We start from the raw sequence: 144,179 nt of genomic DNA on the forward strand, positions 1-144,179 counted from the left end.
ACTACTACTAACACTTTCTTGACTCCTTATTGTTAACATATCAAAATTTAAATGCAATTCTCTTATAATCCATTAATAAAATATCAAAAAAAAATTAAATTTTCTATTATGTCTTACAATTCTAAAATGTATTGTTAATTATCTCAAAATTCAAAAGCGATTCAGATTTCCACGATGCTTAAGATATTGTTGATTATGCCTTAACTAACAACGTGGATGCTCATGTATTTGAGGATTAATCCACCACTGATTCAACTTGTATTCAAAACCTTCACCTTTTGATTTGAGCCATCACCAAACCTGAATTTTAATTTGCTAAATAATAATAAACTCAAGGTTAATATAGTTATAACTAAAGATATGATAATTACGGGGTTGCAAATCATACAAACACAAGTCACTAAATTGATGAATGTGAATTGAAGCTTTAATTTGAGAGAGCATGGGAAATACCTAACCACCTTAGAATTGTTAGCCACACTTTATTGAAGTTAGTGCGCTCAAAAAGTATGTCAGATATAAAAGCAATGCGCCAAAATTCCTATAAACTGAATACTAAAAGACCGAATTTGTTTACACCTGGGAAGAAAAAATTGATCCTTACAGCTCTAATAATATAAGAATTTTTTTTTAAAGGAATAATATAAGAAATCATCCCAAACTAGAAGGTAAGTGACATATATGATAGGAATTGTCAAGGTCATGATTTTCCTTAGCCAAAAATCAACAAGAGGTGGGAAGGGGGATATTGAAGTTGGGAAGGGGGATAGAAGATGGGAAGGGGGATACATACATTGAGAGAGTTCAAAATGGGCGAAGAGAATAGAAAGATGGGAGAGGGGATATATAGATAGAAGAGAATGATTTGGTTTAGTACTCTTAGATCATTGGAATTGGAAACTATACATAAGCCAAAATTGTAGTTGAAATTGGGGCCAAAATTGTGTTAAGTATAAATATAATATGCTCTATTTTTATAAGTCACACATGCATGCGCACGCACGTGCGTGCTCTCATACACAAGTCTCAAGTATGTATCATATATATATATATATATATATATATATATATATATATATATATATATATATATTCTAATGTTTGATTCACATAAATAAATAATAAGAGAATTATTATAATTTGATTACATACCTCTCATAGTATGCTGCAAATGGAGCAATTACTACGAATGCAATAAGATGGCGGTAAGTTATGAATACATAAGTACTCATCCCATTGTCCAGTGCTAATTTGGAAAGTATGTTCATACCAACATACAAAAGCTGCAAGGTAACCACTGCAAGGTAGGGTCTTGCTTTCGCCATTTCCATCGTTTTTCTCTACAACTTTAGAAGTCATCATATATATATATATATATATATATATATATATATATATATATATATTCTAATGTTTGATTCACATAAATAAATAAATAAATAAGAGAATTATTATAATTTGATTACATACCTCATAGTATGCTACAAATGGAGCAATTACTTCCTAAATGTGGTGGTGACTCCCTAATTGAACTTAAATTCCAAATCCCTCAAATGAGGAAATAAATTCATCAAAGCTAGGGGCAAAGGACACCCTCTCCAAAAAGACTTCTTACGCGGAGATGATAAAAATTTTGCAGCACTACTTTGGGTGATTTTGAATCTAGGAGGAAAGGACACCCTCTCCACAAAGACTTCCTATGAGGATAGATAGCCCCTAAGCAATCCGCAGCCCCTTGTGCTTAAATTGTTAATCTAATTTTAACTGAATTCCCATCTCTCTTATATGAAATGAAGAAATGACTTTTCTCGGTTACTTTAGTATTAGGGATAGAACCTGTTCCTCATAATATCTGTCTTATACAGGAGCAAGAAAAGGGTTCACAAGGAATACTTGAAGTCATGATTAGTGTACTTGAAACAAAACCTTAAGAGAGACATATGTTTTCAATGGTGTTGCCATGTTAAATCTTTTTGTTGTTATTATGTCTATTGCCTTTTGGTTGAGGACAAGCAAAGATTCAAGTGTGGGGGAGTTTGATGAGTCAATATTTAGTCTATTTTTATACATTATTTAGTTTCGTTTTATTTATATTTGATTTTATTTTAATTTAATATTGTTTCCTTTTTGAGCTATTTTACTTCAATTGCCTATTTTTATATTTCAGGAATGAATATTGGATGGAAGGAGTCTTGGAGCAAAAGAAAGGAGTCTGGAACTGATTTGGAGCGAAAATATGAAAGATTCGGGAATGTTCCCCCAAGTCAGAAGCTTGGCACGGCCCGTGCCAACATGTGGCACGGCCGTGCCACCTCCCAGAAGTTCTTTTTGCTGCTTTTGCTTAGGGCCCAAGTTACTCTATTTTAGTTTTACCGAAAAGCCATTGTATTTGCTTAGATTTTAAGTCGAATGAAAGCTATAAATAGAGTAGCTCTCCATCACAAATATTCATCTTTATTTCTTGGAATTCAATAGTGACAATTGTTTTCTTAATAAAGTTCATCTTTTATTTTATTTACTTTCTTGTTATTTACTTTATGCTTTCTCTCTTCTTCCCCATGTCTACGATGAGCATGAGCGAGTAGACTTCTTTGTCTTGGGATTGTTGGATAAGTCTAATGACGTAATCCGGATCAAACCAAGCCTTAAACCTTAATTTTATGTAACCCTAATTTCTAATCTAGATTCACCGTTTTAACATGAATTAACCATTATCAAACTGTGGAAGCGAAAGTGGAGGGTTTGATAATTGTTAATCCATTATTCCAAATATCAATTCATAAAACGAAAGTGGAGTCTTGATATTCAAACAAGTGAATCTAGGCAAGGATTGCGAAACATGAAAATAGTATAGCAAACCTTGAGACATATAAAGTTTCGAGCTTCAAGGATTCCAAAGGCAATCACCCATGAAAATAGCTGTGGTTGTTGGAGGAACACACTCACTGAGACCGAAAGGAGATGTGATAGGCTAAAGAGAAACTTGTCTTTAGAAATTAAGACCAACATAAGGTTATAAGTTTAAGGGTTTGTTTGTGAAGGATCCGTCATTACGATGAACCAATAATTCCAAGGCTCTTTTTATTATTGTTATTTACTTCCAACCAACTGAACCTCCTATTTTATAATCTTTCTTCTCCTCTAATCATTCTCTTAAAGTTAGTTAAATTGAACAACTCCGTAGCAGAACGATACTCTCTTTTACTACTACTTCGATAGACCGTGCACTTGCGGTTTGGCCTATCAAGCTATAAGTTGTTTTCATAAGCTACCCTAAAGAGTGTATGGACTTTCCAAAATTGAGCCAAAGCAATCATATTAACTTACTAAACAAGAAAATACAGGATAACTTGCAACTCAGATCAGAGTATAAGAATGAAGAATTATATGCACTAACTTATAATTCAAATTGGACAGAGAAGTTCCCAAGCCAGAGAATTGTACTATCTTTTCCATTGAATCAAAGACACATCCAAAAGAGAAAATGGTTTCCAATAACATTAGAAAATTACTATAATAATAGCAACAAACATAACAATTAAGAGGTGTCTAGTTCACACATGATATAAAATCTCTGGGATAGAAAAGAGATAATCATTTCACACAAAACTCAAACGATTACCTCAAACTGAACTAAAACACCAAAGTCCAAACAAGTAGTTGGAATGAAGTGGTTTGTAAGCTTCACTTAAGGACACATTGTTTGGGACATAGCCAAATTTAATAACTTCGTGGCCGAACTCTACATTCATGTTTGTTCCAACTAATAATCCCTATGATGGAGGCCTTAGAAGCACATATTTATAAAACCAATTCAACTAATAATTCCATAACGAAGTCAGAACAAAGTCAGCAATATACTGGATGTCATTTCACAACAAAGTCAGAAAGGGTGGCAACCTTATCGATAACACTAGTACTCTTGCAAACATGTATTATCACTCAATGAACTTGTGGGGGAATCAAAACCATGTCTTCAAAACTTTTCAAGAGGCAAACGAAAATAACAGCGAGCCTCCTTCAATTTATGCCTCAAACAGAAGGTAGGCAATTTGAGTCTCTCAGATAACCTGCATATATAGAAAGAAAGTGGAAAAAGAAAATGTGAGTTGGAGGAAAAAAAAGGAATTTGCTAATAAAACGTAGTCACACATTGATGGTAGTTATTATAACTATTAATGTTTAAACTCAAGTAAGCTCACTTCAAAACCAGTGATGAAAAGGAAAGAGAAAGGGTAAAAAGAGAGGATAGTCACTAATTCAAGTTGGAAAGCGCTCATTTGATTTCAAGTTGTTTGTGTGCCTTATTTAATTCTGACAACCATCGCCTAATCCTAGAGCAGACATGCAAAGAGAAGATGGTCACTAATTCAAGAAGCACATCCAAATTTATTACATCAACATATAATAGCTGATGATGGATGAATGATATTTACATATAGTAAAAAATAGGAAATATGTCAATAGTGCTCACCTCACAACATCAAGAACATGTTCCAAGTCACACCTCTGCCTCTTTGTCAAGCCAAACCTGTAATGAAGCATTATATATAAGTGGCGACAAAACCATTACCTCTTTAATAAGCGATATATGCAAAAATAGATCATGTGCACTTTTCACTACTCTTTCTATGAGGAAGTGTGTTGTGTCCGTTCAAAAGCAAGGAAACCCGTTAACTATTTAACAAATCAACTCAAACCATCAAAGAAACAAAGCAAAGAATAAAAAACACAAAGCAAAAACCTAGAAGGAAAGAGTAGAAGTGATAAGTTAGCAAGGTATTTGCTAATATCAGCCAGATTGCACACAGATATCAATGTCCGCAATCCACCCTATCCAACACAGCAAATTTCAAAATAAAGTAGAGGAAAACCAAAGATAAAATTTTGAAAAAGGTATAGCTAACTGTAAAAATAACATCAAACAAAATGGAAAAGATGAATATAAAGAATTAATAATGCTAATTGATTGATGTCAAAAGAAACAAGACTGCATCATAATAGAATTGTTGACAAATTACAATTGTAGTAGAAAGAGCTCAAGAAAGCGATGATTAAGGGATTGGCGAACAATAATTTGGTCAACCGAATCATTTTATAACAAGCCATGCAAAAAATCAATTAATAAAGGTAAAATTGGCATGCACCATCAAGAAAGTGATCCACGGAAAGGTGTTCATAGAAACAAAGCCAAGAAAGGTGTTCAGATTTAGCATGCACCATTAAGAAAGAGATCTACCAAAATTAGTTCAATACATTTTGTAACACACCGTTCCATTATAAGGGAAAATAAAATAATAAAATAAATAAATAAATAAGTAATAATAATATAATATATAATGGAACTTACTAGACACACACATGGGAAGAAAAACCACAACATTTCCCTCACTTCTTCTTACTCCCTCCCGTAACTCCCTCTTTCTGTTTTCACTTTCCTTTTCATTTTGTTTCTTCCTTTTCCCAAATCATCAAATTACTTCCACAAATCAAACACCCAAAATAAATATTATGCATCTAAGCAAGCTATTTCATAGTACAAGCTCTATTTGGTAGAATTTTGGGATTTGAATTTGTGCCTTGGGAAAGAAGAGGAATACCCATATGGTGAAATTTGTTCATTGAGACTTCTTGGAGGTATATTTATCAATTTACAACTCAATTAGTGCATATTTAGACATGATTAGTTGTTAGAAATTAATTTTCGATGCAAGAAAAGAAGAATTGAGCTAGTATTTTTAGGTCCAAAATTAAGGTATAACAATTGCATATACTATGACATGAGTTTTGAGATATGGAGAAATACGGTTTAGAGATATATGTTTTTGGAAAATTTTCGATGTTAATATATACTCACTTTGACGCTACTTGTGATTTACAAAGTTTTGGATTTGAAATGGAGATTTGATTGCATATATTTTGTGCACTAGTTTTGATATGTTCCTAAAAGCTAATTTTGACTAGTTTTGATATGTTCTAAAGCTTGGTTTTGGAATTGTGTTTTTTCGAAGATTTTGGTATTAATATGTACTCGACGTGGATTTGATTTGGATTTACTTATGACTACAAGTGGTAGATTTTCAATTGAGTTTTGATGGTACATATTTTGATCCGATATGTTGAAAAATATGGTTTTTGAGATGTTTTGAGAATTTGTTTTGAAAATTACGGTTATAATGACGACGACCTAGGTGCACCTAGTATGTGATTTCAATTAGGTAAAGTTATCCCATTAGATGGAGCCGCCCCTTTGGAAGGGCCACCATTAGGAGGAGAGGGCTATCAATGAGAGGTAAACTCCCTAATTGAAAATGTTTTACACTTTGTTTTGAGTCGAGAGAAAAGAGCTATCCGTTAGATGGAGCCGCCCCATGGAAAGGCCACCATTAGGAGGAGAGGGCTATCAACGAGATGGAGCTAGTTCTCGATTCACCCATTTGATTATTTTCACTAAAGTTTGGTTTCTATACTTTATTTAAAGTTTATTATTTTGGTATTATGAAATTGAATATGATTTTATATTTTCTATGAAGTTATTATTATGATTCCCTTTCATTAAGTCCGATATTTATTTTCCATTGGAGCTGATTGTCTCGACTCCTTTTCATTACAATCGATTTATATATTTTATTTAAAGTTGTGGATTTGGTTTCACCTCTAGACGACATTGAAATTTTGATATAGTCTTATTTGGTTTGATAAAGTTACAAAGTTTTCCAAATTTGCATGGTACACTTGATAGTGAGTTTATCATATTTTTTACATGGGTACTAGCTTTGTAAATTAAAATTAGATTTGAGAAAAGTAATTATCGTGCTCTTGTGTGTTTCCCTTCTAGTTGGTGGTGGTTGTTGTCTGCTCACTAAGTCTTTATGACTTAACCCTTCTTCTTACATTTTTTTTTTCAGATTCAAAGTCAAGTGCGTAGAAAGCTTGTAGCAGAGTTAAAGATATGTCAATGTCATTCGTTTGGTAGGTCTCCTCTATGTATAAATTGAATGGTCGATGTATCTGCAGCTATTGGTAGTCTTTAAATGTTTTGTTTTGAATTGTACAAACACCTAGTTATGTCACTTTGGGATTCTGCTGATAATACAAGTACATAAACAAGATTCATATCTTGGAAAATATTCAAAATACAGAGGATACTCTGTCGAAATTTCGTTGGATATTATTTTAAGTGAAACTCAATTTTGAAAATTATTTAAATTTAGTTTGTTAAGTGTTGTCATTAGGCTTGCCGAACTAGAATGTTCTAGTTCGTGCGCCGGTCACGATTGTGAATTTTTGGGTCGTGACAAAGTTGGTATCAGAGCTCGGTTGTAGGTCCTAATAGCTGCAGACATAGAATGAAAATAGATTCTTACTAGTAAATTGTGAACCGCGGCACCATTTACTTGCAAAAAACTATTAACATTCTATGATAATGTCACTTGTTGTCCAATCCTGTCATTTCTTTTGGTCTTTGATTGGTCTCACTCTTTTGTCGTCTTGTCCTATGTTCAGTCAATTTTCCTTCATTTAGTGAGGGTGTTACCCATTACCAAGATCTCCACTAGAAGGGAAATTAATTCCTTTTGGGTTTATTGCCCAAACTTAAAACCTTAGTTAAAGAAGTCGTGTTTCGGAACGTACTCGTGGTCGACGTAAATCAAATGATGGAGAATTTGCGTTCATGTCGACAAACGTGGCTTAGTTATAAGATTAGCTAGTGTTGAAGTGTCAATAGGAAGGAGAATATTGCTAAAGGTATTACACCAATTTGTTGGGGTTTATGTTGGAAAGCAACAGGTTAACCTAAGACAAACAAATTTTAACGGTTAATAAGAAATTTGTTGAGGAGCAAGCGTCAAATTCACCTACATGGACTGAAACCTTACATTTATAAGTCTAGCATGTGTGAGGATCTATTGCAATTCATTGATAGTATCGAGAGGTTATGAAGGGCATTAGGGTGCTCAAACATAAGGAATTTGGGAGTTTACTTCATGTAATTTGGAGGGTGTAGTATATGACTCGTTTGATACACTTACATGTGGAAAATAAGTAGGATCACCTCTGTTACAATGAATAGAGATCTCTTGATTGTTTATGGCTAGTTTACTTATAGAAAGTGTTTGGGATGAATTAGCACACGAGTATGAAAAGATCAGAACAAATTGAGGTTATGCCAATTTTAGAGTACAAACCTTGTTTTACAGAGATTCGAGATTTGATCCTCACCCTATCATAGAAGAGATGTGTGTCAAGCGGTTCATTAGAGAATTAGGAAAATATTTAAGTGGATTTGTGTTTGGATCTAATTGTACTCATTTGGGGAAGTTTCAAATTTGATACTTTAGATTAGGCAACAAAACCTTAAGGGATGCAGTAAACAGGATTCTTGCAAGAAACTGTCACGACCCAAAACACTAATCGTGACCGGCGCACGAACTAGAACATTCTAGCCCGGCAAGCCTATTAATTCAACTTGACAAACTATAAAATAAAAAACAATTCCAATTCGGTTTTCACTTCAATAAAAATATTTACTGAAATTTCGACAGAGTTTCCCCTGTAACTTCAACATTTCCAAGATAAGAATCCTGTTTTAAAAACCTGTTTCATCATCCAGTATCTCAAATAACACTTTTTTTTTTCATACTTGTACAACTCAAAACAAAACATTTGTAAACAACCAATAGCTGCAGATACATTGATCATTCAATTTATACACATAGGAAACCTACCAAAAGATTGACACTGATAGATCTTTAACCCTGCTAGAAGCTTTCTACGCAATTGACCTTGAATCTGTAAAAATATAAGAAAAAGGGTAAGTCACAAGGACTTAGTGAGAGACAACAATCACCACCAACTAGAAGGGAAACACACAAGGGCACGATTAATTACTTTTCTCAAATCTAATATTAATTTACAAAGCTAGTACTCGTATAAAAAATATAATAAACTCACGATCAAGTGTCTCGTGAAAATTTGGAAAAAACTTGGTAATTTTATCAAACCAAATAAGACTATATCAAAATCCCTATTTCGTAAAAAGGTGAATCCAAATTCACAACTTTAATGAAAATATCGAAATCATGCATAATGAAAAGGAATCGAAATAATCAAATCCAAATAGATTATAACAATCCAATTTTTTTTTTTTGTGAAAATATCAAAATGGGTGAGTCAAGAACTAGCTCCATCTCGTTGATAGCCCTCTCCTCCTAATGGTGGCCTTCCCATAGGGGCGGCTCCATCTAACGGATGGCTCTTTTCTCTTGACTCAAAACAATCAAAAATGGGTGAATCGAGAACTAGCTCCATCTCGTTGATAGCCCTCTCCTCCTAATGGTGGCCTTCCCATAGGGGCGGCTCCATCTAACAGATAGCTCTTTTCTTTCGACTCAAAACATACTAGGTGCACCTAGGTCGTCGTTATTATATCCGTAATTCTCAAAACATCATTCTTAAAGCACAATGCTAAAACCATAGTTCACAACATAACGAAACTTATTTCAAAATATGTATCATCAAAACTCAATCGAAAATCTACTACTTATAATCCAAAGTAAATCCGAATTCAAATCCAATTCAAAACCCAAATCGCGTACAAATTAATATCAAACCTTTCAAAAACTCATATTCCAAAACCACGTTTCACAACATATCAAAACAACTACGAAAATATGTACAATCAAATTCTCTGTTTCAATTTCTCTACTTTATAAGTCATAAGTAAAATTCAAATCCAAATCCAAATGGAGCGCATACTAATATCGAAAATTCCCAAGAACATATATCTCAAAACCGTATTTCTCCATACCTTAAAACTCATGTCATAGTAAACGCAAACAAACCTAAATTTCAAATCTTTTGCTCGATAAGTCAGATAAATCCAAGTAGAATATAGTTAAATTTGATGACTTTGAAATTATATAACAATGACGAGAAAAATGTTCAAAGGGTGTGTTCCCTAATTTGATAAATACTTTTAACATATAAAATTATCAAAATATCGATAATAACGGTAAATAAAGTAAATGATAATGATCGTCATCAACTCACAGTTATGACGAATCAACTAAGTTTGCTCTCTAACCACTCCTGAAGAAGCATCTGAAGCGTCCAGCGTCATATATGAGCACCAATAATATTTTCTCATGAATTAGAAACTCATTCTACTACTTCTCTAACAATAATTAACCACAAAATCTACTATCATCTACTCTAATCCCAAAATTTAATTTCTAACAACTAATCATGGCTAAATATGCACTAATTGAGTTGTAAATTGATAAATATACCTCAAAGAGTCTCAATGAGCAACTCTGACAATATGGGTATTCTCCTTCTACTTCAAAGCACAAACCCTAACCCCCAAAATTCTACCAATAGAGCTTGAATATGAAGTTGCTTTACTTAGATGATCAATTATTCTTAAGGATGATTGATTTGGTGATGAAATTGATTGATTTGGGAAAGGAAGGAAAAAGAAATAGAAGAAAAGGAATGAGGGACAGAGAGCTACGGGAGTGAGAGGAGAAAGGAAAAGGAAAGTTATGTTTTTTCTTTTTTTTCCACATGTCTAGTAAGTTCTACATATATCTATTATTATTATATATATTTTTTTTATATAATATGTCTTTATATGAAACGGTGTGTTTCAGAAACAAGTTGAATGACTATACCGTAATTGTTATAATCGTTGTGTTGAAGTTATATTTCGGTCATTAGGGACAACAAATAGTAATGTCATAAAAGGATGGATCCAGTGGATAAATTATTGGGCACTATGCAGAGTCGTAGATTAGATCATGGATCATATATATAATCCACTTTCCGTTAGTATTTTTGGTTCTGCACTAGTTGGTTCCACTCTGGAAATTGTTTTAAAGATAGTAAATTGTGCTTTTAATATGGTCAAGTAGGTAAAAAAAATAAATAAATAAATAAATAAAGGGATCGTTCTTGGCAGCTATGACACATCCATTAGCTAGTCTTGTATGAACACCGATAGCTTTAGTATAGATTTTTGATAGGATTTGAGTATGAATTGGTTGTATGTCCAATAAGCCACCTCAGCCTATTATAACTAGGTAGTGAAAGTTGAGATATTGGGTAATCACTTTTATCCTTTTGAGAAAAACTTGGTTAGGTACCATATCATTTAACCTCAAGTTTAGGATCTAACAAGTTATTGAGGAGAGATTGTCAAGGATAATTAGTTTTCATTAGGGATATATTAGTGAGTTCAAAAGAATTAAAAAGGGTCCAAAGTTGTGTGGATTTCCTAATTTGTTTTCCTGAATAGTTTCCTAGATTACCACCTGATAATGAGATTATGTTCTCTATAGACTTGGTTCCCAACACTTATTGACATCAATACCTCTTAATCAAATAGTTAGCAAAACTTTAGGTGTTAAGGGAGAAGCTACATGATTTTTCCAATAAGAGATTTATTCACCCAAATTGTTTTCCGTAGGGAGCCCTCATATTGTTTGTAAGGAATAAAGATAGATACATGTGATTATGTGTAGTTCATAAACAAGTGAATAAAGTGGTAGTTAGAAATAAATGTCACTTACCCTGCATTGACGAGTTGTTTGACCGACTGCAAGGAGCTCTGAGTTTTTGCAAGATTGATTTGTGGTCTAGGTACCACCAGTTGAAAATTAAGAGGGATCTTATGTCAATGACACTTCTTTATGCATGCTGCAAGCATTACGAAATTCTGGTTATTCCTTTTGGGCTTACTAATGCTCCCACATCTTCTTATGGATTTGATGAATTGGGTTTTAAACCATTCTTAGGTCAATTTGTGATATTGTTCATTGATGAAAATGTTGTTTATTCCAATAGTAATGAAATACATGATCCAAACTATCCTACACATGATTTGAATGTGTTAGCAATGATTTTTGCTCTTAAGGCTTGAAGGCATCATCTATATGACAAGACTTAGAAAATTTACATGACCAAAAGAGTCGTAAGTATATCTTTCAACAACGAGGTTTAAATTCAAGACAAAGAAGGTGGATAGAGCTCTCTTGAAAGGAAAAAAAAAACTGATTGCCCAGACTTGTATCATCTTAGAAAGGCAAATGTTATTGTAGATAATTTTAGTAGGATGCCTATGAGTAGTCTTGCCCAGTTAGTAGAAAAGAAGAGGTCGTACTTAAAGAATTACAAGAACTTGCTGTAAATAGAATGTAAATAAAATTCAACTGAAACTTGATCATTCAAGGACATTATTGACCATGTGTAAATTTGTTCCATCATCTACTAAACCAAATAAGAAAATTAATGTCTGTAGAAATTACCATTTTGCCCTTCTGAGGGGCATTTTGGTAATCCTGTAATTTGAGAGAAGGGCATTTTGGTAAAATCAATGGGCATCTTGGTAATATGAGAAAAAAGAGAAGAGAGAGAGAGAGAGAGAGACGGGAACGAGAGAGAGAAGGAACTCGACGGCAAAAAAGAGGAAAGGAGGAACGCTGGAGCAGAAAAGGAAAACGGCTGAAGTGAAAAATGAAAATTGGAAGAAGGTGAAAACGAAAGAGAGACGGCGAGAGGAGAGGAAAGTGTTGTGTTGGTGATAACATAATGAAATGAATGAAGACCAAGGTAATTTCCTCATCTTTTGTTTAATCAAAAATCATGATCGGTTTAATTTTTGTGTTTTCTGTTTTATTGTTGCTATGCATGTTCGATTGGATGTCCAAGTTTTTGTTTTTCCAGAATTTTTTGGATCGGAGCAACTTCAACGGCGACCGGTGCACCGGCAATCGTTTCCGCCGCTCTGGATTTTGAATCAGAAGGTAAGTAACTCGAAATCCCCAATTTTATGTCATGACAATCACTTCAAATCGTTTTTTTGATTTTGATTTCCTTTTTACTGTGTTTTTTCGTTTTTAAGTTATGGTTTTATTTTGAATTGGATGTTTGTTTATTTTTAAAAGGGTTGTATCTAACATCTGCACTGATTCGACAGTCATCAAAATGATTTAGATCGATTGAAGCAATGAAAGGTGCGAATTCGTCGTCATCTTTAACAATTTCGTGCAATGTTCAGAACAAGAATTCATCATGCTTCGTTGAGTGGATTCCCAACAATGTGATCCACTGTCTGTGATATCCCTCCAGTTGAATTACCTCCATTTCGTCATCTTTAAACTTTTTTTGAATTAGCTTTGAATTAATTTTGAACATTACCAACCATTAAGTTGGTAATGTTCTCCAACTCTTTTCCACAACTGCAGGTCTCTGTAGAATATGGGTTATGTGAAATGATGAGCCGGAGGGCAATTAGGCTTGAGGTGGCTCCTAAAGATGAAAATTGGGGTTTCAACATATCAGAGCGTGAGGCCATGCTTCCTGCAGGGACAGTGGATAACAATGTAGAAAGGGTCTATAAAGAGGTATAATGGATTCTTTTTCATTTTCAATTGCAAAATATTTTTGGCTCTTGACAATTATATAATATGATCATTACTTTTTGTGTTTATGGTTCTGTTTTGTATTTGAGACCCATTTTAACTGATGTGAAGAAAAAAAAATTGTTAGGAATTTATTTGAGACACATTTATTTGAGACACAATAAGAATGTTCAAATAAGATGAGGGTGTTACTTTCTGACAGTATTGTATGAGCCCAAACTCTAGAAAAGGATAGGTCAAATAAGATGAGGATGTTACTTTCACAATCCTTAAGATTCATAATATGGCTTCTCTATGTTTTAGCTTCAATTTTTTTTTTCTATTTCATTTATTTATAATATGGCTTCTTCCAAAAAATCTGAATTGGAGCTCTTTTAATCTAGCTATGAACCTATTGTTTTCTTATAGATGACAGGCAATCTCTAAGCATATCTATGTTTTTCTATTGATAATATTTTCAGATCATTTAAGTGTTTGTGAGATGGACAAAGGATATTTTTCACAAGGAAATTTACATTTCTTGAGATTTATATTTGAAGTCCGAGCTTAAGTTTAATTGTTTTTGGAATTGTTGAGAATGATTTAGTTGTTTAACTGCTCTATTCTTTTTAAAATCAATTGGTTCCATCTTTGAAGAAGTGTGCTTTTTTGTGATGACATTCAATCAATACTGCATAATAATCTATAAATATCTCAATTGTTTCATACTTTGGTTTTTCTTACTTTTGTGTTATCTTGGCCATGGAGCATGGTGATAGTTTTCACTTTTCAGTCAGGAATCACTAGCCAAAAAACAGAAAAGGGAAGGGGTGAAAAGGAGTTCTATTTACATGTTTATATAATGGACGTTCATGTCTTCTGAGCCATATTTTTAATCTTCTTTCAGGTATACCATATTTGCCACTCATATGGAGAATATAGCGGAATTAGCAACAATCTATCCCAATGTGAAAATTCTCCACTTTCATGTCGAATTAAAAAACAACCATTTGGAGTTCAAGGTAGTATCTCTATGTTTTTTCATTTTGACCTGCATGATAGGAAAGGATTTGTTAGGAATGAAAAGAAAAGAAGAATGTATCAGCTGTGTTGGATGATTCCCTCTATTTTATTTTTCCTATATATCATGCATGATACCCCCCTCAAACTCAAAACTCAAACTACTTGGTACTTATTGTCTAACTGACACTTTTCTTTGTTTGAATCTTAAACATAAATGAAAGTGTATGAGTAAAAGATGAAAACAGGAGTAACCATTGTTCCATGTCCTCATCCTTTTAAGATTTAAGAATAGATAGTTAATAAAATATGCTTACATGACATCACCTTAGGATTCTGCATAGCGAGGCGTGTTCTTTCCTTGATCTTCTGCAAACTTTCTGGTGAAATAGGAAAAAGTATTATTAGATTAGAGGTAGAATGGCAAACTTGGACATAGAATAATGGCGAATCAATAATTCTGGCATCCCTGTTGTACCATTATTAGTGTTAAACATAAACCGGCACTAAGCACAGACACTAACATGTGATATGACTCATTGACATTAGGAAAAGAAAAGGATGGATGTCAACTGCTTGCAGAATCACTCGATACAGAGTGCTTATCATGTTGCACAAAGGTTGTTATGCCTGAAATATTCCAATCAAGTCGAGAATACGATTCGGCCAGCTTTGATGAATCTTAAGGAGTACTGCATCAAGCCAAAGCTTTAAAAATGGCCTAAAGGACAATCTTTTCTTTGGGCTGATTCTTTTCAGCATATGCAACTGTCATTACTCATCAAATTGTTTAATTTTGTGAACAAATTGCAGATGTTGCTGTTTGAAATTTATAAGTCTGAAATTTATTGTGGTGGTCTTTGAGAGGACAGATACAAAAGATGTAAGCCTGATTTTTGTTTAGTTAGTTTGAATTGTTAATTGATGCTTGGTATTTTTTATATACGTGGAATGTAATATCATGCAGAAGCAAACATGTTATTCTTGGAATCTCCTGTTGGAGTTGGATTTTCTTACTCAAATACAACCAGTGAATATGCACAACTAAGAGATGACTTCACAGGTTCTAAATTCATATAAATATCTGTTTTTTTCAAAATGATCATCAAATGTTACAAAATAAGTCTATAGTCAATTTTAATTGTGCTCTATTGACTATTTGAAACAGCTAATGATGCTTACACTTTTCTGCACAATTGGTTTCTCAAGTATCCATCATATAGAACAAGAGCATTTTACATAGGAGGAGAGAGCTATGCAGGTATTGAAATCAAAATCGTTGTGTCTGAGTATCGAGTTCGATTCTTAATGATAAAAAAAAGTCATTTTTAGTCTTCTGAATTGATCATAAAACATGTTTTGCAGGAAAGTACGTACCAGAGCTTGCTGAACTCATCATTGATAGAAACAATAACCCTTCCCTTCATATTGATCTCAAGGGCATTTTGGTATGTTCCTACATGATTTAAAATCTAGCTTTAAGTTCTAGATAAATATCAAAGTTTAAAGAATCTTATTTTAAAATAAATATGAAAGAGCAAAAATAATGCTTTTATTTTTTAGGCAGCTGGGAAACCCTGAAGAGTGAGCAGGATTGGCTATTGTGTCAGAAAATTTTGAGGGTTTCTCATGCTGCAAGTGATAGAGGTGTTAGAATTATGTGTTCTATTTGTAGGTATTCTGCAAATTCTAGAGTTTTACATGAAATGTTGCATGTTGGAGCAGTTTCAAAGTTGTGTTTGGTGCTTCAAGTTGATAGTAATCGCAAGACAAGAGATGGCCAAGGAGATACTCAAATTGCATTCTTCTGTTTGGAAGAATTCTACATGTATGTATTTCTACTCCATTGTTATCTTCTTATCCATGATTGTATGATTTAATTTGGTCACAATTAATTCATAAAATTTTATTTTTAATTTTTTGGGACAAACAATTTAAATATGTCCATATGGCATAACTGCTTATCATATAAGTGTGTATGTATAAAGATATTTCTATAATTATGTATAAAATAAAGTCAAACTATTTTCATATAAGCTTAAGTTGTTTTCATAAACTATCTTTTAGAGCTTTTGGAAATAAGATGATAGCAATTTATGGAGATGTCATACGCAAACAGTCTCATAAGTGCTTATGCCACTATTTATGCTCATATAAATCAATCCGAACAGACCCAAGATTTTCTTTGTTATTATTTTTATTGTTGTTGTTGTTGTTTAAATTTAGATGTGATTAAAATCTTGTGACATTGCCTTATATTGGCAGATCCTTCAATGACCAGCCTGTAAACAACATTGGTGTACTTGGCAATGAACTCTTTAAAAGAGAACAGGAAGACCTTCTTACAGATCTAAAAGATATACCAAAGAAGGTTTGTGATCATAAATTAAGTTTTTCATTTGATTAAATTTTTTAAGCATAATGCTTTTCTCAGCGTAAATACTACACACATTTGCAATTTTTTTAGCTAAATTCTATGATGAGATACATTTGTGGGGTGAGATTTGAAATATAGAATGAACCACAGAAGTTGAAAGATAATTGGCATGTACTTTTTAGTATATTTGGTGGGAAAACATTAATAAAAGGATTGATGTCCTTACCGCATTTTGTACCATGTTATGCAAATTTTTGCTGTGTTATTGATTACATAGCTGTTGTGGATCCAATCTCTAGAATTTCAGCTTAAAGTTAGTAACTACTCATGTTTTGTTATGTAAAAAAAAAAAAACTAATCATGTTTTGTTTTATCTATCTGTTTTCTTAAGAAATTAACCTGGGAGGGGGAATGATATTTTATTTAGCGTGAAGGGGTAGACACTTCACACATAGTCTACAAGTTGAACTTAAATCTGCCCTTTTAGATTATAAATTTAAGCAATTACAAATGTGCTAGCATCCATCAGAGTTTGAACTGAAATCTGCCTCTTTAGATTACATGTCAAGCAGTTACCACTATGCTAACATTTAGTATTTTTATTTTATCTATTGAAGTTACATTTCTTGGTAATTAAGATAACACCTATACATGTAGATCAATGAATTTGTAAAACGAGCTCCAGCTGCCAAAATACATGCATATATTATCAGTCATCTGAAAAAGCAAATGCCTATCGTGATAGGGAAAGCTAAAGTTCAACAAAAACTCATTGATAACCTGGAGGGGGAATTCACGAAGGTATAAATCCACAAACAACTCTTTAATTACTCACTTATTGTTACGATACTTATAAAGAATGAAAATTGAAACACGTGTAACAGGTACAAAGGGAGTTCCATCTCCCTGCCGGAGACTTTACAAATGTTGACCATTTCAAAGAGGTGTTGAGTGTTTATAACATCGACAAGTTTGAGAAATTGAAACCGAAATTGATACAAGTTGTGGATCAATGAGTTTTCAAGAGCAATGGACAAGGACAACAATAAGGACCTGGATCCATTTTAAGGACATTCCTAATCTCTTGAATGAGAGGATCTATTTTGGGATCAATTTCAAATATCAATTTCTCCCTCTCTTTATTAAAAGTGAATGTGCATCTAAATAAAATTGATTTGTCAAGATAAAAAGTTGAACTCATTTTTCCTTGTAATTTGTTTAATATGATGCCTTTTATTTGCAGGTACGTGGCAAGCGAGTTGGCATCAAATATGATTGTTAGCAAACGGGGATTAAATATTTGTATTTACGTGTTTATTTTTTTTGTTTTTGCAAGATTTACATGATTATTTATCCGCTGTTTCTATGCATTGAAGGCTTTGTATTGTTTCTATACTCTTTTGCTTAGTGGTAATTTGTTTATGTCAATTTTAATAATGTTCCTATGATTTATAGTATTCCTATGTTCCTATAATTTATGTGCTTTATTGTTGTTCCTATGACCTGCATCACTTTGATTTTAAGACATTTTGTTGGATCATAATTTTTTCCATTGGAACAAATTTTTTACCAGATACATTATTCAACCCGTTAAAAAAAATTATTATTTGTACCAAAAAATAAATAAATTCAAAACTTCATAGGTACCCATGGATACCTCAATACCCACGGATACCCGTATAGTGGGTACCCACGAGGATACGGGATGGGCACGAGTATCATATTTATACAACGGGGCGGGGACGGGTATCATTATCCGTACCCATGGGTATCCATTGACATCCGCCTTTGCTGTAGATCATGTGAAAATATTTATATACGTTGAAGCTAAAACACAAAATGATATAAATCAGGTAGAGAGGCTTTCAGCTATCTGTCTGATGCAAAGGTTTGTTCACCTGAAAGAACTGGATACTAAATTGCGGTAAATATTTGCCTTTGCTGTAGTTCATGTGAAAGGATTTATATACGTTGAAGCTGAAAGTCAAAATGATATAAATCAGGTAGCTTTGGTAATAGGGTTTTCATTGGTTTATAGATAGATATCAATTATTACTGGAAAAGTGTTTCTACCGCTGACTAAATATGTTTTCATTTGTTACTCGTGATCAAGCCATTTTGAAGATTTAATTTTGTAATCCGTAATGCAAGAGTACTCTAACTATTGTATTATGGTTTATAATTATCTGTCATTTCGCAATCTATCCTTCCAATATAATATTTTGTCAAATACGTTACTGAACCCCCGTGCGAAGCACGGGTTTGTAACTAGTTGTTTATGACATCCGGAGATTAGTCAAATTTTAGACGTGCTAAAACTGGTTGATAATGTGAGGAACGGTAAGACTCCTTAGGTGATTTCGATGGTGTTTTTATGGTTAAAGTCTCGGTTATGAGTTCCGAATGTTGGCAATGTATGTAGAAAGATACTAGAGAAGGCTCATCATTCTTGTTATAGCATTAACCAATGTTCTAAATGAAGATGGATGTAAAAGATTTTGCCTCTTTAGTGCTTGATGTGCGTAAGTAAAGGTTGGACATCAAAAGCTTGTAAGTTTACTTCAGCTTGTTGAAATGTGTGAATTAAAGTGGGAATGTATTGCTAAGAATTTCATTACAGGTTTACCATTAACTCAAAGGGTTATGACTCGTTGTGGGCGATTATAGACCAGTTAACAAAGGTTCCACATTCCTTATTTGTGAATAGTACTATAATATTGCACCTCAGTCTGCTAGGATTTATTTTGGATGATATTGTCACCTTGCATGATGTGTTGTTGACGATTATCTCTGATCGTAAAGCTCAATTTACCATTCAACGTTGGAGGTCCTTATGATATAGATATGTGACTCATTTGAATGTGAGAACAACCTTCATTCTAGGAATGATGGAAAATTTGGGAAAAATATAGGGATCCTAAAGGATGTGCTTTGTACATTTGTTCTTGAACTTTGAGTAATTTAGGATCGATATTTGTCTAAGATGGAATTTGGATATAACAATAGTTACCAATCTAGTATTCAGATATTACCCTAGGAGGATATGTATTGTAGGTAGTGTGACCCTTACATAGGTTGGTTAGAAGCTTGAGAAAATTGATTCAAGATGTCATTTCAAAGGTTAAATTGATCCAAGATCATTAAGTAATAGCTTAGAGTAGGTAAATTATGTTGATAAGAGGTGTTGCCTTTTAGAGTTCACAATTGGAGAACATTTATCTTACAACTATCACTAGTGAAATGAGTTTGTAGTGTAGTATTATGGCAATACAATACAAGTCCAAGGTGCATTGGGGCGTTTAAGATTTTAAAGAGAGTCGAACATGTAGCTTATCGTTTGGCACTTCCATTGGATAATTCATGTAGTCTTTCAAATAGCTATGTTTCGGAAGTACCTTTATGACCGTTCTAGTGTTATTAGTCATGAATATGTGAAGTTAAACGAGAGTTTGTGTTGCATCGGTCATTCGACAACTATAATAGATAAGAAAGTGAAACTTTTATGTTCAAAGAACACTGTTTTGGTAAAGGTTCTATGGCTAGAACCATCTGGTGAACCACATGGAAACCCGAAGAAATAATGCGTGCGAAGTATCCATACTTATTCGAAAATAAAGGTTAGTAGTTAAAAAATTCGAGGACGAATTTTCTTAAGGGGGGAAGAATGTAACACACCGTTCCATTATAAGGGAAAATAAAATAATAAAATAAATAAATAAATAAGTAATAATAATATAATATATAATGGAACTTACTAGACACACACATGGGAAGAAAAACCACAACATTTCCCTCACTTCTTCTTACTCCCTCCCGTAACTCCCTCTCTCTGTTTTCACTTTCCTTTTCATTTTGTTTCTTCCTTTTCCCAAATCATCAAATTACTTCCACAAATCAAACACCCAAAATAAATATTATGCATCTAAGCAAGCTATTTCATAGTACAAGCTCTATTTGGTAGAATTTTGGGATTTGAATTTGTGCCTTGGGAAAGAAGAGGAATACCCATATGGTGAAATTTGTTCATTGAGACTTCTTGGAGGTATATTTATCAATTTACAACTCAATTAGTGCATATTTAGACATGATTAGTTGTTAGAAATTAATTTTTGAGATTAGAGTAGATGATAGGAGATTTTATGGTTAACTATTGTTAGAAAAGTAGTAGAATAAGTTTCTAATTCATGAGAGAATATTATTGATGCTCAGATATGACGTCGGATGCTTCACATGCTTCTTCAGGAGTGGTTAGAGAGCAAACTTTGTTGATTCGTCGTAACTGTGAGTTGATAACGATCATTATCACATACTTTCACTATTAATATGATTGATATTTTGATAATTTACTATGTTAAAGTGTTCATAAAAATGGGGAGCACACCCTTTGAACATTTTTCTTCTCAATGATAATTATGTTTAAAGTCATCGATATTATTATGGTCTCCATTTGGATTTAGCCATGACTTATTGAGCAAATGGTTTGAAAAAAAAAAGGTTTGATTGCTGTTTTATCTTGGTTTTCGGGTGTCAAACATTGATTAAGTTTGAACCTTTTTAACCTTTGATATCTCATTTTTTTCTTGGGAAGGGAAAAATAAGCAAAACCCTTGAGAATCGAGGTCCGGGAGTTGTTTTCGCTACGGGAAGGTGTTAGGCACCCATAACGACTATAGTAACCTATAGGAACCGTCTTTACTTTCTACGCGCGCGCTTTGTTTTTAAATGCTATTTGAAAAATGATATTTACACCTAAGAGTTTTCTAAGTGAAGAATTGGAGATAGGAGAAAGTGTTTGAATTTTTATTTTATTTGAATTGAAGGAATATTGGTTCCTTGCCTACGTACCCTTTTAAGGGATCAAATCCACCGTAGTTCTCCTCCAAAAAATGGTTTTTGTTTTTGTTGGTTGATTTTAAGTTTGAAAATTGGAATTTTGAAGAATGAGAGAGAGAGAGAGGCCTCAAGGGCATAAGATTGTGAAATTGTGAGGTCGGATTAGTTATTTTGCAAAATGAAAGTCTAAGTATGATTAAAGTTCATTAAAGTTTTTGTTTAAGAAAATAAAAGGAAAATCAATGGGATTTTGATCCCAAAGTTTATTTAGAAAATGATTTGAGTGATATTGTTCATATTTTTTTTTGAAAAGAGAATTTGCCTAAGTTTCAAAGTTCCTAAACATACATCTAAAACATTCAAACCCTAAACATACATCTAAAGCATGCATACCCTAAGCATACATCTAAAGTATCTATGTGATGTGTGTGCATGTGTCGGTGCTTGTGTCGGTGTACATCATTAGAGTCCATTGTCCTTTACATCATTGGCCTAGATACATGCTATGGTCTTGCAAGAAATTAAAGACATAAAAGAAATTACAAAATTCCTAGCTCTTTACATACTAGGTCTTGGCATAGAAATTAGAGTGCAAGAAATAAGGAACTAAAAATGTAGGATGGAGGATGGAATGCTTATGAATGAATGAAACATGAGATAAAGTGGTTAGTAGCATAAGGCATAATAGGATAGAAATTATAAGCAAAAGGAACATTAAACAAAGTAGCAAAAAACTTGACAAAAAGGTGACAAAACTCTTAGCAAAATATACCTAAAATTCATCATGATAACAAGACAAGTGTATGACCTATAACTCCCATATCATGGCAATATTCAAAGATTTTTACCACAATCAATAATATGAGAATTATAGGAACACATTCAAGTCTAGAATCATGATATATTTTAGACATATTTGGCATTTAACTTTCACAAACAATGTCCACATAACTTGCAACACAAGAAATCAACAAATTGCATTCACAAACAGTAAAAAAAACCAAATCAGAGACTAAAATATTCACAAATTTGCACATCAAGCGTCAATATCAATTCAACAAAATATCATATCAAAGTATAGTAAACATTCACAAGAAAGATAAACAAATCACAAGTGTCAAGTATATTCTTCTTTTATCAATTTTTAATATGTAAAACACTCACAAAAATATCAAGAAGCACATTAAAAACACACAAGAATTTTTAGGAATTTTTATAAAAAGATTTTAAAGTCAAGAGAGGTGTAATTAGTAAAAGCAGCGTACGAAATAGCAGGAAAATAGAGTAAAACGAAAGTTGCAGGGAAATTAGGCCCAAGCCCAAGGGGAAGTGGATTTGGATCCACAGGGAATCAACAGAGACCGTAGGATTGATCCAGATGGATCAAACCTGGATCAAACGGCCAGGATACAAGAGGAATGAACCGGTATCAGACCGGTCCGGTTCAGTTGGTTATATAATGCCTAAGGACCGGTTCATTTTCATTTCATACCTCCACTTCTCTCTCTTCTCTCGTTCTAGTGAGAGAAGCTCTCACTTCTCTCTTCGCCGGCGTTCTTCCCTTCGCCGTTTTCTGAAAAAGAACGGCTGAGGAAGATGAAGATTCATCGGAATCTTCATCATCACCGCCGTGAATTCCAGATTCCGGCAACGCCTCAAACAAAACGGTTTGTATGGATCTAAACCCTAATCCACTTGTTTTTTCCCACAGATTACGAATATGAACTCAGTTCTTAAAAATAAACGGTGAATCTTCGTAGATCTATGTTTTAGGGTTCAGTTTAAAACTTTTTCGAATCTTTTCAAAGTTCTTTCGAAGGAAAGTGTTCCTATGTCACCGATCTATTCTGATTCACCATTTATTTGTGTTAATAGACCTTCGTTGAGCTTTTTGCGATGAGAAACGAGGAAGTTTTTGATGAATACCTGGTTTTAATCGGAGATTTCGAACAACAAGATCCTTGCAAGCTTCTGGTAAGTTTGGACCGAAAATAAATCGGTGTTCTTCTCTCTTTCTCCTTCACTGGTTCAGAACTTGCTTCGATTCTCTCTTCTTCTCGCTTCTCTCACTGTGATCGTACAAATTCTTTGAATTTGTGCTTGAATTGCAGTGGCTAGAGTTCAATGATGATGATTCAGATTCGAATCTCTGAGAACTCTCACCAATTCGTTGAAATTGTGTTGAATTTGTGGTTCTGGAAACTTAGGGTTTGTGATTGTTCTTCTGTGTTCTTGAGCTTTCTGAGATTTTTGATCTAACAGACTAGAGAGAGAAGATGTTTCTCTGTTTGTGATGTGGCGGTTATGGAATGGTGATTCGTACTGTTGCATTGATGAGTTGGCCCTTATATAGCTTGAAATGTGCACCACTGAACCAATTGTAATCTGCCATGTGGATTTGGACTGAGACTAGCTCGGCCTTGGCTTAAAATAGTCCTGAGGACCTTCCTGCAAATTTTAGGACTTTGGGGACTAATCTGCAATTTGATTAAATCTGAGGACCAAACTGTAAAATAAAAAAAACTAAAAAACAAAAGGTTTGACTTACAGGACTAAAATGTAAATTGAAAAAGTCTTTGAAAAAAAAGGTGGAAGAAAAGGACCTAAGTGCAATTTTTAGAAGTTGAAGGACTAAAATGCAAAAAAAGTCAAATTAAAATGAATTAAAATTGGTAATTGGAAAAAAACTTAAAGTGAAACAAAAATAAAAAACACAAAAAGGATTAAAATGAACCAACTACCTAAATGAGGTACTTTAAAGTAACCTCTCTCTGTCGAAATTTTGTGTGAAATGACCAAAATGCCCCTGGGGACCAAAATGACTCAAAATGACTTAGATGCAATTTTAAAATGGTTTTTAACAGGGAATTAAAGCAAGAGTTTATACAGACAAATTAAAAGACTCAGAGACAATTTTTTAGGGATTAAAAGGGACTTTAACACAGGAAATGACTAAAATGCCCCTAGGGGCTAAACTGACTCAAAATGACTTCAAATGTAATTTTTGAAATGGACTTTAACATGAGATTGAAACAAGGACTTTTGCAAATCAAATGAAAAAGACACAAACAATTTTCAAGGACTAAAATGAATTTGAATGCAGGAAATGACTAAAATACCCTTTTTTTCATGAATTTTGAAAATAACATTGAAATAAGATGCAGAGGAAGGTGCAATTGACCAAGGACAAATTCAAATGACTTGAAATACAAGAAAAGAAGAATTGAGCTAGTATTTTTAGGTCCAAAATTAGGGTATAACAATTGCATATACTATGACATGAGTTTTGAGATATGGAGAAATACGGTTTTGAGATATATGTTTTTGGAAAATTTTCGATGTTAATATATACTCACTTTGACGCTACTTGTGATTTACAAAGTTTTGGATTTGAAATGGAGATTTGATTGCATATATTTTGTGCACTAGTTTTGATATGTTCCTAAAAGCTAATTTTGACTAGTTTTGATATGTTCTAAAGCTTGGTTTTGGAATTGTGTTTTTTCGAAGATTTTGGTATTAATATGTACTCGACGTGGATTTGATTTGGATTTACTTATGACTAAAAGTGGTAGATTTTCAATTGAGTTTTGATGGTACATATTTTGATCCGATATGTTGAAAAATATGGTTTTTGAGAATTTGTTTTGAAAATTACGGTTATAATGACGACGACCTAGGTGCACCTAGTATGTGATTTCAATTAGGTAAAGTTACCCCATTAGATGGAGCCGCCCCTATGGAAGGGCCACCATTAGGAGGAGAGGGCTATCAATGAGAGGTAAACTCCCTAATTGAAAATGTTTTACACTTTGTTTTGAGTCGAGAGAAAAGAGCTATCCGTTAGATGGAGCCGCCCCATGGAAAGGCCACCATTAGGAGGAGAGGGTTATCAACGAGATGGAGCTAGTTCTCGATTCACCCATTTGATTATTTTCACTAAAGTTTGGTTTCTATACTTTATTTAAAGTTGTTTTATCTTGGTTTTCGGGTGTCAAACATTGATTACGTTTGAACCTTTTAAACCGGTGATATCTTATTTTTTCTTGGGAAGGGAAAAAGTAAGCAAAACCCTTGAGAATCGAGGTCCGGGAGTTGTTTTCGCTACGGGAAGGTGTTAGGCACCCATAACGACTATAGTAACCTATAGGAACCGTCTTTAATTTCTACGCGCGCGCTTTATTTTTAAATGCTATTTTGAAATGATATTTACACCTAAGAGTTACTAAATGAAGAATTGGAGGGAGAAGAATGTGTTTGAATTTTTTTATTTTAGTTGAATTGAAGGAATTTTGATTCCTTGCCTACGTACCCGATTAAGGGATCAAATCCACCGTAGTTCTCTTCCAAAAAATGTTTTTGTTTTTGTTGGTTGATTTTAAGTTTGAAAATGGGGTTTTGAAGAATAGAGATTGAGAGGCCTCAAGGGCATGAGAATTTAAGAAAAGGTGAGGTTTGATTAGTCATTTGCAAAAGAAGTCAAGTATGGTTATTTTTCATTGAATTTTTGATTAAGAAAAAAGAAAAGGAAAATACAATGGGATTTTGATCCCAAGGTTTATTATGAAAAAAGGTTTGAGTGATGTTTGTTCAAGTTTTTTGGGAAAATGATTTTTCTAAGTATAAGGCCTAAACATACATCTAAACATACAATCCTAATCATACATCTAAACATGCATATTCTAGCTATATAGTGATGTGTGTGCATGTGTCGGTGCTTGTGCCGGTGTACATCATTAGAGTCCATTGTCCTTTACATCATACCCTAGATACATTCTATGGCCTCTTTGCCAAGAAATTAAAAGCATGAAAGTAAAATTTTACAAGAATTCCTAAATCTTTACATTCTAATTTTTGTATGGGATTGAAACTTAAAATGCAAGAAATAAAAGTGGAGAAAGAGATGAGATGTGGAATGAAATGGGGATGCTTATGGAGAATACGAGACATGAAATGGTTAGTAACACATGACAATATCAAAGGAAACAAAGCAAGAGAAATACTAGAGCATAAGGGATAGAAGGTAAATCAAAATAAAGGCAAAAAGAGTGCAAACATGACTAAAATTTGTTCATAGAGTGCAAGAACCATATGACCTATAATTCTCACATTCCAATACATTTTAAAGGTTTAGAATCAAATCTTGGAATGGGAATTAAGGCAACATGATTTAATTGGCATTTTAAAACAAATTTTAAGCATATTTGCATTATTTAACTACTCAACTAACTTGTAAGCTAAGTAACCAACCAAAATTCACCATTATGCAACAACATTAAACACAAACAGCAGCTAAAACCCTATGAAATCAAGTGGTATAGGTCACAAGTGCTCATCAAGCAATTGGGATTGAAATCAAGCAAAGTTTCACTCATTTTTTAGCACAAAATATCACAAAATAGTAGAAAAATTAGCCACATTATGTTCACCATTTTTATTATGTAAAATTAACACCAAAAGGTCACAAAATCATCAAGAAATACTCATGAAATTTTTTAGGAATTTTTTTTAAAGGTTTTTGGGCTAAAAAGTGCAAGAAAAATTGCTAATTCTAACAAAAATAATGAAAAAATGCTATACATATCTTTTATCAAATTTCATTCTGCAAAAGTGTTAAAAAAACACCTAAAAACCATCAAGAAATCATGAAAAATATATTTTGGAATTTTTGTAAAAAAATTTGATGCACAAGGGGTGCAGGAAGCAAAGTCTAGTGGCGTAATTAGTAAGGAAGAAGCCAAAAACGAAAGAAAACAGCAAAAAGGACCCAGGCCCAAAGAAGCAACGGGTTCTGGATCATCCAAGTGCTCCACGAGCGTTGGATTGATCCAGATCACTCTTGACCTAAATCTAACGGCAAGGAAACAAGTTGAAATGAACCAGGATTGAACCGGTCCGGTTCAATTGCTTATATAAAGGTTCTAGGACCGGTCCAATCCATTTGCTCATTCCCCTTCTCTCTCTAAGTTACGAGCTCTCTCTCTTCTCTCTAGACTTCTAGTCATCTTCTCCGGCGGGTTTCACCGCCGCCGGTGAAGATTCCGATGCCGGAAACCTAACTAACACTCAAACACACCAAAACTCTCCGATCTAAAGCTTTTCACCGTTTATTTTTCAGTCTAAACACGAATCAAGCATCAGAAATCACAAACAAGACCTAGATCTATGTAGATCGAAGCTCAAACTTTACGGTTTCTAAGTTTTTTCAAAACTCTTCGCACTTTTTGAAACGAGGCTTTAATCCATGTTATTTCTTCTGCTGACGATGGATTCGAACTTGATTTTGTAAAAAGAACGGTGAATTTTTGCAGATATGTGTCTTAGGGTTTGGTTTCGAATCTTTTGAAATTTTTTTTGAATATGAGGAAACGAAACCCTAAACTGAAGTGTTTTACATACTTATGATGATTTCAAGCCTCGTTTCAAGAAATAAACGGTGAATCTTTGAAGCTTCACATCTTTTAGGGCTTCGTTTCAAAGTCTTTCGAATTTTTCGAACCTCTTCTTCAATTCACCGTTTATTTGTGTTCGTTGAGCTTCGTTGAGCTTCTTGCAATGAAAAAACGAAGAGAGTTTGATGAATACCTGAATTAATCTGGAGGTTCGAACAAAGATCCTTAAGAGTTTTTCTGGTAAGTTGAAAACCGAAAATAAATCGGTATCCTCTTCTTCTTCTTCACTGATTCGAAGCCTACTTCAATTCCTCTTCTTCTCGCCTCAAAACCCTTCGTGATCGCACAATGTGCTTGAATTCCGAAGGTACGAACCCGATGATGAAGGTTCTTGATGAATCTCTGAGAGTTCGTGTCAATTTCAATTGATTTGCACAATAATTTGTTGAATTAAGCTTCGTGTTGATATGAATTTGATGAATTTCGAAGTTCTTAGAAACGGTAAGGGTTTCTGTTATGAATGTTCTTGAGAGTTTTTCTGAGAATTTTGGCGTTTGATCTTTGATGATCAGAGAGAGAATCTGAAATGTGTTTGTTGAGTTGTAAAAATCTGAGTGGCATGGCAATGATTGGAGCCTTTTATAGGCTGCCAAGTGTATTACTGGACCAATGGAAATTTGACACCTGGAAATGGACTTGAAATGGCTCGGCCTTGGCTTATTTTGGACCTGGGGACCTTCCTGCAAATCTTAAGACCTTGGGGACCTTCCTGCAATTGTTGAAAACTTCATGGACCATTTTGTAATTCGAAAAAGGGACTGGACTGCAAGTAAAAGGACCAAAAAAGCTGGACACAAAAAAGGACTTAAATGTAATTGACCGCAAAAAACAAAAGTTTGACCTAACAAGGAAAAAAGGACTAAAGTGCAAGTTTACATGTTTTAAAGGACTAAAATGCAATTTTTAACAGTTTTAGGGACTAAAATAAAAAATAAAAATAAAATTGGAATAAAATTGGTAACTTGGAAAAAACGTAAAGTGAAACGATTAAAATTGACAAAACGGACTAAAATGAACCAATGGCCTAAATGAGGTACTTTAAAGTAACCTCTCTCTGCCGAAATTTCGTGTAAAATGACCAAAATGCCCCTAGGGCTAAAACGACTGAAAATGACTCAGATGCAAATTTTAAAATGGATTTTTGACAAGGGATTAGAGCAAGACCTCATACAAACAAAGTCAACAGACTCAGAGACACTTTTTAAGATTTAAGCAGGGTTTTGACATGTAAAAAGACCAAAATGCCCCTATGGGCAAAACTGACTTAAAATGACTTCAAATGCAATTTTTGAAATGGATTTTGACATAGAATTGAAATGAAGACTTATTCAAACCAATTTAAAAGACTCAAACAATTTTCAAAGATTAAAATGAATTGAATGCAGGAAATGACTAAAATACCCTTGCATGTCAATTTTGCAAATAACATTGAAATAAAATGCAGAGAAAGATGCAATTGCTCAGAGACAGTTCAAATGACTTATAATGCAAGAAAAGAGGAATTGAGTTAGTATTTTTAGGTCTAAAATTAGGGTATAACAAAAGTTGATTATTTTGGTATTATGAAATTGAATATGATTTTATATTTTCTATGAAGTTATTATTATGATTCCCTTTCATTAAGTCCGAGATTTATTTTCCATTGGAGTTGATTGTCTCGACTCCTTTTCATTACAATCGATTTATATATTTTATTTAAAGTTGTGGATTTGGTTTCACCTCTAGACGACATTGAAATTTTGATATAGTCTTATTTGGTTTGATAAAGTTACAAAGTTTTCCAAATTTGCATGGTACACTTGATAGTGAGTTTATCATATTTTTTACATGGGTACTAGCTTTGTAAATTAAAATTAGATTTGAGAAAAGTAATTATCGTGCTCTTGTGTGTTTCCCTTCTAGTTGGTGGTGGTTGTTGTCTGCTCACTAAGTCTTTATGACTTAACCCTTCTTCTTACATTTTTTTTCAGATTCAAAGTCAAGTGCGTAGAAAGCTTGTAGCAGAGTTAAAGATCTGTCAATGTCATTCGTTTGGTAGGTCTCCTCTATGTATAAATTGAATGGTCGATGTATCTGCAGCTATTGGTAGTCTTTAAATGTTTTGTTTTGAATTGTACAAACACCTAGTTATGTCACTTTGGGATTCTGCTGATAATACAAGTACATAAACAGGATTCATATCTTGGAAAATATTCAAAATACAGAGGATACTCTGTCGAAATTTCGTTGGATATTATTTTAAGTGAAACTCAATTTTGAAAATTATTTAAATTTAGTTTGTTAAGTGTTGTCATTAGGCTTGCCGAACTAGAATGTTCTAGTTCGTGCGAAAGTCACGATTGTGAATTTTTGGGTCGTGACACATTTTATTTGTATTACAACTAAATACATGGTGAAAAGAAAAATATCAATCAACATGCACATATTGTCAAAGATCATTAGTGCTACTTATAACAAAATTCTGCAACAGAATATGAAACAAAGCAATTCATACATTACAAAATGAATCATTATACAATACACAGTTACATTGGCATTGATTCCAATTTCATAATTTTTATAAAGTTCTCATGTTAAGTTCTTCAAGAGCTAATCCAAACTTTGCCTTCAATGTCATCAGTGTCAAACACAAAACATGAGTAAGTCATTTTCCAAAAAATATAGAGCCAAGCATTGGTATATAATCATTAGGATCATATTGATTGAAAGAAGTTTCAAATTTAGGGTTTAGGTAAAATTAGGGGAAATTAAAATTTGTTAAAATTGATCAATTCAACCTAAATTTCCAGGCACAAAATTAGCAACAATTTCACATAAAAATCATCAAATGGAAGTAGAAATCATGGATTCAACCTAGATTTTTGTTTCTCATAAAAATCATCAGATGAAAGAAAACCAACACGTGCAAAAGTTATGAAGGGAAATCAAATCACACGAAACAGAAGAAATCATTGGCATTAATATGAAATTACTTGTTTGTCCATTAGTTGTTTTCAACTTATTTTGATAAGTTCTTCATGATAGCTTATGAAAACAACTTATAGCTAATAAGAAAACAATTTTATCTTTTGTTACAGAAACAACTTATACATAAGCACTTATACAGTTACTGTTATGCTATAAGGGCTTGATTAAGCCTTTTATCGAAACAAAGCCTAGATGTATTTGATTATTTATTTGTGTGTTTGAATACTATGACCTGTGTGTGTACATTTGGTTTGAATTTTTTGTTCTACCCCCTTTCTAGTTTATTCTTTGTTGGGGCTCTTCTGTTTTTACTTGATTGAGTCTCGGAGTTGCTGTTTTCCTCTTGTTACAGTCTTTCTCGAAATTGCAGCTGATCTACTAATTTCCCTATTGTTTCTTATGTATTTTAGTTTACATGCAAATTAGATTCATTTACATAATAACCAGGGCCGGCCCACAGCCCGTCGAGGCTGGGCTACGCCACTGGGCCTCCCAATTTTTGGGGCCTATAATATTTTTTTATACACAAAACAAAATCCATTATATATTAACAAAGTTAATAAAGATCAGTTATGCTGCAGTGGTTCGGTGGTAAAGCCTTATGCATTTTGCTTCAATGTCTGCGGTTCAACACCTGCAAGGCTTATTTCTTTTTATACTATTCCTTACTTTTTTTTGGGGCCATGCTTTTATTTAAAAAAAAGCCTTTCATCTTTTTTTTTTTTTGTTACCAAGCCTTGCATCTTTAAGTATCAGTAAAATTTGGATGTTATTTTTAATTTACATAAAAAAATTGTTTTTTTTGTTGCGGCTTTTATCAGTGGGCCAACTTCTAAAATTAAAACGGGGCCTTCAAAATTGTTAAGACGGCCCTGATAATAACACAACGTTGCAGTAAGAAAATGTTACATTGAGCAAAATGATACGGAGAATAACGAACTCTTTGGATTTCTTATTTTTCATTCAACTGACTTCAATAATAGTACATCTTAGCTCATATATATATACAATCAGGGTCAATGCCTAAGTTGGTTGAATTCCTTCAACAAACTATTATATGTGGCATAACTAACTAAATGAAGCTAAATGTACATATTGTAATACTCCCCCTCAAGTTGGGAGGTAAAGATCTAGCAATCCCAACTTGGATATCAACAATTTAAATAGAGGTTTAGCTAAAGCTTTGGTAAGGGAGAGGGTCTTCAAGCTGCTGTCCAGATTTAACATGTACTAGTTTCAAGAATTGAGACTTGACATGTTCTCTAATGAATTGGCAGTCTATGTCAACATGCTTAGTTCTTTCATGACTATCTGGGCTGTTGGCTAAATGAATGGCGGAAATACTGTCACAAAAAACCATCTTAGAGTTCATTGTGACTTCAAGCGTTCGATGAATTTGTTAAATCTATAACAACTCAAAGGTAAGAGATGCTAAAGCCCTGTATTCTGCTTCAGCAGAATATCTAGCAGCTGTGGGTTGTTTTTTCGATTTCCAAGCAACTAAAGAATCACCAAGGAACACACAATATCAAGTGGTCGACTTACGATTAACCTTGCAACTACCCCAGTCTGCATCAGCAAATGCTGTGACTTTTAGAGTTGATGTAGCAGGGAAATACATACCTAAGCCTGGAGAGTTCTTCAAGCACTGCAACACAGAATGCACAGCATGTAGATGAGAAGTGTGAGGATGTTGCATAAACTGGCTTTAACTGCATATGTAATATCTGGCCTTGAGAGTGAGATTCATTGGGATACATCAATCTCCCAAGGAGCCTTCTGTACACAGACGCGTCAGGAAGTGCTGTCCCATCTTTATCTTTCAAACTGATGTTAGGATCCATAGGGACTAGAGCTGCTTTTTCTGAAATAAATCCAATGTCTTGGAGTAATTGAAGTGTAGACTTTCGTTGACATAAGTGGATTCCCTTGTTGGACTTTACAATTTCCACACCAAGGAAATAATGAAGGTCTTCCAGAACTTTCAAATTGAAATGTTTCTCAAGAAGGAGTTGAATGACCTTAATTCTATCACTAATAGGCCCTGCTAAAATTATATTGTTAACATATACGAGTAATATTACCAGATTTTTGCCAGAACCTGGGGAAAAAAGAGAGTGATCCGCAGTGGACCGAATAAAGCCGAATTGAGTGATGGTTGAGCTGAATTTACGATATCACTGCCTAGATGCTTGTCTAAGACCATATAGTGACTTGGTAAGCTTACAAACAAGGTTCTCCCCCTGAATAGGATAACCTTTAGGTAACTGCATAAACACCTCTTCATTTAAATCGTGGTTCAATAAGGCATATTGATGTCTAGTTGAAGTAAATGCCACTGTTTTTGGGCGGCTATAGACATAAGAATTCTCATTGTGGTGAGTTTGCCACAGGATAGAAAGTATCAACAAAATCAACACCAGCTTGTTGTGTGAAACCTTGAGCCACTAGGCGCACCTTATATCGATCTAAAGAGCCATCTGCATTGGTATTCGACTTTATACAACCAAAAAATCCAATATTTGTTTTTCTAGTTAGCAGTGGTTGAATCACTCAAGTTTTATTAGCCTCTAGTGCCGTTAATTCCTCGGCCATTGATTTCCTCCATTCAGGTTATGTGACTGCCTGATGGTAAAAAGTAAGTTAAAAAATAGAAGCTACCTGACCAACAAAATGTTTATATTGAGGGGTAAGGTAGTGATATGACACAATTTTGAATAGGATATTTGACTTGTCATTGGTAATTATCAAGCTAGCTTGGAGGTTTATGGGGTCTATTTCTCTTTCTAAGTGGTTGCGCTGGTATAATTTCAGGTGCAGGATTATGTGGTATTAATTCAATGGTAATAACAGGTGCAGGATCATTGAGTTCAGAAACCGTTTCTGGTAAAACAGTAGGCAAAACTACATCAGGAAAAAAATCAGGTGACCCTACATCTGTTTCAACAGAATGAAAGGGAAAAATGTGCTCCTGAAAGGTGATATCCCTACATACAAAAATTTGTTTGGTATCAAGGTTAAGTAACTTGTATCCTTTGACACCAGGGGGATATCCCAACATTATACAAGCAGTGGCACGAGAGAAAACTTATGTCTTTTGAAATACCCTCAAAAATATTTAAAAAAAAAAAAATAAAAATTTACATATAATGAATAATGACAAATAAATTAACTGATTAGGAATTAAAATAATTTATTTATCAATTTAAGGTCATAGAATTATGATATAATTTTATTTTAACAACCTCTAAATCTCTAATTTTAGAATAGTTATACATTTAATTATTATTAGAATTTAAATATAATATCAAAATCAAATACTAAGAGCATCTCCAATGGGGGGTCCTTACTTAACAAGGACCACTCCCCGTTAAGGACCCTCCATTGGAGGAAGAAAAATTGAGTCCCCGTTAAGGAACAGACAACTATATAAGGATCATCTCTCTCCTGGGTAACTAACGGGTCTCACGTTTAAAAAAGTAATAAAATGTGTAATACTTGGTCCCACTTGCATAAAGAAGTAATAAAATGTGTACTACTTGGTCCCACTTGCATAAAGAAGTAATAAAATGTGTACTACTTGGTCCCACTTGTAAAAATGAGTAATAAATAAATTATTTTTCTTTAATATGTAAAGATAGTGGGACATATTTAAGTACTTTTCATTGGAGTCCTTATTAGTGTATTGCCATTGGAGTCATTGAGTCCTTAATAGGTACTTTTATTAAAAAATTATAAATAAGTGATGTGTCACGTGGGGTCCATTTAAAGAGTCCTTATTAAGGAACTAATCATTGTGGATGCTCTAACAGTAGTTTCATTTAGTTAGAAATAATTTTATGAGTGAATGAATATGTGTGAATAAATAACATTGTGTGTGTGAAATGTAGACCACGTAAGAAAGAAAGATGTAGAAGAACCAATTACTTTGATAAATAATATAATATAAAATATATAGGAAGCAAATAAATCTAGAGGCTTCTTGTAGAAGCCATTACTAACATATTTAATATATACTCCCTCCGTTCCTTTTTAAGTGTCACTTTTGGAGAAATTTTTTGTTCCTATTTAACTGTCATTTTCAAAGTTCAATGCAACAATAAATGTTGTTTTACCAACTTTACCCTTAGTTATTTATTGTGGAGAGAGAAATATATGAAATAAGATATTAAATGACTAAGGCTATTATAGTAAAAATATAGATTATTGTATAAGAAAAAGTAACATTTATTGAGTGTCTTGGTTTGTGTAAAATGTTAAAAAGTGACACTTAAAAAGGAACGGAGGTAGTACAAAAAAAGAAAAAAAGTATGGGGGAATTAGTCACTTTAGTCCCTGAAAGGGAAACGATTCGTCAATTTAGTCCCTGAATGCAGATAAATTGTAAAATAGTCCCTGAATGTAGACTTTGTTAGTCAATTTAGTCCCTGAATGCAGACTCCGTTAGTCAATTTAGTAGACTTCGTTAGTCACTTTAGTCCCTGAAATTGACCATGCAGGGACTGTTTTGCATATTATCTGCATTCAGGGACTAAATTGACGAATCGTTCCCGGACTAAAGTGACTAATTCCCCGAAAAGTATGGGATAGAACAGGGGAGAGGAGGAAGCGAGCATACAAGATGAAGGAAGAAGAAGATGCGGGCAAATTGAGAGGAGGCGAAAGAACTAGTGCTGGAAGTATGAATGAAATTACAATTGGAGGTAAATTAAACTATCTCTTCTTCATGTTCATTGAAATTTTCATGTTAGGGTTTGAAATTAGGAAAATTTGGAATTTGGGTAAAATTAATCTATGGAATCCTTCATATAAGTCTTAAATTAGGATGTATAGCTTAGAAAAGATGGATTGAAGATTAATTGATCAAGAGTATTAAAGAAATTAGGGTTCTTGAGGTAAGAGGAATTTGGGGGAAAAAGCTTGGAATTCGGAAAACTAGAAGCAAAAGGAAGAACTTGAGGATTGGTATCATCATTTCCTAGAGTCAAGAGGTGGGTTCCCTTCCCTGCATCCCTTATTCATTTTGGTTAAAGAGTTATGGAATTGGAATTTTAATAGTTGAGAGTTAATTCATGAGTTCATGAAACATGCTTGTTAGATATAAGAAATTGATGTTGTTGTATGATGTTTTGAATAATTACAACTAATTATGTATGATGAGGATAGGGTTAGTAATTCATGTTGTGTGGCTGTTGTTTTGCATCGCTAGTTTAGTCCCTGTTAGTTTAAATGATAATTGTACTTTGTATAATGAATTTTGATATTTTGAGTATGAATGATGATATATGATTTACATATATGCAAATAAATCGAAAATTATTAGCAGCATAACTATGTTTCTAGGTATTACAAGAATAAAAAGATAATGATAATACTAGTCGGTAATCAAGCGGCTAGGTAGTATATGATAAGAATAATCAAATAGAAAAATTGTTCCATGGCTTAAGGATGAGGACAAAGCAAGACTAAAAGAACTCTTTTTGGTGAATCTCTGCAACTCTACTACGTCATCTACGGCTAAAAGGAACAAGGAAAGTACGATATGAAGTTAAAAGGAAGAACATGTTTAACCATTTGGTAAAGTTAATGGTTCTAGATAGTGGGCGGTGGGCGGTTTGGTGGTGCATAGACTAGCTATATGTAAAGTAGGAGAATATTTTTGTTAGGGAAATGAAGAGGCGTATATACAAAGAGAATTATGATTCTCTCATGAGAATTTTATCAACTTTTCTCCATTTTCAATCTCCGTTAAAATGCTCCTACTACTTTTCTTAGTAATTTAACTTTAATTTTATGTCTAAAGAAAAATTCCACTTAAGAAAAATTGTGAAAAACTCCGTTTGCTACAACGAAGAGATAATGTAGCCTATGAGGTACGGCTCATAGTAACAAATGCGAAAATTCCGTTTGCTACAACGAAGAGATAATGTAGCCTATGATGTACGGCTCATAGTAACAAATGCGAAAATTCCGTTTGCTACAACGAAGAGATAATGTAGCCTATGAGGTATGACTCATAGTAACAAATGCGAAAATTCCGTTTGCTACAACGAAGAGATAATGTAGCCTATGAGGTATGGCTCATAGTAACAAATGTGAGAACTCCGTTCGCCACAACGAAGAGATAATGTGGTATATCTCCGTTCGCCACAACGAAGAGATAATGTGGTATATTTCCGTTCGCCACAACGAAGAGATAATGTGGTATATATCCGTTCGCCACAACGAAGAGATAATGTGGTTTATGTACAGATAGGGAAAAGAGATAAATGATATTAGTTGTGTTGAAATGTCCTGGAAGTGTTTGAGCAATTACCAAAATTTCAGTATTTTAGAAAGGTGTAAGTGTTATAGTTTACTAGGCTTGCCAGGCTAAATTATCATGAGTTAGTGTTAGCCTGTGCGCCGGTCATGGCTCAAAGGTGGGTCATGACATCTTTGGGACGGAATAGTTGATGCATAACATACGCAACCAAATACCCTAAGCAAAGCATAATCAATTAATCATGTACCTTTTTATACAGAATTTCATAAGGTGAAGTATTGTTTAGACCAATGGCAGGGTCCTATTGATTAGATAGACAGCAACACTAACACAATCACCCCATAATTTTAATGGCACCTTTGAACAAAAGAGAAGAGATCTGACCACATTCAACAAATGTTGGTGCTTTCTTTCGACTACAAAGTTTTGTTGTGGCCCTGTGAGGGCGCGAAAACTGATGTATAGCACCTTCATCCTGCAAAAATGAACTTAACTGCAACTCCTTTGCATTGTCAGTTCTAAGGGCTTTTATAGATACACTAAATTGAACTTTAACATGTTTAAAGAACATTTTGATCAAGGAGGTCGCTTCAGACTTATGCTTCATAAGATGAAGCCATGTAAATCGTGAATGATCATCGACAATTGTTAAGAAGAAATACATCCCATTATAAGTTGAAGTTTTAAAGGGTCCCCACACATAAAAAATAATTGTAATGAGCAATAAAGGGTAATCTATGAAATTTTGATAAAGGAGAAACAGTACAAAATTTAGAATTCAAATTAAAATTCAAAGGAAACAAACTTGGAATTTTATTTTGAACAATCTTAAAATTGGATCTGATAAATGACCTAACCTAGCGTGCCAAATTGGAGTTAAACAGCCATAACAGCACAACTATATTCTCTACAATTATTGGTATACGAGACATTACATGTTACAGATGAAACATTATCAGAATTAGTAAAAATGACTTTGTAGTTTCCATGACTAACAAGGGAACTTACTGAAATCAAATTTACATGAAAGTCTGGTATATAAAGAACATTACTAAGAAGAAACTCATTAGTAAGATAAACTGTTCCTATAGCAGTAGCAGGGACTTTGGTAGTATTTGGAAGGGTGGCAAACTTATTTTGAAGCACCTTATAGGAATGAATTGAATGAACAATGTGAGGGGTTGCTCCTGAATCTAATATTCAAGGAGTGGAAGAAGAAATAGTATAAGGTAAAAGGGAATAGCTCATACTCATTTTGAAATCCACTTGATTTAACAGTGCCAGCACTGGTGCGTGCCATATGATTCCGGCAAAATTCGGCTAATTCCTCCCATAAACCCTTGATTTTGGAGTAGTAAATTACTAGCAGAAAGCGAACCTGGATCAAATCCTTGTGTAGATGAAACATGCTGTTATGATTCAAAATATCCTATTAGAAAATACACTTGGCATAACATAATTGGTTGAGACAAATGGACATGTGGCCAGTGATCCTAGAAATGATGATCAATAATTGGTATGAAAAAAACAATGATGAAGTCCCTCCTCTCTCTCCCTTTGGTACTCATAGAGTAATGGCTTAAGTCCTTGGATTTGGTCTTCTTCTATCTTTTCCTTTATCTTTTATGTACTAAAAATACCAGTTTTAGTTGGGTTCTAATATATTGACCATTGATTTAATAAACATTTGCAATTATCAATTTATAATATTCTCAAATATAGAACCATTACATTGGTGATTTCATTGCCACCATGGGTGCCCTACTTGAGTGCTCGTGTTGAGAATTCCATTATCGCAGCTCATCCATGTCCGTGTTTCTGCAAATCTTGTATGGTTGAATCGGAACGACTATATAATCTGTGTATGGTGTAATATACACGACAGATTGAAGAGTCTTGTGCAACAATTCTTCAACTACTAAAAAGAGGAGATCGAGGCTTCAGAATCATCAACGGTTCATGTGTTGGAGGATTTGCCTTCCTCTGTGGATCATCACTGATGAAGATTCTGGATGTGCAGTGGCTCCGCTGTGGGCATATTTTGAGTGGCGAAATTTTTCTGATGCTCGACTACACAATCTAATGTCGTCGCTGTTGCAGAAACCAACATCTTACGGTTTACAAAAGCCGACTACAGTATTCCAAGTGACATGGGAACTTACCAAGCCTCAGCCACCTGCCAAGCCACCGGATATCCATGGCTTTCAAGTAGTCTTTCCAAATGTAAAATAATTGTTAATTATCCATGGCTGGAATATCATGTTGAGGATAAGCAGGGCACTTGTTTGAATGATGTTATTGAACAAGGAGCTTCTAGTTTGTCAAACTTGCATAGACGTGTCGTAGTTTGTGCTACCATTAAATTTGAAAAATAATTGGTAGTGGCTGCTCAGTTGTCTATGGAGGCAAAGCTAAGAGAGGTGGTATCTTGGATTGAACATGCTCTTGGGGAAAAACTCACTGAGACATTTGAATCCTTAAAAGGCCCTTTTTCGGGAATAAATAAGGAGGGAGTGGAGAAATCTCTTTCTACAATGGAAGACTTAGTTGTTAAGTGGACTCAAAAGGAAGGAACACTGTTTCACGGGAAGTTTCAAATAAGGATGTTGGTAAACTTTCTCAAACAAGCTATTGAACATGCTAAAAATTTGCTTATGCAAGAAAATCCTTTTATTCGTGCTGAATTTGCAAGTGTTCGGGTAGTGTTGCTGAGACTTATAGAGGAACTTTGAGGAACAAAAAGTAGTTAATAGAGGAACTTTGAGGAACAAAAAGTAGTTAAACAAGTTTATGTTCTACATGATGCCAAGGGAGTAAGAGTAACGAGTTTGCAAGAATAATATAATTGCAGCAAGTAACAATTATGAATGCTGAGTCAAAATATGCCAAGTTTCAACAAAGGGAAGGTGGACCTCCAATTCACGCAGGATCGCTTCTTACCACAACCACTTCCAGAACCGCCATACTCCAGTAGTATAGCTCTGAAATTCCTCATAACCACATCAGTGTCTGGTGCCCATTACATGTTTGTGGAAATACCCCTCGGCTGAAATATTAATTTCGTGCAGGATTGCGGTCTTGATTTGTATCTTTGTAATGTGAATCAATGAGGAATATATTTGTTTACTTGGGAATCTGCTTTACTTGTCGAGATGTTATTGATGTTAAGATAGTTGGAAGTCATGTGGAGTTAGTTAAGGTAGTTAGACTATAGTTAATAATCAACTATAGTTAGTTGATAAGTAAACTAGAGTTAGTAGCTTGGTTAGAAGTTAGTTAGAGTTAGTTACTCAAACTAATCTCTATATATAGGAACACTATTGTACTCATTCATCATCTTTTAATCAAATCTATTCATTCTACTATGAGTTTCTATGAGTATTTCCCACATGAATACTCTTATGCTTGCTCTCTTGCTTACATCTATGATCTTCATCCCTATGATTCTACGATTTTCAACGATTGACAAGTTTCATTGAGATTGGAATGTTAGAAGAAGCAATTTCGTTGTTTATTTTGCTGTTGCAAATACATATGTGACTCCACAAGGCACCATTTGTTATTATGTTCCTGTTTGTGCTTCAATTGATGAGAATTATAAGGATTTCAGTGTATAAGCATGCCATTCTTAGTCAATGGTTCCTTGCAGTTAATTGTTGTGCTAATAACTGCTTGTTGTGCAGTGGTTTGGAGGCAACTCCACTGAGTTTTGTGGCTCATGTTGGTGTCTTACGTGCCTAAAAATAATTTTGAAGAGGCCATAATGTTTTTGATTATTCTTATAAGAAAGTTTTCTTTTGGTAAGATAAATTTGGAGTTTCAGTCAAACTACAAAAATGGACCTTGCTGTCATGACAGAGCTCTATATTTACACCATGTTGTTTCTCATTGGATTCGGAAGTAGGCTTTATACTGGTCAAGCATATACTCATGTGCATGAAACTGAAAACTACACTAGTAAAATTACTTCTGAATACATGCAGATGTCAATGAGAGGAAAACACTCCATGAAATTTGATTCTAGTGGCACCGCCTATTTTTTCCTTTCAAACAAGAAGTTACAATTCAAACAATGGGATCCGGGTGGATGCTCTTGTTCATTTGAAAGCTATATACTTGTTTTGTAGGCCTCGTGAAAAGTTGCTCCTATCACCCAACAACAATATTTTACTTTCAACCTTGAGGTCAAGGTTGATTTTAATGGGGGAGTAATGTTATGATTCAAAATATCCTATAAGGAAATACACTTGGCATAACATAATTGGTTGAGGCAAATGTACATGTAGCAAAAATAGGGAAAATACACTTGGCATAACATAATTTGTCTTTCTCTATCATGTGATTGCTCTAGTAGAGTAATGACTCAAGTCATTGAACTTAGTTTTCTTCTATCTTTCCCTTTCTCCATGTACTCAAAATATCAATTTTAATTGGATTCTAATCTATTAATTTGACATTTGATTTAATAAACATTTGCGATTATCAATTCATAACATTCTCAAATTTAGGAACCCTTACACATGCGTGGACCATTGTTCTGAAGAAATCGCTCCTGTAGATCGGACCAAATAGCAGCAACAGTTGCCGAGTAGATTACGCTAGCTGTGAGTTCTTTCAAAACCGAATTCAAGAGCCAATTAGAAGCAACAAGATTATTGTTGTGAAGCCAGAGAGGATGTTGAGGATCATCATTTGGAGGAGATTGGATCGAACCATCAATGAAACAAACCTTATTCTTAGCACCATCGGTTCATTCTGTTTCAACTCAGTTTGGTTCGCTGAGATTTTCTTTCTGAACTACGTCCGTGCTGGACAAGATTGCAAGTGTTCTAAAACTTGTTCCTGAGATTTTTTTCTCTCTTTACTTATATATATGTTCATGTTAATCTTAAATTGAGAATGGCCAAATCATGTCACCATGGGATGGTGTCGGGTTAATGTTGCTTTTAGATTCTTCGATTCGCTCATTAAACATACTGAGGTGGCAATAATTTTTTCAATTGCTTTTGAATTGTTGAAGTTTGTTGTATGTCCCACATCGCTCAGGTTCCTGGGCTGTCGAGTGTATAAATATACTTGAGTTCCCTCCTCCTTTGAGCTAGCTTTTGGGATGAGATCCAAGCTTATTTAACATGAATGATGAAATTAAATTAGTGATACATTGATTTTAGTTTTCCATAATAAACTCAATCCTCAATTATACTTTTAAGCTATCTACAATTATAAACTCAATCCTCAATTATACTTTTAAGCTATCTACAATTTTGTATAAACTCAATCCTCAATTATACTTTTAAGCTATCTACAATTATAAACTCAATCCTCAATTATACTTTTAAGCTATCTACAATTTTGTTAGATTAGGGCTGTGTTTGGTAACGCCGAGAAGCTAGCTTATAGCTTGTTGAATTAGCTTATAAGCTTGTTGGATCAAAACATGATGTGTTTGGTAACGAGCTTTTCTTACGAGCTTATAGCTTTTGGGATGAGATCCAAGCTTATTTAACATGAATGATGAAATTAAATTAGTGATACATTGATTTTAGTTTTCCATAATAAACTCAATCCTCAATTATACTTTTAAGCTATCTACAATTATAAACTCAATCCTCAATTATACTTTTAAGCTATCTACAATTTTGAATAAACTCAATCCTCAATTATACTTTTAAGCTATCTACAATTATAAACTCAATCCTCAATTATACTTTTAAGCTATCTACAATTTTGTTAGATTAGGGCTGTGTTTGGTAACGCCGAGAAGCTAGCTTATAGCTTGTTGAATTAGCTTATAAGCTTGTTGGATCAAAACATGATGTGTTTGGTAACGAGCTTTTCTTACGAGCTTATAGCTTTTCTTGAGAAGCTAATTCGAGTAGCTTTTGAGCTTATAGCTTTTAGCTTTTTACATTTTGTTCCAATTATAACATTATTTTATTTTTGTTACTTTTTTATCCTTTTGTAAAATGAAATAACTACCCACTACCTTAAATCAAAATTGCACGTTACGTACTACACTCCACCCAATTTTCTTCGTTTTGGATAAAACAGGATGCTCTCATGGTGATTGATGCAATTTTAAATACAATTTCAATAATGATATCAACCGAAGAAGAAATTCTTATCGGGTTAATCGTTTTTTAGGAAATCCCAAAGAGAAAAAATCCAATATGCATAGTTAGAAGGACCAACAACAAGTATGTAACTTCTCACTGTCGATACTCTGTTTATACGAGATTCTATTTTTCTTTCAAAAATCAGGTTCATTTTTTTTTATTTCGTAAAAAAAAAAAAAATTTAATGTTTTTATATATTTAGAATAAAATATATTCATTTAATATAAAAATATATGTAAAATTAAATGGTTATGTACTTTTATGTCATTTTATATTTACAACAGCTAAATTTGCCAAACACTTTAATTTTTATTCATATATTAATACATAGACTTTTTTAGAATTTCTATGCAATTGCGACTTGCTTCCAAAAAAAATAGCGCAACGTGCTCACTTGTTCGTATACATATGTATCCTGCTAGAGCATTTGACATCTCTTAGAACAATTAGTAATGATATGATTTTATTTCATTTTCAACAAATGAAAAGTAGATTATTTTCTTTGTAATTTTAGTTGCTACAACTATTTTTTAATATAACTTCTTATTAAATTTAATATTATTTATTTATTTGACCAAAAAAATGTGCCCCACTAGTATTAAAAGTCCAGATCCGCCCCTGAGTACAACCGCATTTACAAAATAGGACCGCGGTCTGATGAATATAAATATACTTATATACAACAACCTTTGAAATCAAAGTTTTTAATAATGTGACAACATGTGACTGAAAATTTTAATAATCGCAATAGATCAAAATGGAAAATCATGCACAGCAGGACATAGATTGTTGGTTTATAACCGTTCTTTGTTGTTGGCACGATCCATTCTTTATCCACCAAGAATAAATTAGTAAACCTAACATTCTTGTTTTTTTCTGGTCGAACAAAAGCATTCTTGTTCGAAACTCAAAACAAATCGGAACCATGCCAAGAAAGCAACTGGTGTGAAGAGAAGCAAGGCTATTATTACTTCCTATCCACGTGCAAGTGCTCGAACTGTGGCCCAAAATCTGGTTTTTGTAATCAGTCGCTTAAAATATTGTGCACTCTTTAGGCTAACAGGTAAATAAACAACAGAAAAGAAAAGAAAAGAAAATGTAATTAGTAAGAGCTACAAACTTTATAGTTAGTAAGCACTTATGCAGAAATAAACAGTAATAGAATCTCGCAGAAAAATGGCGATGGAGTTTTTAGTTTTTACAAGGGGGTAATTTGAAATATTCCTGTCATTGGAGATGTTGGACTTACATAATGCAGCACGTTTCATAAGTTTTTAGGTGTTTCCGTTTTCCCTCACAACATTTCAATATAAAGACACTTATTTTATGGTTGGTCATTAGCTACTCTGTCCAAGTTTGTTGGATGAGTTATTGTAACTGAATGCTTTCCAAAATTAAATTGAAAAATGGATCAGAATTGAAGGAGATGGAAGTGGAGTGGCAGTCTAGTGGTCCATGTTGAGAACATTTATTTATTCTATTGACTTGATTCTTTTAAGGCCTTTAGAGAACCTCATAGGTTCTGAGCATTTGAACTTAACTAGCTTTAGGATTTTAACTTGAGATGAATTGTTAGTAGTAGTCGCAGACAAAAATTCTTGACAAAACTAAACTTATCTATTTGGTTTTCTTGACAACATCAACTCTTTCTCTCTTTGAACTTATCTTTTTATTGATGATGTATCATTAAAAGAAGTATACTAGCTATTGATGTGACAACCCTTGCTAAAGCAATGAATAAGCAACACTGACCATTTTCCTCACAAAGGCAGGCATTTTCAATGAGTGAAAGTCGTTGATTGTAATTGTATACTTTTCCAAAATCAATGTTAAAAACAGAACAGAATTGGAGAGATGGAGGTAGGATGGACAACTCAACCTCAACTCCGAGGTTGCAGGAATTACACTATGTTGGGATGCAGGCTTCATGAGAGTTATGCGCTTTCCTAATTCCCTTTATGTTGTTCAATTAGAGGTGAAGAAAACTCCGAGGTTTCATCAATATGCAAACCTCGTGGAACTAATTAGAAGTTATAGGAGTGAGATATCTCCATTTACCACATTCTTAGAGAAAGAATCTCTTGTGCGGATATTATGAGCCACTACCTTGTCTTTGTTCAGCATGATGTCGTAGGGGTGTCTTTACTAGGACATAGTTTTCTTTTTTCGCCGTTTTTTTTCTTTCCTTTTTTCTCTAATGTAACAAGAAAAAAATGTAATAAAACATTACGCATGATTGAAAGAAGTTTATGGTAGTACAAGTAGGGATTTGGACGAGAACCTGACAACAATTGCCCCGATCAATGAGTTGGCATTGTTTGGTAATAATCATAAATGGGTTTGATTATGTTCCCTTAGTTTGTAGTTACAATATTGCTCTTTGTTTGATTTTTGTTGTTGTTACTATTAGACTATGTAAATATTGGCTCCGATACCATGTTAGAAACTGTGCCTTTCTCGTTATAAAGAAAAGGTATATATACAAAGTTGTTGAGTCATAGTTGACTCTCCAAAATAATAAGCAATTATTTACAATAAACTCTAATATATCAGAATTTGTTGTAGATGATCCGGGAAAGGGATATAGTGAGTGAGTACTTCTTTGTCATGAACCAGAATTTGTTGTCACCTGGTTTAGCCCCTGAATTTTGCACATTTGCTCGGCTGCCATTTATCCCAACACGCGAAACAAATTGGAAATGAGTGCAGCCAACCAATTTCCATTTGCCAATGGAATTACATAGCCCTTATTTTGAGCTAGACGTCTATACTTATTCTCTCTTCGCTGAGCAACAATCATATCAACATAGATGGAAAAATATAGGTGTGCGCATTGAAGAAACCTGAAGAGATGGATGAACACACTGCCTAAAATTTTAAAAAATGCAATTATGGAAAAATATTAATAATAAATTCTAATTAGGGATAACCGTAAGAAATTTTCACAACTTTTCCATTGACCAACAACTACCATAATAAAAGTGTTGAAAATTTTGCGGAGACACATGGAAGCCAAGACTTGAACTCCTCCATCAAGTCACAACACTATAAGGAAAATGAATATGATTCTGAAGAAATTTTATATTATAGAGCCTACTTCAAGGCAAGCTGACAAATAAATAACCTCAACAAATTGTTTTTCTGCGTACTTTGGCCGTGTTTACCAAGAAGACATTGAAACTTTGATCAAAGAAATTGAGCTTTGTAATGACTTTATTGTTGCTGATATTTTTGTTATCTGATATCTATAATTTTGCACGAGTTATTGGTTTACTTATTGCCAACCTTCTTCCTCGTGTACTTTCAATATGTTTTGTAGACATCTTCGTAGTTTCAATGTAGTTTCAAAAAATGTCATGTCCTTTCCTGTCCTTTTTCTCATTATATTCAATTCAATCCTCTGATAATTTTCTGTTAGCAGCAAATACTTCTACCGCTTGCTCGGAACATCCTCCATAGAAGATTGAAAACTATCCACCGCTTGCTTATAATCTAGCTGCAAATCACGCACCCATTGAATAGCAGACAACAGACCACAAGCTTCTGCCTCATCCATGTTACAAACGGGCGAGAACCATTCTGTCCTAGCAAGCACAAAACTCTGAGTCTCGTCTCTAACACACATCTCAACACATACCTCGGTTTTGATTAAAGGAAAAATAGGAGTCTATGTTGCATTTGCCGCGCGACATATCAGGTTTTCTCCACAAAGGTGCATCTGTCACACTGCTTCTGCCATGCCACAGCTGTTGCAGCAGCTGAGATGCGTGTGTTTCTGTTTGTTTCTCCCAAACGCGCAAGCTCCAACTCTTCCAAATTCTCCACATTATAAACACAAAAGTAGATGTTCGTTCTGCACTAAAAATTGGCAGCGCAGAAAAAATAATTCTTTGAAACTCCAAGCCATCTCTTGGAAACTCCAACAAGCAACACTTCCTGCACATTGAATAAAAAAAGACGCAAAGAATCTTCACCATTTTCATCATAAAGGCAAGCATTTCGATGAATATAGTGACCACTTGAACTAGTTTTGCTTCCAATTTGATCTATAACCGGCCTGACAATTAATCTCGCAAATATTTATTTTGTATATAAATTCAAATAAGTCTTATGGTAGCACAAGTCGGTCATCTCGTAGACACGACGATCCCATTTATACTAAGGTTGAGCAATTGAGGGCTGAGAATGCAATATTGAAGGCACAACAAGAACAACTTGTTGAATCACAACAAGAAATGAAGAGCCAAGTAGCTGAATTGATGCAAATGCAAAGAACCATGCTAGAGCAACAACGGCGATCTCGTGGGGATACATCACAACTTGAACCATATGATCACGCGAGAACACCTCAATATGATGATTTTGGGGTATGATCTTATATCTGATTCATTTTTTATTTTATTTTTAAGTTTTATTACTTTTTTTTTGTTCTGTTTTATTAGCAATTTAGTACTAAGATTTCTGGTGAATTTTGGCTACATTATATTCTGCTTAATTCATTCTTTCCTTTATCCGTTCAGTACATAAGGTAGAGAATAATAAGATAGCTTCCTTGAAAATAACAGTTGTATACAATAGCCTATGATCTAATGGTTTAACAGTTGGCAGTAGTTTAGGTTCTGTTAGTTGAGTGATTTAATTGACATATCCTTTTTGCATTTGATTGGGTCATAAGTTAGATATGCATGAAAGCTTTAATGGTGAGCTCGCTTAAATTTGTCCAATTGTATGGTAAGGTTATGATGAACAACTTAGCAATTTGAAAAGGCAAGGCTTTCCCGTCTCTCGTCTGTCAAGATAGTTTTGGTATAAAGATGTTTAGGGGAAGCGTAAGTTGTTTTGAACTAATCTCTTTTTTACAAAATTATGGTTCTTAGTGTTGAAGTAGTTGTGAAAACAAACAATTATTTTTGCTACTATATAATTTTGATGAAAGAACGTGTGTTTAAAGCTTTATTTTGTTGTTGTGTATACCATTAATTTGGCTTAGTACATAAAGGTACAAATTAATTTGTCAAATATAGCTTGAGTTTATTAGTGTTTAGATTTGAAATATGTTATCAAAATTGAGAGAACACGCATAACCTTAGTTGATATATGCATTTCTTTTAATATCATTGTCCTTGCTCAAACTCTTGTTCTAGGTAGATGAATAAATTAGTTTTCTTTTCAAATAATTGGTATTTAGAAACTCTATGCTAATTGGTCTACCATTCATTTCCTGAAAACTATTCTGTTCCTAAAATCAGAACATTTAGTCAGAGGCTTTCCAGGAAAAACATATGATTTTTGCAGGTATATATAAATATGAATTCAATATTTCACTGGAATTCTTTTATTTCCAAAATAATCATTTTCTTTTCCTATCATCACAGCAGGCGTCGGTGGTTAGGAGCATAATACCGCACTTAAACAAACGCCCTCGCCTACAACCCCAACCTGTGCGTGGTGATCATGAAGAGCATCATAGACCTCATATTCCTGTAGGTGATCGCCAGAAGTCTTCTTCGACGAGATCCGCTATGAATGCTGCTGATTTCAACATACCAGATGGTGAAATATTTTTGAGAAACTATAGTAATTTTCTGGATAATGCTTCACAAGATAATCCCCAAAATATGGGTAGAGGAGGAAATAGATCATCAAGTGGGAGATCCGGATCAAATTTGCCCCAATACTATGATGATTAGTTTTGACAATTCTCTCTGATGTGGTGGTTTAGGGAAATAGGCAGTGGTTTTTTTTTTTTTGTTTTGTAGACTAGTTGGTTGGTCTTTATTTTGCTGCTGTTAGAATGGTTCAGTTTGTGTCTTAGCTGTGCAGAACCAGGGAGCACACAAGGACTGTTTGTGTGTGCTTCCCTTGTTATTTTGTTGTTTTTTGCTACTTGTTGAACTTGATGCTGTTATAACTTTGTATTTCTGTACTTTGCTTGAGTTGGTAGTTCTTATACCTTCCTATGCTAATGAAAATTGTTGATCCAACAAAAAAAATGATTTCTTTAATTTATTTGTCAAATAAATTTTATTTCATTAGGATGTGCTGTAATTAATTAGACCTATTTTTTATTTAAATATAAAGAGTATTACTGGCAGATATTTTAGCCACTAGTGTTTTTCACCACATTGATTGCTGGCGGACCACATTGATTACTGGCGGATTTACTTTTTAATATTATTTTTTTAGCGAAATTACTGGCGGATAAAATGGTCAGTACTTTTGGTCGTAACATTACTGTCGAAATAAATCAACCAGTATTTATTTGTCAAAAACCTTGTAATACATTACTGGCGGATTATTCTGACAGTAATTACTGGCGGAATATTCAGCCAGTAATTACTGACGGAAAAATCCCTCAGTATTGTTTCCTCAAATCACCCCAACCACTGCTGACGGAAATTTCAGCCAGTAACATTTATGACGCCAGTATTACTGAGGGACCATTTTCGTCACAAAATCCCCCGGTAATGTGTATTATTGAGGTATTTTAATCATTACTGTGGGATTTATTTGGCCAATAATCATCAAAATTCTTGTAGTGGTAGCCCATATGCTAATATAGGCTCAAATGTGAATGCAACCAAAATAGAACAAAGCATTATCATAACTAGAAACCTGAAATTAAAAATCAAAAGCCATTTGTGATCATCATCATTATTATTATTATTATATACAAGAAATCACATAAATACATAGTACAAAAATATTTCTTGATACATGCACAAGTGGTTTAAAAATTGTATTATTATTTAAAAAAATTCATTTGTTTTTAATTTATACAAGTAGTTTTTTATGTGATAATATATATGAATGATTATTTAGCTTCTTCAAAAAAAAAAAAAAATTCAAAGTGATTAAGATCCATAACTTGTGTGCACTACTTTCTTGAAGAAGAATAACTTCTACATTACATCTATAAATTCCCTTTGAAATTTTATTTTAATATAGTCACTGTTTTTTTAAGACTCATAACTTCCATATTGCTAAATAAAAGGGAAGAAAACAAAAAGTAACACGTACTCTAGCAAACTCGAAGCCAATATCTTGATAAAGACGGGGGAGTGTCAATATTTGGCCTTTGTCACCTGTTAAAAAGAAAGAAATTAAATTGTCGCATGCACGCACGCGCGTACTTGCTTCGCCATGCACGTGAACATAGCTCAGTTAGTTGGGTTCTAAATTTTTGTGTGTTGCAAAACCAAAAAGTTTATAAAGGGTAGCAAGTCTAAAATTTCAACCATTCAATTTTTTTATTATAAAATTCAAGGTCAAAAAGTCACTTTCCCATAGTGGAAGGATTAACCTTTCCTATGTGAAATGCCACCTCTTTTTGAGAGAGAATGTAGTTTTCATGTTGTGGATGTAGAAGAAAGGAATAGGAGACAGGACCAAGAGCGATGAGAGAGAGAATAAATTATAATATCATTCATCTCACAGTTCATATAACTCACTCATCGTGGCGTGGCGTGGCGATACACAACAAATACATAGTTGCTTAATCCATTATTCATTGCAGTCTTCGTTATAATGTTCATGATCATAGTCACATAATTCGTAATTCGTTCGGTACATGGTACAGGTTCGGGTACGCGGTACTCGGCATGAGAAGAATTCAGTACGTCTGAGGGTATAGAGCTTCGGTACGCCTCGGTTCGTAGTACCAATACTAGATAATTAAATATAATAAACTATTATTAATTTCTCATAAAAAACATATTACCATTCTCATATTAAGAAAAAATAATGTGGGGATCAAAATTATATTTGATCTACAACATTATATTTGATCTAAGTGTTCAGTCCAATTTAAATAATGCAAAAAATAGAGGAACTAAAATCATAAAATAAGAAATGTGGGGATCAAAATTAAGAAATTGACAAAATATATGATAAAAAATGCATTAAAGCTAAAATAATAATAACACATGTTATCATGTTGGCATGTACTTAGGAAATTTGTTTAAAAAGATTGTGATCCTAGTCTTCTATAAATGGCTGAACTTATTGGGTTTTAGTTTTCAGTATAAAGTTGATTTACCCCCTATAAAAAAGTTTTAAATTGATTTACACATAATTTATAACTTTATATTATTCCTAAAATTCAAGCAATTAGTTTTACGTTACCTAAGAAGCGCAGCCAAAACAACGGTGATAGCTGGAAGTACGTTGCTCATTGCAGCGGCAAAAGTAGCAGTTGTATATTTCATCCCAAAAAATACAAATTTTGGTCTATTGCTGGCCTGTTTTCAGAAAATTTGTATTTTTTGGGGATGAAGTATACAACTGCAGTCTTCGTTATAACGTTCATGATGGCATATGTTACTTGCAAAAATAAGACAGCAATAAATGACTTTGCTTTTGCAAACAAAGTTTGATCTTGTCTGTTCGCCATTGTCTTGTATGTTAACGTGTCCATTCTTTTGCTACAAGATTAATGAAACAAGTTATGAGAAGGTAAATTGGATTGATGCTTACTAGGATGTTTACCATGCATGGGGTATTTATAGATGCATCATTAAGCATCCTAGTATTTATAGGATGCTTACTAATATTTGATTCAAAGAAATAAATAAATAAGAGAATTATTATAATTTGATTACATACCTCTCATAGTATGCTGCAAATGGAGCAATTACTACGAATGCAATAAGATGGCGGTAAGTTATGAATACATAAGTACTCATCCCATCGTCCCGTGCTAATTTGGAAAGTATGTTCATACCAGCATACAGAAGTTGCACGATAACCACGATAAGGTAGGGTCTTGCTTTCGCCATTTCCATCGTTTTTCTCCACAACTTTAAAAGTCATCATATTTAGAGACTAAGTTATAGAAAAGAAAAATGAAACAAAAGTAAAAAAACAAACTTGCATAAGTTAATTGGAAATTACGTTAGGCGCATGCATGAGAAAAATTAAAGACAAATTTAAGAATCATAAAAAGCAATTCAGATGCTATTAACAATTAAGTCACCAAATCATTGAAAATATAGTGAAAGATCAACAAGAGATGGGAAGGGGGATATTGAAGTTGGGAAGGGGGATAGAAGATGGGAAGGGGGATACATACCTTAAGAGAGTTCAAAATGGGCGAAGAGAATAGAAAGATGGGAGAGGGGATATATAGATAGAAGAGAATGATTGGGTTTAGTCTTAGATCATTGGAATTAGAAATTATACATAAGATAAAATTGTAGTTGAAATTAGTGGGGCCAAAATTGTGTTAAGTATAAATATGATATGCTCTATTTTTATAAGTCACACATGCATGCATACATGCACGCTCGCACGTGCGTGCGTGCTCTCATACACAAGTCTCAAGATCCCAACAATTTGTTGCTTCTGAAAATATTGGGTCTCGTGCGACCATACATAACACATCAATTATGAACGTGTTATCATGGTTGTTCAAAAAAAAAAACATGTTATCATGTTGGCTTGTACTTAGGAAATTTATTTAAAAAGATTGTGATCCTAGTATTCTATAAATGACTGAACTTATTAGGTTTTAGTTTTCAGTATAAAGTTGATTTACCCCCTAAAAAAAAGTTTCAAATTGATTTACACATAATTTATAACTTTATATTATTCCTAAAATTCAAGCAATTAGTTTTAGGTTATCTAAGAAGCGCAGCCATAACAACGGTGATAGCCGGAAGAACGTTGCTCAATGCAGCGGCAAAAGTAGTAGTTGTAAATTTCATCCCAAAAAATACAAATTTTAGTCTATAGCTGGCCTGTTTTCAGAAAATTTGTACTTTTTGGGGATGAAGTATACAACTGCAGTCTTCATTATAATGTTCATGATGGCATATGTTACTTGCAAAAATAAGACAGCAATGAATGACTTTGCTTTTGCAAACAAAGTTTGATCTTGTCTATTCGCCATTGTCTTGTTTGTTAACGTGTCCCCTTGCTACAAGATTAATGAAACAAGTTATGAGAAGGTAAATTGGATTGATGCTTACTAGGATGTTTACCATGCATGGGGTATTTATAGATGCATCATTAAGCATCCTAGTATTTATAGGATGCTTACTAATATTTGATTCAAATAAATAAATAAGAGAATTATTATAATTTGATTAAATACCTCTCATAGTATGCTGCAAATGGAGCAATTACTATGAATGCAATAAGATGGCGGTAATTTGTGAATACATAAGTACTCATCCCATCGCCCAGTGCTAATTTGGAAAGTATGTTCATACCAGCATACAGAAGCTGCAAGATAACCACGGTTATAATTTGATTACATACCTCTCATAGTATGCTGCAAATGAAGCAATTACTACGAATGCAATAAGATGGTGGTAAGTTGTGAATACATAAGTACTCATCCCATCGCCCAGTGCTAATTTGAAAAGTATGTTCATACCATCATACAGAAGCTGCAAGATAACCACGATAAGGTAGGGCCTTGCTTTCGCCATTTCCATCGTTTTTCTCTGCAACTTTAAAAGTCATCATATTTAGAGACTAAGTTATAGAAAAGAAAAATGAAACAAAAGTAAAAAAAAACAAACTTGCATGAGTTAATTGAAAATTACGTTAGGCGCATGCATGAGAAAAATTGAAGACAAATTTAAGAATCATAAAAAGCATTTCAGATGCTATTAACAATTAAGTCACCAAATCCTTGGAAATATAGTGAAAGATCAACAAGAGATGGGAAGGGGGATATTGAAGTTGGGAAGGGGTATAGAAGATGGGAAGGGGGATACATACCTTGAGAGAGTTCAAAATGGACGAAGAGAATAGAAAGATGGGAGAGGGGATATAGAGATAGAAGTGAATGATTGGGTTTAGTCTTAGATCATTGGAATTAGAAATTATACATAAGACAAAATTGTAGTTGAAATTAGTGGGGCGAAAATTGTGTTAAGTATAAATATGATATGCTCTATTTTTATAAGTCACACATGCATGCATACATGCAAGCACGCACGTACGTGCGTGCTCTCATACACAAGTCTCAAGATCCCAACAATTTGTTGCTTCTGAAAATATTGGGTCTCGTGCGACCATACATAACACATCAATTATGAACGTGTTATCATGGTTGTTCAAAAAAAAACATGTTATCATGTTGGCATGTACTTAGGAAATTTGTTTAAAAAGATTGTGATCCTAGTATTCTATAAATGACTGAACTTATTAGGTTTTAGTTTTCAGTATAAAGTTGATTTACCCCCTAAAAAAAGTTTCAAATTGATTTACACATAATTTATAACTTTATATTATTCCTAAAATTCAAGCAATTAGTTTTAGGTTATCTAAGAAGCGCAGCCATAACAACGGTGATAGCCGGAAGAACGTTGCTCATTGCAGCGGCAAAAGTAATAGTTGTAAATTTCATCCCAAAAAATACAAATTTTAGTCTATAGCTGGCCTGTTTTCAGAAAATTTGTACTTTTTGGGGATGAAGTATACAACTGCAGTCTTCATTATAATGTTCATGATGGCATATGTTACTTGCAAAAATAAGACAACAATGAATGACTTTGCTTTTGCAAACAAAGTTTGATCTTGTCTATTCGCCATTGTCTTGTTTGTTAACGTGTCCCCTTGCTACAAGATTAATGAAACAAGTTATGAGAAGGTAAATTTGATTGATGCTTACTAGGATGTTTACCATGCATGGGGTATTTATAGATGCATCATTAAGCATCCTAGTATCTATAGGATGCTTACTAATATTTGATTCAAATAAATAAATAAGAGAATTATTATAATTTGATTACATACCTCTCATAGTATGCTGCAAATGGAGCAATTACTACGAATGCAATAAGATGGCGGTAAGTTGTGAATACATAAGTACTCATCCCATCGCCTAGTGCTAATTTGGAAAGTATGTTCATACCAGCATACAGAAGCTGCAAGATAACCACGGTTATAATTTGATTACATACCTCTCATAGTATGCTGCAAATGGAGCAATTACTACGAATGCAATATGATGGCGGTAAGTTGTGAATACATAAGTACTCATCCCATCGCCCAGTGCTAATTTGGAAAGTATGTTCATACCAGCATACAGAAGCTGCAAGATAACCACGATAAGGTAGGGTCTTGCTTTCGCCATTTCCATCGTTTTTCTCTGCAACTTTAAAAGTCATCATATTTAGAGACTAAGTTATAGAAAAGAAAAATGAAACAAAAGTAAAAAAACAAACTTGCATGAGTTAATTGGAAATTACGTTAGGCGCATGCATGAGAAAAATTAAAGACAAATTTAAGAATCATAAAAAGCATTTCAGATGCTATTAACAATTAAGTCACCAAATCATTGGAAATATAGTGAAAGATCAACAAGAGATGGGAAGGGGGATATTGAAGTTGGGAAGGGGTATAGAAGATGGGAAGCGGGATACATACCTTGAGAGAGTTCAAAATGGACGAAGAGAATAGAAAGATGGGAGAGGGGATATAGAGATAGAAGTGAATGATTGGGTTTAATCTTAGATCATTCGAATTAGAAATTATACATATGACAAAATTGTAGTTGAAATTAGTGGGGCCAAAATTGTGTTAAGTATAAATATGATATGCTCTATTTTTATAAGTCACACATGCATGCATACATGCAAGCACGCACATGCGTGCGTGCTCTCATACACGAGTCTCAAGATCCCAACAATTTGTTGCTTCTGAAAATATTGGGTCTCGTGCGACCATACATAACACATCAATTATAAAATACTAAAAATATCAATTCAATTATTGCATGACACATCAATTTCAATGACACTGTTTAATTGTAAATAATACAACACTTTAGTAATGTACATAATAATATTATAAGCAACTGATATTGCTATCTACAACCCTTCACATTTTCCTTCTTCAAAGTTCACCAAACAAAGTTCCAACAAATTAAAGACTTAAGTTCTATATTTATTATGATTCGTTGATAAGGTCCTTGGTGCACAGCTCTCCCTCGAATGTGCTTCCTCTCTCATCGTCCTTTGTGGTTAGTGACACTATAAGCATGAAGTTTGGGTTTTAATCTTCATTGTCCAGTTCTACTGAGCTTTGACTCAGCTTAAGATCATCAAGACCCACGTACTTAGTCAATTGACTTGAGAAAGAATCAGATTTCGCTCGCTCGGATGTCATAGAATTCGTATAATCTTCCATCGGCTGAGAGTTTCCTCACCTAAAACTTAATAATCTATATGTCGATATCAGCTAACATTACAATTAATTTTAGGTGTAAACAATGTGCAAACTTGTTTAGCATAACATTATGCAAACATTGTTTCAGTCAATACTAATGTTGAATATATAAAATAAATGAATTCTTAATTGAATATATTATTTAGTTAGTGATTCCCTTATTTGAATAACTTAATTTGTGTCAAAATTTGTGTTTTGCAATCCATGTAAGGTTTCCTAATTATATTTGTTCTAATAGCGCATACATTCAAATATATTTTGAAAACTATGTTTCACATATACCAAAATTACTAAAATTAAGATTTTATATTTATTCCTTCAAAAAAAAAAGATCATATATTTATTTTTCAGTTGAACTTAGTTCAGTTGGCATAGATATCACACAATGTATGTCCTTGTGAGCATAGTTCAGTTGGTATGGACAATGCATAATATATGCAAGGTCCGGGGTTCAAACCCCGACCACCACAAAAAAAAAAAAAAAAGATATTACACAATGTATACAAGGGTCGGTGTTCAAACTCCAGATACCTCATTTATTTACCTTAAAAGGGTGAATCTCTAGGAACTAGACTACTTGACAAAAAATATTTTCTACCGAATGACACGGGTCTTACACTAGTACTATAATAAAATATGCAGTAATAACATACAAATAAGATCATTTGGTTACTGAAAAAATTGTAAATCAAATACATTAATAATTAAAATAATATATAATGAAAAGACATTGCATTTATCAAATAAATAAATCATCAAAAAAGTTTAATTGAATGTTGACTAAAAAATTTAATATTTATAAAAATTGTTATCAAATAAGTAAATTATCAAAAAAGTGTAATTTGACTTTGACTATACAATTAAATAAATATATGATATTAGTACTCCATCCGTTTCAAAATACATGTCTAAGTCAACCACTTCACACATGTCAATGCACAATTTTGACCGTTAATATCTTTAATTATCTAAAGTAAAAAATTATAAAAATTTAATATTTTAAAAATATTTGTCGAGACAAATCAAACAACATCTTACATGCTAATATTTGTATTTATACATTAGTTAAAAAGTATGGTCAAAGTAAGTCAAGTGAATAGTGCACATTGCAAAAATTGGACATGTATTTTGAAACGGAGGGAGTATTATTTACATTTATTATAACCCTTACATGGTCACATGATTAATTAGTTAATATATTTGTAATTATGGAAACAAGGAAAAACTGTCCCCTTCATCCGGATGAGGAGCATATAAGCAAGAAATTGATCAACGATTTCAACATCATTGCACCAACCAATTTATTGGACAAGAAATATGGTTACAATCTTCAAATTTATGTTATTACTAGTTTCTATGTTACTAACAATTCTTGTTGCTTTGTAGTTCAAGGAAGGTAAAAGCTTCTCTTTTTCCAAAGTAACCGTGAAAGTTACAGCTTCAGTTTTGTACCTTCACTCTTCTTACCAAGAACCTTATATATATATATATATATATATATATTTGTTCATTTTCATGGATTAACGGAGATCATCATTTTAACATTTATGTTCAATCTCGAGATGTGGAGGATTGCAATACACAATGTAATTGGATAATAAAAGAACAAGGACCATGTAAAGTTCTAAGTGGTGGGACTACGTACAAATTGCTTTCCTTGGATCCTAATGTTGTTAGAGGAGGAAGACAACTTGGTCATACTCTTAATCTGTAATATACGTACTCATCCTTTGGAATTTGTGTAGACCGAAGAATAAACATAATGAAATAATACTTTACAACTTTCTCTATAGTTAATAATTATATATTAACCATTACGAATTTTGAGTTTGATATTCTTTTAATTTTATATTTGTTTCTTGGAGATATGTACCTTGTGTCCGACATGGACTTCTCATTTTACTCTTTTCATTATACCTTACACAAGTTATATTAAGATACTTCTTGTTAAAGGAAATGAGCAAGTTTGTATTCGTCGAGCATCGCTATACAGTTGCATGCATTCATTTTTATAGCACCTTTTGTACTCTATTTTGACAAGTATATTCCTCTATTTATCTTTATGTGTATGTGACCTATCTAACACTTATTGAGGCCTAAAGGAAATTTTAAATAAAATCATTGACAAAAATGGAGGCCTTTTTAATGTTAAAGAATAATATTCTTACTATAATTTTATATAAGCATATGTTTGTTTCTGCGCTAGGATATATGCAGACATGCATTTTTTCTGGAAGCTACACTTTATTAAAGGGATATATATTACAGATTAAGAAAGAATCAGAAACAAACACAACTCCTTGGTTTTGCTCAATATGGACATATTAAAGGTGCACAGTTGTTGGAATGTCCCATGATATTTGAAATCAAAATTGACATTAGAATATTACTACAATAAAATAACAATAACTTGTAAGTCATCCTCGTACTTGTCAACCTATATCTTTAATTTTTATTCCAATTCTAAAATTACTGAACAGTGATGACTGCATGAGTACAATTTTCACCTACATTTTGCTTAGCCGGCAAAACATGCTCTTCAGTAATTGCATTTGATCGATTGTTGTAATCTTTGCTTTTGCCCCACACAACAAGATACAAGCCCAAACAAATGATAAATGCACCTATCACCCTGCAATATTATCATATTTGATGAGTTGTTTTTAAACAAGTAAAAAAATTTTAGGAATGTGATTAATTTCATAGCAAATACTTGTGATATCTATGATTACCTTCCAAGGAACATTTGCTCTGCAAGAAGGAAGTATCCCATGATAGCAACAATCACCATACAAAATGGATTAAATGTTGTGACAAAAACTGGACCTCTTGTTTTCATCACTACTCCTTGCAAGTAATAACCTAACCCTGAGCAGAATATGCCCTGTATGTAAATATTTTTAAATTAAATTAGTTTAAATATTAAATGATATTATACATTAGTTTGCATAGTACTCAAAGTTTAAATATGTTATTAAACTAGTTTAAATATTTTTAAATTAAATTAGTTTAAATATTAACTACTTTATTCTATTATTGGTTTAGTGACTATAACCTCAATAATATAAGGAGCAAAATCATATATCCCTATCTATTATGAGTTTAGTTCATAATAGTGAGAATGAAAAATAGCTTATACCATCATTTTAACTCTGGTCCGTTTCATAAGAGAATACATGTCAACAAAAATTAATGTATTTGAGTCATAATATGGATCAAATACTTAAACTTTTGTTGACTAATATTTCTCCTATAAAAAGGACCGGGGATAGTAAAAAAAAATCATTTTTATTAATTCTCAAACTATCTCACTAAAATCTATATGATATGATGAATGTCATATTGTTTGATAAATTGCATGTCCATGATTTATAAAAACAAAAATTGAGTATCCACTAATTTCTAGTAACATAATGTCTCTTCAATAAAAATTAGCTGAAGAAAGTCATAGAAAATTAGGAAACAAATAGGAAAGGTCGTTTATTGTCAATGGAGTATAGTAGCCATAGCGTTCAAAACTAGTTCAATTTGCATATATTTTTGTCACACCAAATGAAAAAAGACGATTTACCAATCAAACATTTATCTTAAGTGACAATTTTCTCTATTTTAGTTAGTTTATATTCTTGACGTATCTATATTTTTAATTGGATGGATAAGGGAGTGAATGTGACAATTCCTTAAGTATATTATCCTTAAATATTATCCTTAAGTATATTAACTACGGAACATTTTCCTTAATTTTTTTTATAATTTTAGTGGTATGCATGGTTAGGAATCTTACCGTGTAAATAGCAGACAATAGTCTCATATCCCATTTTATGGACCAAACTGAAGTGTTGTTCCTTTCCATAACCAAAGCCAGTGCTGCACCTTCAATTGCACCGAACAGACATATCCATGATGAAAGTGAGAGTGCTGCTGGGTAGGTTTGCAGGGTAATAGCCTAGGAAAAGATACAAAGTTTTATTAGTAGCAAATAAAAATAAAAATAAAAATCATATTTTACTAAAAATAGTAAGGTCTACTTTTAAACCATTTTGAAGAGACCCATATTAAACACGACATCAAAATTGACTTAAAATTTTATTGGTCTTAACCTTCTAGTTATCTGAGAAAAGATACCGTATTAATCTAAAATTTGATTGAGTAGTGCTAAATAGTACGGGTTTTGTCCATACGAATTTTCACGGATGCGCCTTTAACGGAAAATGCACCCCTTTTTTTAATGAGTAGGGCTATACATCCCGCGAGATTGTACCGCGAATCATTTGTTAACCAATCAAAATTGCACCTGGCCGACAAACACGGCAGATCCGTTGTTGATTTTGTTATGTTTTTTGAAGTGAGTGAAATTCTTATAAAATCCAAAGGACACTAAATTGCCAACTCACTCGGGAACACGCTCACGAACTGCATGTCGCTATATCCAACATTATCGTTTTTTAATGTCATACGCAAAAAAAATCCATTCTTCTTTAGTTATACATTTATACATTTATCCCTTTTTTAAATTAATGTGAGAGGATAAGCTTTATACATTTGTTAAAATACATTACTCCAAGGGAAAACATAGTTACATAGGACAAAAGGACCATAATAATTTTCAAAGCTACAAAGAAATATCAATCGGTGATAGTTATCTCGAACCCAAAGTCACCATAAACAATTTAGAAAATTGTCTTTTCTCCAAGTCAAAAATTGACAAAAGGCCACATCGCAAGAAATATGTACAGTGGTGAAAATGAAGTAGAGGGGCAGGTGTGGGCCCCGTGTGGATGAAATTTCATTTTAGGAAAGGACAAGCGGTGTGTGTTTAAATTAGCAAATGCATGTCAGCATTCGTGAAATTTCGTTTAAATATGTCCATACAATTAAGCATTTCCCAATTTGATTAAAGCCTAATAAATAAATACAAAGTTTATATTGTTAAAATTACTTTTATTTCTCCAAAAAATGAATATACCCATAAACTTTTATAGTATCAAATAATGGGACAAAATTACTCACCTGGAGGATCACAAAGCAAGCCCAACTAAAGCATCCTATTGTGATCAACACAGATCCAACTATTGTATGTTGAGCACTTGTGCCACTGCTATGATAGCTTTGGCTATGGCCTCCAAATGTCTCAAAAAGTATTGGACCTTTCATCAGTGTCATCACCATTGCACCTGAAACAGTTGCTATAGTTCCCAACACCTTTGCTTGACTTCGCATACTTTTTATCTTTATCTTCTCAAGTCTGAATAACAAATTAAATTCTTCATTTCTTTTTGGTAGATAAAGTTTCTCATTGATTTTTAACTGCCCCTATATTAACACGTATTTCTCAAAAATTATAGTTTCCTATAACTTCTCTATTTTTCTCAAAAGAATTGTAATATGAGAAATCATTGATAAAAATAATAACATATGTCAACATGTTTAATTAAAAATCTACTTGCTAGGCCTAGGATATCTTTTTTTTACAAGTACGATTTTTATTCAAAATATGTACGGAATCATTGTAGAACATTTTACCTATCTTCTACTTACTCGGAATTGTTTCAAAAGATCGAGATTCTAGTATAAATAAATGACTAAGGTGACGGATAATTTCCAATTTTATTAGTCCACTTTGAGAGAATGTTAAACTAAGCTAATTATTTAGTGAAAAGCTTGATGGCACGACAACGCCACCGATGAAAGACAATGAACAAATAAGAACAATATGATGTGCATTTGTTTGCACTTTATTTTTATTTTTATTTATTTAAAAAATATAATACCGCTACCTTATGTTTGATAAAGAGCAATGTTATATCTCTAGAAAAATAACATCAAGAATTCTTCAAGAATAAAGAATAGTCAATCACAATGCACTATTTGCCACAATTCAAGGAGGTGTGGCTGAAAAATAAAAAGTGGACAAATTAATCATCCAATTAAAATTTGCCAACTGTGTCTTGAAAAATTCTTGAAGCTATTTTTCTTGAGAAGTAGCATTTTCCGTTTGATACAATATCATTCCGCATAAAAATTAAATCGTGCTTTGATTTTTCGCACCATATATCATTCCTCATTCATTTATACATCCACATATAGTATTGAATTTGATTCATACGAATTCATACGAAAATAGCAAGGAAAGGTGAACGCCACTGACAAAACCAGTGACCAAACATAGGTGGGTACAGTGTAAAAGTTCAGGAGATGGTCAAACCAAAAAGAATAAATACATGGGTTGATTAAAATACATTCCCCTTCCTAAACAATTTCTCCATGAGAAGCAAGACTAATAAATCATTTTTATATTGGTATTCAATAGAAAACCTAATGTTTTGTTTCCAAAAAAGAAAAGAAAATGAAAATCTCCTTTTTTTTTGCCATCAATTTTAAATTACACTTTGAAATTTTAGACGAGGTATGGTAGAATAATAGATTTTTATTGGATTTTAGTGTATTACTCATTTACATAGACGGGTTTGCAATTTGGCGGTTATCATGAGTTCAAGAAGGATATCAAGTTTTGTCTTAAAGGGGTCTTTTTTTTTTTGGTGACATGAGAAAAGGAAAAAAGAAAAAAGAAAAGGAAAAAGAAACTACATCCTTACAAAGGACACCCCACGAGAGTCTTAAAGGGGTCTGGTTGGTGGGTATATGGTGTATTTGGAAGGAGCGTGATGCTCGTATTTTCAGCAACAAAAAATTATATTTAGACCAATTACTAGATCATATTCAACCTTATTCTTGGTGGTGGTCGAAGTCGCACAATCCTTAACAGTTTTTTACGACTTCAATTTATGGTGGTCTAATCATCTAGTTTGTATGGATTATACTCCGTTGTAATGTCTTGCTTTAGTTTTTTGGCATTGTTTTTAGCTTGCCGGTAATGTATACCCTATGTGCTTCCTTTTAGGCACACTTTGTGCTTCAAGGGAGTTTTTACTTTTTAATCTATTTCGTTTTTTGTCTCTTAAAAAAAAAGACATTTACATAGATGGTATAATTTTTAAATCCAAAAAATTAATACTTAGTTACCTAACAATGGAAGCCAATATAAAAGTAATAGCAGGAAGCATATTGCTCATGGCAGCTGCAAAGGTTGCTGTTGTGTACTTCATCCCCAAAAAATATAAATTCTGGTCAATTACCGGTCTGTCAATGACAAAAAATAAACATTAAAGTTATATGAAAATATGTTCCATTAATTAACCAATGAGACAATGCGTTTAATTAATAAGCAACATGTATTTAAATTATTACTCTAATAAACTGAGCACCACTATCTTCATGAAGATCGAAATTGTCATTTTTGGCCTTATTTTCCTGTTACATAGAAATAAAATATAATGCATTAAACTTCAATTTTTTATTCACACAAAATAAAGATAGAAAAACAAAAAATCTAACTCTCACTAAAAAAAGACAAAAAAATCTTATAAGAATTCATAAAAACAAACAAAAAAAAAAATGGAAACACTCGTCTTACGAACAACCTTTGTAAAATAAGTTATGCTCAATCCAAACTTAATAAAATACGACTTGGGTTTAGATCATCAATGTCGATTATGTGATATTGTGGATAGTGTTAAATTTAGAGGGGGGAGGGGAGAGAGAGGTTTCCTCTCCCTAAATCTAATGGTTCCTAAAGTTGTTGCACCTACATTCCTTCAAAAACAAAATTGTTGCACCTACATGTCGTTGTTGTAGGGGGTCATTGTTGATGAATTTAGATTTTTCTCTCCCTAAATTTAAGACTTTGCAAAGAAGAACCAAGTAGTGAATTCCAAACCAAATAAAACACAAACATATAGATGGAGATAGAATTATACTTATCAAAATAGAGTGCAAAAGGGGTTATAACAATGAATGCAACGGCATGGCGGTACACAACAAATACATAGTTGCTCATTCCTCTATTCAATGCAGCCTTTGATAGAACATCCATAATTGCATATCCAAATTGCAAAAACAAAACTGCTATGAACGGCTTTGCTTTTTCTATCCAATTTTGTGTTTGCAGGTAGATCTCCATCTTCTTCTTGTATATATAGAGAGCTTCCAACCACCTTAATTAACGTGTTGTTGACACAAGAATGAAATAAAATAACGTAGGGGGCTCATATTTATATTGGAGAGTGACGTGATCAAATTCTAGTATTTGGGTAGTGTGCTTTCAAAATTAATAATTAGTAGTAGTGGTTTCCACCAATAGAAAAATTATAATTGAAGGCATGTTTGGTGCTTATGTAAATGTTTAACACTAATACATGTAATTGTCCCTAAAAAAAACTAATACATGTAATTGCATTTAATTAGTTTTGTGTGTGTTAATTACTTTTTTTTTTGTCAAAAAGCTTAGTGACTGAACTCGGACACATCAAGTGAGAAATCCGGAGTTCAAACTTTAACATCTACATATTAATTATTTTATTTGAGAAAAATGACTGAAGTTTATTTTAAAGGACGAAAGTAAATGGTATTAAAAGGTAAAATAAAATCAAACAAGTTGAGTAGTATTTAGCTAGTGTCTACTCTCAATTATTGCTATTAATATGTAACTACTGGCAAAATTAATTTATATGTAGTAATTAGTATTTTATCTTAATTTTCAACTAATATAGTACCCAAGTTCAATTGATGTTTTTCAATGAAATTTAGGTGAGTTGTGTCTAAGGGACTCGTCATGGATAGGACAGGCTTCAATGGATTAATGATTCTTACATGCATGTTCTAAAAAAGTAGCAATGCGGGCCGTGTAGAAATTAATGTTTTATAACATGTGAGAGAAAAAAAGATGACTGACTAACATGAAATTTAAAATTAAATAAAAGCAACTAATTACATTTGGGAGGAATATTGTAATATCTAAGGTCGAATTGTAGAAATGTCCCTATAGTAGCCGTATAGCATTCTTTTGGCCTTTGGCTAGGCTTAATTGTCCCTTATACTATTTTTCATAATATATGCATAATCTTTGGTGTTAAGAAATATGTAAAGTAGCTTATTTTATCATATTTAGTTGGTATGTTTTGAAGACTTCAAATGATGTGTCCATTGTTTTTGCAATCTGCACGTAAAATAGATTTTAACAATGATTGGTCATCTTTTGATCCTTCCCATAAGATGAGAAAATGCAATGAGAAAAGTGATTCAAGATGAAAGTGCAAGTTGATATTTTTGAAATTCAAAGATTAAAAGGCAGTCTAATATTTCCATAGTCGAAGGTGACATATGAAGGATGATTAGCAAAAAGTGTTGATCATATCTTGTCTTGCTATATATTATTAGTTTTGCTTTTCCATTACTACATTACGTTACATATTTAAAGATTTTGTGTGCAAGACAATGGTTTCTCAAAGTATATCGTAAGCACTCAAGACCACTATATATGCAATTGGTGTCTAATTAAAGTATTCTTTTTCTCTTTGTGTATGCTTTTTGTTTGTGCAGGCACTAGAATGACCAATTGCATTTGCATACTCCATCCCCAGCATGGAACCCCATTCATTTCGCATTTAATTTTATGTGGATCAATGACCTCACTTATTGTTTTAAGTTTTTTTGGATCGGTTCTTTGGTATGTGTCCGGCCGGTTGCAACAATTAGGTGCATGGAATGTGCGGAGCAGCGGCGGATTTTGCCTCTACCTTCGACTCTAAAAAATTTGACTTCACTTTTGATCGTTATCAAAGTTTGAATACATATATTTATCGACATCTTTTTCGAGTATCTCTTCTCAACGTCTATGCACCCATCCATATATATATATATATATATATATATATATATATATATATATATATATATATATATATATATATATGAATTAAAATTGATAAATCATTTTTATCATAATCAATTAATACAATTTATATTACTTCAAATAAAATTATATATTAAACTGACAATAGTACATAAAAAAAAGTTTTGGTGAGCGAATTATATTAAAATTTAAATATAAGCGAATTAAATTTAATAAATGAGTAAATACAAAATTTAAGTTTTTCCTATAAAAATTGGAACAGGTTATGACAAGTAACCAGGTGTGATCCCGTCTCCATGTCTAATGTCTAATATCAAATTGTTTAGCATGTGCATGGTATATGGGAAAGAGACTGTTTCTCTCTATTACTTCTCTCATAATCTACAGATAATTTCATCAAAAATAATATTTTAACCGTTTTTCTTGGTTTGCATTTACAAGTTAAACTTAAACTGAACTTCAAATTTGTTGGTTATAGATTGAAGGCTTTGTCAAAACAAAAAAAAAAAATATTGAAGGCTAACCACCAATTGGTTAAACAGAAGTTTGTTCCTTTTTCACAAAATGCATTGGGATGCTAAATATGTAACAAAAAATTTGTTGTTTTTGCGTGAGTTGGTTGCAATCTAAGCCGAGCGAGCGGCTTTTAGATTGTTAGGTGTAGCATCAGCCTGTGTATGTTGTTTTTATCCATCTCCCCGGGAAAGTGATTTCATGTCGAGCTAAGCTCGCATTTTTTGTTATCAAATAGTGGTTAGATATTCACTTTTTTAACATCTCAATAAGTAGGGTGACCGGGGTTTAATCTCAGGACTCTCCATACATGAATAATGATTAGTAACACGACAATCAATTGTCGTGAAATGCACACGACTTGTGTTCCACAACTCACTTTTCACAGTTTTACAATTTTATTTTAATTAAAAAATAATTTCAACAAAAGTTAAGCCATGTTGTGTGGTAGTCGTGCTATGCACAATAGCAGTACTTTTTGCATATATTATACAATATCCTTATTAATTGAGCTAAGTTCACGATGACGATTTCATGTTGATTTTATTGAAGCTAAAATGCGACACTTATATATAATAGTATTCATGTAGGTCTTGCTTACAAACAAAAATAAATAACTTCACACGTATTAAGAAATTGTGTTAAATGTGTGTATTCTCACTTCTTTGTTTTTCCTGTGCAATTGGATATCATATTATATATCATATACTATAGTAAAAGAGTCTTTAACATCAATAAATTGTGCACTAATCATTTTTTATGGCAAAATCAATTCTCAAAAATATCATTTACGGAAATGGTTCATGGAAAATAAAAGAGTCTTTTTTTTTTAAGGAAAAATAGTCATCTTTTTAGTAGTGAAATAAAAGAGTCGTTGAAATAAACTATATTCAATTAAGGGGTATTTTATGTATATATAATTAAATAGGTAAAAGTAGTTAAAAAAATTACCTATATCTAGTCTACTAGTACTAAATATGAATACTTTTTCTGATATTCGAAGTCCATATCAATATCCAAACGACCAAACCTATTAAATGCAAAACTACAACTTAGCCACTACATCTTTCAAAAAAAAAAAAAACTTAGCCACTACGCTCCCATGAAATATATGTCATGACTCCCACGTAACATATATAACAAATTTTTGGGGGCAGCCATGACTCTGATCACCCTGTAATAGAGAAGCTCTATCAACACTCCGAGGATTCACCCACCGGAGTAGGACCCCATTTTGTGTGGTTACACCTATAGCTGTCAAAAATGGGTCGGGCTAACGGGCCGGCCCAAAAGCCCATATTTTGGGCCGGGCCGGTCCTTAAAAACTAGCCCAAAAACACACTCGGGCTTTTTTGGCCCAAGCCCATTCGGCCCATACAAAAATTGGGCCGGGCCGGGCTAGCCCATCGGGCTTTGGGCCGGCCCATTATTACTATTTAATTTGATTTTTTGTTAAAAAAATAGTATATTTTTGAAATTTTTTATCAACTATTTTAAAATTTATCAATAAAAAAAATATTTAAATAAATAAACTTAATAAAAATGAATGAATTTAGCTTAAAGTTTAAAAATTTTAAAGTTTATAAACTATTAATTTGATTTAATTGAATGAATAATATAGAGTTTCATTAATATTCAACGTTAATGTAAAAATTACTTATACTTTTATGTTCATCCAATCATATTTTAGGAAAAAAATAGTGGTGAGTGACTAATATATAAAAAAATATATTAAAAAAGTGAATAAATTTTAAAAGTAAAAAATAAATGGGCCGGGCCAAGCTGGCCCATGGCCCACACAGGCCGGTCCGGGCTCTAGAATATGCGGCCCAATTATAATTGAGCCGGGCCGGGCCATTTATGTAGTCGGGCCTCTTGGGCCCATGCCGGGCCGGACCGGGCCAGCCCATTTGACACCTCTAGTTACACCGAAAAATTTGATCTTATTATAATATTGTGCTTTTATTAGATTGTTGTGTGTGTGTATATTTTTTTACTAATAGGATGCCCTAATACCTATCGTAAATTATGTGTATATATATATAGGGATTTGCTAGAACACACCCACTAGTTTTTATGTGGGAGTGTTTTAGCAAGTTATAACTAAAAAGTTAATAAATACACCTTAAGGTGTATGTTACTATAACACATCTTCTAACAAAAACAAGTGGGTGTGTTCTAGCAAATCTTATAGGCATTTGCTAGGATACACCCACTTATTTTTTAGAAGGAGTATTTTAGCAAGTAAATAACTAAAAAGTGGTTAAATACACCCTTAGCAAACCCCATATATATATATATATATATATATATATATATATATATATATATATATATATATATATATATATATATATATATATATATAATTTACGATAGGTATTAGAGCATCCCATTAGTAAATCTATTTAGTAAATTTACGATATATATTAATACTATTAGTAAATTTGTCCTCGTGAGTTTAGCTCAATTGGTATGGACAATGCATAAAATATGCAAGGTTCGGGGTTCAAACTCCGGCCACCACCAAAAAAATACTATTAGTAAATTTGATCCTATTAGTAAATTTACGATATATATATTAATACTATTGACGATCTTTATGAATTTGGAGAAGTATTTCTCATTATTATAATGGACCTTAAAAATAAGAAGTTTGTATCCAATAAAATATATATTCCGTTTTCTTATATTAAAATTTTGACTTATAAACAGAAATGTATTTTAATCACTTTTTTGAACAGATTTGGTTTAAAAGAATTATTAGAAGAATTCCTTAAGGAGGAAAAAAGGAATTCAAATTGCAATAGAAACAATATTTGAATGATTAACATCCATGATTCCATGAATTCAAGCACTACATCCAAAATTTACCCTACACGGCACTTTCATTCCCAAGTGTGTCTGTAAATCCATGCATTTATCATGACAAACGTGAAAATTGGCAGGTATACACACAAAAAGACAGCCTCCTAAAACTTTCTTTTCTAAATGCTGTTAGGCTCAACAATAGAAAAACCATCGACCCGACACTATATTAATAGAAGGCTACAAGAAAACGTTAACATCAACATTAACATGTATTCAATAAAAAATAAAGAAGAGAAGGAAAATAAATGAAATATTTTTTTATGAAAACGTTAAAATATGTTTTAGTCCATAAACGTTAAAAAATTAAGTGGTTTTATAGAGACTAAACTTGAAAACTTGTGATTTTGTATGGACTAAAAACACATTTAACCCTAACATTTATGTCGGACAAACATTTATGTCACACAAACCAAAAAATAAATATTTTTTATGATTAAACCAAAAAATGAATGTCGGTTATCTTTCTAGCATAGTATTTATTTACGAAAAATAAAATCAAATGTGATACACTAACGACACAGTCTAATGTCATGTATTTGTAAAATATGTTTATTTTAACCATTTGGTTCAAGAAATGACAAATGATGACAAGAATTTGTCATAAAACATTATCAATTTACATGCATATAAAATTTAACTAATGTCCCAAATAAAATGAACACTGAGTAAAATTTAATTACGGCTAAGAGTTATATCCAATGTGTTCTTCATTTGAAGCAAGTAATCTCTAAGTACTACTGATCACACGCATAAAATTCTGCTTTAAACCCTATTTTGATTTTTGTCTAACTTTTGAATTGCTTTAGGAAGGATTTGCATGTTTCCCAGCAAAAGAAAGTTACCAAAAATAGAACTATGAAAACAGGACGCAACGATGAAAGAATCTTATTGGTTGGGTTGGCAAAAGCAACACGTTCCTCAGTCAAAAATATAGCTCATATTAATCATATTTATAGCTCTTTTACCCTCTCCAAAAATATGCTTTGTGGGAGTTGTTTGTTGAAGATAAAACTCTTGAACAAGCAAAGTTAAATTTTCAAGTGTTCAATTTTCAAGTGGTTGTGACATGTGGTGAATGATTTAAAGAGTAGGATGATAAAAAGGTTCACCCCAACACATACTTTCTCCGTCTCTTTTTATAATAAAGTTTTGCACTCATAAAAAATGTGATTATAAAATAAAGGGGGGTTAGATATTTTTTTTTTTTCCTATAAATATTATAACTTTTCATTTTAGTCTTCTAACATTTTTCTTAGACTTTGTTTGCGATTTTGAAGAGGAAGGGGGAAGAGGTTTGAAAAAAAATGAAGGAGCAAGTGAAAGAAATAAATTACATTGAGGAAAATGCTTTGAGAGTTCATTTTTCTTCATGATACAAAACCCTCCTTATGTGGTTATAATATTTTTTAAATTAAAAATATATTAATCATAAACACTAATTTATCATTTTCTAAAAAATTACTCTTTCAAAAATTACACTCCAACACTACAAAGTCTTCTCTTCCCCTCCCCTCTAAACTCCAAATAAAAGCCTTAAACTGTTAGTCTCCCAAAAGTTTTTTTAAGAAAATCCTCCAAAAAATATTCATCACCACTTTTCATCTCTTTTTTTAAGTCAACCCATGTGTATTATTCAAAATTTTGAATTTTTTCGCAGTCATGTGTAGTACATTATACAATTCTCTCTTGCAAAATTTTAAATTTTTTTAACAAATAATGAATTAAATATAAATTTTTATGTTTTTGACGCTTAAAAACTCATATTTTGTTAAAAAAAATCTAATTCTTTGGTACATATTCTTATAATATTTTTAACATTATACATATGACCTGACTTAAAAGCAAGGATCAAAATTGTGAGCAAAAAACTTTTGGACAATAAAAGTTTAAAAATAAATTAACAGAAATAAAATAAAATAAAAAATTGAAATGTGTATAGGGACAAAAACATATTTAAAATAAAATGGAAGGAGTATAATAACAACTATACAAAAATTTGTCTTTTTAAAAGATATTCATTTCAGTTGGAAATTTAATAGGAGTTGGAGGGATGTATTGTGACTCTTGAAGATACCAAGAATTATAATTTATCAAATAAACTATTTGGAGAGGTTGAACGATTAATATATATATAAGTATATAAAAGTTGTCTTGAATTTTTTTGTATCCAGTGTAAAATGAAACAAAAATGGTCCATTGTTAAATATTTGTACATTATCATCATTTCTTGTATATTATCTCTACAAAACAAAAAAAAAATTATATTAACATCATTTCTTGTTAGATCATTAATATTTTGTTCGTAATTAATATTATTAAAATATCGATAAAAATCAAAATACAATTTTTGTTTTTGAAGAAGCTAAAATCAAAATACTATTATTTAATTTTCCTTTGTATATGATGGTTACTTTTTTAAGGGGGAGAATTCAGAATGCAAAGATATATATTGTAAATCTTGACCTCCTAAGTATGTTAGCATCTTTATTCAAAAAAAAAAAAGTATGTTAGCATCTTAAGGCAACCACCTAACATTTGCAGCACCTTAATAAATTTTTTAAAATAAAATCACGAAAATTTATTAGCTTAGGACATTAGGTTAAAACCCAAGAAACAAAGATGATGTAGTACAATAACTTTCTCGATAAAAACCTTATTTGGAAAAACTCAAAGGGATAAAAATGTGGTGAAGGAGAAAAGAGTTAATATTTTTTTTGAAACGAACAAAAATAACTAATATTATTTTATAGGTCATACATGCATTAGAAAAATAATCAAATCCATTAGAAACTAAATATCAAAGAGCAAGATTTTGATTCAATAATTAAATTCTCCAATGACTTTTAATTCTTTAAATAAAACTTCTCAAACAATGACTAATATCCATAAGAAAGTCTTTTGAAACACAAGGTGAATTCTTAATAACCCAGTTTCTCAATCTACGGTCGAGCATAAAAATAATGATTAAATACATTAATTTTTTAGGGGTTTATATATTAATTTTTGTTGGCCAAATTTTTTTTATATTTAAAAAAGAATGGAGCAGTATGATATTGCATGAGATCCAAATATGCCATACACACCTTATATTTCACTCTAAAACTTTATTATTGAAAGGAAAAATGGAGATGATCCATCGTCCCATAGAACCCTTCCCGACCATTTCTTTGTGCATGCTAAGGATAAGAATTGATAGTAGTGGAGAGAAATGTAATAATTGAATCCTGGATCAGTTGCTTTATAAAACTAGTAATCATATAAAAAAAACAAGTAGAGAAAATGATATATGTGCTATGTAAACTATTTATTTAGGGGGGGAAAATATCACAATATATATCTATATTAATTGAATCAATTCATTTGGATTGGCTTATTTTAGAGCTTATGCAAAGCAGCATATGTAAATAAATAAGCATTAATGTATTATTTATAAGTTTGTTAAAGTAGCTTATGAAAAAACAACTTATGAATATACAATTTTAGTAAGATCATATGAATTAACATAAAGGCTTAATTATTTGCATAAGCTCTTTTTCATAAACTCAAAATAAGTTCAATCTAAACAGACCCTAAATATTAAATATGTTTTTTGAGTCAAACTTCCATGCAACTACCAATAACATGTACTTATGGGACAATAAAAGATCAATTATTTTGTTAGGAGAACAAACGATCAACGTTTATTGTCAATAATTGTTAGCATTATAGTGCAAGCAAGGATCAAACCCTCTACTTCCTTCTCACTTCCCTCTTTATCACCTTACCCTAACCACCAAACCAACATTATATCTGAGGTCGTCTCTTAGGGGTACAAACAGCTCTATTGAGCTGAGCCTCCTAAACTTTAGAGCCCAAAATATTTCTTTTGTATGTATAATACAGGCAAAAGTCGAATATATATACTAATATCGTGCAAATATTTATAGAACCTTGAAGGTGGCCTGGTGGTAGACATTCACGTCGGCAGTTTAGTTGTCTTGGATTCAACTCTCAGGACCCAAACTTTATTTTTTTTTTCTTTAATTAAATTTTCAGCATGATAGGGTCTCAATTTAGGTCTAATTTATGATGGATTTGACGTCTAATCTATAGATCCTCATTACTCTCCTCTCATAAAAAAAAATTTCTCTTTTAAAAACAATTGTCTTTTTTTAATTAGAGACCTATCTTTTCTAGGAGAGCCGAGTCTCCAATTTTATAGAGACGGCCCCGGTTACATCTCCTTAAATACATTCTAATTCCTTGTCATTTTAAAGATTGTCCGAAGCTGAGATAGAGTGTGATGCTGTCTTTTTCTTTTATCTTTTTCTACTTTAATATATATATATATATATATATATATATATATATATATATATATATATATATAGGGCATATCAAGTGAGAGGACTTTTAAAATGAGAGGGTGAGAGGAGTAAATAATAGCCCTTAGATTAATCTTGCGCATGATAATTAATTTTAACAACTGCAGTGTAACATTCATCCCCTCCCCCTTCTCTGACCTTTCTGCTCTTCGTTAAAAAAAGAAAAGAAAAGAAACAAACTTCTGCATCTTAACTGGATTTCTTGGACAAGGCTACTTGAATCAACTCTAATTGTTTTATTAAAAAGAATCATGCCCTTTTTAATCAAACATCTAAAGAGAAGTTGGGGTGATAGTTTGTCTTTTATATTGTTCATCTTTGAATTATAAATGTCAGCATCGATTAAGGAATTAAATAGCAGGAGCACAACTAGCAGGATCTCTTTCAACATCGATTGACACATGAATAATATTGGGTGCATCAAATTGTTACCTGAGTTATCATAAATAAATTTTGATGTAACCATCTCAATATTTCTTTCCTAAAATTAATTGATAACAATCAATACTATCAAACTAATGATCCATTTAGATGAAGTTTTCTAAGTTGATTGACGGAGAAATTAAAAGATGAATCTAACGAAGGGATTTTGCTTATGGAAAGGAAAGAGATGAAGAGGCATCAGGAAGAAACTCAATTTTTTAAATCTGAGAGATAGAAATCTTATGCCTTCACCTTCTGGAAATTACTAAATCAACAACAACGCTTCTATTGGACATCTAATTGAAAGAAAGATGCAAAATATTAAGAAATCAATATGAGAGATGAGATTGTGATAAGAAAGAGATGAGGAGCAGCAGCGTTCATGATTCCGCTTAAAATAACATGGGGGATATGGAGGCAAAATAGATTCAGATAATGGGTTCCAGAAATTGGTCGTGATTGAGAATGAGAAATTGGTCGTGATTAACCTTAAGCTGTTTTGGAGTGAGAATGAGGAAGCAGAGGAGGGATGTCGCAAAGAGGAAGGAGAAGCGTTGTAAACAAATCCTGTGCAATTAATTTTGTGTGAAACTTTTAGTATGCACCGTACAATTTGATCTAAGGGCTGTTATTTACTCCTCTCACCCTCTCATTTTAAAAGTGCTCTCATTTGAAATGTCCTATATATATATATATATATATGTGTGTGTGTGTGTGTGTGTGTGTGTGTGTGTGTGTGTGCAGCTTAGCTTTAGTGTTTTGATCTCATTGAAATACAATACTGCTTTCTGTATCAGCAGACTGACACAACCTAAGTAAAGTTCACGAGTTGTGACTTTCATTGCCATCCAATTCAATCAAATACATAAAATGAACATCAAGTTGAATGAAAATAAATATATAATCCCATCGCCATCTCATTGCTTATCCAACCGCACTTTTTGAACGCTGAATTGGATCATATTCCTCAGATAGATAATTTCCTTACGTGTGAGTCAATCCAAGGTCTTCATATTGGTTTAAATAGCATTTGTTTTAAAAGGCTCAATAATGCATCACCAATGAGCATGTGTTAGATTAATAATCAATCAATTATGGATTGACGTAATCATTTATTATGAAATAAAAAAAAATTGAGATAATGAAAAAATTATTATTGAATATAAATTACATAATCAATTTATTATGAAGAGTTAATTAAAGTGTGGGAGGTGGGACTTTGTGTTTTTGAATGAGTCTTGATGGGTTAAGTCATTATGTAATGATCAATGACATGTTTTTCTCAGTTGTTTAGATATTTTATCTTATTAGATAATTAACATATGGTTGAAAATAATCCACTTAGGTTGATCTGGAGGTGTTGCCTTGAAACTTATAGTTTAGATTATTCAAAAGTTGAAAATATAAACGGCAAAGAAATCGTAGCATACTCTCGTAATTGTTCTCTCTCGAGAACCATCATCCCCTAGGTTCTCGTTTATTCCAAAGGTGCACATATTCTTGTTCTTTGTTTTATAAACAATATTTTGTGATTTTTATCTATGATTAACATAGTTATATGCAAATTCTTCAATTGGTATTAGAGGCAGATATGCGTATTATACCTATTGTACAAAATCCTAATATATGACTTTTCTTCCGATACAATGTTAAAATTGCTATATGGATTTATTCCATGATGATCTTATGGGGATTATGATTGATTTTTACCTGGTGTTGAACTGGAAAAAGTTAGTCAAGGAAGGAATGTTATCCTTTGGTCGTGGATTTATTAACTTCTTCAAAAAATGTTATAAGTATGGATGTTTTGTGTTAATGTGAACTAAGATAAGAAAAACATAAGTAAATGAAAAGTTAGGAAGACAAACATAAAATGCGAGTGAAATCTAAATGTACAACTTATAGACAATGGGACAGAGCACGTAATCATATTGACTATAAATGTGGCCTTAGAAAGATTGTCTCTGACTGTCGTTATTTGGCTAAACTCGCAGGTCATGCGTGTGGTTTGTGATTCTTGTTGTGTGTACATGGCGCCCCCATGTTTCATGGCCTTTCTGTTACTTCTTGAACCCGAAAATTTGTCACCTTGAGTTCTTCGATTGAAGCCTCCTCTTCAAAGATTGAACAAATCCAACGCCTTGAAAGTTTCCCCTTTCTATAACCTAGAATTTCACCCTTGTAGAGTATCTATCAACACAATAGAAGCCTCACACAAGATAAATGAGATGCTCAAACATCTAGAGAATGAGATGAGTGAGAATGTTAAATGGAGAAAATAGATGCAAAAGGCTTCGATGCTCAAATATATAGTTTGGATGCCAAAATGTTTCTGGTGATTCTGGAAAAAGTTTGGGTGCATCGTTTCAATGCCCAAATACCTTGACTTCAAAGCCTACTTGCGTTTTTTCAATATTCAATTGTTTCAAAACTAATTTTTAAGATACTGATTTCATAAACTTATTTCAAAGGTACAAGATAATTTATGCATGACTAAAAGACTTGTTTAAATATACTTTCCGGTACATGGCTTAAGAATGAGAAAGGAAGATCAACGACCTAAATTTTTTTTCTAATAATCAACAAAACACCTAGGACTATACAATCACAAATTGATGGGACAGTTTTAGATTATACAGAGTTGCACCATTTGAATGAGGGATTTGCAGTTTTGCACTGCTTAAAATTGATGGGGGATGAGGGATAAGTGTACTACCTAAACAACAAAATTTGAGTTCATCGTTTATCGACACTAGTTCAAAATCTCCTGTGAAACAAGATGATTTAAGTTAATTATTTTACAAAATAAAAAAAATCGTAATTGTAGTTATGAACCTTTGAGGGAAAAAAAAAATCATTTCAAATTTCGTCATATAATACAAACAATTCCTCATACGATATTTTATAAAAAAAAAAATAGTATTCATAAAAAAATCCGTGTTTGGCACGTCAAACTAATATATCTTCAGAAAATTAACATTCATCTTCAATGATCAGTTACTCTTTAGATGGGCCATTTAACGACAGACTAAACTCAAACAGCTCATGAATAGCAAAGTTACCAAAGAATAAAGTTTAAAATAAGTTAATTAATTCAATTCGTCATACAGATTGAGTGACTAACAGCGTTTTGAGAAGTATGAAGAAATGACATAGCAGAATTGGCGTAGCCTATACCGACCAAATTTAAAAATAACTAAGATATCAAAGTATTTGATCAATTATTCACCAAAAAAAATAGTAGTAAATATTTGATCAATTTAAGCCGAGAAACATCAAATGTATAAAGTATTCTGAAATACGAAGCTAAGCAATATATTGGAGCACCAAGTAGGCGAAGGATGTTGTTGGTTTTAGCAAACATTGTGTATAGTCAGGCTCCTGAAAAAAGAAAAGGGAAAATAAAACAGATACTGATACAGATGCACCAATAAATAGATATGTGATTAATTTCCCAACATAGGAAGGATCTAGTCTACAATTAACACCCAATAAGTAGCAACTGTAAAATAGCAAAAGAACAATACAAGCACTGATAAAAGTCATTGACCAAATTAACTTCCTCGCTCAAATGTAGTTGCAAGAGCTTCTTCTAAGAACCACAGCAAGAAGACGTTTGTGATGCTTGAGCAGAGCCAAGTCCCTGGTCTGGTTGGTTAATCTTGAGTGTCTGGGGCTGCAAAGAACCAAATGAAAATTTAGCGTGAAGATGATGAAGCAATTAAATCTGATATAGATTTTCTTATTCAACCAAACATGCAACATAACAGTTGTCTAAAAAAGAAAACCAGCAATATCAAGGAAGCGTCGTGCATTAACTTCAAATAAATCAAAAAATAATGCAATTATAAACTGTTGCAACTTCCAAGATAATGAATCCATCATATAACAAAAGAAAGGTCGAAATAAAAACCTCAGTCTTTGAGTCGCTTTCTGCAAGTCTTTGTTTGATGTCCCGAGCTATTGAAAAGAAAACCTCATCTACATTCATATTAGTTTTTGCACTCTGCATAAACATAATCTCGGAATTAGAAACAGCACAGCGGTTTTGGAATGCTTTTCCAACAAGAGTAATAAGTGCTGCTTACAGTTTCGAAAAATTTGATGCCGTATTCATCTGCCAGAGCTTGACCCTTTGAAGTTGGAACAGCCTAAGGAGAATAATTTCCAGTATCAAGTGTAGCATAGTAATCACAGGATATACGTGTACATGGAAAACCAAAAGGATGGACAAAGAGTAAGTGTGTGAGGCAAACCCTTTTGCTTTCATCCATGTCGGCCTTGTTCCCCACTAATATTTTGTTGACATTGTCAGAAGCATGCTGCTCAATGTTGCGAATCCAATTTTTGATGTCTGGATATGAGATGAAACAAATAGAGAAGTCAGTTCCATCTTGATACAAATTTAAGCACTGGGATCTCCCCAAAGTACACAGTTGAAAAGTAGAGTTTGCCGACAAAAACACTTGTTCCAATGATTCGTGTGGATTTAAAGAAACAAGCATATTAGAAGATTAGAATGTGGAGGAAATAATAAAGGAGGAATGGCGCAAAACTAAAACCAGAAGGTGGAAAAAGAACTTACTGTTAAAAGATGACTCATCGGTGACATCATACACAAGCAAAATACCCATTGCTCCACGGTAATAAGCTGCCCAATAAAAAGATTGAACACATCATCAGAGTAGAAATATGTGTTTGAAATAGTGACGGCTGTCAATCAATATCACAATATGCACTGATATTGACAAACAAGCAACATCTTGCAATACATAATCACATTAGTATATAGAGTAGAACCTATAACGCTATAATACTCTAAAATTGCTAAAGTATAGGTGTCATAGCCGTATTCCCGTATGCATATAATACTCCTAGATCAGTATCCAAAAAGTACCCTCCACCTTTTTAAGATTTTAAAAGATAATATTTGACAGATAAATAAGGGATGCCTCTTCAACACTTTGGCATACAGCTCCAGTAACTTGAGCCTTGTTCTCCCTCAAATTATGAGCATAACTGGAGTAGATACTTTATTCATGTTTGATGATATGGAAAGAGGGAGAGGGATATTTGTGGGATATTAGTAGTGATGTGTGTGATTCATTTGATGACGAAGGTTACCAACTTCTTGAATTGGCAAATTAAATTCAGAAGCTATGCTGTTTTGGATGATGATAATGGGAAGATGAAGATCCCTTGGACACATGTCAGACACCTTTTAATATAGTCCAATTAAATAAATAAAACTGGTACAGACACCTATTAGACAAGCCTTGAACACGCGAGCAAAGACTGTGCCGACGCATGCTCTTGGCCAAACACTTGTCTCAGACAACTTCTAATTCTAGATTAGATCTTTTCCTTTTTATGAGAACTAAAACAATGATGTCTTATCATTTTTTGTGAGGATCATTATCATAGGATTAAATTGTTATAATAGACATGATTTATATTCTTATCTTATGTCATATAGATAAGGATTGCCTTATAAATGATTCCCCTTGGTCTTGTTTATTAGGAATATACTTTATGCTGTTATAATTGTATCAGAGGATCAATACTCAAAAATTTTTGTAGAACAGCGTATTTCACCAAGTTACTTCCTCAACGAACGCCTTTAACTAGTTGCTTTCATTGAAGATAGTTTTTAGGCTAAAGTGCAACTTTGGCCCACTATCTTTCAAAAAGTTGTGATTTTGGCCCCTTAAATTTGAAAACTACAATTTTGGTCCCCTATGTTTTAGCCCCTTAGCATATTTGGTCCTTTTGGTCAATTTTGACCAAGTCAACGCATACGTGGCATGCCACGTGTGTAATTAATTAATTAAAAAAATAAAAAATCGAAAAAATCAATTTTTAAATTAAATAAATGAACAAAAATATTAAAAAATTCTGGAAAAATGAAAAATAATAAAAAAAATTAAAAAATTCTGGAAAAATGAAAAAATATTAAAAAATTCTGGAAAAATGAAAAATAATTAAAAAATAAAAAAATTTAAAAAACAAAAAAATGAAATAAATTCTTGAAAAATAAAAATATTAATAAAAATGATTAAAAAAACGAAAAAAATTTCACAAAAATTCATGGACAATTCCAAGAATCACTTATTCGAAAAAGTAATGTCATGGAAACATTCATTTCCCTAAAGAAGAAATATGTACCAAATTTGTGGCCAAGTTGTATTCTCGTCGGTGTTTTTGTGTATACTTTTTTCGTTTTCTTGCGCCTTTAGAATGTCAAATTTTCAACATTAGAAAATTTTGTAAAAGATTATGGAAAAAATTTCGAAAAAAATTCTGAAAAAAATTCGAAAAAAATAATGTCAAATTTTCCAGATTTTTTAAAAAAAATTCCGTATTTTTTTCGAATTTTTTAAAAAATCTGGAAAATTTGACATTTTTTTTCGAATTTTTTCATTATTTTTAAATTTATTATTATTATTTTTTCATTTATTTAATTTAAAAATTGATTTTCTGGATTTTTTTTGATTTATTTAATTTAAAATCTGGAAAAAAAATTTATTTTTTCATTATTTTTCATTTTTCCAGAATTTTTTAATATTTTTTTATTATTTTTTCATTTATTTAATTTAAAAATTGATTTTTTCGATTTTTTTTTTTTAATTAATTAATTACACACGTGGTGCGTTGACTTGGTCAAAAGGACCAAATATGCAAAGGGGCTAAAACATAGGGGACCAAAATTGTAGTTTTCAAACTTAGGGGGCCAAAATCGCAACTTTTTGAAAGATAGGGGGCCAAAGTTGCACTTTAGCCTAGTGTTTATCATCAAGTTTAAGATAGATCTTTTGCTTGAATGTTGTTGGTGCTGCTGCCGCAGTAACTCGATCAGTGACATGAGAAGAGGTAGGAGGAGTGGCCAATAGCCATGGCTAAAGATTGAAAAGAAGCTCTAAGATACCGTGTTAGAAGTAGAGGATTCAGAGAAATGAGAGAAAGAGAGGGAAAGTTCTAGATAGTTTTGAAAGGAGATACGATCAAGTATTTATAGAGTAGCTAGATCCTAACTAACTCTAACACAAGTGTCAGTTGTCCTAGGTTAGGACAGCTGTCCTAACAGAATTCTGGAGGAAGAGAAGAGGATTGATCCTCTGACGCAATTATAACAGCATAAGGCATATTCCTAATACAGTATTAGTATTCTTTTTTGTGAGTCATATCATTAACATGAATTTATCTTTAGAAGGTTAACATATGAATCTAAATTCTTAATTTAGAATTTTGCTAAGTCAATTATATACACACGCATACACATAAATAAAAATATACACAAGTATGAGGTGTCCCGGTGTCCTATATTTTGGACACTACTCGTGTCTCAATGTGTGTCGTGTCCGTATGTCAAAGTCTATGCTTCATAGGTCTAGACTTAGTTTAAATAGGAGCAGTGGTACTTTGTGACATTTTGACAGTGGTTAGGGAAAAATAATACATTTATGACACGTCACAAGGAAAATAATAAATAATTGATATGGGTAAGAGTAAAAATATGCCTCTATGGTTTTTTGCAATGATTAGAAGTGTCTTTTGTAAGGAGTCGAGTGATAAGGAGATGGAGAATTCGATCCCCACTCCCAACAAAAAACTAACAATACTAACATTGGTTGTTTCAAAAAAACAAGTATTTTTGTGAGTTGTGAACTTGTGATCATCATATGCAAATAAACATAGTTATATATTGATAAAAAAAACATCAATGTTTTTTTACAAATATTATTGCATTTCTGTAAAATAATAAAGTAAGTAAATTTTTCACAAATTAGTGTAAATGAATTTAGGCCATCTAATATCTTCAGTTTTCAAGAATTTCCATATATGTGTCATATTGTGTTCATGTTGTATCAAGTATCCGAGCTTCATACAGTAGAACTAAACCTCAATCACGTGTAAGGTGATAATTAGTGGGTACAACACCGGATATCCAACTACTTCACAGGTCTGATAATATTCAGAATTTTTAGATAAAAGTCTAAACCAATCTAATAAAGAGATCCAGCCCATACAATCTAGTAAAAAAGCATATCGTCTCAAACAGTCAGCAATCTTAAAAGATCTATTAATAGGCCACCAATCATATCAGGTACCTTATACATTGATCTGGCAAATGGAAGTTTAAATCTTATTCAAAACAGGATGGTTTTCAATAAAAAATGGTTTAGCAAGTTAGAGAAGAAAGGGAAATCTATTTGCCTCAATCAACAAATAATATCAAAATATACTATTTAATATTTATAGTGGTTCCTATCCAATGTGCAAGAATAGAAGGAGCAATAAATAAGTAGCAACTGATTAATATCATGACAAGCACATGTTGCATAAGAAGTGTACATAAGTTGAATATAAAGAACCACAATTAAGCTCTCACTTATTATTCTAGTTATGTTGGGAAGGAAAGAGAACAAAACAAATAAATTCAGTAACTGAAACTAACCAGTTGTAATGGTTCGAAACCGCTCTTGACCAGCCGTGTCCCATATTTGCAACTTGATTCGCTTACCATCAAGCTCTATGGTCCTTATTTTGAAATCAATGCTAAAGAAAAATAACCCATTCTAGTAAGTACAGGGCCATCTCCTCAAGAAAGACAAGAAAAACAACGAAAAACATAAAATAAGCAAGTTCACACAAAGAGAACCTACCCGATGGTTGTGATAAAACTAGTTGTGAATGAACCATCTGAGAAACGTAATAGAAGACAACTTTTACCCACACCTGCCAACGTGAAAAAAAGAATGTAATATACAAACAAAACCCAATAAGATAAGATACATTCAATACACTACTAATAATAAAAAGGAGAGAGAGGAGATAAAAAGGCATGTTTGGATTAGCTTATTTGCAGACATTCGCACTTATGATGATTTTTGTGAGAGCTTGTGGAAACAGCTTTTAGCATGCCCGTAATTTGTTTTCAACTTATTTCCATAAGCTCCCCAGGATAGCTTTATGAAAACCTAGTACGGCTTAAATGCAAACCGTTTTTTTTAAGCAACAAATTTTATTACGCACGCCGTACCATCACAAGTCGCCATGATGACCGGGCAAAAAGAGCAGATACAACTTAAACAAAGCCACAATCCAGTACCCTAAACTGATACTGGAACAACAAACAAAACAGAGAACCCGCAGGAGCACCTCATGAACAACGCAACAAACAGGGACAAAAAACACACCCCTGACCCCGTCCAAAAAAGAGGAAAACACATCAAAACAACCACCCAGTATTTGGTTACCCCCAATACACACCGATCGACAGCCACGTACACCACCGCCCAGCAACCCCAAAACAGCACTGAAAAAGAACCATGCACAGCAATCCCAACTTCCTACCTAGCAAAGCAATCTCCCGTACACCAATTTCATTCATAGAACATGCATGGTGATGCTTCCAATCTACTCAAGCTCCGCTTCCATAAGAGGACTTTGATTTCCTCCACCATTGCATCAACCTCAAAATCTCGATTCTTGAAAATCTTCCTATTTCTCGTACTCCAAATCACCCAAACGGTAGTGTGCCAAATAAGCCAAAACCCTTTTTTTCCACTTTTTATTTTGAGCACATCCTATCAAACATTCAATTTAAACAAATGGTTTGGGGGTATAATAAATCCCACACCTATCCATCTCAAAATCTTATCCCACACTTGAGCAGCAAAATAACAATGAAGAAAAAGGTGGATAGAAGATTCCTCATCATTCCCACAAAAGACACCTTCGGGAGCAATAGTATGCCTTTTCCACAAATTATTCCGGGCTGGAAATCTATGTAGGAGCATTTTCCAAGAGAAAGCCACTCTTTTGAAGGTGCCAGACTTTTCCAAAGGCCTCCAAAAACCATTTTTTCCAATTCACCTAGATCATTTTCCAACACAAAAATCCCCTCCAACAAGTCATAAGTTGATTTTACTGAGAACACACCTCCACCTTCCAGTCTCTACCCCCAACTATCTCTCTCGGTATTTGGTACCAAATCATTCAACAACATCAATAATTGCTCAAGTAAACTCTCATCCCATACAAACAACAACCTTCTCCACAACCACGTCCAATTCCACTCTTCCCCATTTCTAACACAAACCTCACTCAACTTCGCATCCTTTCTATCTGTAATAGCAAGCAACCGCGGGAAAAGATCACAAACTTTCTTAAATACTTCCCTTTTGAACCAATCTCCTCCACCCGAATACTCCAATGAAGTTAAATCTCTCCACCATACAGAAGCACTTCTCGGCCAAGTGACTCCACTCCGATCAAACTTTTTGACAAGGACTTCTTTCCACAAAGGAGAATCATGTTGTAGAATACGCCAACGCCATTTTGCCAAAAGACTCAAGTTGACCACTCTCACATCCCTTACCCCCAAACCACCTTATTTTATATGAAAGCCGTTTAATTTTATTATATATTTTGTTATAGAAATAGCTTATACAAACATAAACAAGTGTAATTAAGTTGTTTATCCAAATAGGTCACATTTGATTAATAAATAACTGATTTTCTTACACATGATCAGTTGAGTTAAGCCTTAATAATTAGTTGTAACCCTTTTACTTTATCATTGACAAAAATAAGTTACTGCCTCCATTTGTTATAGTAAACTTGTATGATTACGCAACTAAGAATCGAATTACCGCTAAAAATAATAAAACCTAATGAGATATTTAGCAGAATTAAAATCTAAAGTGCGAAAAGAAAAAGAATTGAAAAAGTACGAACCGCTATCACCGATGAGGAGAAGCTTGATTAGGTAATCGTAATCGGATCGAGCTCTTGCAGGTGGAGCAGCCATCGCGATTATTCCAAAAACCTGAAACCTGATCTGATTGATCCACGATGGTTGCTCCCTGTAATAAGGGGAGTGAGGTGCGTTAAGTAATTTAATTAAGACAAAAGTGGAGAGTGAGGTGTGATAAGTAATAACGAAGTGAAGTGAGTGAAAATGAAAAAGAAAATGGTGGAAGAGAACAAAGTCTGAGATCTGAAAAGGAAATGGAGATTGATTGGATGGAGGGTTTGTTGTTGGTCGAGCGTTGAAATGTGTTTTTTTTAGTTTAAAGAATTGAAGATATTTTTTTTCTGTTTTTTTATCAAAATATATTTTTTTGAGCAAAACAGACTTAGGCTGTGTTTGGTAACACAAAAAAGCTACTCCCTCCGTCCCGGTTTAATTGATCTACTTTGATTTTTCACACAGATTAAGAAAAGTGTATAAATAAAGGAGAAAGTGGAATATATTGTATTGGGAATGATAAAAGTAGTATTATTTAGTGTTATATTGTATTGGGAATGATGAAAGTTGTATTGAAAATTGAAATGAGTCAGTTTTTTTGGGACACTTTTTTTTAGAAAATGGGTCAGTTATTCCGGGACGGAGGGAGTAGTTTATAGCTTGTTGGATTAGCTTATAAGCTCGTTGGATGAAAACGTGACGTGTTTGGTAACAAGCTTTTTTCATGAGCTTATAGCTTTTTGTGAGAAGCTATTTCAAGTAGCTTTTGAGCTTATAGCTTGTAGCTTTTTATATTTTCTTCCATTTTTAACCTCATTAATTTAATTTTATTATATTTTTAATTAAAAAAAACTACCCACGATCATATATAACTACCCACTTTTAGTGGGAAAAAAAAACATAACTACCCACTTTTTATATTTAGGTGCAACCAGCATGTTGGACGTTATTACCATGCTCTATTTTTCTTATTACCTCATGTTGTAGTTTTGTTATATTTTTCTTATTACCTTGCGCTTAATTCTTGTAATATATTTTTTTTGAAGAAATTCATGTAATATATTTATAATCAAAAATAAAATATACAATAAATAGTGAAGCAAATGTTTAGTTAAAAAAATGTTAAATGAATTCATAAAACACATTTATCATTTTCGGGATGAAAGTAATTTGAAATAAATTTAAATATTTAAAAGAAATAAATTAAGTAATTTTTTATGTATATATTTTATAAAAAAATAATAATGCCCATTTATGTCATTTTATATTTATCAACCACTTCAACAGCTAATTTTACCAAACACATTATTTTTAATAAACGAGTTTTTCAGCTATAAGCTTTTTTTTTTGAACAATTTTTCAGCTATAAGCTATCAGCTATCAGTCATCAGCTATAAGCTAGCTTTTCAGCTATCAGCTAGCCTATAGCTTCTTTTTACCAAACAGAGCTTTAATGTATTTCATTTATAATAATGTGTTCAATTCAATACATGTTAGAATCATAGTTTTAAAACTCGGCTCGGTCATCGACTCGGCAGGGGTATTGGGTCACTGAGTTAATGGTCGAACCACTGAGTCACTGGTTGAACCGCATAACTGAATCGGATTAAACCGGATAACTCGGTTAGATGACTCGATCTTAAGATTAAATATCTATATTTTTTTAAAAGAGTATAACTCTATTTTGTTGACAACAAATAGATGCATATCAATTAATATTAACATAATACATATATTTTCTAAAAAAAAAACATATGACATGTATTTTTTTTTAGGGGGAAGATGATATGTATATTATTAGTATTATTATTGTTATATTATATTTAATAATGATGTGTTCTTCTTGAAAGAAAAAAAAACTATGTGTTCCTTCAATTTTAATAAAAGAAGATGTGTTATACTTAAATATATATAATAAATTACATTTGTTAACATAATTAATTTGTTGTTGCAGTGGTTAAATTTCTCATGATGTGCTATATGTGTGCGGTTCGATTCCTGTTGTGGCCAGTACTATTAAATAAGACATTAATTATTAATTTTTATATGTTAAAGTAGGCATAATGGAGCATTAAACATAAAACAATGCTCCTATTAATTAATTGATGTTATGTTAAAGTAGGCATAATGGAGCATTAAACATAAAATATTGATTAAACCGGATTAACTTAGAAAACCGGCCGAGTAGAGTCATCGGTTTTTATCGAGTTTGACCGGTTTTGACCGGTTTAATAACACGGCCGATCCGATATTAGGCTCGAACCGGACTACACACCGGTTCACGGTCGGACCGGTTCGACCGGTCTGTCCGAGCCGGTTTTTAAAACTATGGTTAGAATTTTGTAATCAATGCGGAAACTAGCTTCCAATGGGGCCACTCTAGCTAAACTATGAGCAATTTCATTTGCTTGTCTCCAAACGAACCTAACATGAGAGTTCATAAGATCAGTGCAAAGTAGGTGTGTACAACTATTGGTTATTTCGCTAAATTCTGAGACGTTTTCGTTCTTTCCATAAACGCTGTCAAAATATATATAATCTCAAATCTACTATCTACTACTATCTACTATATCATATATATAAAATAAAATAAAAAACAAATGCTTACCAAAATTATATCACTTTCCTTGGTTTAATATTTTTTACTTGCCCAAGATAAGAAAAACACAAGTAAATGAAAAGCAGAAAGACAAATGTAAAAGGAGAGTGAAATTGATAGTTTAATTAATTAAATGTCTCTGAAATAAAATCTAAATGTGTTACATATAGACAATGGGATGTATCATGTAATCCTATTGACTATAAATGAGGCCTGCAAAGACTGTCCCTAACCGTCGTTATTCGGCTTAACTTGCAGGTCATGTGTATGGTTTGTGACGGTTGTTGTGTGTACATGGCACCCCTCATATTTTGCCCATGTTTCATGGCCATTCTGGTACTTGTTGAACTGGAAAATTTATCACCTTGAGTTCTTCGATTGAAGCCTTCTTTTCAAAGATTGAACAAATCCAACGCCTTGAAAGTTTCCCCTTTCTATAACCTAGAATTTCACCCTTGTAGAGTATCTATCAACACAATAGAAGCCTCACACAAGATAAATGAATGCTCAAACATCTAGAGAATGAGATGAATGAGAATGTTAAATGAAGAAAATAGATGCAAAAGGCTTCGATGCTCAAATATATTTTGGATGCCAAAGATGTTTCAAAACTAATTTTTAAGATACTAATTTCATAAACTTATTTCAAAGGTACAAGATAATTTTAGATTATACAGAGTTGCACCATTTGAACGAGGGATTTGCAGTTTTGCACTGCTTAAAATTGATGGGGGGTGAGGGATAAGTGTACTACCTAAACAACAAAATTTGAGTTCATCGTTTATCGACACTAGTTCAAAATCTCCTGTGAAACAAGATGATTTAAGTTAATTATTTCTACAATTATTTTACAAAATAAAAAAAAATCGTAATTGTAGTTATGAACCTTTGAGGAAAAAAAAAAAACATTTCAAATTTCGTCATATAATACAAACAATTCCTCATACGATATTTTATAAAAGAAAAAAAAAATAGTATTCATAAAAATATCCGTGTTTGGCACGTCAAACTAATATATCTTCAGAAAATTAACATTCATCTTCAATGATCAGTTACTCTTTAGATGGGCCATTTAACGACAGACTAAACTCAAACAGCTCATGAATAGCAAAGTTACCAAAGAATAAAGTTTAAAATAAGTTAATTAATTCAATTCGTCATACAGATTGAGTGACTAACAGCGTTTTGAGAAGTATGAAGAAATGACATAGCAGAATTGGCGTAGCCTATACCGACCAAATTTAAAATAACTAAGATATCAAAGTATTTGATCAATTATTCACCCAAAAAAAATAGTAGTAAATATTTGATCAATTTAAGCCGAGAAACATCAAATGTATAAAGTATTCTGAAATACGAAGCTAAGCAATATATTGGAGCACCAAGTAGGCGCAGGATGTTGTTGGTTTTAGCAAACATTGTGTATAGTCAGGCTCCTGAAAAAAGAAAAGGGAAAATAAAACAGATACTGATACAGATGCACCAATAAATAGATATGTGATTAATTTCCCAACATAGGAAGGATCTAGTCTACCATTAACACCCAATAAGTAGCAACTGTAAAATAGCAAAAGAACAATACAAGCACTGATAAAAGTCATTGACCAAATTAACTTCCTCGCTCAAATGTAGTTGCAAGAGCTTCTTCTAAGAACCACAGCAAGAAGACGTTTGTGATGCTTGAGCAGAGCCAGCTCCCTGGTCTGGTTGGTTAATCTTGAGTGTTTGGGGCTGCAATGAACCAAATAAAAATTTAGCGCAACGATGATGAGGCAACCAAACATGCAACATAATAGTAGTCTAAAAAAGAAAACCAGCAATATCAAGGAAGAGTCTAGCATTAACTTCAAATATATCAAAAAATGAAGCAATTATAAACTGTTGCAACTTGCAAGATAATGAATCCATCATAACAAAAGAAAGGTTGAAATAAAAACCTCAGTCTTTGAGTCACTTTCTGCAAGTCTTTGTTTGATGTCCCGAGCTATTGAAAAGAAAACCTCCTCCACATTCATATTAGTTTTTGCACTCTGCATAAACATAATCTCGCATTAAAAATAGCACAGCGATTTCAGATGCTTTTCCATCAAGAGTAACAACTAAAAAGTGCTGCTTACAGTTTCGAAAAACTTGATGCCGTATTCGTCTGCCAGAGCTTGACCCTTTGAAGTTGGAACAGCCTAAGGAGAATAAATTTCCAGCATCAAGTGTAGCATAGTAATCACAGGAGATACGTGTACATGGAAAACCAAAAGGTTGGAGAAAGAGTGAGTGTGTGGGGCAAACCCTTTTGCTTTCATCCATGTCAGCCTTGTTCCCCACTAATATTTTGTTGACATTGTCAGAAGCATGCTGCTCAATGTTGCGAATCCAATTCTTGATGTCTGGATATGAGATGAAACAAATATAGAAGTCAGTTCCATCTTAATACACATTTAAGCACTGGAATCTCCCCAAAATACAAAGTTGAAAAGTAGAGTTTGCAAACAAAAATACTTACTCCAATGATGCATGTGGATTTAAAGAAACGCATTGTAGAAGATTAAGAATGTGGACAAAGTAATAAAGGAGGAATGGCGCAAAACTATAACCAGGAGGAGGAAGAACTTACTGTTAAAAGATGACTCATCGGTGACATCATACACAAGCAAAATACCCATTGCTCCACGGTAATAAGCTGCCCAACAAAAAGATTAAACACATCGTCAGAGTAGAATTAGAAATAGTGTATTTGAATTCGTGATGGTTGTCAATCGATATCACAATATGTACTGATATTGACAAACAGAGCAACATCTTACAATACATAATCACATTACTATATAGACTAGAACCTAAAAAGCTATGATACTCTAAAATTGCTAAAGTGTCCATGTCATAGCCGTATTCCCGTATGCATATAACACTCCTATATCGGTATCCAAAAAAAAAACCCTCCGCCTTTTTAAAATTTTAAAAGATAATATTTGACAGATAAATTAAGGATGCTTCTTCAACACTTTGGGATACAGCTCCAGTAACTTGAGCCTTGTTCTCCCTCAAATTGTGAGCATAATTGGAGTCAAAATACTCTTTATTCATGTTTTGAGGATATGAAAAGAGGGAGAGGGATGCTTGTGGGATATTGGTAGTGATATCCATTGATTAATTTGATGATGAAGGTGACCAACTTCTTGAATTGGCAAATTAAATTTAGAAGCTATGCTGTTTTGGATGATGATAATGGGAAGATGAAGATCCCTTGGACACATGTCAAACACCTTTTAACGTTGTCCAATTAAATAAATAAAACTGGTTCGGACACCTATTAGACAAGTCTTGGACACGCGAGCAAAAACTGAGCCGACGCATGCTCTTGGCCAGACAATTGTCTGACACTTCTAATTCTAGATTAGATCTTTTCCTTTTTATGAGAACTAAAACAATGATGTCTTATCATTTTTTTGTGAGGATCATTATCATAGGATTAACTAGTTGTTATAATAGACATGATTTATATTCTTATCTTATGTTATATAGATAAATATTGGCATTATAAATGATTCCCCTTAATCTTATTTATTAGGAATATACTTTATGCTGTTATAATTGTACCAGAGGATCAATACTGGGAATTTTTTGTAGAACAACATATTTCACCATGTTCGTTCCTCAACGAACACCTTTAACTTGTTGCTTTCATTGAAGGTAATTTTTATCGTCAAGTTTAACATAGATCTTTTGCTTGAATGTTGTTGGTGCTGCTGTGGCGGTAACTCGATCAGTGACATGAGAAGAAGTAGGAGAAGTGGCTGATAGCCATCGCTAAGGATCGAAAAGAAGCTCTAAGATACCATGCTAGAAGTTGAGGATTCAAAGAAATGAGAGAAACAGAGGGAAAGTTCTAGATAGTTTTGAAATGAGATACAATCAAGTATTTATAAAGTAGCTAGATCCTAACTAACTCTAACACAAGTGTCAGTTGTCCTATCTCCTATGTTAGGACAGCTGTCCTAACAGAATTCTGGAGGAAGAGAAAAGATTGATCCTCTGGTACAATTATAACAGCATAAGGTATATTCCTAATACAATATTAGTATTCTTCTTTGTGAGAGTCATATCATTAACATGAATTTATTTTTAGAAGGTTAATATATGAATCTAAATTCTTAATTTAGAATTTTGCTGAGTCAATTATATATACACACATACGCATAAATAAAAATATACACAAGTATGAGGTGTTCCAGTGTCCTATATTTTGGACACTACTTGTGTCTCAATGTGTTTGCCGTGTCCGTATGTCAGAGTCTATACTTCATAGGTCTAGATTAGTTTATATAGGAGCAGTGGTACTTAGTGACATTTTAAAATGATTAGGGAAATAGAGTACATTTATGATATGTCACAAGGAAAATAATAAATATTTGATATTTTTTGTAAAATATTAAATATGTTTCAATATTTTTTGTAATGATTAGAAGTATTTTTTGTAAGGAGTGGAGTGATAAGGAGATGGAGAATTTGATCCCCACTCTCGACAAAAAACTAACAATACTAACATTTGTTGTTTCAAAAAAACAAGTATTTTTGTGAGTTGTGAACTTGTGATCATAATATGCAAATAAACATACTTATATATTGATATAAAAAAATAAAAAACATCAATGTTTCTTTACAAATATTATTGCATTTCTGTAAAATAATAATAAAGTAAATTTTTCATAAATTTGTGTAAATGAATTTAGGCCATCTACTATCTTCAGTTTTCAAGAATTTCCACATCCATGTCATATTGTGCTAATGTTGTATCAAGCATCCGAGCTTCATATAGTAGAACTAAACCTCAATCACGTGTAAGTTGATAATCAGTGGGTCCGGCACTGGAGATCGAACTACTTCACAGGTCTGATAATATCCAGAATTTTTAGATAAAGTCTAAACCAATCTAATGAAGAGATCCAACCCATACAATCTAGTAAAAAAGCATATCGTCTCAAACAGTCAGTAATCTTAAAAGATCTATTGATAGGCCGCCAATCTTAAAATCTTATTCAAAACAGGACGGTTTTCAATAACAAACGGTTTAGCAAGTTAGAGAAGAAAGGGAAATCTATTTGCCTTAATCAAAAAATAATATTGAAATATACTATTTAATATTTATAGAGGTTCCTATCTAATGTGCAAGAACAGAAGGAGCAATAAATAAGTAGGAATTGATTAATATCATGACAAACACACATTGCATAAGTGTACATATGTTGAATATACAGCGCCACAATTGAGCTCTCGCTTATTATTCTAGTTATATTGGAAGGGAAAGAGAACAAAACAAATAAATTTCAATAACTGAAACTAACCAGTTGTAATGGTTCGAAACCGCTCTTGACCAGCCGTGTCCCATATTTGCAATTTGATTCGCTTACCATCAAGCTCTATGGTCCTTATTTTGAAATCAATGCTAAAGAAAAATAACACATTTTAGTAAGTACAGGCCCATCCCCTAAAGAAAGAGACAAAAGAAGAACAGCGGAAACAGAAAATAAGCAAGTTCACACAAAGATCAGAGAACCTACCCAATGGTTGTAATAAAACTGGTTGTGAATGAACCATCTGAGAAACGCAGTAAAAGGCAACTTTTACCCACACCTGCCAATGTGAAAAAAGAATGTAATGTAATACAAAAGAGACCCAATAAGATACATTCCATACATTAATAATACTGAAGTGGAGAAAGAGTGGAGATATAAGGCATGTTTGGATTAGCTTATTTGCTGACATGCGCACTTACGATAATTTTTGTGAGAGCTTATGGAAACAGCTTGTAACATCCCATAATTTGTTTTCAACTTATTTCCCCAAGGTAGATATATGAAAACAGAGTATGTCTTAAATGAAAACTGTTTTTTTTTAAGCAACAAATTTTATAACGCAGACGGTACCATCACAAGCCATGATGGCCGGGCGAAAAGAGCGGATACAACTTAAACAAACCACAATCCAGTACCCTAAACCGATGCTGGAACAACAAACAAAACAGAGAATCGCAGGAGCACCTCCTGAACAACGCAACAAACAGGGACAAAAAACACACCCCTGACCCCCTCCAAAAAAAGAGGAAAAACATCAAAACCACCCAGTATTTGGTTACCCCCAACACACGCCAATCAACAGCCACGTACACAGCCCAGCAACCCCAAAACAGCGCTGAAAAAGAACCGTGCACAGCAATCCCAACTTCCCACCTAGCAAAGCAATCTCCCATACACCATTTCCATTCATAGAACATACACGGTGATGCTTTCAATCTACTCAAGCTCCGCTTCCATAAGAGCACTTTGATTACTTCTAAGTTTAATCCCTATAAGCCAAAACCCTTATTTCCACTATTTATTTTGAGAACATCCTATCAAACATTCAAATTGAACAAATGGTTTGGGGGTGTAATAAATTCCCCACCTATCCATCTCAAAATCTTATCCCACACTTGAGCAACAACATAACAATGAAGAAAAAGGTGGATAGAAGATTCCTCATCATTCCCACAAAAAACACACTCTCTAGGGGCTTCGGGAACAATAGCATGCCTTTTCCACAAATTATTCTGGACTGGAATTCTATCTAGGAGCATTTTCCAAGAGCAAACCACTATTTTGAAGGTGCTACTATTTTGAAGGTGCCAGAGTTTTCCAAAGGCCTCCAAAAACCCCTTTTTCCAATTCACCTACATCATTTTCCAACACAAAAATCCCCTCCAAAAAGTCATAAGTTGATTTTAGCGAGAACACACCTCCACCTTCCAGTCTCTACCCCCAACTATCTCTCTCGGTATTTGGTACCAAATCATTCAACAACATCAATAATTGCTCAAGTAAACTCTCATCCCATACAAACAACAACCTTCTCCACAACCACGTCCAATTCCACTCTTCCCCATTTCTAACACAAACCTCACTCAACTTCGCATCCTTTCTATCTGCAATAGCAAGCAACCGCGGGAAAAGATCACAGACTTTCTTAAATACTTCCCTTTTGAACCAATCTCCTCCACCCGAATCCTCCAATGAAGTTAAATCTCTCCACCATACAGAAGCACTTCTCGGCCAAGTGACTCCACTCCGATCAAACTTTTTGACAAGGACTTCTTTCCACAAAGGAGAATCATGTTGTAGAATACGCCAACGCCATTTTGCCAAAAGACTCAAGTTGACCACTCTCACATCCCTTACCCCCAAACCACCTTATTTTATATGAAAGCCGTTTAATTTTATTATATATTTTGTTATAGAAATAGCTTATACAAACATAAACAAGTGTAATTAAGTTGTTTATCCAAATAGGTCACATTTGATTAATAAATAACTGATTTTCTTACACATGATCAGTTGAGTTAAGCCTTAATAATTAGTTGTAGCCCTTTTACTTTATCATTGCCAAAAATAAGTTACTGCCTCCATTTGTTATAGTAAACTTGTATGATTACACTAATAATGATCGAATTACCGCTGAAAATAATAAAACCTAATGAAATATTAAGCAGAATCAAAATCTAAAGTGCGAAAAGAAAAAGAATTGAAAAAGTACGAACCGCTATCACCGATGAGGAGAAGCTTGATTAGGTAATCGTAATCGGATCGAGCTCTTGCAGGTGGAGCAGCCATCGTGATTATTCAAAAACCTAATATGATTGATCCACGATGGTTGCTATAGTAGAAGGAGATAGGTAATTTAATTAAGACAAAATTTAAGGGGAAAATTAAGTTAATTTGATTTTATTGGAAAGAAAGAGTGGAGAGTGGGGTGTGATAAGTAATAACGAAGTGAAGTGAATGAAAATGAAAATGGTGGAAGAGAACAAAGTCGAGATCTGAAAAGAAAATGGAGATTGATTGGATGAAGAGTTTGTTGTTGTTGGTCGAGCGTTGAAATGTGTTTTTTTTAGATTTAAGAAAGGGTTAAATATGTTTTTGATCCCTGTAAAATTGCGACCTTCTAAGTTTAATCCTTATTTAATTTTAATAGCTTTTTTAATCCCTACAAAAAAAAATTACTTATAATTTTAGTCCCTGCTAAAATAAATTTTGTTTAATTATCCTTAAACTCTTAAATTTTTTAACGATTCTTTTTATACAAGTTTAGAACACTATGAAAGGTTCATTTACTAAAATCTATAATTTTTTAACATGAAATAAATTAAATATGAATTTTTTAAAACGACAAAAGTTTAAGATATAAGTAACAAAAATATGGACGTAGAAATCAAATTTTTGCGATAATTTTTTCGGATGACCTTTTAATAACGTTCTTAACTCGCCTATAAAAAATTGTTGAAAAACTTAAGAGTTTAAGCATAAATTAAACAAATTTGGATTGAGTAAGGACTAATATTGAGTGCAGAAATTTTTTGTAGGGATTAAAAATGCTATTAAAATTAAGTAAGGACTAAACTTACAAGGTCGCAATTTTGTAGGGACCAAAAACATAATTAACCCTTAAAGAAATGAAGATATTTTTTCAGTTTTTTATCAAAATGTATATAATCTCAAATATTTTATTTTATTTTTTTGACAAAATCTCAAATATTTTATTATTACATCAATTATAGGACTAATAGTCTTCGTGAGTTTATCTCAGTTGGTATGGACAATGCATAATATATGCAAAGTCTGGGGTTCGAATCCCGGCCACCACCAAAAAAAATTATAGGATTAATAACCAAAATTAATATATTATTTCACCTAAAATATTTGACTAATTGATTATTACGTTTATATTTGGTATTGTTTTAGGTCGTCGTGAAACTAGTTTTCTACCGTAATATTAAACATAGTATTGGGTTTATGATCTTACGAACATTATAGACTTATACTCATATTTAAATTTGTTGAGAGGTTCGAGTGTTTCTTGTCCTTCTACCTCTCTTGTTTCTCCTTCTTCGTAGAAACAAATGACATCAAGATTTATGATATGGAAGAGATTCACTAGACATTTTGCATTGAGAATGCAAAGGTTGTTTACACAGTCAATCAATAATAATTGTAAGATTGTAAAAACTATTCAACTTTAATAATAATAATTGTCACCATATCACAGTTAATGGTAAGATCATAATGTGGGTTTGGGGGTTAGAAGGTTAAAGGAGTATAATATTTCGTTACTAAGGAAGTGGGTTTGGAGGGTGTTGCAAGAGAGTTTGTGGTAAAGAGTGTTGGGCACACGATCATGCACTTCTTTCTGCATTAGAAAACCTTCCTTTTGTTCTTAAAACAAGTTCTAAAAGTAAAAGTAAAAGTAAAAGAATAAGGCTCTGCAGCAATGCACTTAGGCGGGAGGAAGATTAGGTGTTTTAAAAGTGATTCTCTTAAAGTGATTGATAAGTCTAAGGCAAATGTTAAATAGAAGATTATGAGGCTAATATAATTGAAGTTATGACGTTGTTATTCATAAAAATTTATGCAGATATTACAGGTGATGATAATGGTGAGATAAAACCTTAGGTTATAATGAAGTTATTATTGTGATAATTGATGATGTAAATGGTGTCGTTCATTGGTGAGATAAAATATTAAGTTATATCAAAATCATTGTTGAGATTAATGAATTGTTAATGGTGTTATGTTTGGTGAGATGAAATAATACGTTAAAAAGTTATAATTGATGAGATGAGATAATATGTTATAATGTTATGTTGATGAGATGAATAAATGTGATAATAGTGTCGTCATTTGGTGGAATAAATATCGTTTATGGTGATGATATTGGTGAGTTAAAATATTAATTATGGTGATGCTACTGGTGAGTTAAATATTTGTATGGTGTTGATTTTGGTGAGATATATATTATGTAATGGTGTTGATATTGGTGAGATATATATTGTGCATCATTGGTGATGATCTATTTTATATATTGTATTGGTGAGTTTTTCTCCATTCACCATACCATTGCTAGGAAAATTGGTGAGATTGGTGAGTGTATCTTCTGTAACACCCCATTTTTATTTAATTATTTTTAGTAGATGTGTGAGTATTTTTATATGAATTTATTTGTTAAATAGATGATTTTATGTGAAATATGTGTTTTGGGTGATTTTATGTGATATATGGTGTGATGCTATTTTATTATATGATTTATAGAGTTGTGTTTTATTTGAATGAATATTGTCTTATTATTTGTGGAAATAGTAGGAGAAATAGAAATAGGTAGAAATAGTATTTATTTTAGTTAATGAGAATTAAGTAAATAATTATGAGAGTTTAGTGGGAGTTAAGTGAGAAAAGGAAAGAATTATATTTTTGAGAGTAAAAGAAAGAAAAGTGAGAACAGAAACATTTTCACGTACAATTGAGAAACAACTGGTTTTGGAGAGGAAGAGGAGAAGAACCAAGAGAGAGCTAGGAAGGAATCGATTGTTGTAGCTATTCGTTCATTTTTGCTGAATTAAGGTAAGGGTGGGATTCCTTTCAATAATCGTGATATATAATTTGAAAATTGATGAATTTGTTGTTCTTGGTTTCTAGGGTTTGAGAAGTTATGATAGATGATGAATTATGATGAAACTTGTTGTTGAATTGCATAATTATATGTTGTTTTGTTCCCTATGTTGTATACTAAACCTGTAAACATGTTTCTAAGACAATTTGGGTGATTAAGGGATCAAAGATGGGATTTTTGGGTGAAACTATGGTAAAAATCGCATTTTTGAAAAGCTGTTTTTTGACCTGGTACTGTAAAAAACGTGGCACGTTTTGGGCATCGTGGCACGATTTTAAAATGTCGAAAGTTGGGTTTTTCTGGTCGTAAAAACGTGGCACGTTTTCCAAAATCGTGACACGTTTTCTGCAAACTTTTTCCTCGATTGTTCACTGATTTTCACCCGTTTCTGTGTTGAATTAGCTTTCGGTGTAAACATGAAAGTTGTAGATAATTAAGTTAGCTTTATAATGGCCTTGGTTTGGAGTGGAAAAGATTTGTAGATTTTGAGTTATGATAAAAATAGTTCAGGTGGGTCTTCAGAAAATTTTAAGAAAACTTAGCATAACTAATCTCTAGTTAGTCCAAAAACTTATGGTTGGTTTTCCAACTTCAAACTTAAGTGATAGGGATTTAGTTGAGGTGTTTTATGGATATTTGACTTATGTTCTATTGATCAAAACTTAATTGCTTTTGGGGGATGTTTTAGACTTTGAGATGAATGTAATTGATTTATATATATGCTATTGTTGATTTCCGTTGTTGACGTTGTTGTATCATCTAATGTCAAAGTTGGGGAGTGTGTCATAATTGTTTTAGGCACATATGTTGTTGTTGTAGTCGCTGTTGAAGTTGTATGTTAATATACACAAGTTGAGTCCATTTGCATACTCACATCTGTTGGGGGCTTATGCCCTGGAATGTTCATCATTCAACCCGTTGGGGGCTTATGCCCTGGAATGTTTATCATTCACCTGTTGGGGGCTTATGCCCTGGGATGCTTTAACCATCCAAATCGTTGGGGGCTTATGCCCTGGAATGCTTAGCATTCAACGCGCGTAGATTGGTACCACCTGCATGATGCATTAGTTGTTGTTGTCGTAGCATTGTTGGGTTGTTGTTGTCGTTGTAGCATTGTCGAGTTGTTGTCGTTGTTGCATTGTCGAGTTGTCGGTGTCGTTGTGGATAATGTTGTTGTTGTCGTTGTTGCTGTACCTTGTTGTTGAAAATAATTATGTCGTTGTTTAGGTGTTTATTTAAATACATTATTAATGATGCCTGTTGTGATATGCTTTGTTGTTTTCATTAATTTGATGAATTATATATTATTATTATTGGATAAGTTTCTCACCCCTTCTGCGTATATGTTGCCTCGACCGTGGGTAATGTGCAGGTACTGATGACTTGTAGGTTTGGTCGGCTCAAGTGTCTAGGGCTCTGATACATACTAGGATGGGGAAATCGTTGCGAATGTCTTCTCATTCTTTTATGTATCATATTTTGAAAAGACCTCGTTGTTGGATTTATCATTGTTGATGATAATGTCTATTACGTTGAGGCCTTTGTGCCAAGATTTTCATTGATGTTGAATTCGGTTGAAATTATATTTTTAAAGAATTATTCCGCTGCAGTTTAGTAAGATATTCTAAACATTGATTTTAAATAAATAGATATTTCCTATTTATGAAATTTTGAAAAGTAGTGTGACACTCCGTTGTGTGATTACTCTGATTTTAATAATTAATATTACGTTGTTGGGAGAACGGGGTGTTACAATTGGTATCAGAGCCGGTCGGTCCGTCCGACCAATTAGTAGAGTCGTGTCGAGCCTAGTAGTGTTGTGTGACAATTTTGTATTATCCTTGTTGTCCTGTTTGTTGTTGTTGTGTAACCCTTTGTATGGACTGGTTGGAGTACAACCATGTCCATATTAATTGTTTTAGTAAGTCGGTGTGTTTTTCTTCTGCCGAAGAAGAGAGTGAAGCAGAATTGTTATCTACTAAGCAGCTGAAGCAGTTAGAGCATGATGGAAACTTGATGTTCTCTTTAATGGCGTATTTGTCTGTGGAGAATCAGGCTGTGATTGATAGGTTGCCGGTTGTAAACGAATTTCCAGAAGTTTTTCCTGATGAGATTCCAGATGTGCCACCAGAGAGGGAAGTTGAATTTTCAATTGAGCTGGTGTCGGGTACGAAGCCTGTGTCGATGGCTCCTTACCGTATGTCAGCTTTGGAGTTGGCAGAGTTGAAGCAGTTAGAAGACTTGCTTGATAAGAAGTTTGTAAGACCGAGTGTTTCACCTTGGGGAGCGCCGGTGTTGTTGGTTAAGAAGAAGGATGGTAGCATGAGGTTGTGTATAGATTACCGTCAGTTGAATAAGGTGACGATAAAGAACAGGTATCCACTTCCGAGAATTGACGACTTGATGGATCAATTAGTGGGTGCTCGCGTGTTTAGTAAAATTGATTTGAGGTCAGGTTACCATCAGATTAAGGTGAAGGATGAAGATATGCAGAAGACGGCGTTTAGGACGCGATATGGACACTATGAATATAAGATGCCTTTCGGTGTTACTAATGCACCTAGTGTGTTCATGGAATATATGAACAGAATTTTTCATGCTTTTCTGGATAAGTTTGTTGTTGTATTTATTGATGATATCTTGATTTATTCTAAGACTGAAGAAGAGCATGCAGAACATTTGAAGATTGTGTTGCAGGTGCTGAAAGAAAAGAAGTTGTATGCAAAGTTGTCAAAGTGCGAGTTCGGGTTAAGGGAAGTAAGTTTCCTTGGTCATATTATTTCTGGTAGTGGTATTGCAGTTGACCCGTCGAAGGTTGAAGCAGTATCACAGTGGGAGACTCCTAAGTCAGTTACGGAGATTAGAAGTTTTCTTGGTTTGGCTGGTTATTACAGAAGATTTATCGAAGGATTTTCGAAGTTGGCACTTCCATTGACTCAGTTGACCTGTAAAGGTAAAGCGTTTGTGTGGGATGCTCAGTGTGAGAGTAATTTCAATGAGTTGAAGCGAAGATTGACGACGGCTCCAATTTTGATTTTGCCAGAGCCAGATAAACCTTTTGTTGTTTATTGTGATGCGTCCAAGTTGGGCTTGGGTGGTGTGCTGTTGCAAGATGGTAAGGTAGTGGCTTATGCTTCTAGACAGTTGAGAATTCATGAGAAGAATTATCCTACACATGATTTAGAGTTGGCTGCTGTGGTTTTTGTGTTGAAAATTTGGAGACATTATTTATATGGTTCCAGATTTGAAGTGTTTAGTGATCATAAAAGTTTGAAATATTTATTTGATCAAAAGGAGTTGAATATGAGGCAGAGAAGGTGGCTAGAGTTGTTGAAGGATTATGATTTTGGTTTGAATTATCATCCGGGTAAAGCCAATGTGGTTGCAAATGCCTTGAGTAGGAAAACATTGCACATGTCGACTATGATGGTGACAGAATTTGAATTGCTAGAGCAGTTTAGAGACTTGAGTCTTGTTTGTGAATTGGCACCTCAGAGTGTGCAGTTGGGTATGTTGAAGATTAATAACGATTTCTTGAAGAGTATCAAAGAAGCCCAGGAAGCTGATGTGAAATTTGTAGACTTGATGGCTGCTAGTAATCAGAATGCAGATGGTGATTTTCAGGTTGATGATCAAGGAGTGTTGAGATTCCGAGGCAGGATTTGTATCCCTGATAATAATGAATTGAAAAGTTGATTTTAGAAGAAAGTCGCAGAAGTAGCTTAAGTATCCATCCGGGAGTTACAAAAATGTACCATGACTTGAAGAAACTGTTTTGGTGGTCTGGGTTGAAGCGTGATGTCGCATAATGTAACGCCCGTCTTAACTATTTAATTAATTCGATGAAGTTTAGAATATATTTATAAATATATGCTTATATGATTTATAATTTGTGTAATTTATGTGATTTATGATTTGAGTAAGTTATATGATTTATGAATGAATTATGTGGAGTATTTGATGTTGTGAAGTTGTTATGTTGGTGTGACTTATTTTATTATTAAATAAAATAAGATATTAGAAATAAAATAAAAATATTAGAAGTTGGGCTGTGAGGTGGAAAGAGTAAGTTTATAGGTGAGATGAGTAATAAGAGTAAATAAATAATACAGACATAAGTGGGAAACGTTTTTGACGTGAAACGCTTTTGGAGAAAAGGGAGAAAAGTCAGAAGAGGAGAACCAGAGGGAGAGGCTATCGATTCTGCAATTACAAGGTAAGGGTGAGACTAATTTTCATTACTATTAAGGGTATGATCCTATAGGATGAATTTAGCATGATTAGGTTAAGTTTTGGTGAGAATTGGGAATTAGGTTTAAGACCGAATTTGATGATTGAATCATGAAAAGATGTTAGGTTGAAGCTAAATTAGTGTACAGAACTTAGTTATACCATAAGATGATAATTAGATGTTGAATTGAGGTTAGAATTAGGAGATTAAGCGAAAAGTTGGATTTTTTAGGTTTCTGGCCGTACTGACATTCATCGCTCGCACCTGCGAGCAAGAACACTCGCATCTGCGAGCTAGAACCCAGAACTCGCAACTGCGAGCAATACAACTCGCAACTGCGAGTGACCTGTGAGCTCGCAACCGCGAGCAGAATAACTCGCCACTGCGAGTAAATACGTAGGAACTCAGAATGCACACTTTGCTCGCCATTGCGAGTGAAGTTACTCGCCACTGCGAGTTAGGCTGTTAGTTGCCCAAAATTGTCCCGATGCGATCCTTTCGCACGTGTAGTCTTGAGATGACCTTAGAAGTAAGTTAGAGAGCTGTTTAGGATGCTTTCATAAGCTCCAGAAGTCTGTTATGGTGACTGAAACTAGAAGTGTTGCTGCATGAATGCTATAATGATGTTTTTATGATATTTATATTGATGTAATTAATTCTTTATGTGAATGTTAACACATTCAAGCGTTATTAATTGTTGCATGTTGCTGCTGTTTTCTGTTGTCGACTGTTAGTGTCTTGAGGTTGCATGAGTCGGTCTATGTTGTTGGAATTTTAAGAAGTTGTCCATGATTATGAGTCGTATGAGTTGTACACGTCGTTGTCTAAGTTGTTGGAAGTCGAGTTCATTGCATGCTCATTAAAGTTGGGGGCTTTAGGCCCGGCAGCCTTTGTGCTCATTAAAGTTGGGGGCTTTAGGCCCGGCAGCCTTTGTGCTCATTAAAGTTGGGGGCTTTAGGCCCGGCAGCCTTTGTGCTCATTAAAGTTGGGGGCTTTAGGCCCGGCAGCCTTTGTGCTCATTAAAGTTTGGGGCTTTAGGCCCGGCAGCCTTTGTGCTCACACGTTGAAGAGCCTATTATGCTCATTTTGTTGCTGATTGGTACCACATGCATTTGCATATCAAGAAGTTCATGATGTTTAAGTTGTCAGGTTGTTGTCGAGTTGATAGAGTTGCATGGTCAAAGATGAGTCGTGTTGTTAAGTTGTTGTTGAGTTGATAGAGTTGCATGGTCAAGGATGATTTGTGATGAAAATTAGTAATGGTATTTGATGATTGTATTTGTTATGTAATGAAAAATGTGCTAATTGTTAATTGTTGATATGTTATTAATGTTTAAGTTGTTAAATGCATTTTATTGGATTATATGCTTAATGTATTGATTATGAAATCTCACCCCTTCTGCGTATATGTTGCCTCGACCGTGGGTAATGTGCAGGTAATAAAGATTAGAGGCGTTCATGAGTGGACTCTTTGTTGGTGTCTAGGTGCTCTGATACGTAACGGGATGGGGGCTTGCTTTTACTTCTATTCCTTACGTGTCTCTTTTATGAACTAATTTATGAGATTTTCCAATAAGGCCTGCGTGCCAAGACTTTTAGATGTTGAACTATTTTCCGCTGCAACAATTTTAAGATTTTCATGATGTTGAATTTGAAGGATAATTATTATTATCCGTTTTATGATTTAAATGAAGTATGTGACATTCCGTTGTGATCAAAATACTCTGATTTTAAATGAAATTTTTATGTTGGGAAAACGGGGTGTTACAATTGGTATCAGAGCTGGTCGGTCCGTCCGGCCAAGTAGTAGAGTCGCGTTGTGTCGTATTACAGTTTTGTACTGTATTTGAGTTGTCCTGTTGTTGTTGTTGTGAAATCCCTAGTATGAACTGGTTGGACTACAACCATGTTCGTATTAATTGTTTTAGGAAGTCGGTGTACTTTTCTTCCGCCGAAGAAGAAAGTGGAGCAGAGTTTTGTCTACTAAGCAGCTGAAACAGTTAGCACGTGATGGAATTTTGATGTTTTCGTTGATGGCGTCACTGCCTATTGAGAATCAAGCAATGAGTGATAAGTTGCAAATTGTGTGAGGATTTCCCGAAGTTTTCCTGAAGAGATTGTTGTTTGACCTTACCGGCACATCAGGAAGTGTCTGCCGCCGGAGAGAGAGGTTGAATTTTCTATTGATCTTGTTCCGGGAACGAAGCCTGTGTCTATGACACCTTACCGTATGTCAGCTTCTGAGTTGGCTGAGTTGACGAAACAGTTGGAAGATTTGCTAGATACGAAGTTCATAAGACCGAGTGTTTCACCTGGGGAGCGCCGATATTGTTGGTAAAGAAGAAAAAGTATGAGGTTGTGCTTTGATTATCGACAGCTGAATAAAGTAACAATAAAGAATAGGTATCCACTTCCTAAAATTGATGATTTGATGGACCAGTTGGTGGGTGCTCATGTGTTCAGCAAGATTGACTTGAGGTCGGGTTATCACCAGATTAAAGTAAAAGATGAAGATATGCAGAAGACGGCCTTTAGGACGCGATATGGTCATTATGAATATAAGGTGATGCCTTTTGGTGTGAGTAACACGCCTGGCGTGTTTATGGAGTATATGAATCGCATTTTCCATGCATTTTTGGATCGCTTTATGGTTGTGTTCATCGATGATATTTTGATTTACTCTAAGACAGAAGAAGAACATGCAGAACATTTGAAAATCGTTTTGCAAGTGCTGAAAGAGAAGAAGTTGTATGCTAAATTGTCTAAGTGTGAATTCTGGTTGAACGAGGTAAGTTTTCTGGGCCATGTTATTTCTAGTAGTGGTATTGCAGTTGATCCATCTAAAGTTGAAGCAGTATCACAATGGGAGACTCCTAAGTCGGTTACAGAGATTAGAAGCTTTTTGGGTTTGGCAGGATACTATCGAAGATTTATAGAAGGATTTTCTAAGTTGGCACTTCCGTTAACACAGTTGACGTGTAAAGGTAAAACCTTTGTGTGGGATGTTCATTGTGAGAACAGTTTTAATGAATTGAAGAAGCGTTTGACGACGGCTCCAATTTTGATTTTGCCAAAACCTGATGAACCTTTTGCAGTGTATTGTGATGCGTCCAAATTGGGCTTAGGCGGTGTACTTATGCAAGATGGTAAAGTTGTTGCTTATGCATCAAGACAGTTGAGAACTCATGAACGAAACTATCCTACTCATGACCTTGAGTTAGCTGCAGTCGTATTTGTCCTTAAGATTTGGAGACATTACTTGTATGGTTCGAGATTTGAGGTGTTTAGTGATCACAAGAGCTTGAAGTATTTGTTTGATCAGAAAGAATTGAATATGCGACAGCGGCGGTGGCTCGAATTGTTGAAAGATTATGACTTTAGCTTGAATTACCATCCGGGTAAAGCTAACGTTGTTGCGGATGCCTTAAGTAGGAAGAGTTTACATATGTCTGCTATGATGGTGAAGGAATTTGAATTACTTGAACAATTTAGAGATATGAGCTTAGTTTGTGAAATGTCGTCTCGGAGCGTTAAGTTAGGAATGCTGAAAATTGATAACGATTTCTTAAAAAGTATTAGAGATGCACAGAAGGTTGATGTTAAGTTTGTGGACTTGTTGGTTGCTAGTAATCAAACTGAAGATGGTGACTTTAAAGTCGATGGTCAAGGTGTGTTGAGGTTCCAAGGTAGGATTTGTATTCCAGACAATGATGAGATAAAAAGGATGATTCTGGAAGAGAGTCATAGGAGTAGCTTGAGCATTCATCCGGGAGCTACAAAGATGTATCATGATTTAAAGAAGCTGTTTTGGTGGTCAGGATTGAAACGTGATGTGGCACAATTTGTGTACTCTTGTTTGATTTGTCAGAAGTCGAAGGTAGAGCATCAGAAACCTGCTGGGTTGATGACACCGTTAGATGTACCAGAATGGAAATGGGATAGTATATCCATGGATTTTGTGACAAGTTTGCCGAATACTCCTAAGGGAAATGACGCTATTTGGGTGATTGTTGACAGATTGACGAAGTCGGCACATTTCCTTCCGATTAATATTAGTTTTCCTGTGGCTCAGTTGGCAGAGATTTATATTCGAGACATAGTGAAATTGCATGGTGTTCCTTCAAGCATCGTGTCAGATAGAGATCCACGATTTACTTCTAGATTTTGGAAGAGTTTGCAAGAGGCTTTAGGTTCTAAGTTGAGATTGAGTTCGGCTTATCATCCTCAGACAGATGGTCAGTCGGAAAGAACGATTCAGTCACTTGAGGATTTGTTGAGAGTATGTGTGCTTGAGCAAGGTGGAACTTGGGATAGTCATCTTCCGTTGATAGAGTTCACTTATAACAATAGCTATCATTCCAGTATTGGGATGGCACCTTTCGAGGCTTTGTATGGTCGGAGGTGTAGGACTCCGTTGTGTTGGTTTGAGACGGGTGAAAGTGTGGTTCTAGGACCAGAAATTGTTCAACAGACTACCGAGAAGGTGAAAATGATTCAAGAGAAGATGAAAGCGTCGCAGAGTCGACAGAAGAGTTACCATGATAAGCGTAAGAAAGACCTTGAGTTTCAAGAGGGAGACCATGTGTTCTTGAGAGTTACTCCAACGACCGGTGTCGGTCGTGCATTGAAGTCAAAGAAGTTGACTCCAAAGTTTATTGGTCCTTATCAGATATCAGAGAGAATTGGCACGGTGGCTTACAGAGTTGGCTTACCACCGCATTTATCAAATTTGCACGATGTATTCCATGTGTCGCAATTGAGGAAGTATGTTCCAGACCCGTCCCATGTGATTCAGAGTGATGATGTGCAAGTTAGAGACAACCTTACGGTAGAGACCTTACCCTTGAGGATTGATGATCGCAAGATGAAGACGTTGAGAGGCAAGGAGATTCCTCTAGTGAGAGTTGTTTGGGGTGGAGCGACTGGTGAAAGCCTGACATGGGAGCTAGAGAGTAAGATGATGGAGTCTTATCCAGAGTTGTTTTCTTGAGGTAAATTTTCGAGGACGAAAATTCTATAAGTTGGGGAGAGTTGTAACGCCCGTCTTAACTATTTAATTAATTCGATGAAGTTTAGAATATATTTATAAATATATGCTTATATGATTTATAATTTGTGTAATTTATGTGATTTATGATTTGAGTAAGTTATATGATTTATGAATGAATTATGTGGAGTATTTGATGTTGTGAAGTTGTTATGTTGGTGTGACTTATTTTATTATTAAATAAAATAAGATATTAGAAATAAAATAAAAATATTAGAAGTTGGGCTGTGAGGTGGAAAGAGTAAGTTTATAGGTGAGATGAGTAATAAGAGTAAATAAATAATACAGACATAAGTGGGAAACGTTTTTGACGTGAAACGCTTTTGGAGAAAAGGGAGAAAAGTCAGAAGAGGAGAACCAGAGGGAGAGGCTATCGATTCTGCAATTACAAGGTAAGGGTGAGACTAATTTTCATTACTATTAAGGGTATGATCCTATAGGATGAATTTAGCATGATTAGGTTAAGTTTTGGTGAGAATTGGGAATTAGGTTTAAGACCGAATTTGATGATTGAATCATGAAAAGATGTTAGGTTGAAGCTAAATTAGTGTACAGAACTTAGTTATACCATAAGATGATAATTAGATGTTGAATTGAGGTTAGAATTAGGAGATTAAGCGAAAAGTTGGATTTTTTAGGTTTCTGGCCGTACTGACATTCATCGCTCGCACCTGCGAGCAAGAACACTCGCATCTGCGAGCTAGAACCCAGAACTCGCAACTGCGAGCAATACAACTCGCAACTGCGAGTGACCTGTGAGCTCGCAACCGCGAGCAGAATAACTCGCCACTGCGAGTAAATACGTAGGAACTCAGAATGCACACTTTGCTCGCCATTGCGAGTGAAGTTACTCGCCACTGCGAGTTAGGCTGTTAGTTGCCCAAAATTGTCCCGATGCGATCCTTTCGCACGTGTAGTCTTGAGATGACCTTAGAAGTAAGTTAGAGAGCTGTTTAGGATGCTTTCATAAGCTCCAGAAGTCTGTTATGGTGACTGAAACTAGAAGTGTTGCTGCATGAATGCTATAATGATGTTTTTATGATATTTATATTGATGTAATTAATTCTTTATGTGAATGTTAACACATTCAAGCGTTATTAATTGTTGCATGTTGCTGCTGTTTTCTGTTGTCGACTGTTAGTGTCTTGAGGTTGCATGAGTCGGTCTATGTTGTTGGAATTTTAAGAAGTTGTCCATGATTATGAGTCGTATGAGTTGTACACGTCGTTGTCTAAGTTGTTGGAAGTCGAGTTCATTGCATGCTCATTAAAGTTGGGGGCTTTAGGCCCGGCAGCCTTTGTGCTCATTAAAGTTGGGGGCTTTAGGCCCGGCAGCCTTTGTGCTCATTAAAGTTGGGGGCTTTAGGCCCGGCAGCCTTTGTGCTCACACGTTGAAGAGCCTATTATGCTCATTTTGTTGCTGATTGGTACCACATGCATTTGCATATCAAGAAGTTCATGATGTTTAAGTTGTCAGGTTGTTGTCGAGTTGATAGAGTTGCATGGTCAAAGATGAGTCGTGTTGTTAAGTTGTTGTTGAGTTGATAGAGTTGCATGGTCAAGGATGATTTGTGATGAAAATTAGTAATGGTATTTGATGATTGTATTTGTTATGTAATGAAAAATGTGCTAATTGTTAATTGTTGATATGTTATTAATGTTTAAGTTGTTAAATGCATTTTATTGGATTATATGCTTAATGTATTGATTATGAAATCTCACCCCTTCTGCGTATATGTTGCCTCGACCGTGGGTAATGTGCAGGTAATAAAGATTAGAGGCGTTCATGAGTGGACTCTTTGTTGGTGTCTAGGTGCTCTGATACGTAACGGGATGGGGGCTTGCTTTTACTTCTATTCCTTACGTGTCTCTTTTATGAACTAATTTATGAGATTTTCCAATAAGGCCTGCGTGCCAAGACTTTTAGATGTTGAACTATTTTCCGCTGCAACAATTTTAAGATTTTCATGATGTTGAATTTGAAGGATAATTATTATTATCCGTTTTATGATTTAAATGAAGTATGTGACATTCCGTTGTGATCAAAATACTCTGATTTTAAATGAAATTTTTATGTTGGGAAAACGGGGTGTTACACATAATTTGTTTATGCGTGTTTGACTTGTCAGAAATCGAAAGTTGAACATCAGAAGCCTGCTGGTTTGTTGACGCCTTTAGATGTGCCTGAATGGAAATGTGATAGCATCTCCATGGATTTTGTGACTAGTTTACCAAACACTCAAAGAGGGCATGATGCCATTTGGGTTGTTGTCGATAGATTGACGAAGTCGGCACATTTTATTCCAATTAATATCACTTATTCGGTAGCTCAGTAGGCGGAGAATTATATTCATAATATTGTGAAGTTGCATGGTGTCCCGTCGAGTATTGTGTCGGATAGAGATCCGAGGTTCGCTTCGAGATTTTGGAAGAGCTTGCAAGAAGCTTTGGGCTCTCAGCTGAAGTTGAGTTCAGCGTATCATCCGCAAACAGATGGTCAGTCAGAAAGAACGATTCAATCATTAGAAGATTTGTTGAGGGTGTGTGTACTTGGGCAAGGTGGAGCTTGGGACAGTCACCTACCATTGATAGAGTTCACGTACAACAATAGTTACCATTCGAGTATTGGTATGGCACCTTTCGAAGCTTTATATGGTCGAAGGTGTAGGACTCCTTTATGTTGGTTTGAGTCGGGTGAAAGTATTGTGTTGGTACCTGAAATAGTTCAGCAGACTACAGAGAAGGTCAAGATGATAAGAGAGCATATGAAAGAGTCGCAGAGTCGACAGAAGAGTTATCATGACAAGCGTAGGAAAGACCTTGAGTTTCAAGAGGGTGACCATGTGTTCTTGAGAGTCACTCCTATGACCGGTGTGGGTCGTGCATTGAAGTCCAAGAAGTTAACTCCAAAATTTATTGGTCCTTATCAAATATCTGAGAGAATTGGCACGGTGGCTTATAGAGTCGGGTTGCCACCACATCTTTCGAACTTGCATGATGTGTTTCATGTGTCGCAACTTCGGAAGTATGTAGCGGATCCTTCACATGTTATTCCTAGAGATGATGTGCAAGTTAGAGACAACCTTACGGTGGAGACTTTACCTTTGAGGATTGATGATCGCAAGGTGAAGACGTTGAGAGGCAAAGATATACCTCTAGTGAGAGTTGTTTGGGGAGGAGCAACTGGTGAAAGTCTTACTTGGGAGTTGGAGAGTAAGATGCAGGAGTCATATCCTGAGTTGTTTGCTTGAGGTAATATTTCGAGGACGAAATTCTATAAGTTGGGGAGAGTCGTAACACCCCATTTTTATTTAATTATTTTTAGTAGATGTGTGAGTATTTTTATATGAATTTATTTGTTAAATAGATGATTTTATGTGAAATATGTGTTTTGGGTGATTTTATGTGATATATGGTGTGATGCTATTTTATTATATGATTTATAGAGTTGTGTTTTATTTGAATGAATATTGTCTTATTATTTGTGGAAATAGTAGGAGAAATAGAAATAGGTAGAAATAGTATTTATTTTAGTTAATGAGAATTAAGTAAATAATTATGAGAGTTTAGTGGGAGTTAAGTGAGAAAAGGAAAGAGTTATATTTTTGAGAGTAAAAGAAAGAAAAGTGAGAACAGAAACATTTTCACGTACAATTGAGAAACAACTGGTTTTGGAGAGGAAGAGGAGAAGAACCAAGAGAGAGCTAGGAAGGAATCGATTGTTGTAGTTATTCGTTCATTTTTGCTGAATTAAGGTAAGGGTGGGATTCCTTTCAATAATCGTGATATATAATTTGAAAATTGATGAATTTGTTGTTCTTGGTTTCTAGGGTTTGAGAAGTTATGATAGATGATGAATTATGATGAAACTTGTTGTTGAATTGCATAATTATATGTTGTTTTGTTCCCTATGTTGTATACTAAACCTGTAAACATGTTTCTAAGACAATTTGGGTGATTAAGGGATCAAAGATGGGATTTTTGGGTGAAACTATAGTAAAAATCGCATTTTTGAAAAGCTGTTTTTTGACCTGGTACTGTCAAAAACGTGGCACGTTTTGGGCATCGTGGCACGATTTTAAAATGTCGAAAGTTGGGTTTTTTTGGTCGTAAAAACGTGGCACGTTTTCCAAAATCGTGACATGTTTTCTGCAAACTTTTTCCTCGATTGTTTACTGATTTTCACCCGTTTCTGTGTTGAATTAGCTTTCGGTGTAAACATGAAAGTTGTAGATAATTAAGTTAGCTTTATAATGGCCTTGGTTTGGAGTGGAAAAGATTTGTAGATTTTGAGTTATGATAAAAATAGTTCAGGTGGGTCTTCAGAAAATTTTAAGAAAACTTAGCATAACTAATCTCTAGTTAGTCCAAAAACTTATGGTTGGTTTTCCAACTTCAAACTTAAGTGTTAGGGATTTAGTTGAGGTGTTTTATGGATATTTGACTTATGTTCTATTGATCAAAACTTAATTGCTTTTGGGGGATGTTTTAGACTTTGAGATGAATGTAATTGATTTATATATATGCTATGTTGTTGATTTCCGTTGTTGACGTTGTTGTATCATCTAATGTCAAAGTTGGGGAGTGTGTCATAATTGTTTTAGGCACATATGTTGTTGTTGTAGTCGCTGTTGAAGTTGTATGTTAATATACACAAGTTGAGTCCATTTGCATACTCACATCTGTTGGGGGCTTATGCCCTGGAATGTTCATCATTCAACCCGTTGGGGGCTTATGCCCTGGAATGTTTATCATTCACCTGTTGGGGGCTTATGCCCTGGGATGCTTTAACCATCCAAATTGTTGGGGGCTTATGCCCTGGAATGCTTAGCATTCAACGCGCGTAGATTGGTACCACCTGCATGATGCATTAGTTGTTGTTGTCGTAGCATTGTTGGGTTGTTGTTGTCGTTGTAGCATTGTCGAGTTGTTGTCGTTGTTGCATTGTCGAGTTGTCGGTGTCGTTGTGGATAATGTTGTTGTTGTCGTTGTTGCTGTACCTTGTTGCTGAAAATAATTATGTCGTTGTTTAGGTGTTTATTTAAATACATTATTAATGATGCCTGTTGTGATATGCTTTGTTGTTTTCATTAATTTGATGAATTATATATTATTATTATTGGATAAGTTTCTCACCCCTTCTGCGTATATGTTGCCTCGACCGTGGGTAATGTGCAGGTACTGATGACTTGTAGGTTTGGTCGGCTCAAGTGTCTAGGGCTCTGATACATACTAGGATGGGGAAATCGTTGCGAATGTCTTCTCATTCTTTTATGTATCATATTTTGAAAAGACCTCGTTGTTGGATTTATCATTGTTGAGGATAATGTCTATTACGTTGAGGCCTTTGTGCCAAGATTTTCATTGATGTTGAATTCGGTTGAAATTATATTTTTAAAGAATTATTCCGCTGCAGTTTAGTAAGATATTCTAAACATTGATTTTAAATAAATAGATATTTCCTATTTATGAAATTTTGAAAAGTAGTGTGACACTCCGTTGTGTGATTACTCTGATTTTAATAATTAATATTACGTTGTTGGGAGAACGGGGTGTTACATCTTCAATAAAATAACTCTGACATGCAAAATTAGTGAGTATAATTGGTACGACATGTATATAGGTGATGGCATATAGGTGATAGGAATGAAATGCATTTTGCATATGAATGTTGATGTTTGAAAATTGTGAGTGTTGTGACTGTGTGGATGTCAATATTTTAAGTGGTGGGCATTGTGAATTATATACAATATTGTTTAAATGCACCCTATATATTTTTAATGAATATATTCTCACCTCAGTTTTGTTGTTGTGTGTTTATGATGTTTGTACTTTTGGGAGTGCAGATGCTACCTGAGGATCAAAGCTGATGCAAATGTCATAGCAGGAGTGAGATTTTCCATGACGGTGGCAAAGGTAGTCAACGTATGTTTCATTCCCATAAAGTAAAATGAATACATATTTGATTAATAAGACAATGTGTTTAATTAAGTAGCAACTAGACCATAATAATTTTTTGCTATTGATATAACATGCACATATTTATTTTAATGTGGAGTCAATATTACCATATTTAAACATATGCATTTTCAATAAATAAATAATTAAAATCTCAATATTATCAAATTTAAATATATGAATTTTTATAAAAATATAATTATGAAAATTGACATGAGTATACAATTCAGAGTAAAAGACTAAAATATTGTTAAATATGTTAGAAATATTCAACAAAAATTACTGCAAAAAGAAACTCAATTAGACAACAATGTATCAAAAGAACATCGATCAAATTTCACTTTCATAGTTTATCTTGAAAAACAATTTATTGCACTTTTTTTTTTTACGAAAGCAATTTATTTTTTTTTTTTTTGAAGGACGAAAGCAATTTATTGTACTTGTAGATTAACATGTTATGAATTTAGACAACAAAGTATCAAATGAACATAAATCAAATTTGACTTTCAAAGTTCATCTTGCAAAGCAATTTATTTTACTTGTAGATTAACATGTTATGAATTTATTTTTCAAATACCACTTATTAAAAATTGAATTGGTATAAAGATTTACAATAACAAAAGGGAGATAAATTCATAATTTTAAAACCCGGCTCGGACCGGCCGAACCGGGAACCGGAGGTCTGGCCGTTTCGAGCAGCAAGTTGGATCGGATATATAATCAAACCGGCATGAACCGGTGAGAATCGGAAAAAACCGGTGAAAACCGGTAACTCGGCCGGTTTATTGAACCGGTCAGGGTTAGTCAAAAATTTCAAAAAAAAAATTAATTGCAGGGAAAAACAGCAGATTAATCACTTCATCTTCTTCGATTGGCTAGCGCCATGTTCAGTTGTACATTTGAAGGTGAAGATCGCTGCATTTTTTTATTAGCAATGGGTAGAAGATGATTAGTTTCATTAGAAAGGACAGTGTTATAAAGGTATCAGTGTTTTTAAAACACAATTTTGAGAAGAGAAAATTAAAGATCGGAGATTGTTAATTTGTTTGTATGAATTGAGTGGAGCAATTCAATATAGAGAGAGAGAGACTGAACACTTGGAAAAAGTTGGAAAGGTAGAAATTAAGTAGTAGTAAAATAATGACTCTAATGAATGTTTATTTTTTCTGATTCAAGTAAAAACATTGAGAACTTGAAAAAATGGAATAATAATACGGTGTGCCATTGGAAAGTGGTGTTCATTGGACGGTGTGGGCTTGGGAACTGTGTGCCACAGAAGAGCAAGAGTCTTCTATAATTATGTTAGTGGCTAGTGTTGGGAATTTATGAATTGTCAAGAGTTGAAAAATTTTGTAACGTGGCAATATTAAAAAATGTTTGCTCTTTATTTATGAATTATGACATTGTGCCAATGAATATTACTATTAGTTATTTTGATTTTATTTTAATTGAGTCATTTGGTTTAACTCAATTAATTATAAGAACAATAATTTTTAGAGTCCGAGTTAATTATAAGAACAATAATTTTTAGAGTCCGAGTTAATCGGTTTAATCCGATTTAGTCATGCGGTTCGACCAGTGACCCAATGGTTCGACCAGTAAACCAGTGACCCAGTAGCCTTACCGAGTCGATTACCGAGCCGATTTTTAAAACTATGGATAAATTGTTAAAATACATGTCACGGATATGAACATATTCATGGATATCAAACCAGATGTATGTCTCTGTGTATATACTTAAATATGAATAATACGATCACAATATGAGATGAGATAGGGCTTAACTATTTTTCACGATAGTTCAAGAAAGAGTCATGAACATTGCAACTATTGTAAATTATAAGGCTTGTTCCAGGTTATCACCGAAGAATTGTGAGTAATATATGCAACAATCAATAAAAATTGGTCGCATGAGTAAATTTGCAAGTGCAGTAAAAATTAATTTGTAGATACGATTTATAAATATAGTTATACGACTAATCTTCGTTGGTTATTATATATATTATCCACAATTTTTTAATCATAACCATGAAACTCCCGTAAAAAAATATGACAATGATTAATTAAAAATGAAGAAAAAGACTAATTCAAACTCGTGCAAAATTTAAACTCATAAGCTCTTAAACTTCTATTGAAATAGTCAGCTTATCCAACTTACAGTTTGGATGGAGGAGTACCAGCCGATGATTCAAGATACTCCAATGGGAGGAGTGGTGGTTTGATGATGAAAATGTTTTACTAAAGTAAAAAGAAAATTGTTAATAAAAGATTTGGTATCCCTCTGTATGTTTAGGTATAAACGAGTAGTTTTTATTTTGACAAGTATAGATAAGTAGTTATCAACTACTAGTTGATACACTTTAAATTTCATTCATAAAATTGTTTTACTGATTTCTTGTATAAGCTAAGCGATTTTTATGTCATTTTAATATTTAAAAGACTACAATTTTAAAACCGCACTAGGCCACAACCTATGTTAGGCCGACCTTGGTGAGGAACTTTCTTTCATTGGTTTAATAAATGATGATCCGTCTGTGAATTAAAAATTAGGATTTTAAGGGACCTTTAAATGATAAACATTTATCAAATAAACTATTAATTTGATTCTACAAATGCTTAATCAACCATTTTAAATAGGCTAAAGTGCAACTTTGGCCCCCTATCTTTCAAAAAGTTGCGATTTTGGCCCCATAACTTTGAAAACTACAATTTTGGCCCCCCATGTTTAGGGAAATATGCTCTTTTAACCCCCTAACATAAGGGAAATATGTCTTTTGACCCCTTATCTTTTCAAAATGTTGCGATTATGACCCCTTATCTTTTCAAAACGGCCCCTTTTTTTGGACACGTGTCGCCTTCTCAGCAGTTTTCAAAGTTAAGGGACCAAAATTGTAGTTTTCAAAGTTAGGGGGCCAAAATCGCAACTTTTTGAAAGATAAGGGGCCAAAGTTGCACTTTAGCCTTTTAAATACTAGTTTTTTACTTTGTTGTTTAGAGTATTGTATAATAATGCTTCTTTATAATCTTGAACTAGATAGATACAAAAATAAGCTACTAGATACATACAATACCACACATCATATATCTATATACGCATCAATATACTGATGAATAAGTTGGTTGTATGTACCGGAAGTGGCAGCATCGTCATTGTTGGTAGTGTTTGGGGACTCCTCTATGATTTCGATGGTGGAGACAGTGGGGGCGACAATAATGATGGTGCCTACAGATGATATAGATCATCGATAGTGTCGTGATATTGGTCTGAATATTTTTGTGAGACATATACTAATGGTTTTTCAAAAAGATATAAGACCCGAGGTCAAGAAAACAGTGCAAGACATAAGGCCCCTAAATCTCATATAATATGGACATAATAATCATATGGTAATTGGTACTCATGAATATATATAAAAAAAAAAAAAACAAAGTAATGCATCAATTTCGTTGTATTAGCTTTATACTTTCCAAAGCCAATATATAATTAAATCATTGAATTTTTTTTTACAATTTTTTTTTACCAAAATATTGAGTTATGAGTGTGTTCAGAGTGAATATGTGAAGTTAATCATATATTAGAAGAGAAGGAAATTATAAAAAAAAAAACAAATAATTACCAAAAGAAAAATTGTACAACTTTTTTGTCTATATACACAATCTAATTATAAAAATTAATTCAAATTATATTCCTAAAAATTTCTTCAATGTCTCATGAAAATTAGGTCATTCATGGAGTTTCATATAATCATCAACTAGACTTGTCACCCGTGCTGCCGCACGGGTCATATATATCGTAAATATAGTAGACAAAAGCAAAATTTAATAGCACAACTGCAACTAATAATTTTAACGTCATCATTTTGAGCAAAAAAAATATTCACATAAACTATCTATATTTTTTGCAAAAAAAAAAAAAAAAGTGGTGGAAAGAACGCTAAAATGATAATTAAGGAAAAGGGAGAACAAAAATCCACAACATGAGCTATCTTCAAAAAATAATAAGAAATCAAGTTAGAGAGTAAGAGATCGATGATGTGATGCTTACATATTTTGAAATTGTGACATATTCTTAAAAATTAAAATTATTTGTTGGAATGCAAAATTAAGACCTACAAATAGAAGCCATTGTAGGTTTCTTCATGCTCAATAAAATTCTGAATCTTGTCTTACAATAATACTACATTGATATAAATCTACAATCATATACAATGTAAATCCTTTTCGAACGGTCTGGCTTATTCCCACGTATATTATACATCATGAAATTTTTTAAGGAGCATTTTTATGTCTCTCTTGAACATTGAACATTCTCCTGTAAATCCTTTTCTTTGTCTATTGCACTTTCAAGCCTTTCCAAAGTCCAAAAAATGAATTGGGACATGTATGATACTGTCTTTGAATTTGAGCCTTGTCAAAAAAATATACAAATGATTTGCTTCCTGAAATTTGTTATAACATGTGTTTTAGGACCCATGATGCTGGAAACTTATACTACAGCTTTAGAATGAAAACATGTAGTATTAACATATAGTAGTAAAGAATGAAAACTCCAAAAACATAAATCAGGAAAAAGGTCAATATCTATCTTCAACAAAAGATCATTGAAGTCTCTCAAGAAGACACCTTGGCCCTCACATGTTCAACAATGTTTACCTTTTGAAATTGCAATCCTCGCAACTCATGATCCTTAAATTTGTCATAGAAGCGAAAGATCAGTTTGAAAAAAATAAAGGATCATTAGGACTAAATTGAATATAAAATGAGACTATATTATGACCAAACTGAATTTAAAAATAAGAAAAATAACCTAACTAAAACTAAACAAATATGTTGCATTTCCAGATTTAGGGACCCAATTCTTGGCACTCTACTAAAAAGATTGTGGAACTCTCAAACATGTTTTGAATGACTTTCCTACCATATATCTCATAAAGTCCTTCCCATTCAATTTAAACTTTGAAAAAGACTGTGGAACTCTCAAACGTGTTTTCAATGATGAGCACAATGTATTAGCAATTTAAGACTCGAACTATAAGAATTATATGACACTACCATTCTAGTATAATTATAACAAATCAAGTCCTTATAAAGCTAGCACTTCTGCTACTCTATTTGTAACTGGCATGGCTGAAAAGTTAAAGAATGACTATCAAAACCTACTTGTTTATTCAGTATGAATATGATTCTCAATCACCATTTATTTTCATGGAGACCAATAATGTTAAATACTTTTTTTTAATCGGCAAATATTATTGAAACCGAAACTCTAGCAAGACGCTTAGAGGCGGTGAAAAAATACAAAGATTCCGCAGATTTCATTCCCATAGCTCCGCACCATAAGATTACACAACACATTGAAGGGGAACACACGAAAAACCAAACTGATGCCGCGCCAGGAAGGAACAAAAACGCAGCAGCAACCGCTGCAATCTACACAAAATAGCAGCCAGACAACAACAGAAAACAGCAATAAAAACATATAACAGGTGGACAACAGGCACGTCCAGCAACCAACAACCACAACATAAGAACACTTCACTGACAATCATTACATTTGCTTCTCAATTGCAGTGGCTTTTCAATACAAACATCTTCCCCCAAACGTAAGGTACACCATAAGAATGAAGTTGATACCTGCAAACATATTGACTCAATATATTTCAAATTGAAGAAGAAAAATATCGGCACAGATACATATCTACCATTTTAATATAGGAAAAACAGATGCCCGAGTATGCATAAGTGTCTTAATTAAGGATCTATCTATGGGCATTATGAAGCAATCAAGTTTAAATCCTTCATTTGAAAAACAGTGAACAACAATCAAGTTTATTGTCTTTTCTTTAGTTCCACTACTAAGAAATAGAAACACCAACCAAAAAAATGTTTTTATAAACTTCAATCAGTGGTCACATAATGTTAAAAACCAATCAAGAGGATAAAAACTTTCCATAATAATAATAACCAACAATCAAAAATCATAAATCACTATAAACAGCTTTCAATAGTAGCAATAAAACACCATCAACCATTTACATTCAAAAGAATGGAATAAAAATATAAACAATGAAACTTTCTAATAAAAAGAAAACTCATAATAGACAATGGATCTGCAAAAATAAAGTAACAATACATTACCATTCCATCAGAACAAATTTATATCAAAGACAAATTGAAATAGTATAACTAATAACGGAGTCGTCAATTAAATTGAAATCCAAATGAGAAAAAAGAAAAAAGAAATTGAATTATAAATTGAGAAAGAACAATCCATTACCTCTATTGATGGTCAAATTTGTGATTTGAGGCATCTTAATGCCATTGTGATTTGTGAAATAGAGAGTTGATTCAAAAAGTTACTGCCGTAATGATCTTCTTGTCTCTGTCTTCCTCAAATCTTCTTCTTCGTCGTCTGAAACTCAAAAATCCACTATAGTTGAATTTGGAACTGAAAAATCAGAATTAAATAGATTAGGGTAAAGGATTTCACGCTTAGGAATCTAGGGTTTAGGCAAATGGAGCATGCATTGTGAACCTTAGTATTATATATTAAGATTTCAAGTTACCCATTCAAATACGTTGTAACATATCATTCATATGAATTGAGCATTTCATTAAACTTTATCAAACAAAAAAAAAACTTTTGAACTCACATCAAGTGAAAATTTCTCTAAAAAATAAATGATAAACATTTACCAATTCACTTCCGGTGAAAATATCAAACTCTCTCTCTCTCTCTCTCTCTCTCTCTCTCTCTCTCTCTCTCTCTCTCTCTCTCTCTCTCTCTCTCTCTCTCTCTCTCTCTCTCTCTCTCTCTCTCTCTACACACACACACACACATGTATTAAATTATGCCAATTGGTCAACACACGCACATACGCGTGCAAAATTTAAACTCATAAGCTCTTAAACTTCTATTGAATTAGTCAGCTTATCCAACTTACAGTTTGGATGGAGGAGTACCAGCCGATGATTCAAGATACTCTAATGGGAGGAGTGGTGGTTTGATGATGAAAATGTTTTACTAAAGTAAAAAGAAAATTGTTAATAAAAGATTTGGTATCCCTCTGTATATAAACGAGTAGTTTTTATTTTGACAAGTATAGATAAGTAGTTGATACACTTTAAATTTCATTCATAAAATTGTTTTACTAGTTTCTTGTATAAGCTAAGCGATTTTTATATCATTTTAATATTTAAAAGGCTACAATTTTAAAACCGCACTAGGCCACAACATATGTTAGGCCGACCTTGGTGAGGAACTTCCTTTCATTAGTTTAATAAATGATGATCCGCCTGTGAATTAAAAATTAGGATTTTAAGGGACCTTTTAAATGATAAACATTTATCAAATAAACTATTAATTTGATTCTACAAATGCTTAATCAACCATTTTAAATACTAGTTTTTTTACTTTGTTGTTTAGAGTATTGTATAATACTGCTTCTTTATAATCTTGAACTAGATAGATACAAAAATAAGCTACTAGATACATACAATACCACACATCATATATCTATATATGTATCAATATACTGATGAATAAGTTGGTTGTATGTATCGGAAGTGGCAGCATGGATGGCATCGTCATTGTTGGTAGTGTTTGGGGCCTCCTCTGTGATTTCGATGGTGGAGGCAGTGGGGGCGACAATAATGATGGTGCCTACAGATGATATAGATCATCGATAGTGTCGTGATATTGGTCGGAATATTTTTGTGAGACATATACTAATGGTTTTTCAAAAAGATATAAGGCCCGAGGTCAAGAAAACAGTGCAAGACATAAGGCCCCTAAATCTCATATAATATGGACATAATAATCATATGGTAATTGGTACTCGTGAATATATAAAAAAAAAAAAAAAACAAAGTAATGCATCAATTTCGTTGTACTAGCTTTTTACTTTCCAAAGCCAATATATAATTAAATCATTGAACTTTTTTTACAAATTATTTATTTTAGCAAAATATTGAGTTATGAGTGTGTTTAGAGTGAATATGTGAAGTTAATCATATATTAGAAGAGAAGGAAATTATAAAAAAAAAAACAAATAATTACCAAAAGAAAAATTGTACAACTTTTTTGTCTATATACACAATCTAATTATAAAAATTAATTCAAATTATATTCATAAAAATTTCTTCAATGTCTCGTGAAAATTAGGTCATTCACGGAGTTTCATATAATCATCAATTTCAAGTGAAGCATTCAAATACGTTGTAACATATCATTCATATGAATTGAGCCTTTCATTAAACTTTATCAAACAAAAAAAAAACTTTTGAACTCACATCAAGTGAAAATTTCTCTTAAAAATAAATGCTAAACATTTACCAATTTACTTCCGGTGAACATATCAAACTCTCTCTCTACACACACACGTATTAAATCATTCCAATTGGTCAACACGCCCCCCCCCCCCCCCCCCCCCCACACACACACACACACACACACACACACACATGAAAAGGCTATGCGCTAACGGAGGTATTTATCTCCAGACTTTAAGCCTTCTCGGATCGTGTTACATTGGTTATTTTTCTATCATTCTCTTACTTGGTAACAATGTATGTTTATAAAAGGTTCGTAAATTATAATTTTATAGAATATTTGATTTCTCCAATGTAGGTAAAAAGAATACTATTTATTATTCAGAAAAATATCATATTTATTGAAGAGGTGAATCCTGTGAAAACATACTATAAAATGGAATTTTATAGTACTATAATATTGATTTTAACTAGCCTATGAGTAGCCAAATTACCATGAAGTAGTACCTTGAAGTTTTATGATTAAATGCTCAAAAATAGGTCACCTAGTGACTCAAAAATGATTTTTTTTGGGTAGAGTATGATTTGTTTCAAGGTATAGCTCTCCAAGTAATTAACAAATACTCCCTCCGTTTCAAAATGAGTGTCGTTTTAGGTGTTTACACACATATTAAGAAATGCAATGATTAAGAGAAAGAGAATGGTTATTTTACCAAATTATCCTTATTGACTATTGGTTAGTTTTAAAAGTAATACTTTGGAAGTAGTGTGCAAAGTATTAATTGGAGGGTACAATTGAAAAGAAAAAGTTATTATTGCATTGGAAACTGAAAGCGACACTCATTTTGAAACAATTTTTTTTGGCTAAAGCGACACTCATTTTGAAACGGAGGGAGTAACAAATAATCTTTCCAAAAAAAAAAGTAATTAACAAATAAAAAATAAAGTGTTAAAAGAATAATTAAACTTAACCAATCATTTCTGTCAAAAAAATTAAACTTAATTAAAAGAGCAAATACATGAGCGATTGGTTGAGCAAATACGTGGCTTATTAGTTGAGCGAGTTCCAACTAAAAAAGACCTCCAATTCGGATGATTAGTTGGGTGAAATGGAACACACGAGATAATACAATAGAAAAATGAAATTTAAATGGGTAAAATTGCATCATACAAATGATATTGAGGGGAAGTTTTCCATGATATTAAAGGTAATTGTAATATGTTTTTATAGATTTTTTTTTTCTCTTTTAAATGGGTAAAGGTTGTAGTTTTTATATTTTTTATTGAGATGATCTAAGAAAGAATTGAACTTTTGCGAGGGTGGGCTGCCTGCCTGTGAAGTAATTGGTATTTGTATTGTGAGCAAGCCTTTACGATAAAATTAATATTTGGATAGGTGAGGTGTCGTTACGGGATAGATTTAATAGGTTGTATGATATGTCGTTACGAAAAGGGGAGTTAGTGGCGTCGATGAGAGTTCTAGGATGGGGAGTTGAGGGTGATGCGTGGAGGTGGAGGCGTCGGTTTTTTGCGTGGGAGGAAGAGTCGGTGGAAGAACTCACTCTTTTACTTCAGAATGTTTCTTTACAGGTTCATTTGGAGGATAGATGGAAATGGAAGGAGGACTCTTCTTTAGTCTATACAGTTCGGAGTGCTTATAACTCTATTATTGCTCAGGATACAGTTGTTAATGCGGAGGCAATCCCTTCTGTTTGGCATAAGGATGTTCCGTTAAAGGTTGTGCTGTTTGTGTGGCGTTTGTTACGTGATCGTCTTCCTACAAAAAATAATTTACATAGGCGACAGGTTTTAGACATTGATGATCAATATTGTGCTGGCGGATGTGGATTGTTTGAAACATCCACCCATTTATTCTTTCATTGTATTCATTTTAGTTCGGTTTGGAACCATATTCTTCGGTGGCTTGGGGTTGTCTCGGCGATGCCTTTTGATGTAACAGGGCATTTTACTCAATTTCAACACCTTTGCGGTGCCAATAAGTCGAGGCAATCTATTCTTCAGGTTATTTGGTATGCGACTGTTTGGGAAATTTGGAAGGAAAAGAACAACAGTATTTTTAACTCATTAGATAGCCCAATTATGCAGGTGGTAGACAGGATTAAGTTACTAACTTTCAAGTGGTTGAAGGTGAAGTTTCCATCTCTTCCTTTTAACTATCATGGTTGGTGGCTTAGTCCGTTTACTATAGACTAATTTTTGTTAGTTGTTCTTGAGGTGCTTTGTGGTGAAGGCTCTTGTTTTGTAATTATTGTATATACATTGTATTAACTTTTAGGTTCTCTTCCTTGGCTCATCTTGTGCTGGGAATGCCTATGTGGTGGTAATATATTTCATTTTAGTCTCTTAAAAAAAAAGAGTCTTCCTAATTAAAAAACATTATTAAGTCTACTCAACAAATTTTTATAGAGGCAATTGCCCCATTTAATAGCATGTGCATATGCCACTAATGCCAATTTTTTTTAGAGGATCCATTCAACTCTTAGAAACTTGCGAGGTAGGTTCTTTTAATTTCTTAATTATTTTGATTCTTTTAAACTCCCACTAAAATAACCCATTTAAGTTAATTTTTGACAAAGCTAAGAGTATAGTACATGTTTTTCGTACATGTTAGTTGAAGAGATATTTTGATTTGTATAATCATACCTCGTTTTAAAATTTTCTGTTAAAAAATGATTATCATGATAATACTCGCCAACTGAAAAATGAAAATTAAGTATTCATGAATTTTACATTTTACACGTCTTAAGTACCTTTCCATGATTTTAGGATGGCAGCGAATAGCGATACGATACCCAATATGGTGCGGGCTCCACTTTGGTGTCATAGTTGTGTGCCATTGATGCCATCTCCACCACATACACACACATCATACACACATCCCCACACCCATCAACACACATCAACGGCCAGGATTGCACCAATGACACCAATGACACCCAAACAATGTCATGGAAGTATTTTCCATATGGTGCTATATGTGGGTAGGATCCACGACACAATCAACTTGCCTCCTTCATGACATTGCTAATGTTACTTTTTCTCACAAGTCATAACTAATTGTATATACTAATTGATTAATGATTACTCATTCATATTCATAAGACACGTTCAATCTTTTTGTGTATAGTAGAAAGTAAAATACTAAAAAAAAATGACTACAGTATATGACAAAAAGAAAGATCGATGACAAATGTGAGTAATACAACTATGGAATTTACTAAGTTATAAGAAGGACGACCTTGAAAAGCCATGTAATCGACTTGGTCTGTTAATTTGTTTGTTGATTATTTTTTTAATATAAGAACTTGTCATGGTCTAAAATCGATCAGTGTATTCCAGGCTTCCAAACACGTTTTCCCTTTTTATTTTTATATTTTAAGACTGGCAAAGGAAAATTGATAACGTATGTTGATAAAAAATTATAAATGATTTGCTGAATCAGAATTGAAACGGTGTTACTGGGATGCAACAAATGGAAATTAGTTAGGAATTAGGAACTAGTTGCAGGGAGTGACAATGAAATGCCAGCATCTATATATCATTTATAAAAATTGCTAATTTTTATTTAATAGAAAAATTAATACACGTTCACCAAAAAAAATTAATACACCTTTTTTTTTCACCCTTATTTTGTTTTCTTTTTTGTATTACACTTATACTATTTGATTACTTACTTTGTGCCTAAAAAAAAGTTGATTCTTACTTCGTGACTCAAAAAATAAAAGTTGATTACTTCTACGTCACTTAATCCGATTCATCCATAACAGTGTAGTGGAGCTGACATAAAGTGCAGCCAACACCATGGTTATGTGTATTTGGTTCAGCTGGCGATTAAAATTGATTTTAGTATAATTGAATTTGATAGTATTGATTTTGGTTAAAAGTGAGCTGAGTGTAAATTGATTTAATTTGGATACATGAATTTAAAAATGATTCTTAGTGATTGATCTTGTTTGGGTATTTGAAACGCTCAACCAAAGATACGTTAAATCTCGCCTCATGGTCAGCACAGTGGTCCATTTGGTCATTTGGTAAATTTATTACATGTAATTGACATTCAAATAGACATTTTGTGTCCGTTTGTCCAATCTTTCTATTATATTGATGTTTATAAATTATGTACATTCGTTGTTATGAATTTTTAATTAAAATTATTTTAATCTTTCAAAAAAATTAAAATTATTTGATTTTGATTAAACTTATAGATATTTTGCACTTTGATACTGTAACAAACTATATTTATATTTCCCAACGAGATCAATAAATAATATAGCAAATAAATATAAATTCTTATATTTTTTAATGATACCAATAATTTAACATTTTATCGACAATTTTGCTTAAAATCAATAATGTATTGAATGATTCGTCGTAGTATGTGGGATCAATGTCTCCTCTAATCGGTTGTGTGGGCACCTTCATGTGCCTAATGTTCTGCTCAATCGGCACAAGCTCTTGTAAGGATGGGATGGGGTCTCAGACTCCTATGGTTTGTCGTCCTATGATACGATGACTAGTCCTTAAGGTGTCAACCTCAAAGTATCGAACACAACCATAAGCATTACGAAATGACAAATGTGCTCCGAGAAGTCACGGATGCCAACCTCAAGGCACCAAACAACAAATGATTATGAAAATTTATAAAGATTTAACAAAACACCATCAATCAATTATAATCATCTAATCATAGAAAGAATAGTAGGATTTTTTTTTTTTTCCTACGGGATGTTGTGGCAGCAACAAGATTAGTTATCCATAAAATCGAAACTGAGAATGGTAGTCACAAGCATCAGATCCGCACCTCTGTCGAGGAATATCCGTTTGGTGATTTGGCACAAAAAATAACTGTAGCATCCGGTGCAAACTTAACACACCGTTTGTTGAGGGGTTCAAATTGCACCGCACGACCCATTAGGAACGCCATCTCCGTCAACTCTCTGTGGGTCCACGTTACACCCAATCAGCTACAGCTCAGCCTCAACACACACTTTTATTCCATATTACCGGAATATGCGGATAATGCTGCTGATTCATGCTGAGTAAGAATAATTATGGTAGTGCTATTTTCTCTTTGCTCGTGTTAATTAGTAATTACCTTTATCCATTCTGGTACTACATTAATTTCTAGATTGAGCATCTACTCCAAAGTTAGGCAATAAATTCCCTCAAAAGACTAGACACCAAAGTTTTGATCTCTATCGTCTCACATTGATAAAGATGCAAATTACATTTTCTATATATTAGTTTTTTTTTTCTTCTTCTTCTTATTATGTCAATTTTTATGAATATATATCATTCTTAACATTAAGTATGTTTAAAAAAACTTATTTGATGAGATTAATTTGATACATTTTTAGTGTAAAAGATTTTACACCACAATCACTCATATGATTAAATTAAAAAAATTAAATAATCAGATAATTATAATTTATTAATAGTATAAACAATTATATATAAATTAAATTCAAAATTTCGCTAATCTAATGCATTTTCTTATGTGTTAACTCTTTGTTTCTTTCTTCTCTCTCAAAAAAAAAAAACTCTTTGTTTCTTATACGAAATCGTTTTTGTAATTGAAGTTAGGCTGAATGTAAGTAAATTTTGACTAATAATAAAGGAAAATGTTAACTTGTGTCCACTTGTGCCCTTAGGGCACAAGATAAGGATCTTAAAATAGAATTTAAAAATAAATATTGCATTGAAAATATAAGTTTTGAAGTTTTTAATGTTATGAATGCACAATTTCCAAGATTAAGTTTTTACATTTAGTTTCTTATCTTGTGCCCTTAGGGTACAAGTTAACAAGACCCAGTAATAAAACATAGGTTTTACGTGTACCAAAAAAACATAGGTTTTACAAAAATAGATAAAATATGAATATTTTTTTTTTCAATAATTCAAAAAAATATATTTTTGAGAAATAGAAAAATGTTGATAGCGTAGAATACTACTCAATACTATGTGAATGGAAGGTAAGAAAATTGGTTTGATTCCATAGGATATAGGATATATTCCAATTAAATTAAATACTAAATAAATAAATTTTCCTTAAACAGAAAAGTGGAAGCGGGAATAGAACGCGTCGCTTACACCTCACTCACATTTTCCCATTTCCACCTCTACTTAAGCATCCTCTTTCCTTTCCATTGCATACTCAACAAGCAAAGCAACCATTCCATTTCATTTCATTTCATTCCTTCTTCACGTTTTCCTTACTTCCGTATTCTCTCTCCCTCGAGATCTGTGCTTCCTCTTCATCCTTCTCTTCATTCTCAACTGTCGGTGCGTTTCCCTTTTCTCTTTTACGCCACCGTTTCATTTCAGTGTTTTCTTTCCGTCTCAATGCTCCGTAACCACACGCAACTTCATTTTTTATTATTATTTTCCAATACTTGAGAAAATTTCATTATAGTTGATTATTTCATCGTTTTGTTCAAGTGCCGTTTTGCAAACTCCATGCTATTGTTGAGTTACTGAATAGTTTTTTTGTTGTTTGACGTTATGATTTTTTGTTCAGATCTATGATTTTTTCTGATGTTATTTATATTTTTTTAATTGTAACTGTTAATGTTCAGGCTAATGGCTTCTGAATCGGAAACTATCACTGTGGTTGGTTTCAACTCATTTTTACAATTTTCTTATTCAACTTTGTTCGTGTTTTGATTTTAAGAAACGTGTTTTCTTTGCTTTTGAAAGGGTGTTTCTGAGGTACCACCAATTGCAGTTTCTGAAATCGTGATGAATGTTAATTTTGTAAGTTGTATTTTGCAATCTTGTTAATTCATTTGGTGATCATTTTGTTTTGTGAGATTAAGGGTAAAAAGCAGCACCAGGTTTTTTTTTTTCCTAATAAATGTTAGATTAGATTATTTCAATTTTAATTAGTTTAATCTTAAAAAATGGTTTGATCTATTTACTAGTAAGATATTTTTAGATGACAGTATTTTTTTCTCTCTGCAGCACTGACATTTCTGATTGAAAGTATGTGCTGTAGTTATGTGTCATTTTCTCAAATTATTATTATTGTTGACGTGTTAGCATATGCTAGCGTTCGTGTTTGTGTCCATGCATTTGAGTATGTTTTTCTTTTCCAAAATATCATTAAAATTATGTCCAAACATGATAATGATGGATATATGTTAGCGTTCGTGTTTGTGTCCATGCATTTGAGTATGTTTTTCTTTTCCAAAATATCATTAAAATTATGTCCAAACATGATAATGATGGATCTGATTATAATGATTTTTTGAAGAAGGATCGGATTATATTATGATTGTTTATTTTTTTCCAGGCTGAAGAAATGGCTCCACCAATTGAGACCCCAAACAAGATTCCCACCGCGAATTACACCTCACCACCACCTCTTAATGAGAGGATCCTTTCATCATTGACTAGGAGGTCTGTTGCTGCACACCCATGGCATGATCTTGAGATAGGTAAGCAATGTTGTTGAAAAACGGTGATATATTGATCATTAGAGCATAATGTATTTGGTATTCTAATAATAGTGTTTTTTGAACAATGTAGGTCCTGAAGCTCCCAGGATCTTCAATTGTGTAAGCATGCTGGACACTAACTTACAATTAGTTGTATATGTTTCTTAGAGTAATAGAATTACTCAGGAGACTATTTACTTTATAACAATGTTTTCAATTTTCATCTACATTTTTTACTTTGTATGCTGGAATGAAATTTCGTAATGGATTTTCTTTTTTAATTGTGATAGAGAGAACATGGAAGCTAACTAGAGAAAATGCATTTTTGAAAACAATGTTTTGACGCTTTACAGAGTTTTCAAAAATATTCAATATATTTTTAAAATGTATCTTCAGAAACGTCCAAAATATCTTTTATGATGATTATTTTTTCTATGGAAATGAAAACAAGAAACACCAAAAGTAAACAGGCCCTTAGTTGATGATTCACGTAGTTTTTAGCTACTGACAAACATTGAACATATTGTATTGTTCTGATTCTGTTTTCATCCTTGCTTTATCTAGTTAAGCAGTTTTATTATAAGAAATGGCTCCTGTTATATTGCTGACCTGTTGAATGGATGCGTGTTGAATGTTGACTACCTGAACACAAATCAGACTTAATTTGTAGTAATGCTTGTGCGCTATAGGGTTAAGCGTTAAGCATGTTGGGCAGTATGTCTTTATTATTTATTTGTTTTTCAAAAAAAAAATCTCAGCTTTTTCAAAATTTCAATGCGATTGTTTCCAATCACAACTTGGACGGTTCCTCTTTTGAACTTGTACATTCTTAAGGTGGTATGTTATGATGTTTATGTTGTGATCTTCATTGAGGGATCTGACTTGATTACTTCATTTTTGAAATATTGATGAATTTTAGGTGGTTGAAATTGGGAAAGGAAACAAGGTGAAATATGAACTTGACAAGAAAACTGGACTTATTAAGGTGATTATGGTTGCTTAGCTCTGTTTTTCCATTGTTGTACTTGTTGCCATTTGCTGTTCCTAAGCATGCTTTTATGTGTAGGTTGACCGGGTCCTTTACTCATCAGTTGTGTATCCTCACAACTATGGGTTTATCCCCCGCACTATTTGTGAGGATGGTGACCCCATTGATGTCTTGGTTATTATGCAGGTACTTTTGTTTAAATATTGTTCACTTCTCCTTGCAAATTAACTTTTTGTTGTGTGATAATTGCATGAGAAGATCAAATGTGCACAACATATTTGTGCAATTCTGTTCTCAAATTTGGATTCTGTTATTAGTTATGTGGTTTGCCGTATTCTTTGAATTCCAAAAGGAAACATGTATGTATTGAAATTTTCTGAACTCTGTCAATATGTTTCAAAAAGTGTATAATAATACTCAACTTCTGGCCAGCTGTGATTTCAAATGCAAGAAGTTGGTGGTTCTCAACATTTAAATTAATATATTTTGATGATTCTAGTATCTTATAAAGTAATCTTCATAATTTTTTTTAAAAAATCCTTGACATATTGAGCCTTATCTTTACTTCTGAGCTATGCATTGAATTTTTTTTTTTTAGCCGACTCAAGGTGATCAAAATGTGCAATTGTGAGTAAATTTTGAATATGGCTACTGCAATACAATTTCACAATAATACATGGTATCAGTTCAAAAAGAGCATGAACTAATAAGCTGACTTCATCTAGTATTAGTCTATTATATGCATCTTTACTACTTTGCAATACTAATTCTTTTTTGTGCTACAACAGGAGCCAGTTCTTCCTGGCTGCTTTCTTCGTGCCAAAGCTATTGGTCTCATGCCTATGATTGATCAGGTATCTGAAACATTCCCTTTCCTAGATGGCAATAACTTCTCTTTTGATCATTATCGATCAATCACTAATTCTTATGAAATTCAGGGTGAGAAAGATGACAAGATCATTGCTGTCTGTGCTGATGATCCTGAGTATAGGCATTACAATGATATCAAGGAGCTCCCTCCACATCGTTTAGCTGAAATCCGTCGCTTTTTTGAAGATTACAAGAAGAATGAGAACAAGGAAGTTGCAGTTAACGACTTCCTTCCTTCCTCATCTGCCTTTGAAGCTATTGAGCATTCCATGTAAGTAACAATGATGGGTTAAATTTCTTATTTCATATACTCTGTTAAAACATAATTTCCAGGATTTCAGTTTTCATACTCAGTTTATAATCTTATTTTTTTATTTTTATTGTTGTGAAGGACCTTGTATGCAGACTACGTTGTGGAGAGTTTGAGGCGGTAGTATTGATGCATATGGGATTTTGTTTGGTCTTGAAGATATGTTTTGAAGACTGCAATTTTATAACTATGATTACGACGAAAAAAATGATTTGTACCGTAATCCTATCCTATATAGCATGTACATTTGTCTCCCAGCTGACAACACATGCATATTCTACACATATTTGTGCTTAACTTTGTTAAATTTTGGATTGTTCAATGATATATTCGTTTATTAATATACAAATCTGTTTAATATCATTCTTGCTTCATTTATCCTGTAAAATGCCACTCGATTCTTTCCTCTCATCCAAACATAGTACTTGATGAATTGTCAGAACAATGATGTCATTAATTAGTGGGGTTCACATCTAAAACAATTTAAAATTGTAAAATTTACCTATTTTATAATCAATATAAGATGTTGTATTAGTGGTAGTTGTGTACACGTTCGCCTTGCCCAACTTTAGATACCAAATGGAAGGAATGTGCTTTAAGTGTTGAGTTGGAGAAAGCACATAAATGTGAAACTCACATTCAAAACGGATTAAACTCACATCATAACCACAAACTATTTATGTAATAACAACAACAAAATAGAGTATGTGATGAGATGTTTACCTCAATTAACTGAAGGACCACAAAGTGCTATATATCCACTTAAAAGAACAGAAGTTGATAGATTTGTCATATTTGATATGGTACTGGTTAAATCAGAAGATTGTCTCTACTTTGAGGAAGTCTATACTTATACTAGTGAAAATGACTGCTCATAGGAAACGTTTTCTTGTCAAATTAACCATTTATAAATAACCAGCGAACTTACATTAAATTACTAATGCAAAGTGAGTATACATTTCCATTAGGACCTGAGCCAACTTTGTCTTCGTATACTCACTAATAAATCATTAGAGGCTTTTATTTGCCCACCTTTGCTTAAAAACCAATCCCATCGGCATTCCAAACCAGCAAGAAGTGCAGTTTTGTCAGAATTCACCCATTCGAAAATGGGGAAAAACTGTTCAAAATGGTATATCCGGACGGGATCGGTATTAAAGAAAATGTGGAATGATAAAAACAACTCAAATCGTTATGATGTGTTGTACATAATACTATTAAATAATAGTGTAATAAATAGTTTACTATTAGCAATTTTTATTTTTGCAATGTGTGGTCCATATAATTAGTTCATTAGATTTGACTCTAAGGTGTTTAGTTTTTGCTCTAGTTTCTTCTTGATTAGTTGATTTAATTGTGCCTTTGATGGTCGTTGTTTGTATGTGTTTTACCATGATCATTCTTAGCTTGTGAAGTTAGCCGTGATCTTGTAGATGTACAAGTCAGGAGCAGATTCGGTGCTTAATTTTTTTATCTGTTTGATTATGCATTAATTTTGTACTTTACCCTGATAGTGGGTAGTGTTCTACACATGGCGTAATGTTCGCTCTTTAGCTAATTGAATGAATGAAATATCTTATTTGACAAAAAAAAAAGAACTTCTTCTGTTTGAGGAGAGCATGATTGATTATAATCTGTTATTATTGAAAAAAATATTGAAACCTTTTTTCTACATTATGCAAGGCCAAGAAATTGCGTTAACTTTTAATCTCGCTTTCTTTTCAACCTGCTACTCCTGATACCAGATATAAATGCACAATACAAATCTTTTTGTTTGTTTTGAATGGACATAATTTCAAAAATTTAAAGCCATACAATATCATATTTAGAGGATACATTTGTTGCCAATTCAATTGATTCACATCTTAAATTGAATCATATACATTTGCACTTAATACTTTTAACATTATCACATTTTTTACCTATCTTTTTTAGGATATATATAGGAAATGTATTATAAGTATTATGGTGTATTTGTGAAGTATCTATATGTAATCGATAATTTTTTTTTTAAATTTAAAAAAATCCTATACTTTATGGGTACGTATCCGTAAAGTATCGGTGTCCGAATATCCGACACAAAAACGTCTCTGTGTTTGAAGCATCCGGACTTCATAGGTGCCGATACACTCTAAACCGATATCTATAAAATATCCTCTAACACAACGAAAACCCATTAGAACCAATTGAATAAAATATCCTAGACTTTCCCTAACAAATCACTCTTTGCACCAAAAAGGGTATTGAGCACTTTATGGGTACGTATCCGTAAAGTATCGGTGTCCGAATATCCGACACAAAAACGTCTCTGTGTTTGAAGCATCCGGACTTCATAGGTGCCGATACACTCTAAACCGATATCTATAAAATATCCTCTAACACAACGAAAACCCATTAGAACCAATTGAATAAAATATCCTAGACTTTCCCTAACAAATCACTCTTTGCACCAAAAAGGGTATTGAGCAATGGTGACAATGACAACTGAGATTAATGTTTTTGCCAAGTAGTGATGGCTGTGTTGGACGGTCTCTGATGGCGAAATTTGTAAAGGGTGCCACTGCCAAGTGCCAACGATGGTGAATAAAAGTGATTGAAGTGTCATACGACAAATATTTTTAATACTCCCTCCGTTTCAAAATGAGTGTCGCTTTAGCCAAAAAAATTTGTTTCAAAATGAGTGTCGCTTTCAGTTTCCAATGCAATAATAAATTTTTCTTTTCAATTATACCCTTCAATTAATACTCTGCACACACTTCCAAAGTATTACTTTTAAAACTAACCAATAGTTAATAAGGATAATTTGGTAAAATAACCATTCTCTTTCTCTTAATCATTGCATTTCTTAATATGTGTGTAAACATCTAAAACGACACTCATTTTGAAACGGAGGAAGTATTAAAGTGTAATGAGACTACATGGCCACTCGATTAATAGAGTCTTAGTCATGTGAAAATGACTAAAATGTTTGATTTTTTGAAATGTAAAAATAAACTTCAATAGAAATACATTTTGTGCCAAACTTCAAACATGATAGTAAAAATAAAATATATTGTGGCTTAAAAAAAAACATTTTTTCAATGTAATCCACGAAAGGAAAAAGTTTTTCTCAAGTGGTGAAGTGTTGAAGCTTAAAGTTGTTACATGTTTGTAGATTGTTTTATTAATGTCTAGATTAAGTTGTACCCTACTAGTATAGATGTTTCTAGGAATTATATCGCTCCCTTTGGCCTAAAAAATAGAAAGTTCACTTAACAAATTTTCTTATTTTTGTAAACCCTCCATCTAAACGAGTAAATAAGCAATTACCCCCTGAAATTGTAAGTTTCGTCAATTACTCCCCTGAAATTAACAAAACGTCAATTACACCCCTGAAATTGCACAACGTTAATCAATTTACCCCCTCCGTCAAATTTTTCTGTTAGTCAACATGAAGTTTTGCAAATACCCTTTGAAGTTTTGCACTTATGTGCAAAATGCCCCCTAAACTTAAAAATCTATATGTTTTTTTTCTTATCCTTGACTCAAAATATATTAAAGACAAACAATTAACGGTTATCTTTAATATTTAAGGTTACAATAATAATATATCCTCTAAAAATAATGCAGAATTAATAACTTCATATAACTTTAGCAAAATGCATGTTTAGTTCAATTTTTAAGATAGAATAATTTTATTCAAACTTATCTTAAGAAACTGCTATAATTAATTATTCATGAGGAATGCGTGTCTCTAGCTTACTTTGTTGTGAATTGGCGTGTCTCTATTTAAATAAGTCATAAGTTATGGAGAATTGAACAATCAAATGGCATAACAGAAACAAAATAAAATAACAGACCTCTTTAAGAATGAAAGAGCAATGTAAAGTATTAAAGTTAACTGTTAATTGTTTGTTTTTAATATCTTTTGAGTTAAGGATAAGAAAAAATATATAAATGGATAAGAAAAAATATATAAATTTTCAAGTTCGGGGGGCATTTTGCACATAAGTGCAAAACTTCATGAGGTATTTGCAAAACATCATGTTGACTAACAGAAAAATTTGACGGAGGGGGTAAATTGATTAACGTTGTGCAATTTCAGGGAGGTAATTGACATTTTGTTAATTTCAGGGGGTAATTGACGAAACTTACAATTTCATGGGGTAATTGCCTGTTTACTCCCATCTAAACATACCCCAAAAGAAAAAGTAACATTATTTCTTTTGTCAGCATTTGGGATCCTAACTCAAATCTGGAGAGAAACACCCCTTTATTACTGGTGCAGTAATAAATGGTAAGGATTTGCCCTCTTTTCTACTCTTTATCCAACCAGTTGCTATTGCCAAGTATCTGATCTGTAAACCATGTTTCAGCTGGAATATACAAAAACCGCTATGGTCATGAAGATTATAAAATATATGGTGAATGGTGATGAAGATGACAACCACTGACTACGAGATTAAAAGCCAAATGAAATTATAGAAGAGTGGCTATGTTAGAATACTGTTGGAAACTTGCATAGCAGAGATAAATGCCAGGTGACAACAATTTTAGAACTGTTTTATTTATTGGGAATATTGCGACATTCACCTTGTATCATACTAACAAAATAATTAAATTTCCCCAAGATTCAAAGCCATATAGTAGCAAAACTAAATTGAAGGTTGTGTGTGTGTGATACATGGCACAGTTGCCCATGAATTGCAGGCTGGTTAACAAGATGCTGCAATGGAAGGGCGCTATCAATCCATGACATGAATCATAAGTAAACAGAAAAGCAGTCCATATGCAATCGACTTCCAGCGTATTCTCAGTAAAATTCTTGACGAATCATTCATGGATTTTAATAAAATGGTTCATACTCGCGTCAGGGCTTGTTCGTTTCTTTTGTATCAACATGTCTCCAAGGGTTGAGAGCTTCTCTAATTGCTTGAGCTTCTGGGGAATTCTCCATGGCGCGCTTTTCTGACTCCAAAACAGTTACTTTGTCATCTGCACAACGCAAAAAAGTGAAACAAATTCATACTTTGCAAACTTAAATCCTTTGATGATGACAAAATTCAAGAGAGCAAGCAAACTCCTTGACAAAGCAACTATTGAAAATAAATATTGTCTACATATGCAAAATATCGACTTAATTGGGTAATTTGACCAAAATAAATTATGTAAAAGACACAGGGGACTTTGTTTAAATTGATGTAAATTCATTCAAAAATAACTTTTTCAAGAATATAATGAAGGGGATTCCTCGATATATTAAAAAAGAAAAAATTATTTGGCTAAAAATTAGCATGTGTGGAGTGTAGAGGCAGTTATAAAAATTATAAAAAGAAATTTTGCGAATGAAATTTATACCCACCTCATGGGAATATATTTTTCCAACCCTTCCCTTGGGAATAAAACCACCAAAATGTGAAAGTTATTTATTTTCCAATGGAAAACTATAATATTTCCAATAATAAACTTTTTAACCAACATGGGAATACAAAGTCTGTTAGTCAAGATATTGCTGTAACTACTGAAAGGAAGGGTCTTACGAGCTTATTACAGAAAGAAGTTTAGGAATAATAAATAGGCCTCTGGTCGTATAGTTTGAGAGGAGGTAGTTAGGGGTCAGTTAGAGTAGTTAGGTTGTTGTCTCTTTTGTTATTTCTGTTGGTCTTTTCTTTTATAGTCAATCAAGGAGGAGGTATTGTGTTACATGTTGCTGCATCCGGGACATACAACAGCACACCAATTTCAAATGGAGGTCGTTTTGGGATGAATGGCAACAGAGCAAATGTGCAAAGTTCAGGGGCTAAACCAGGAGATGCAACAAATTCTGGTTCAAGAAACATGAGTACCCGCTATCTCCCTTACCTGGAGCATCTGAAACGAAGAGAGGAAGATGTGTCTGTTGTGGCTTGGCTTATAGTCCGGCCATCATTGTCCAGGGAAGAATTTAAGGGTAGTCATATTGGCCGAGGATGAGAAATTAAATGATGAGGAGAATGCATAAGAGGAAATGGAGGAGTTGACGGAACCGTAATGCAAGTGGATGGACTTGTCAATGTGTTAAGTTGGAGGATTCACTCAATCCTAAACTATGGAGCATGGGCAATCTATAAATAGATTCTCCTGTTTCTAGTGTGAGTGGAGGATAGCTCCTTTGTGTAATCTTTTCTTTTTGTTATCAATAAATTCAGGGACGAATAATTCCCTTTCTGCTTGTTGCTGTTCAAAGTAACCTAACACAGTCCCCACTATATATCATGGGAGAGTGTTTAGATGACTAAAGACTAACACACTATATGACGGGGCCCATGATACTTCCCAAAAACCCCTTCCCATTGAAAGACATACTAGACAAAACTCAAATTCTCTACTTAATAAGTTGTGTATCTAGTTGTAATGGTAGTAATATATTTTACTTAGGCTTTGTTTGGAAGTTTGGAGGGGAGGGGAGGGCTTTGGAAAAAAGGAAGGAGCAAGTGGAAGAAATAGAGGACATTGAGAGGGGAGGGCTTGAGGGGTTCATTTTTCTTCATAATATAAAAACCCCACATTTGGGGGAACAAAAAATTCTATTGGATGATGGTTTTGGGGGGTTTTGGAGGGTTTATATTTTTTTTGGTTACCTTTGGAGGGTTTATATCCCCTATACTTCCCATCCCCCAAAGGCCCCTCTCCAAACTCCCAAACAAAGCCTATTTTTAAAGTCAGTATCAATGAGAACATGAAATGGAAAACACAAGAAAATGCAAAGGTGGCAAAGAGTGTTTAAAGAATGAGAAAGGAAGTTTCTCACACAGAAGCCTGTTTTGACCATGAAAAATTCCATAGAAGCCCCAACCAAAGCTGACGCTATCCCAATCTTCAAGTACCAATCGAGAAACTTCGTTTTCAACTGGACGAAATTGCAAAAGTGAATATTGAATAAGATTTGAACAAAGTCAACAAAGCTCGATTTAGACAATTAAAACAAAACTTGAATACATAATTGTAAAATCCACAAGACTAATTGGATCAGAACAGTAGATAGCTTAAAATTATAATTGAGGATGGAACTTCTGATCCAATTACAACCTATCACTAATTTACTTTTAAATTTCATCATTCACGAGCATGTGAAATAATGAGTGAATAAAAGAATGCAAAAGCCACATTAACCTGATGGCTGACACCATCACATGGTAACATGATTTGGCCATTCTTAATTTTTAGAACACTTGCATCTGGATAAGCATGGGCGCAGTTCTGTTCAGAAAGAAAATTGAACACCAGACTGTTTTTCAGTTCAGCAAAACCAAACGGAATCAGGTTTTTGGGTTTTCTGTTTCGTATTTTCAAGCCGAACAAGTTTCAACCAAACTGCACCAATGTGAACCAAGCTACATTCCAACATTATGAACTGACCTACCCTACCTATATGAATCAAACTGTTTTTGATGCTGAACTTGTTTTTGAACTATGAACACCGACGCAGTGAAGATTGTTATATTTTTCTTTTACAAAGATATGAAATTTGTGGCCTAGTTGATCTTAATTTACTATGTTCACTGGCGAGTATAAGTATAACAACTTTCTATCATCAAACAACAAAGATGGACAATGCATAGTTTCATTGCTAAAATCACAAAGTTGGCAACAACCAGAAAAGTTGGGATGGGACACAACAGATGGTACGATAAAATTAGACCTATTAATTAAGGGTCACAACTATTCCTAAATTAAGAACATAAACAACACGATTAAAGATTGAACAAGAGCAATAGTGCATCATTCATAATTCTTATATCCATAGAATGAAGACATTACATTGAAGTGAAAATGAATCGGAAGAAACACATGAGTGCGAATTAAAGGTAGAAACCATACAATACATGGCAATACATATAGTCAGAAACAGAAAAGAGATTAAGAATTAGAATTGAAAACTTTGATTCTCATGACAATAGGGGAATCTAATTGCTTGTTATTTTTGACTAAAGATAAAGCAATAACTACAAATCAGAAGTGAAAATAGAAAATCAGGACTAGAATAGTTAGCCAATATACCATTGATGAGAGCCTTTGAATCTGAAAGCGTTGCAGTAATTTCAAGAAAGTGTAGAGGAAGTTTCTGTAAACCAAAACCAAGCTGATACTGTTCCGGTATAGTGCAGCAACAACGGAGGTGGAATAGAAACTAATACTACTTGAAGTTTACCTACACAATAAAGATACATTAGCAAGTGCTGAAGGAAATAAATAAAAAATAATGTCAAATAAAAATTGAGTTCTGTCCCAGTAGTACATAAATTAATCATTCCCTCAACTAACATCCACGTTGCATATCAACCGCAAGGTTCTGTTATTAACTCGTCATATATAAATGAATCAAATTTGCATATAAACTGAAATATAGAAGAAGACTGGCAACAGGACGAAAAAAACAACCCAGAAACTCAATACATTGCTTTCATCCAACAGTAGCAAACAAAACACACCCATACATGGAAATACAAAGCAACAAAAACCAAGCACGTTGGACGTAATGCAATGAATCATCAAAATCTTCTCCAAGAGTAGGCCTCAAACTAGGAAAGTTTTACACTATAATAACATCCTACCACAACTTGATAAGAGTATCTCACCCAAGGCAATTTCTTTTGGAGATGCCAAAAGAAACCATCAGTGAAGCTTAAGGTATAACAACAAATTCAAATCAAATGAGCAGATGCCATAGTTATTAGTAGCAAGTGGGCAATCCCTATAGATATCAATAATCAAAGAGGTATATGCTCTGTTTGGATAAAGGGTTTAACTAAGGGCTTATAGCAAAACACGTATCATATAAGTGCTTGTGGATGAGTTGTTTCTATAACAAAAGCTCAAATAAGTCAATTCAAATATGCTCATAGTACCACTCAAACTATGCATTTAGCATGTAAGAGCAAGGGATTATTTACACAAACTTGGATGCAAAATGAACCAACACGCAAAGCAGTGGCGGAGCCAGACCTAAAATTTTGGGGTGGCCGCTATAAAAATAAACTAAAATATATAAATCATATAATATACAATACGACCCATTTAGGTGTCGTTCATAAAAAATTTCAACAAAATAATACTAAAAACCGATCATAATATTCAAAGTGATGCTTTACGCATCCCGACTTTTCATCTTAACTTTTCCTGTTGAAACAGTTTCAAAATCAACATAATTTCAAAATCAACTAACAATACATGGTTTCAATGTTACATCAATTCTAATAACATTCAAATTTCATAACAATAGCCGGTTTCAATTTCATTGAAATAACATAAATGATTTCAAAATGAACCAATTTCACTTGATTTTCATAAACAGAAGACGATGATGGCTGAATTCAAAAGTTGAGCCAGGTTTGATAGATCTTTCTGATGGAAAATGCCATGAATGTTGCTACTTTTCATGACAAGTTGCTAGAACATGCTAGTCATATACAGAAAAACCAGACACTATCAAAAATAGAGGAAGATTAGCTCATCTAGGCATGCTAGAAGTTGAAGATATGCTTACATTTTTTTGAATCAAATAAGCTTACATTTTCCATCTTTTTCACCTCTACTATTTAGGATTATTGATTACGTCCTCCTCTCAAAGTCATTGCCATACATGATTAAAATTGGCAAAGGAAGTAAGTTAACTTTTCTTAAACAATTGGACTAGTTATCAGGCTTTCATATTCTACTATTGTTTAAGACAATTATTTAAAACCGAGGCTTTCAATTGGAATTCTTAAAACTGAGTCTCTCACACTCAAGACAATTATTTAAACACAAGTAACAGTTCAGTAGCAATCAGAGTTCATGTTCTAAACCATAATAATAAGCAGAACATTCATGTCTTACTAAAACATTCAGAGTTCTGTAGTAATCAGTAGCAATCGAAAACTAAAAAAAATCAATTTCACATTACTAAATCATTAAAGACACATACACAATTACAAATCATTACCAGAATATTACATTCAATTTCACGTTACTAAAGAACATGTAATCATCAAATCAGAATCAGAATTGAAGGAAATTACATTCAATTTAGGGTGGGTTTGTGGAGAGAGATGGATGGAGATAGCTCTCTAAACTAAAGAATCAATACAGAAGATTAAGGAGGATGCGGCGGTGATGGATGGAGAAGGAGAAGAGTGGTCGCGGCTCGCCGGCAGTGGTGTGGTGGTGGATGTTGTTCGGTGGTTTTGCTTTGGCTGGGAGAAGAAAAAAGAGGAACGCGCATCAGATGAAAGAGAAAGGGGAAGAGGAAATGAAAGTTTTTTTTTTTAGAGATGGGGTGGCGGTGGCTCCCCCTTGCCACCCCCAGTTCCGCCACTGACGCAGAGTAACAATCGAAGCAAAAAGACAAATTGAAAGAAGAAAATTGTAAATAGAAACGGAGAGAGCAAAAGAGTTTGAGAATAATTATTATTACCAACCAATGGCGACTCGCAGATCGGAAAAATTTGTAGGTTCTCGTCCAAGTTCTTTCCTTTTCATTTTCAATTGAAGTTTTTGGTATTTGTTTGTTTTATTTTTTAGATTAGATGTTCTTTTTCTTTAATTTTTTGGTACAAAGATGTTTTTACTTAGAACGGTCTTGTTAACCAGTGTACTTAGAACAATAGTTAAAAAAACTATAGATAAAAAATTTGTCATTAAAATATAAGTTTTGACTTTTAATTAAGTAATAATTACATAACTTTTTATAAAATGTTACTCCCTCCGTCCCATATTACTTGACCTAGTTGACTCTGTCACGTATGCCAATGCACAATTTTAAACTTAAATTTCTTTAATAATCAAGTAGAAAAAATTACGAAAATTTGATATTTTGAAAATATTAATCGAGACGAATCTAACATCTTATATGCTATATTTTGTATTGGGTTAAATATGTTTTTGGTCCCTATAAATATACCAACTTTTCATTTTAGTCCCTCTAAAATTTTCCTTCAACTTTTAGTCCCTATAAAATTTTCAAACACTACTTTTGGTTCCTATTTTAAAGTAAAATCATATGTAGAATTCATATTTTTGAATAAAATTTTGCAGAAAAATTCATAATATTATAAGAATCTCTCCCAAAAAAATTTAGAATTTTTTAACAAAACATGAATTTAATACGAATTTTTATATTTTTTATGGTTAAAAATTCGTATTAAATTTATGTTTTGTTTAAAAATTCTAATTTTTTTTTTTAGAAATATTTTTACAATATTCTACACATTTATGCACAATTTCATTAAAAAATACAAAAATTAACTTTAAAATAGGGACCAAAAGTAGTGATTGAAAATTTTATAAGGACTAAAAGTTGAAGGAAAATTTTAGAGGGACTAAAACGAAAAGTTGATATATTTATAGGGACAAAAAAACATATTTAACCCTTTTGTTTTTATATATTAGTAGAAAAATAAAGTCAAAGCATGTTACATGAATAGTGCAAATATTCTAAATAGGTCAAGTAATATGGGACAGAGGGAGTATTTGTTTTGGTTGCTTAGTCAATGCCCCAAAGGCACAGTTTAACGTTCTCCTTTAAACAACCTCGTTCATGCTCCAGACCCTACCTTGTGGGAAAAAGTCATGGAAAAAAATGTGTAAAATTTAATTTTGATACATATGGTGTTTGGAGTAGGGGTGTTTGCATTGTCGTTTCGATTGATTCTGAGATAAAAATTCATTTGATCCAAAGATAATATTACATGCAATTCGATTTGGTTTTGGATGAAGACTTTTACAAAAATCAATATGATCCCATCTAATGTAATACAGTTTAATTTGAATCGTTTTTTTTTAATCCAAATTACAAATTGTAACTTTTTTATTAATAATAATATAATATTATAAAAACAGGGTAAAATAACAAGTTTGATACAAAATATAACATTTGATCTGTTAAAAATTAAAAAAACAACGGTAGTTTTATATATATTTTTTATTTTATTTAATAGGTTTTGTCATTTTTTTACTTTGTTTTTTTGTTGGTTTTTTAATGAAAAAGTTGCAACGGTTGAAATGGGAGGAGGTTATGATTGTTGCTTGTATATAAATATGTTTTGGATTAAATAAACCAAAACGTGAATTTTTGTTTGGATTATATAATACGGATGAGGTAAAATTAGACTTTCGGGAGGCGCGTGAGAAGCGATTTGGGTGAGATACAAGATTTTCTTACTAAAAATCTTATTGATTTATTGGGTTTAACCTCACGATCACATAAAATTTATGGCAACTTTCGACCATTTTTTGTAACTCCTGATCAACATATTTCAAAGGTTGAGCAATCCAAGGGCGCATGGAACAGTCTTCTTTTAGGTTGCTTTATGAGCCAAAATTCAAGATGTTGCTTAGTGTGTACCTATGGGAAAATACTCTTTTCAAATTTGGATTGAGTGCAGTTGGATTGCATGCATTCAACACATTTTGAATGTCCTATCAAAATCAAACGGTCTAAATTATAAGTTTAAATCTTTTTTGTATGTTTTAAAATTTGCGCTTAAAACATGGGTCGCCCGATCATGAATGATCATACAATCCATATGTCATTGACCGCAGTGCAGTCACACCTTCTCGAATGCATACAAACTCCATCCACTATTTCCACCTGATTTCTTTAGATTTTGGGCATTTGGGTCTTAAAAGTGTAACGCCCTCCTTTTTATTTAATTATTTTAATTAGTTTTAGAATATATTTATATGATTGG

The 144,179-nt window shown here is 33.2% G+C and overlaps 7 protein-coding genes, 5 long non-coding RNA genes and 1 pseudogene across 25 annotated transcripts; 5 read left to right on the forward strand and 8 right to left on the reverse strand.

Moving 5' to 3' along the window:
• The first annotated feature begins 5,370 nt into the window (after positions 1 to 5,370).
• Positions 5,371 to 30,347, forward strand: LOC146956179 (uncharacterized). Of its 3 annotated transcripts, none has more exons than XR_015019560.1 (4): positions 5,371 to 5,637; positions 6,909 to 6,972; positions 21,010 to 21,081; positions 30,056 to 30,347. It is a non-coding gene; the product is annotated as an uncharacterized LOC146956179 (long non-coding RNA). The 3 variants fall into 3 exon arrangements; XR_015019555.1 differs by lacking the exon at positions 5,371 to 5,637 and adding an exon at positions 5,772 to 6,455; XR_015019557.1 differs by lacking the exons at positions 5,371 to 5,637; positions 6,909 to 6,972 and adding an exon at positions 20,552 to 20,842.
• LOC146956180 (uncharacterized) lies at positions 8,487 to 10,623 on the reverse strand. The gene is made up of 2 exons (XR_015019566.1): positions 10,054 to 10,623; positions 8,487 to 8,793 (listed from the first exon to the last, which is right to left on the reverse strand). It is a non-coding gene; the product is annotated as an uncharacterized LOC146956180 (long non-coding RNA).
• Positions 10,792 to 18,248, forward strand: LOC146956181 (EH domain-containing protein 1-like). Of its 2 annotated transcripts, XM_085727291.1 has the most exons (11): positions 10,792 to 12,612; positions 12,727 to 12,806; positions 12,980 to 13,112; positions 13,212 to 13,406; positions 14,973 to 15,112; positions 15,237 to 15,306; positions 15,789 to 15,871; positions 15,991 to 16,251; positions 16,689 to 16,794; positions 17,458 to 17,601; positions 17,685 to 18,248. In XM_085727291.1, the coding sequence occupies exons 4-11, from the start codon at positions 13,218 to 13,220 to the stop codon at positions 17,814 to 17,816; spliced, it is 1,125 nt and encodes a 374-aa protein (XP_085583417.1). In that variant the 5' UTR covers positions 10,792 to 12,612; positions 12,727 to 12,806; positions 12,980 to 13,112; positions 13,212 to 13,217; the 3' UTR covers positions 17,817 to 18,248. The 2 variants fall into 2 exon arrangements, with proteins under 2 accessions (XP_085583417.1, XP_085583411.1); XM_085727285.1 differs by lacking the exons at positions 10,792 to 12,612; positions 12,727 to 12,806; positions 12,980 to 13,112; positions 13,212 to 13,406 and adding exons at positions 15,391 to 15,486; positions 15,592 to 15,684 and having other exon boundaries at positions 14,606 to 15,306; positions 15,991 to 16,070; positions 16,149 to 16,251.
• A 5,193-nt stretch (positions 30,348 to 35,540) lies between the features above and the next one.
• LOC146956182 (uncharacterized) lies at positions 35,541 to 42,476 on the forward strand. 4 transcript variants are annotated; one of them, XR_015019569.1, is made up of 2 exons: positions 35,541 to 36,043; positions 41,826 to 42,476. It is a non-coding gene; the product is annotated as an uncharacterized LOC146956182 (long non-coding RNA). The 4 variants fall into 4 exon arrangements; XR_015019579.1 differs by lacking the exon at positions 41,826 to 42,476 and adding an exon at positions 41,001 to 41,785; XR_015019576.1 differs by lacking the exon at positions 41,826 to 42,476 and adding an exon at positions 39,117 to 40,682.
• A 9,077-nt stretch (positions 42,477 to 51,553) lies between these two features.
• Positions 51,554 to 52,216, reverse strand: LOC146956183 (WAT1-related protein At2g37460 pseudogene; annotated as a pseudogene).
• Positions 52,217 to 58,953: 6,737 nt separating this feature from the next.
• LOC146956184 (WAT1-related protein At2g37460-like) lies at positions 58,954 to 64,884 on the reverse strand. Its single transcript, XM_085727328.1, has 7 exons — positions 64,433 to 64,884; positions 63,864 to 63,926; positions 63,639 to 63,755; positions 61,626 to 61,860; positions 60,400 to 60,561; positions 59,348 to 59,499; positions 58,954 to 59,247 (listed from the first exon to the last, which is right to left on the reverse strand). Exons 1-7 carry the CDS (start codon positions 64,633 to 64,635, stop codon positions 59,085 to 59,087), a joined length of 1,095 nt encoding a protein of 364 aa, XP_085583454.1. The 5' UTR covers positions 64,636 to 64,884; the 3' UTR covers positions 58,954 to 59,084.
• A 13,076-nt stretch (positions 64,885 to 77,960) lies between these two features.
• LOC146956185 (ras-related protein RABE1a-like) lies at positions 77,961 to 85,586 on the reverse strand. Its single transcript, XM_085727359.1, has 8 exons — positions 85,278 to 85,586; positions 83,201 to 83,273; positions 82,993 to 83,093; positions 79,123 to 79,188; positions 78,794 to 78,891; positions 78,626 to 78,688; positions 78,451 to 78,543; positions 77,961 to 78,213 (listed from the first exon to the last, which is right to left on the reverse strand). The coding sequence occupies exons 1-8, from the start codon at positions 85,348 to 85,350 to the stop codon at positions 78,130 to 78,132; spliced, it is 651 nt and encodes a 216-aa protein (XP_085583485.1). The 5' UTR covers positions 85,351 to 85,586; the 3' UTR covers positions 77,961 to 78,129.
• Positions 85,587 to 89,367: 3,781 nt separating this feature from the next.
• On the reverse strand, positions 89,368 to 95,779 carry LOC146956186 (ras-related protein RABE1a-like). Its single transcript, XM_085727371.1, has 8 exons — positions 95,457 to 95,779; positions 93,445 to 93,517; positions 93,229 to 93,329; positions 90,501 to 90,566; positions 90,176 to 90,273; positions 90,007 to 90,069; positions 89,827 to 89,919; positions 89,368 to 89,620 (listed from the first exon to the last, which is right to left on the reverse strand). The coding sequence occupies exons 1-8, from the start codon at positions 95,527 to 95,529 to the stop codon at positions 89,537 to 89,539; spliced, it is 651 nt and encodes a 216-aa protein (XP_085583497.1). The 5' UTR covers positions 95,530 to 95,779; the 3' UTR covers positions 89,368 to 89,536.
• Positions 95,780 to 118,737: 22,958 nt separating this feature from the next.
• LOC146956187 (uncharacterized) lies at positions 118,738 to 120,107 on the reverse strand. Its single transcript, XR_015014569.1, has 2 exons — positions 119,872 to 120,107; positions 118,738 to 119,228 (listed from the first exon to the last, which is right to left on the reverse strand). It is a non-coding gene; the product is annotated as an uncharacterized LOC146956187 (long non-coding RNA).
• Positions 120,108 to 123,335: 3,228 nt separating this feature from the next.
• On the forward strand, positions 123,336 to 124,079 carry LOC146956188 (uncharacterized). Its single transcript, XM_085749133.1, has one exon. The coding sequence runs from the start codon at positions 123,336 to 123,338 to the stop codon at positions 124,077 to 124,079; it is 744 nt and encodes a 247-aa protein (XP_085605259.1).
• A 3,957-nt stretch (positions 124,080 to 128,036) lies between these two features.
• Positions 128,037 to 131,853, forward strand: LOC146956189 (soluble inorganic pyrophosphatase 4). 8 transcript variants are annotated; one of them, XM_085727379.1, is made up of 10 exons: positions 128,037 to 128,168; positions 128,462 to 128,495; positions 128,583 to 128,639; positions 129,178 to 129,322; positions 129,414 to 129,442; positions 130,242 to 130,307; positions 130,389 to 130,496; positions 131,099 to 131,164; positions 131,249 to 131,451; positions 131,572 to 131,853. In XM_085727379.1, the coding sequence occupies exons 2-10, from the start codon at positions 128,466 to 128,468 to the stop codon at positions 131,612 to 131,614; spliced, it is 747 nt and encodes a 248-aa protein (XP_085583505.1). In that variant the 5' UTR covers positions 128,037 to 128,168; positions 128,462 to 128,465; the 3' UTR covers positions 131,615 to 131,853. The 8 variants fall into 8 exon arrangements, with proteins under 8 accessions (XP_085583505.1, XP_085583513.1, XP_085583519.1 ...); XM_085727387.1 differs by having other exon boundaries at positions 128,037 to 128,164; XM_085727377.1 differs by lacking the exon at positions 128,037 to 128,168 and adding an exon at positions 128,315 to 128,350.
• Positions 131,854 to 136,011: 4,158 nt separating this feature from the next.
• LOC146956190 (uncharacterized) lies at positions 136,012 to 139,944 on the reverse strand. The gene is made up of 4 exons (XM_085749140.1): positions 139,906 to 139,944; positions 139,510 to 139,639; positions 138,260 to 138,358; positions 136,012 to 136,464 (listed from the first exon to the last, which is right to left on the reverse strand). The coding sequence occupies exons 1-4, from the start codon at positions 139,942 to 139,944 to the stop codon at positions 136,340 to 136,342; spliced, it is 393 nt and encodes a 130-aa protein (XP_085605266.1). The 3' UTR covers positions 136,012 to 136,339.
• Positions 139,945 to 141,583: 1,639 nt separating this feature from the next.
• On the reverse strand, positions 141,584 to 142,027 carry LOC146956191 (uncharacterized). Its single transcript, XR_015019650.1, has 2 exons — positions 141,905 to 142,027; positions 141,584 to 141,683 (listed from the first exon to the last, which is right to left on the reverse strand). It is a non-coding gene; the product is annotated as an uncharacterized LOC146956191 (long non-coding RNA).
• Between the last annotated feature and the right edge of the window lie 2,152 nt (positions 142,028 to 144,179).

Source organism: Medicago sativa, chromosome 1 (assembly GCF_051527215.1).
Source record: "Medicago sativa cultivar Bolivia chromosome 1, Bolivia_mono, whole genome shotgun sequence".
Taxonomy (NCBI): Eukaryota; Viridiplantae; Streptophyta; class Magnoliopsida; order Fabales; family Fabaceae; genus Medicago; species Medicago sativa.

Excerpts from the sequence above, each read along its gene's own strand:
- LOC146956188 (XM_085749133.1), top strand. The coding sequence starts at position 123,336 with ATGAGAGTTCTAGGATGGGGAGTTGAGGGTGATGCGTGGAGGTGGAGG.
- LOC146956190 (XM_085749140.1), bottom strand. The coding sequence starts at position 139,944 with ATGGGTGTGTTTTGTTTGCTACTGTTGGATGAAAGCAAT. Across the intron at positions 138,359-139,509 it reads TTCAAAGGCTCTCATCAATG|TTGAAAACGAAGTTTCTCGA; the intron begins GTATATTGGCTA and ends AATTTCGTCCAG. Across the intron at positions 136,465-138,259 it reads TGGTCAAAACAGGCTTCTGT|ATGACAAAGTAACTGTTTTG; the intron begins GTGAGAAACTTC and ends TGCGTTGTGCAG.
- LOC146956185 (XM_085727359.1), bottom strand. The coding sequence starts at position 85,350 with ATGGCTGCTCCACCTGCAAGAGCTCGATCCGATTACGATTACCTAATC. Across the intron at positions 83,094-83,200 it reads AGTTTTATCACAACCATCGG|CATTGATTTCAAAATAAGGA; the intron begins GTAGGTTCTCTT and ends ATTTTTCTTTAG. Across the intron at positions 79,189-82,992 it reads GTTTCGAACCATTACAACTG|CTTATTACCGTGGAGCAATG; the intron begins GTTAGTTTCAGT and ends TTTATTGGGCAG.
- LOC146956184 (XM_085727328.1), bottom strand. The coding sequence starts at position 64,635 with ATGGAGATCTACCTGCAAACACAAAATTGGATAGAAAAAGCAAAGCCG. Across the intron at positions 63,927-64,432 it reads TTTGCACTCTATTTTGATAA|GAAAATAAGGCCAAAAATGA; the intron begins GTATAATTCTAT and ends TCTATGTAACAG. Across the intron at positions 60,562-61,625 it reads CTTGCTTTGTGATCCTCCAG|GCTATTACCCTGCAAACCTA; the intron begins GTGAGTAATTTT and ends ATCTTTTCCTAG.
- LOC146956181 (XM_085727291.1), top strand. The coding sequence starts at position 13,218 with ATGTTCTCCAACTCTTTTCCACAACTGCAGGTCTCTGTAGAATATGGG. Across the intron at positions 15,307-15,788 it reads AGAGGACAGATACAAAAGAT|GAAAGTACGTACCAGAGCTT; the intron begins GTAAGCCTGATT and ends CATGTTTTGCAG. Across the intron at positions 15,872-15,990 it reads TTGATCTCAAGGGCATTTTG|CTGGGAAACCCTGAAGAGTG; the intron begins GTATGTTCCTAC and ends TTTTTTAGGCAG.
- LOC146956189 (XM_085727377.1), top strand. Across the intron at positions 130,308-130,388 it reads AGAAAACTGGACTTATTAAG|GTTGACCGGGTCCTTTACTC; the intron begins GTGATTATGGTT and ends TTTTATGTGTAG. Across the intron at positions 130,497-131,098 it reads ATGTCTTGGTTATTATGCAG|GAGCCAGTTCTTCCTGGCTG; the intron begins GTACTTTTGTTT and ends GTGCTACAACAG.
- LOC146956186 (XM_085727371.1), bottom strand. The coding sequence starts at position 95,529 with ATGGCTGCTCCACCTGCAAGAGCTCGATCCGATTACGATTACCTAATC. Across the intron at positions 90,274-90,500 it reads CGATGAGTCATCTTTTAACA|ACATCAAGAATTGGATTCGC; the intron begins GTAAGTTCTTCC and ends TCTCATATCCAG. Across the intron at positions 90,070-90,175 it reads ACATGGATGAAAGCAAAAGG|GCTGTTCCAACTTCAAAGGG; the intron begins GTTTGCCCCACA and ends TATTCTCCTTAG.